This window comes from Cibotium barometz, chromosome 42 (assembly GCF_041138505.1).
Source record: "Cibotium barometz isolate CiBa-2024 chromosome 42, ASM4113850v1, whole genome shotgun sequence".
NCBI classification, from domain to species: domain Eukaryota; kingdom Viridiplantae; phylum Streptophyta; class Polypodiopsida; order Cyatheales; family Cibotiaceae; genus Cibotium; species Cibotium barometz.
In genome coordinates, this window is record NC_141087.1 from 6,503,107 (window position 1) to 6,647,285 (window position 144,179).

General features: G+C 42.7%; 1 protein-coding gene across 1 annotated transcript; it reads right to left on the reverse strand.

Moving 5' to 3' along the window:
• Nucleotides 1–9,626: 9,626 nt before the first annotated feature.
• Nucleotides 9,627–107,065, reverse strand: LOC147614118 (26S proteasome non-ATPase regulatory subunit 2 homolog A-like). Its single transcript, XM_086780650.1, has 25 exons — nucleotides 106,738–107,065; nucleotides 106,510–106,610; nucleotides 48,050–48,170; nucleotides 47,892–47,951; nucleotides 47,717–47,784; nucleotides 47,551–47,593; nucleotides 28,655–28,720; nucleotides 28,526–28,564; nucleotides 28,255–28,337; nucleotides 27,568–27,682; nucleotides 27,408–27,482; nucleotides 27,141–27,302; nucleotides 26,945–27,052; nucleotides 26,757–26,855; nucleotides 26,530–26,670; nucleotides 20,293–20,397; nucleotides 19,978–20,199; nucleotides 11,612–11,725; nucleotides 11,218–11,433; nucleotides 11,032–11,091; nucleotides 10,833–10,946; nucleotides 10,590–10,675; nucleotides 10,394–10,502; nucleotides 10,121–10,299; nucleotides 9,627–9,839 (listed from the first exon to the last, which is right to left on the reverse strand). Exons 1-25 carry the CDS (start codon nucleotides 106,843–106,845, stop codon nucleotides 9,764–9,766), a joined length of 2,670 nt encoding a protein of 889 aa, XP_086636776.1. The 5' UTR covers nucleotides 106,846–107,065; the 3' UTR covers nucleotides 9,627–9,763.
• Nucleotides 107,066–144,179: the final 37,114 nt, after the last annotated feature.

The following is a 144,179-nucleotide window of genomic DNA, read 5'->3' on the forward strand; positions in this document are numbered from 1 at the left end:
ACTCACGTACACTTTCCTTGACTTTGAGGACATTTAAGGAAGCTATATTGATAAGAGCTTCATATCCCAAATAGAAAATGTTTGCTAACAACAAAAAACGAGAAAACCATAAAGGATCAAGCAACCAAATTAAATCAAAATAAAGAAGCTTAATCTGTGTCATCAATCAAGCACCCATCTACAATAGAAGGAGAATTGGCAAAGTGTGGCTAGAGCTTGGGAGAACCTTTTCACCTAGGCTTCCAAGATGGATTTCAAGATTCAATCAACTTTAAGAAAGCATTAACAAATTCATAGTGGATGGAATTCACCATGGAGTCATACAAGATGAGCAAAGTGGATGGAAGTCACCATGGAGTCATATAGGACAAGTACATAGTGATATAGGACAAGAACGAGTAGATTCAAAGTGGATGGCAAACACCATGAAGTCATATAGGACAAGATATTAAAAAAAAATATGTAAGAGTAAAACATTATAATTGGTTGGTAGAAATATTATATATAAGTCATGTAAGAGTGAAACATTATATTATGATTGGTTGGTAGAAAAAAATCAGAAACATTATGATTGGTTGGTAGAAATATTATATATAAGTCAAAGGACCCTTACTGTAACCATGTTAGAAGAATGGAAACATTTAGGCATGACTATTAGGTTTAGGGAAGTTGCTATAAGTGGTGGAAAACATGCATGTATAATACCTCATGGAAAAAATCACTTCGGTTCCTCGAGGGGCAATTGGTTTACATCAAGTGTAATAGCAATCAATACCTCAAGAACGATTTGTTAATAACTTTGGGATAACTAACAAATCATTCATGAAGTATCTTTTCTTTTTTCCAAAGTCCTTCCTTAGTACTTGTTTGTTCCTTTTCCCAAAGTAAAAAATGGAAGGGTTTAAAGTGGAACCATGAAGCTTTGCCAAATTTATATTTCAGTATATGAACTATCTAAACCTTCAACTTAACTCCAAGACCCAAAAACTCGGCAAATTTTACAAACTAGATAGTAACTTTAATCTCCAACCAAGACTAAAGAAGAGAAATTCGAGATAGATGATGATTTTCAAGCTTGATTAAGGTATTAGGCTCGTTTTATATATCAATACAATAGGCGCAAGGACATACCTTTCACAACACATTAACATAGTCTTCCAAGGTTTAAAAGAGTAGAATCATGAAGCTTTTAAAAGAGTTTAAAGTTTTTGATCCATGAGCATAGGTTTTCAAAACTCTAGAGTGAAATTTACAAGACTAATAAAGATGGGAAATAAGCTCGCTCTCTCTCTCTCTCTCTCTCTCTCTCTCTATATATATATATATATATATATATATATATATATATATATATATATATATAGTTTATATAACGTGTACGAAACATACCTCTCTTTAATACATTGTGAGTCTTCTTAGTATGCACCCCAAAACTTTTTTTGTTGTATTTATTAATTTTTAACTAAGCATGTTTGCCACGTGTTATTAATTCTTCTTATATTTGTAGGTCTAACATGCGATCCTTTTGCATTTTCTTCGTGGGGTTTTTTTTTTTGATGGCGTGGATGTTATCCGGTCGTTACTTTTTTCATATTCGCAGATGTGGATACATCGCTGCTTCTTCACTGGCTTTTGTTGGTTGCATGGATTTTTTTTTTTCACCCTGTGGTTGTCAAAAATAAAGTGCGCTCTTCTAGTAACAATTTTCAATTCCTTTAAATAATTTTTTTTCCTACAAAAATAATTTTTTTTTTGTGTTATATATTCTTGCATGCATGTTATCTAATTTTTTCTTTCGTTTGTATTACAGCGTTTGTTTTTTCTTTCCATCATGCTTTGTAATATGGCGTCCATAATATATAACATACAGTCTTTGTTATATATAAAAGAAGCCATGATGATGTACTTTTTTTTGGGCAAATTTACGTCAGATCTCTTTTTCCTTCCTCCATGATGATTTGAAAAAAAAGGCGTCCATAGCCAAAAATGTACATTTTAGAATTGGCTTCTATAACATATATTTCGATCTTTATTTCTTGTTCGTAGCTTTTTTGTTACTATCTATTTTAAAGTAATTGATCACTTTAATTTATGTAGTTTAAAGTAATTACTTTTACTTAATCGCTCTATTTTTTTAATTGCTAAGTTAATTTATCGCAGCTTCTGTATTGCTACTATCTACTTGAAAATAATTAATAACTTTAATTAAAGTTATTAAAAGTGATTATTATTACTTAATCGGTGTGAATAATGTGGTTTCAATTTCAGTCTAGTGAATTTAAAGTATTTTTACAATATAATTGAAATGAAGTAATTTGTCGCTCTTGTCTGCAGGTTGGTTTTGCGTTGAGATAACTTAAATTACTGAATTAATTACTTTAATTTTGATAAATTACAATAACAAATTAGTGACGCCTATAACACACACACACACACACGTGTTCATTGCTTGCATTTTCTTTAATGATGGTATAAAACATTTGGAGTGTATTTAATTGTGTAGATTTTCTTCAAGTAGTATAAATGCAAAAAAAATAAATTTTATTAATCAATAAAATTTTTAATGATTAAAAAATGGATCAATTTAATTTTATTTCATTGTTTGATAATATACTTAAATTAATTAATTTTTTGCTAGTTTTGTACTTACAATACAAATTTGATTTAACTAATTAATAAATTTGGATATGATAAATAAATATTTAAATTTCATTAAAATTTATTATTTGATAATACACGTAAATTAATTAATGTATGTAATAGTTTGGTACTGATGTTGCAAAATTGTGTTGTAATTATAAAATAAATAATAAGATTTTACATCACAACTTTGGTGCATGTATCTTACATTGATTATATGGTAATTTTAATTTTTGTTGTAAGTGTACATTTACCTTTAAATATTACAATTCTTGATATTATGTCATTTTCGATGTTTTCTTGAAGGTTCAAGCAAAGTAGACACAAAAGGAAAAAAACCAATGCAAAGCGAGAAGAATGCAGAATCTAAACCTTCTATACACAAAATCCCTTCTTTTCCACCCGAGAAAAAAACCAGGCTCTTTGAAGTATCCGTTATATTTGCAATAGGCAATAGAGATACTCACTTATCTTATTGGGAGCCCTTGGAGGAATTTGTAAGGATGGAATGTTTAAAAGGTCTCTTTGCACTTCAAAAAGGAGGAACCTTAAATCACTTGCACTTTCAAATGGTAGCTAGTTTAATGGCACCATCCCTGATAAGCATAGGAAAAACCATAAAGAGATATTTAGGATGGGATTTGTTTAAGCCTCAGGCTGCATTGGTTATGTGTAGAGGTCTTAGACAGGTTAAGATGCATACCCTAGAAGGTATGGTGGGTTATTGCATAAACCACACTAAAAATTTTTCTCGCACAACATATTTGCTGAAGAAATTACTAGAGGTCGTCAAGTATACGCCTTATATGGCCAGGGAGACTTAAAGAATAAAGTTTCTTATCACCTGTGAATCTTTTTGAAAGAGCATACGTCTATGTGGATAATTATATAGCCAATAAACTAGGTGCATCTTTACAAACCACTCTCTTGAAAATGATTTGCACTGGAAAGTACTACCCCACAGCCTCTTGGATTATTCCAAAAACTGGCTCCGATATGAGCAAAAAAAGGCTAGCAACAATGTGGAAAGTAATGAAAGTCCCGCATCTAACTCAATGTATAGATATAGAAGAGATTTTCTTTGTCGGATACTGCTCCTACGAGGTACTTTGACCCCTTCAATGGAATAGGAAGTGGAGATTATAAGGAGGAAGATAATGATGATGCTAATGGACCCCAAGATAACAACATTGCACTGGGAAGTAGATCAAATCCAATCATCGTTGATGATGATCAACAACCCCAGTCACCACGTGATTACAGTACATCTTATTTATATGTCTGGGAGAGAGCATATAAATTCAAAAAAGCCATTGTGGATGGTGATGCATTTGTCCCACTCTCTCCTGAAATCTGTAAGTTTGTTGGTTTTATAGAAGAAGAAGAAGCGTGTTTTGTTTAGGATTAACATTTTCTTCTTTCTAGATGTAATTACACCGCCTTTTTTTGTAAGCTTTCATGTTAACATGTATTTCTTGTTCTCTGGAAATTTTAAAGTATGAAATTTTTAATTAAACATTTATGTTTTTTTAAAACTTGTATGTACTATTACCAAATCATTAAACCCAAAGTGGTTGTCACATAGCCTCTAAAACATAAGCAGCTAAAAGATCTCATGTCTAAGACACTACCAACCCAATGTGCATTTGTGTACCCATGTACCTATATATGCATTTGTGTACTCATGTACCTACACATGCATCTGTGTACCCATGTACTTATACATGTAACCCAATCTCGTAGAGAAATCTATAATTTATTGTGGAGTTTATGTACCTGAGTATCCTCCTAGCCACATCTAAATGAGGCTTCCTTGGTGTCTATATAAGCTGACTCAACAATCCAACAAATAGCTCAAGTCTAGCTTGGTGAGTCATGTAAATCACACTAGAGATCACCTATATTTGTAGATAAACTCGTGTTCTACTCGAGTGGCACTGAGATTGGCTTACACCTTATCATCCCATACTTGGACATTATGTCCAAAGGATATTCCCGCTCTAAAAGCTAAATCCCATCATGTGATCTAATTACCACTATACCCAAAATACCTAGAATATATCAAAGCTCATCCAATCTTTCATTTCAAACTTCTCCTTAAGACGCATATTCACCTCATGAATGTCATCGCACTGTTCTTGTGTGACGATCAAGTCATTAACATAGATGACTACTAGCACAATCCTCCTATAAATCTTTCTTACATAAAGTGAGAAATCAACATTGGATATTTAAAATCTAATAGTGACAAGATACTCTCTTATCTTATCTAACCATCCCTTAGGTGTTTGCTTTAAACCATACAAGGCTTTGCTTAACTTGCAAACAAAATCTGGGTGTATCTTGGTGGCTGCACCATGTAAACTCTCTTGTAAGTCACCATGTAAAAATGCATTCTTTACATCTATCTAATGTAAAGACTACACCTTGGCTGTAGCCATATAGCAATGACTGTAACCATGCTTAGTATCTTCTCATAGTTAATACCATATAGCTGTGTGTATCCCTTGGCAACCAATCTTGCGTTGTATGTGCTAACATAACCATCTGAATTATGCTTCACTTTTTGGACCCACAACATCTACTAATTTCTTTTTATTCCTTACGTAAAGGCAATCCAATGTCTCATTAGCCTCTAACGCAACCATCTCTTCATCCATGGCATCTTTTCAATACTTATATCCAAGTGCCTTCTCAAAGCATGTGGCCTCTATCTCTTGTATAGCTTTGACCACATATGCATAATGTTGGAATGTATATCATATCTCAACCTGTCTACTAGGTATCTACTAGGTATTTGACTTTAGTAGACCTACGTACACCTGGATCACTGCTAGGTATTCAACACTCCTTTGGCTCTTTGTACACTAGGTGTAACAATAGTCAGGATCCCAAACTCCTCATTAAGACTCTATTCTAGCCACTATTTGAGTGACCTGCTAAAGAGAACACAAGGCATTATAAAAGATTGATCCATCTTTTCATTTCCCTTATGTGATACATGTGAACTTGCTGAATTTTTAGCACCTATAATACCACCACATAACAATCAAGATGCCTAACATTCTAACCCAACCTACTTAACCAAGATCTCACAATAGATCTATTTGCTAAAGAACTCTCATGGTCCCTTAAATGCCTATCATTGTTACTTAGCATTTTTAAGACACCCATCTGATTCTTTGCTTCAGTCTCTATAGAATCCTTTGTTGGTATATATACTATTCATCTCATCAAACACATCCTCCTTGCTCACTCGCTTCTTATGATTAGTGGGTTTATGGCATTTATAATCTTTTTGCTCAAGAGAATAACCAATGAATATACATGTTTTACCTTGGAATCCAACCTACTTCTCACCTTATCTATCTTGTATATGTACATAAGTAATGCACCCAAATACTTTTAAGTGTACTAAATGTAGTTTTCTACCTTAGGATCCAACTTACTTCCTACCTTATCCTGTACATGTATATAAGTAATGCATCCAAACACTTTCAAGTGTACCAAATCTAGTTTTCTATCATTTATTCATGTGTCATGTCATAAATTACAATTGTTACTGTTGCAATCCAAAAATAGTGAGACGTCTTTTTCTCATTCTTCAATACATGGATAACTACAATATGCATATTTTTCCTTCTAGAAACCCATTTTATCGTGAGGTGTACCTGTATGTAAATTATCATTTTATTCCTTGCTTTCTCAAAGTCGCTAAATTTATTAAAAAATATTGTCAAATAGTCACCAAATTCATTGGAGAAATATTATCCCTCACCATCTAGCCTTAGGCATTATATGTGCCTTCTTTTTTCTCTACCAACTTTGACGCTCTGAGAGTGAGTAAACACTTTACTTTTCTCTTTAATGAAATACCCCCACGCTTCATAAAAGTGATCATCAATGAAAGATACATAATAATGACATTCTCTAGTTGATGTCACCTTTGTTGATCCTCCCCAAAAAATAGAATGCACCACATCCAAAGGTCTTTGACTTGCATGCTTGTCCAATTGACACACTTCACATACTTTGTATATTCCATCCACATTGAACTTTGACATACCTATAAAAATACTTTGGATCTATATATTCTTTAGCCTAGTGAATGATGACATGTCCAATACGCTATGACAAATATCAATGTCTACAATCATACCTGCACCATGTGTAAACATTAGAGCCTTCACTTGATGCGTGTTTACATCAAATATATAAACATTTTGCCAACTCTATTTTTCTTTGTAACACAAGCAACACTGGTTATCTTCCACATAACATCTATAAGAGCCAAACCTCACTTATAGATCCAACTCAATTATTTACCTAACAAAAACCATGCTCTTTATTAATTGCATATCAACAAGAAGATACTTCATTTTTTCATTCTACATAAACAAAGGAGCTTTCCCAACATTCAGAATAAGGAGTGTTATATCATTACATGCTTTTACATAACTTGTTTTTTCTCTCTTAATTCTTTGAACCAATCACTATGTTCGATCATGTGGTTAGAGACACTCGATTCAAGATACCATATATCTCTTGAATTCGATGTATCTACACATGCGAAACTAAGCATATACTGCATCACAAAAAGTTACCTCTATTTTCAATCTGCCTACTTTGATGATGTAACTTTCCACTTTTTACGTCATTCTTCTTTTTATAATAGTCCTTTGCTGAATGATTGCACTTTATGCTAATTCCACTCTAATTCATTTGCCATCCAATTAGACCTCTTTGGCTCCCCCTTCTTCTAAAGTGGCCTCTTCCACCTATTTGTAAATTGGAATCATGTTGCTGCTATCCGTGATTCCTATTTCTATATCGGCATCGACCTCTAGATAAAGATCTATCTCTATTTAAATCCATGTCTTTGCAAAATAGCATCCTCCTACACATTACTGGAGAGTGACTTATTCCCAACAACATTCATCTCCTCACTGATCAGAAAAGCTATAAGGTCTTGAAAGTGAAAAATTTTATGGAGTTCCGATAGATGTCTGAAACTTATCAGTCTATTTCAAGCCCATTCAAAGTGACCGACACCACGTCATCATCAAATGGTGTTGCAATACAGATAAGTTCACTACAAGCCCTTTAACCTTTAATGAGTAATTATTGATACATGGCTTATTCCTTTGCACACTACCTCTCAATTTAAGTGAATCTTCATAGCCTTGTTACGTGTCCTATATACAGCTTAAGCAATGTATCCCATGCATCTTTAGGTGTTGCTAGCATCCTATATATGACCAATCATAGAGAATCCGGCAAACTAATGGAAAGCTAATAAATAACCTTGTTTGGCCTTCTAGTCAGCTATAATAAACTCTCAATATCCATGAGGAAGTTTGTCATCCTAAACTTTCACACTTGGAAGTTGTTCTTGTCCAACTTTTTGCTCACAACCTGAGATAGACTATTAGACCTCTTGCAATAATTTTACTTGCACTATATGGTTTTTTGTAGGCCAAATAGAGCTTGTAGTAACTTTTGAACTCACTGCAATCCTGCAATCTCCATTAATCTGTCTGATAGATACATACACAACTAACATTAGTAATGTATACATGTTATGCAGCTACGTGAACTAATCACATCAACATACATCTACAGATCCCAAAATATCTATCGCTACTTCAAATCAACCACTGTGTGCACAACACTATAAACGAAACATGTACATAAATACTGCACAACTTTAAACCGTCATTGTTGCCACTTTTACAGAGTGTCTTCGATAACTTTGTAAGACTAAAACGGGGTCTGAAATGGCTCCGAATGGCCAAATTAATGATAGGGCTCCATTGAGATCAGTGTCTCCTCTTGTAGTGCTAGACCTCTTGCTTAGGAAACATGAGAGTAATCTCATGAAATGTGCAAGGTCTTGGTGGTATTCTTTCTTGCCGCCACGAGGGACTCTGTTCCTATCATTTTGGTGAGGAGATGTCGCCCCACTTCAAGATATTCCTTATTCAAGACCCTCACGGAGCACTCACCCCACTTAGGAGATCGTTGCCAGCATCATCACATGGCAGATTTGGAAAACAGGCTTTGAAGGGCACTCGTATATGACGCTCAGTGCGTACGCAGCATATGGAGTGATACAATTCACTCTCATGGCCACATGGGCCTGCACACAAGGTCCATCTGGAGCTGCCAAGCGAAACACGACCTTTTTATGAGAAAATGGGATCATAGTGTTTTTTTCTCTTCGACCCCAACATGATGCTCTTGGTAGCATAATGCCCAAGATCAGTTGAGATCTCCCTATGTTCTGGGATAAGGATTTGTTTCACTCATACTAAATAGAAGTCTCTTTCTTGCAAAATAAGATCATAACTTTCTGAATGCAAGACAAAGTGTAGAGCTTTCTATCAAAATTATTGAGAAACCCAGAGTTGCTTTGCCACCTTAACTCAGCATGCAATAACCCTAAACTTTCACAATATTGGACATGTCTCAAGTGTGGTGGCCCCCCCACCTAATGGGAGTCCTGTAGAATGAGACAGGTTTAAACTTTCACAATATTGGACATGTCTCAAGTGTGGTGGCCCCCCCACCTAATGGGAGTCCTGTAGAATGAGACAGGTTTGACACAAGCACTGTACAGTTTTATTCCAATGTCTGAGTTTCTGTCACAAGATATTGAAGCGAAAATCACATGGGACTACGAGATTCCTAGAAAATTAATGCGGAGTACTCATTTTTTGGCCTCTAGGGCCTCTGGAAACAGAAAGTGGTTTGCAGTGACATTTTACGCTTGATAGTTGATGCCTTGCACTACCACAAGAACATATCAGGTGCATGGGTGGGAGTACACTTGATAGCTGATGTCTTGCACTGCTACAAGAACATATCAAGAACAAGTGTGCTCTCACATACAAGACACAAGTGTTGCTCCCACATACAAGACACAAGTGTTGCCCCAGAACTTATGCATGGACTGAGGGACAGCTAAATGGAAAAAAAAAACATGCTATAAGAAATGTTGCATTCAAATTAAATGATTATAATCTACACATAACAGGCACTGAAGGTTATCCCTTCAAATGAATCCACTCCTCTACTGTCCATGATAGAACCTAGACCCTGCAAAATTGAGGTTCTGTTTTGTTCACTGATCTTGTTCATAATCAGGGTTCTCTTTCAATATGACAAATCCCTCAAGCACAGATGATAAGGGGATGTACCTGCAGTGAGAGCTAACAGAGATCAGCTTGTTATGACTAGTATGTATATACAGAAAAGCACTTGCTACCAAGTTTGAACTTCAGGGCTTTCATACAAACAGCCCGCAACCCTCTGTCAGAGAATATGACAATGGGAGGTGGAGCATTGTAATGGAAAAGCAAGCTCATCTGCAAAATGCAGGCTGTCTGTGTGAAGGTCCTTGTCCCATAGTGGCAGATGATGAAACCCTCTAGAAGGAGAGCAAAAGAAATACAGTTCAAAAAATGAGGATAATCCTTACTTCTCTGTTGCAAGCTCAGCTCTATCACCAGTGGCAAGAAGAACAGGGGTTGTATGTGTTTGAAAACCAGTAATAGTTTTGGGACGACCTGCCTGACCGACAACATCAACTGCTTGCCCTACTCGTACAGGCACCGACAAGGGTCTCAAGTTTTCATCCAAGGTCATGAGCATACGAGGCTGCACATTGTCATCCAAGACACTTGAATGTGTTCACCATTACAAACTCACTCATGAGAACAGCAGACAAGAAATAGGCTTACACCATACTTACCTGGATAGCCAATGTAAGAAAATAAAGAACATAGTGATACTTCCCAAGTATGATAGCTTTCATGTCCAAGCATCCATGCAAGACAGTTATCAATCCAGCAAGGGCCACACTACATAAACAACATAAGCACTTGCTCAGTGGCCATAATTCAAGTGTTCATAATTATTAAGATTATTTGCCAGGTTTAAGCACCAACTTTGAGAGTAAAAACCGGTCCGAATGATATGGGTTGAGGGTCAGCAATCCCTTTCCCATGTGCACAAGACCTTGGGCAATCCTGACCTGGAAACAATCACGAGTCTAAGCATGTACCCCCATCACAAGCCCATTTCCTTCTCCATCTAAACCATTGTGAACATCATGGAAACTTGGGCAAATTACCCTCTCCAGGGCAAAAACTTAAACAAAAGCAGGCTAGGATCTTTGTAATAAAACTCACACAGAAAAGCAGGCTGGGATCTTTGTAATAATAACTCGACAAGTTCCGAAGCATTCCAGCAATACGAGCATTATTGGTTCCTCCCCCAATCAGACCAAGGGCCACTATTGCTGTCTGTTGACACCATTCGTTAGAAGGGCCTTTAAATAGGGGCAAAAAAAAAGATCTGAAGGAGCTTGTAAGGCATAGTCTAACATACCATGGCAACCTCAACATCACTATCATGGCTAAGCCTGCTTAGCGTATCCATTACATTTATCTGGATTGAAGGAAAATGGAAATCTTGATCACACTAAGAAAATGCAAAAAAGACTGCTAGCTATGGTTGACTTGCAACACCAAAATAGCCTGCTAACAACTGCAGGGACAAAAGCTAAGGCCTTACCTTTGGATTGGATATTGAAAGTATGCCAAGTGCTAGTGGGACCGATCGCCTAATGTTCTGCTCACCGTATTGTAACAAATGCTCTAGTGAGCGTATAGCCATGTCCAGCCCAAGCTCTTCAGCCATAGCTACAAGAGCAATACCTATGACAGCAGGCGACTGATAACTCTCGCCTTTTTCCGAGTGTTCCCCACACAGAGCTAGAAACTTTTGTACCTGTTACCAAGAACATGAGGTGAGAGCATAAATATAGGATGTTGCACCAACATGGGAGCAAAAATAAGATCATTTGAACCACAACCATGCCCAACCCTTCTTTTGTAACAATTTTGAAGTGCATAGTCAATCATTGCAACAGTCAAGCAGAGGGCAGTAAAGAAAAAGGAAGACATACCAATAGAACATTTCCTGATCCAGCATATGCACACAGCTCCAAAGTAACTTGAAGGTATCTGGAAATTTTCTCATTTAGAGTTTTGGCCACTTCCATACTGGCAACAACTGCATCCTGTAAATACAAGGCTAAATCAATCCTCTGTCTCTCTCTCTCTCTCTCTCTCTCTCTCTCTCTCGGGGGATGCAGTTTGAGACTGGAAATGCTTGGACCTATACCTACCACCACTGAGATGTCATGCTGAGACACCGCCGAGGAAGTTGGAGCCAGTGAGATGCCTCTCAAACTACCATTACGGACTTATTCAGATCACACCCACTGACTATAGGGGTCATCACTCAGGTTCGACACAAGCAGCAGGATCAGGCAGGCCACTGCCCACATACACGGGCATACGTTCCTCTGGCCCCATGTTACCTGGCATGTTACCAAAGAGAGTACAATCCCTTCTGAGAGCCAAACGCCCTTGTTCCCAGAAATCCTGACTCTCCACATTCCTCTGGCCCCACATTACCTGGGATGTTACCAAAGAGAGAGAGTGCAATCCCTTCTGAAAGCCAAACGCCCTTGTTCCCAGCGATCCTGACCCTCCACCGATCAGTTGCAGATTCAGGACATCCTTCGATGCCATGAAGAGCACCCATCACAGCAGGGAGATATTCTCACTACCCTACGCTCTGTTATACAGATTGGATGAGTTTATTACACATATTGATACCTTGTATCATCCACTTGCTACTTGTATTGTACTCTCTCTCATTGACACGTGGACACATGTTTTTTAGCATAGGTAGTTAGTTTCTTTTTTCAGCAAGGCTGCATTTCCTATGCCAATGGAATTGTAGGATACACAATACATTCCCTACAATTTCGCACAAGAGGAAAATGTAATTGGGTTTGGGTTGAGAATGAAAAACAAAAAAACCTGATAGCTTTAACATTCCATGCAATTTCGCTCAAGAGGAAAATGTAATTGGGTTTGAGATGTTTGGGTTGAGAATGAAAAAGAAAAACATATAACATCGACCTTGTTTTAATTCTTTGACTCAATATTTTTCATAAATGTATTGAACTTTGTTTAGTGTCATAGGCCCATTGGGTCTTTAGTAGACGCTTAATATATCTTTCTTTCTTTCTTTCTCACACACACACACACACATTGTACATGCAAGACTCACGTAGTACATTGGTCCTCTTCTTTGGATAGCTAGTTTGTTTCCTTTCATGTAAGTCCTGAATGAGTGCTCTACTTGATGGAGATTAGCGCAAAAACACAAATTAAGCTACATATTAATTCAAATCTCCCTGTGAGTGAAAGCATGCAATAGACAAGATAGATGTAGACCCAATCATAAAAATCTATTACTAAAATGAATGTAGACCCAATCTATTGTCTATTACTAACATGAATGGATATTTACAGAACTTGATGATGCTCATGGTATGTCGGGTGTGGCCTTAGCTTGCTTACCCACCACTGTCTCGACCACATGCTTAAACTCAACATGAATCACCATTGTCTCCGAACACATGGCTAAACTCAACATGCATGACCCTCAACCCCTTGCCCTCTATCTATACAGTAGTTGAGTGGCCTTAAGGGCTGATTGGCTGCCAACCCTAACTTATTAATAATAATGTCCAAATATAATAAAGGTGTCCACACTTGGTTGCTCATTGGGCACTTGGACCAATGAAAGCCGCCAATGCAAAGCTCCTTGAGGACCTGGAAGAGTCTAAAAAAGCCATTGACATACGAAACAAGGACCTCTTGAAAGTCACTGATGCAGCTTCCCATTGGATGAAAGTTGCCGAGAAAGATTTGGATGCCACCTCCATGTGGATGGAGGTCATTAAAAAACAAAAACCAGCCCACACCTCCCAAAACGCCATCACAATGGCCACTCTAGAGAAAGAGAAGTGAAGGCACTCCCATACCCTGCATGTATGGATGATCGGGTTGCCACCCAAGAACTCCCCAAGGGAAGCTTTACGTTAACAGATAGGTATTAGTGGACTACCCTACATGGATACATGGAGGGCAAGGAAGGATCCCAGTAGAGAGAGGCCCTTGCTTCTCAAGTTTAAAAACATGGAGTCTTCTTGGTGAAGAGGAGCGCTCTCTGCTCGACCAAGACATACCTCAGTGACGACCTCATACCATTGCAGGTAGAGCATTGGAAACATGGGATGACTTGAGTCATGGAGGCACTCAAAGCAAGGAAATGGGTCGTCTACTGAGATTGAGGGAGCTATAGTACACCGGCAAAGACCTGAAGATATGGGTGATGGAAGATTACCATCATGTGTAGAGAGAGAGAGAGAGAGAGAGAGAGAGAGAGAGAGAGAGATGTGATAAACACAAAGAGAGAGACAGTGATTTGCACAACTCAATGACCACTTGATTGATGATTAAACCCTTACATCAAGTGCATGCTTTTATAGGCTTAAAAGCCTTGCCTTTGACACATCACAAGGGAGCAATGACACGTGGTTAAGCCTATGACATCACTAATTATCACATTCACATAAACAGCTATAAGAGGAGGTTCACGCACACTTACTCACATAAGTGTGTTCACACACACACACACACAAGGGATGTTCACACATAGACACAAAAAAGGGGTACACGTAAACAATGGATACACACACAGAGACTCCGAATTACCCTATAGCAACCTCGTCACACCTGGGCATGCAAGGCACGGGATTGCCTTCACTTTGGGAGGGGGAAGGAAGGGAGGGAGGGGGCGGGGGGGACTCCGAATTACCCTATAGCAACCTCGCCACACCTGGGCATGCAATGCACGGGATTGCCTTCACTTTGGGAAGGGGAAGGAAGGGAGAGGGAGGAGGGGGGAGGTTTGGTTTGCACCCATAGATCTCCTGAAGACAAACAGCAACAGGTACATAAGAGAGGGGGTGTAAGGAGTAGCATGAATGTTTCGGCCTCTCATGCCCACAGTACTCACAGTGGTTAGACAGGGTAGAGAAGCCCATTTCATGTGAATGCATTTAGCCAGGCCTGGCTTCAATATGTTACACATCGCAGTATGTTACTTCCACCTGAAACATTAGCTTATGCACAGGCTTTGATGCAGGATGGACAGTCCCTGTATGCCTCTATGTTTACAGATGTTGTGGAGTTCTCTCAACAAGGAAATATTCTCTTGTTAGGTGACTTCCATGCTGGTCAACCGGGATGCGGATCCAAATGTCTGATTTCTATGTAGACTCCATTATGCTATTAGAGATAATCCCAAGAGAGATGAACTTGCCATCAGACATCCCACGATGTTGGGCTATGTACGAGAGGCAATTTTAGACATGGGGACCATATATGAGCTAATCATATATAACGGGATATCTGACAGCCTAGCATGCTTTCCATATGGATGAGGGGTAAGTCGAAAGATGGAAGGAATACGTAAAATGGAACCTTAAGATAGAATAGGTACATGTTTTGGTTTAGTGGAGAGGAACTCTTACAAAAGGGCATTTAAGTAGGATCATGTTTGTGTCGTGGTAGAAGCATAGTTGCTCTTGTACACCATACGACACAATCTCCCTCTCTTTGTCTTCGCAAACCATCTTCCAGCAGTTGGGCCTTGGCCCTGAGCCCTTGGCGTAGGGTGGGTGCCTTGGACTCTTTGGCCTCCCTTTAAAAAGCTCTCCATCACAAGTTTCAAGCTCAAGCTCTCATAGCTCTAGCCTCTCAAGCTTAGGCTCTCATTGCTCTCAAGCTCTCCCCTCTTGGGCCTTGGCACTTGCAAGGCAACCTCCTTAGCGATGGCAACTTTGGCGAGGGCTCGGAGGTGCCCTCTTCTCCTACATATAATCTTAGCGAGAGCTCCGATAGTTGATGCCTTCTCCATCTAGGTCCTAGGATTTAGATTCTAGCCTACGTCCTCTTATCCACTTTTTTGTACTTGCACCTAGCGCGCATTGCACCGATCTTACAATCTAGCCGCCCTTAGTACTGTGCTTTGTACTTTTGTTTGTAACTTGTTTTTAATGGAATTTTGGCATTTAACAACCTCTGAGCTCTCTACCCTTTCAAATTGATAATCTATAAATTTACTAGTGTTTAAATTTAAAAAAACCCGTACTTTACCGTATCGTATCCCAAGATTTCATTAGGTACGATATATTCCTGTACAATATCGTACCATACCGTATCATATGACTGTATGCCAACAACTATGGGTAGAAGGTAAAGGTGAAACCCTAGTTTGGAGTATATATAAAGTATCGTATGGTTAGGGCATGACATGTTTTTGGATAGTGAAGCAAGTAGGGTTAGGCCATAATCGCATTACTGCACCACAGTGATACCCATATAGAAGGGTCCTAACTTTATGACAAGAAACATCATTATGTATTGTATTTAGAAAATCTACGATTTGCATTATAATATCATATATAGATAATACAATAATTATGTGCATATATACAAATGTTTTATAATATAATATAGCTCTCTTATATAAACAAATCAATATGTATATAGCAACAATATAAGTATATATATTATGTTTTTAAGATTTTAAATCAAGTAATAACTATCTAAAATTCAAAAAGTATACAATATCTTAATATAACATTAATAATGATGTGGGGTTTAATGTTTTTAATGATATTGATATATAATGTTATATGTATATATTATAAAAATACAAACACACCCCTTCCCTATATAATATATATATATATATATATATACATATATATATATATATATATATATATATATACACACACACATATATATATATATATATATATACACATATATATATATATATATATATACACACACACACATATATATATATATATATATACACATATATATATATATATATATACACACACACATATATATATATATATATAGATAATTTGTGTAACATAGTTTTAACCATAATTTAGATAGCTTTACCAATCCTCTAGTTATTTTATGTATAACCATATTTAGATAGGCGTGTGGATTATCCAGATATGCACATATACGAATACCCATCCATAGTACCCCTTTGTCGAGCTAGTGAAGGCAAACCATCCGCATAATCTGGTGGAGAGGGACTCCGAGAAGGAGACCATCGACAACACGAATGGCGTCTCTCTTGCAACACTTGCAGGCTTAGAATGATGATTGTTGGACCAGAAGCGAAGCTTGTCCCGTTCATCCTAATTTTCATCCAAAGAAGTGAAAAACCACGCCATTTCGTACTCGGAATCATCCACTGGTCCTTGATCCAAAGCATGAGCCACAATAGACGCCAAATCTTAACAAGAGGCGCTCGAGGTGTACGGTCCACCCTATCCAGACGAAGGGACACCTCCACCAAAAGACATGCATGTTTCTCCATGCAAGCCGCCTGCTCATCAAGGACAGCTTCATGCTGAGAAGCGAATCAGAGAGTTGTGAAGTCCAGGATAGGTAGCCAAGAACTAGTGAGATGAGAAACTAAATAGGAACTTTTCCGAAACCCAACCTTGTGCACTCTTGGAAATTAGGGGCTCTACCCTATCCAAGCACTCAACGCACACGGGTTGCAGAAAAGAAAAATTTGCAAGTTCCCTAACTGTCGAGCTTTTGTGCCTATGTGCTAGAGTTTTGAGATGGAAAGAGAAGAGAGCGGCGGAATTCAAACGCAGCCCACACAAAAGCCATTAACGACTCAATTGTATTATGTACAAGAAAATGTGTTACAACTGAATTTCAAGTACAAAAGACTAAAAAATGTAGACTAAGATTCTCAGTCCAACGCTCTGCAGTAATTTCTACTTGGCTAGCCTGCATTTAGAATCGCTTTGTAAGGCTCCAACGCTTGAGAGTTTGCAGATGAGCGGAATTCAAACACAGCACACACAATAGCCCTAAACTACTGAATTGTATTATGTACAAGAAAATTGTTACAAACTGAATTTCAAGTACAAAAGACAACAGAAAATGTAGACCACGATTCTCAGCCCAATGCTCTGCTGTAGTTTCTCCTTGGCCAGCCTGCGCTTAGAATTGCTCTATAAGGCTCCAACACTTGAGAGTTTGCAGATGGCTTGTCGAAATCTCAACGCATCCTTTATATGGGGGGAGGGCAGGTTGGTCAGGATTTCACTCATGCGTAGGCCTACAACTCACACAATTAATAATATATTTTTACAAAGGTTTTACACCTTCAACCTTGTTTTAATATTTTCAATAAAAACAATGTTCGGCTTTCACTAGTCGTGCTGCCATGCATTTGCTCCCCACGCTGCCCATGCTTTGTGCTGCTGCTCATCACCATCCACTGCCACCAACTTCACTTACTGCCACGTCAAAAGTGGGGACATGATGAGTCCCACTTGTTTCACTGGCCTTACTACTACTCGTGGTACATATAGGACCCATGTACTGTTTTCCTAGGCTTTGTACGTTTCCATGTTTATGCTTATGATCTTCCATCTACACATGGAACATAACTAATATAGACCCATTGACTCTTTAGTAGAAATTACTAACATCCTTCTTTATTTCTCCACACCCGCATGGATGTAAAACTACCTCTCATGGTTGAGGCAGCTAGCTTGAATAAAAAAGGCTTAGGGATAAGCCCAAGGCATCAAAAAGTCAAATGCCCAAGGGGGTGGAGACTAAGGTTGAGAACGGCCACATGATAACCATTGGGCAAGGGGAGATTTAGCCTAGTCATGCGTGCAGAAGCCCCAATTGAGGAATTACTAAAAGCATTAGGGGTTTAAGGAAGAAGATAAGTACATGCTAGATTGGGTTGAGGTGGGAGGTGAAGAAAAGAAGACAGCCCTTTGTTCTCTCTTTGTAAACTTGTTTAGAAACAAGTAAATTTGATATTAGAGTTTGACAACTTCGCATACCTTGATTGCAACGAAGATTCTTGTTACATAAGTGGGGGCTAAACAACCCCCCTTCTCCCTTCTCCCCATTCTACATGTCATCTATCGATGCAATTCCCTAAGGAGTCTGGAGGGCTTAACTGATGTTTGAGGTGGTTAATGTGAAGAGGAAAGACCTAGGGGGACGTCCATTGTGTATAAGTTGTAAAGCCCAAAGCGGGATTTGACCTCATAGCATTACTTGGCCACGTGGCAAGCATTCGGCAAGGGATAATTTAGTCACGCATGTAATTAAAGGTCCTTGATGAGAGGAAGTACAAACAAGGGGCTAGAGGATAAGGGAATTGTGCTTGCTAAGTCATGGTTGGGAGGTGAAGACAGAAGAGAAGCCCTCTGTAAATCAAATGGTTCTGTGGTGTTAAATTGAAGTAGCTAAGCCTTAATTGTGTGATTAGGGCTTGGACTGCATTCTTGTGAGAAAGAGCAATGTTGGGCACTCCTACTCCCCCTTGAAGAAGCCCAGCCCCTGGACAATCCATAGTGTGCCTTCCTGGGCTGGTCTTGGGCTGCCCACAAGCTGTAAACAGCCCTGTCCAAACAGCCCTTTAAATGACATTCAAACCTGCACACAACCTGTATACTTAAAACCCTGGCTACATCTGATGTCCAATTTGCTTATATTGTCCCCACACTGCAAATTCTCATAGGCCTTTGCCTCCGGACACTGAAAACTCCCATCACAAGTAGCTAAGCCTTAATTGTGTGATCAGGACTTGGACTGCATTCTTGTGAGAAAGAGCAATTTTGGGCACTCCTACTCCCCCTTGAAGAAGCCCAGCCCCTGGACAATCCATAGTGTGCCTTCCTGGGCTGGTCTTGGGTTGGCCAAAAGCTGTAAACAGCCCTGTCCAAACAGCCCTTTAAATGACATTCAAACCTGCACACAACCTGTATACTTAAAAACCCTGGCTACATCTGATGTCCAATTTGCTTATATTGTCCCCACACTGCAAATTCTTATAGGCCTTTGCCTCCGGACACTGAAATCTCCCATCACAAGTGCACCTACTTCTCCCATTGTTTGACATGCCCATTTATCAATTAGGGTTCACAATAGTCATTGCCGTAATTCTTAGGTACAATAGTGAATCTAGTAGGTGGTAATTGCAATTTAAATAACAAATACCTCGAAACCAATAAGCTCCTTTCTGCATTTCTCATCTATTGTGCAAAACCTCTTCCTACATGTTCTCCAACCAATCTGTAACTCTGGGAGACTCAGAATGAAAAATCCCACTCATGGCTTCAGCATAGCTCTTCATTTAAGCTTTTTGATTCCACCCTTCAGAAGATGCACAAGCCCAAGCATGCTAGAAATGTGACCACCAGTAAAGCCATGGTCATTTAGCTCTTTTCTTATACATGGGTACTAAGACTCCACACAAGTAGCCTTATAATCACACTACATTAAACTGAATTCACCTCACTGTTGCAAAGTGGCTTACTTGTTTTCCAAGGTAAAGCAAGCCTAAGCCAAGGCACAAGAATCGTGCAAGAGGCTCTCCAAGCTCTGCTTCACTTCGTTCCATAAGAGCAATTATGATAGCCTGTGCGATGCCCTCATGGCAAGAGCCAACATAAATGATCCCAAGAGATAAGGCAGCAAAAGCAATAACATCTAGACCATTCTTTGAATCTGTTATCATCGGACTGAGAAGAGTATAAACCTGCACAGAAAGAATCAATCAATACTGCTCCCACAAATCCATTTCATAGAAGCACAGAAAACCCTTCTGTGATTTCAAAGCCAGACTACAAACCCCTTCTTTATCAGCACCAGCATAAGCCAAACCTAGGCCTATTACAGCACCAATGCGCACCGCAGGATCATCCTTCCCAACAAAATCATACATCACAGCATAGGCCTGCCCAAGAAGTATCAGAAGAAACGTTACATCCAATACCAAAGATAGAAAACATCTCTCCTCCCTCCCTCCCTCATCTTAGCCAACACTCAAGGCATAATGAAAGCGGAAAAACCCTCCAAACCTCATGAAAATTGTAAAAATTGGATCCCCTCGTCATGATGCATTTCATCTTTCTTTGTAATGACATGTAACTTATTTTTCAATACGACATTTTCAAGCAGAACTGCATAAGAAAACTGTCTAGATATGTGACGAGAAAATGTAAAAACTAGTGTCAAATGCATTCCAAGGATTAAGTAGAGCTTAATTTTTCTAATATTCTCAAAAATCCCCACACACATATCAACAATTGGGATCTGCTGGATGGCAAGTTGGGATGCAAGTCGTTGACAATTCGGCATATGTTAGGACCCCTAAAACCGGCCGTTTTGACAACTCTGCCATATATCAATGAAAATGCTATTAAAAAGTAGTGTCAACCTAAAAGGAGTAAAGTTGACAGGCTAGTCCAAAAGACTGCCTAATCCTCCAAAATAAATAAAAATTCTTGTGAAGTAAGTCACTGTCCAAGTGCACTCAATTCCCCACCAAAAGACTCTCTTACAATGAATGGTTCAACAGAAATAGGGAGTCGACAACAGGTACAGATGTCGGGAGGGTGCCCACCACAACAGGTACGGGGTGCTCACTGCAGATACGGGGTGCCCACAAGCAATTACAGGGCACATTCTGCAACAAACGCAAGATCTTCGCAACAAATATCTCCAGTTGAATTGCAATCACCCAATGTACCTATTTGTGCTCATCTTTACCAACTCAAGGAAGGTGGACTGGATCCCCTGAGCCTGCCAGTGGGGGGACACGGTGGGAGTGCTGTCGATCTGCTCCATAAGGATCCGCCATTCCAGCTGGGCTGAGCACTTGAAAAAGGTGATGGGGGGGTTGTCTGGAGAGGCGGTAGGGACGTGCCAAATCCACTCACCGGGATCCCACTGGACATGTACAAGGGGGCTGTTCTCCTTAAGCCATAAAGCCAGGATATGACGCCCATGATCTCAAGAAGGGGAGGGTCGATGTGCCACATCCGTCCCTGGCAGCCCACGATGCAGACCCACTGGAGAGGAGTGGGGTAGTACCGTCGAAGAACTGATGTGAGTGGATGATGCTGTCATGGAGACCTGCCTCCATGGTGATCAATGGGAGGCCTCCCACCAAGCCGAGTATGGGACCCATCCTGGTGAAGGCGGCCGTCCGGGCGCCGTCCAGGGGGTTGGCAGGAGGAAGAAGGTAGGCGGCAAGGGAGGGGGGGTGCAGGGGTCCATGTCATAGCACGTACTGGAGGTGCCGTGCAAACCCTGCAGGTTCTGTTGCTGGGTCTCCTCCGGAGGACGACAGAAGCACCTCCAGATCCCAAAAGTCAAAGCAAAGTCTACCCCAAGAGTAATGGGATCGGACCCTGTTTAGATGGCCAGTCCGCGGGGAAAAGGCGGCTCCAGGGCTGGCGATATCAGTCCTCCTAAATGGGCAGGGAAGACTGGATCAAAGCTAGGTGGAGGGCACACCAGTGCGGAGGAACATGATGGCAAATTGGTCAGCGAAGGATGTACTGAGCTCTCTCAATGGAGCCGCAGAGAAGACCCATCACACATCTGGAGTCCAAGGGCCACCTTGGGACATGAGCCAAGATGCAATGTGGCTCAGGAGAAAATCCTTCCACAGCTTTCCCCCAGGCTCGGACTATCATCTTGTACAGAAGGGCTCTGCTCTGGACTTCAAGATCTAAGAGGTCAAGGCCGCCCTGCTCACACGACTAAACAAGTACTTGGCCCTGTCGGGCCTGCCATCTCCTCCTAACCAAAGAAACTTCCAGATCAGCCTTTGCACCTGGCTAATGCTAGAGCAATGAAAGGCCCAGCACGAGGTGATGTACCACATGGTGGCAAGGAGAACCTAGTTGGCTACAACAACAGCCCGACCAACGAAACGGGTTGTGTGCCAGAATAGAAGTTTCCTCAAATATATATATACCTAGATGAATCCAAGAACATGCCCAAATTCACCTTTTAGGAATGTGCATGTTATATACTCATGTGGTAGTCAACCCACAAGACTATATAACTATCAACTCCATTATGCATAGTATGGACTAGATACTATGACATTCCCACTGACGTCATCAGTGCCCAATAGTGGGTGTAGAACTCTGTATCAAGATATGCTCTCACACACGCACTCCACACACATACACATAAGAGCATATATTCACACAAAGCCCTTCGTACTAAGTTTCTATCAAACCTCCGGAGATGCAGGGCAGACTCAGAAAGGAGGACGGCAATCTGCTGCTCCGGCCTAAATGTCAAGTCCTACCGGACACCCAAGGTAGTGTACTGGGGTGCCCAAAGGGATCCACTGAAAACTATCAACTAGCCTCCAAGCCTTTTGGGATGCTCTGTTGAACCAGAAACCACACGACCTACGACAAAGCAGAAATCCTGGACCGGTACTGCGTGTTGACGAAGGTTACCCTCCAATCCCTCAAAGTATGCCGCAGTATCATCAACGAACTCAAAATCAAGGAGCTCCTCTAGAGTATGAATGGGGAGCTGAAGAGTCTTGTATCCTGTGCCTAGAGGTAAAAATGCATGGCCTCTACTACAAAAAGGAAGAGAAAAGGCCCTAGCGGACAGCCTTGCCGCACCAAATGCAAGATGGTGAAGCAGTCCCCTCACCCGCCCTGAATGAAAACCTGACTGCTGTGAGTTACTGGAGTACAAGACAGAAACCCCCTTGACGAATCTAAGTTGGAGAGAAGCCTAGGCGGGACACGGTGCCCTCCAAAAAAACATGATCATAAGCCCTCTCAAAGTCCAGGAGGAGCGTGGCTAGGTCCTCGCCCCACATCCTGGTTGTCACCATGGCCTCCCAAAAGGTGTAGCTCCTATTCCAGATAAATCTTGCCTGAGTCAAGTGGATCAAGTCGGAGAGGTGTGGCTGAAGGCGGAGGCTGAGCGCCTTTGCGAGGATCTTATCAGCCATCCCTAAGAGGGTAATGGACCTCCATTGGCGAATATCAAGGCAGTCGCCTCCCTCCTTCAAGATAAGACAGATGAGACCCTCCACCATGCACTCCAAAAGGGATCCCAGCTACATAACCTCATTGAAAGCTGCCTTAAGGCCAGCCTCCATGAGGTCCCAATGCTACATAAAGAAAGAGACTAGGATTCTGTTCTCTTTAGGGCAAGGGAGTGCATCCACAGCCCATATGAGGTCGTCTGTGGAGAAAGGGGAATCCAGTGAAGTCCGAAGGGTGTCTGAAACGTGAGGCTGGATGTGGAGCTTTGCCCTTTGGCAGACCTCCTCCTGCACGGGATAGTTAGGTTCAACAGAAAGCAAGGTGTGGTAGACCTCTGAGGTGACGTCCCGAATCTCCACGCTAGAGAGTTTTGGGGGGGCGGGCGGGGGGGGGGTGTCTCTTGCAATCGATCCATCTGATCGCTGCTGCAAGCAACGGATGCCCTATCACCGGAAGTGAGGACCTCTGGAGGCGAAGAAATTCCTAGAGACCCTGTTCCATGCCTGTTACACGTATCAAGTGCTAATCCGGCAAGGTTAGGGGAGCCTTGGGATTAGGAGAAAGCATGCTAATACGAGAGGCTAAGGTTATTATAAATAAATCCATGTGTACTTGCTATTTATAACAGGATGATTATTTATAGCAACAATGGACACTATGTAAGTGAAACATGGGTTATTAACCTAAGTGAAACATGGATTATTAACCTCACTATTAGTCAGAGTTCGACCAAGACTCCGGCCGGTAGAGCATAGATCAACCTGCCGAAGGCCTGTATGGGGTGAATGATCTGCGGGAGTTAATGTCACACCATTTGGTCCATCTCCATTTCTGGAGCCACTTCTATGGGACTGTCACTCCATAGAGCGGCCAGATTTGTGCCATGTTCACATGCAGCCAGGCCAGTGTCCCATGTGAAAGGGCTAGTCTTTTGGTGTCACATGGACTGGAGCCAGATTAGTGCCACCCGTGTGTGATCAGTACTGCGTCACATGGACGGGAACCAGTTTCGTGTCATCCATGTTTGACCTGCTTCGTGCTGTATGGATGGAAGCATGTTGGTGCCACCCGTGTATGGCCAAGATGGCGTCTTATCTATGGGACTGTGACTCCATAGGAAGACCAGGACATATATTTATATTCCTGTCGCGCCAGTTTTGTGCCTGACAGAAACTTTTTGTACAAGTTTCATGAAATGGAGATTTCGTCCCCCATTACATATGCACATGCATTTATGACTGCATGCATAAACTTGTTTTTGCATGACTTCATTACATGTGTTTGCATGTTGGCCGTGCGAGCACACTGGACGGGGACGTCCCCAGTGTACCGTGGAGTGCTGTTTACTGACTCGTTGGTGTGGTGTGTGAACAAGTGATATGTATTACCACTTTTCTCTTTTTAAAATGTAAAATTTATAAGTTATGGCCAACTTTAATATTTATAAACCAATGTGTTCACACACATTTAAATTAGCGACTGGACATTATCTTTGTACGATGCCCATGAGCATTTTAAATAACCCTTAATATTGTGTAACCCTTAAAACCTTTGGATAACTTTTGTATGAGATAACTTAGAAATTTTCCCATGTGGGAGGAGGCTGGCTGCGTTCTCTCCATCGCCTGCTTCTCCATGGGCTGATTTTTGCATTTTTTCTCCATCGCCTGGCCCTGAATTGACTGCTGCTGAATTCACACATGTGAATCTGACTGTACCTGCTATACCCCTTCACACGTATGCTGAATCTGTTGGACTGTACCTGCTACTGAATTCACACGTGTGCTGAATCTGACTGTACCTGCTGTACCCTGTACTTGCTGAATAGTACCTGCTGTACTTGCTGAATGTAGTCAGTTCTTGATATGAGTGTATAAACACAACTAGTTAGCAAGCAATCGGAACACTAAGCTCCAAAAGATTTACCCATGTAAGTAGCACATGCATTGGATCCCATAATAAATCCCTACCAAAAAAAAACACACAATTTTTTTCTAAAGCTTGAAAAACACAACCAAAGTGGATCTAAGACTGAAAACTATAGTGAGTAATTATAAGAAAAGCAAAACAAGTTAAGGGTTCACTATAGACCTGCCTTTGATTACATAAATAGAGAGCTAAGGGGAAATTATTTAAGTATGTAATTGCATTAAAAGATTACCTATGATAAGTCTCATTAATTTACATCATATTTAAATCAATCTCTAATATCTTGCTTAGGATATTAATATATTTTTTGAGAGGTAAATTATAACAATCATAAATAAAATATACGAATCCAAATTCTTTAAATTGTTTATCACATATGTTACAGCAATGAAGCTATTAATATTTGAATATATTTATATATTTTACACATTAGCAATTAGGCTGTGTAAAGCTACATTTACTTTCTTCCAAACATTGCTTGAGTTTGCACCTTACAATATTGAGTTCACAATCTATCTTTATCTTGATAATTTATTGTTTCAATACATCATGTTAGTGTTAAACAATATGTGTTAATTATTAAGATAAACATTGTTATAAATTTATTATAATAGAAGACTAATTTTAAAACATATGAATCTAAAAATTATATATTATTTACATACATATAGTTAATCTATGGTATATTGATATGCTTTTGTAAAGCTGTACCAGCATGTAATTTTGTTTTGGAGGGGGGGCTGTGGCGAGGGAGAGGAGGACGAGGACAAAAAGGAGAAGAAACTTCTTTCTGAATTATATTTTGAAATTTCTCCTTTTTTGAGATCTCATGATCCTTCATTTGGATTAGAGGCAGTCTTAACAAATGAGATCTCATGAACCATCTTTGGCTCCATCAAACACCACAGCCTCTTCACTTGCTTTTGAATTAGAGGCACTCTTACCAATAAAGTTTGTGGTGCCTGCATGGGATTAAGAGGCAACTCACCACCTCGTATCCTGGCAAAGGATGCTTCTACATCATCCTAGGGTCTTAGTAAAGCAGACACTGATGAACCAAAGCATATGCACTGCCTTTTACAAAAGCAGTCCTGAATTTCCCAGGAAAATCTGTCTTGACTTACAGGATCACATTCGCTGCGGATACCGCAATTTAAGATCCCAACACCCAACAGAGCACCGGCAACCACATGATTATCATTGCTGTAGAGATATTTGTCAATTTGAGGAAGCCCGTCATCAACATTCCACAAGGTAATCAGCCCCTGTATATATCAAGGCATAATCAGTTGCCTACTGCTGACTGAAAAGAGACACGCACCATTGATACAATGGAAACATCAATATTTACCAGACTTCCTGCTGCACTGGCTTTTCCATGCTCTTTGTTCTTGAAAAGCCAGCTTCCCGTGTTGCTTCCTTCCACAGGAGGAGGTGTCATCAACTTGTCCTGCCACATAGAAGAAGCTGAAAAATATCAACCCTTCAAACACTCAGCAAAAGGAATAGCTGAACACCAAGTACTTAAATAAAGAAGACCTGTCCGAATCCTGCATTTACAAACGCATTAACAAAGGTGGCAGCCAAGTTCTGTCGTGCTGAATCAACACTTGCCCCAGCACTTGCACGTCCATCAATGAGATGAGCCTGCAGTTAGAGATGACTTAGTACACCATAGATTTTAAACAGCCCCATCATTTAGTAGCAGAAAACAAAAGCCAAAACAGTAGCATACCTTGTAAATGTCTTCTGGAGTCTTGGGATCCATCACGTCAAGGTCCCGAGCAAGTGTGAGATAACCCTCACTCAGCTTGCTATTATTGACAATATCTTGTAACAGCTCCTTCTTGTCCTCATTGCCCACAATCATATGATCCTCAATCTCAAAAGTAACACCCTATACAAGGAAATAGCTTCAAATCAAGCCCATAGAGAAAGGGAGAAATTGCATGTTTAAATGTTTTTTTTTTTAATGTACACACTATACATGGAAACTCTGTACCTGTCTGGCTAAGATGTAGCAGAGTTGCTGTAACATCAAAGCATCCTTGCAAGATGCCAAGGTTTGCTCCACAAGCTACAAACATAACAGGCTCCTTTATTAGCATTGAAGGAACTCAAGCAGCTGCCTTGTATCCACACTCCTCTACTTTGATGCTCACCAGCAATTTATCCATCCGCAGAGCAACTCTCAAAGCATCAGGGTATTTTTCAAATTTCATATAAATTTGATATGCGATATCTAGCACTGGTATATCATCCAGCTCTGGGACATAGCTGCAAAAATGAAGGTAAAAATAAATAAAAAGTGACTCTAACCTTTCCATTTCCACCTGCAGTACCCAAAGAAACTTCAAAGAGAAGCAAAAGCATATTCAAAAATCGGGCAATTATTGAGTGATAGAGCTGGCAGGAGAAGTGCATTGGGGCAGGCGCCACCGGCCAGGTAAGGGTTTTGGGGGGGGGGGGGGGGGGTGGGGAAGGGGGGAAGGGGAATGGGATGCGATCAGATCAAGTGATAGTGGCAACTTATGTAATCATGCCCAACTCCTTTCAAACAACAAGCATTTCAACACACTTGGGGCATCTCAGTGTAGGTGCACATTCATAGAGCAAGCAAGGTGGTGGACAGCATATAATGACCACATGGCATTGCCAAAGATAACAAAGTAATCCAGATTTAGGAGCTCTTTTGGCACCTTGCCTTAGTAATGAGTAACTGAGCTACGCATTGAATTCTCTCCATATGCTTTAGGTGGGTGAGTTTGTGACACAAGAAGCAGCATGGTTTTTTGTTAAAGCACAGCAATGCTTGGTTTTTGCATTAGTAAAATAGATAGTCTTATCACCTTGCAAAGCTTGTCAAATATGCACAAGTTCGTTTGTAGTTTGCCTTCTCTATGTGCTCACTCAACAAGTCCAAGCTTTCAACCTACAAAAGCATACACCATGGCTGAGATTTTATTTCAAACAACAGCATTCAGGCCTTCTCTATGTGCTCAATCAGCAAGTCCAAGCCTTCAACCTACAAAGGCATACACCATGGCTGAGATTTTATCTCAAACAACAACATTCAGGCCTGTGATGCTAGTAACAACTCCAAATAGGCTTTGTACACACCTCCATAAGAAGGTCCACCGCTTCTGGTTCAGCATTATGCTGTCAATGCACAAATATTTGAGAAGTGAGTGCTTTAAACATTTTTGGCAGAAAAGTGATTAATGATGCGTACAATATATTAAGACATACCTTCACATGAAAAGGTACAATTTGCTTGACAAGTTCCATAAGATCATTCACAGGCTTATCTTCCATCTACAAAACACAGCAACATCAAGTAAAGGAACTCAATGAGCTCTGCTTCCCTCATTTACACACACGAAGCATCCTTTGATCCTTTCACAACTTCTCAGCCCATGCTTTCAATCTTTGACCTTGCCCATTGGTGGCATACGGGCTCTTCAACCAAATTTACTACATACTTTACGGCTGGCCTCAACAAATGCCTGGAGACGCACTATTTCATGTACCGGGCATAGCAGAACTCTAAGGCTACACATGCCCACCTCTTGGCTTTCTGTATCACCTGCTTTGACTATGCAGAAGTGTTTTTTACTAATCCATGAAAAGCATTGAGACATTCAGACAGCAAGTTCATAGAGCAGAAGAGAATCTGAAAAGCAAGTTTTGCTCACATAGCGACCCAGTACGGGATCTCAATGGCTAGCTAGTAGCGCCCCAAATACACGAGTGACAAATACCTCCCTGATTCTATTGGATTGTGGAAGGAGTCAAGATTTGTGAAAACCTCTGTTGAAAAGCTCTAGACTGCTCTATGGCAATATATCCAAGGGTAAACTGAAGGCTGAGGATCATATATGTTGGAAGTGGTCAATAAATTTTTCCCTATATGCAAGTGTTGCAGCTATTTTTACTGGTTAGCTGGTTGGCCTGCTGTCAGCCGGACCATGGCCACCAAATAGCAGTCCTTTAGGGGTACTCCCCTGCTGAAAAGCCTTGTCACATGTTTGCACATGCTTGGCTACTCAGTTTTCCACATCGCGACACTGCCTTCCCAGTACTCTCGATTGCCTCAGGGTTTTGCATTTCCCCTTGCCATTCCTTGCTGAATCTTGGTCGCGTAGTTTGGGGACTATGTTACTTGTGTCACATGCCTCCCACACTTGGATGCCACCTGGCCATATATGTACAACAGCTGCAAGTCATAGAGTGGTAACTGACCTGTTGTGAGCCCTTGTCCACGACAACTCAGCCAAAGATCCACTGTAGAGGGTCATGGTCAGGTGAGCATGCCCCCCGCACATGAGGTCAATGCATGTCACACACGTGTGTAATCCTATGGAATGATGTCGAGGTGTACCAGGCATTTTTAAGATTTCCAGGCATTTTTTAGACTTCCAACTGGATGCACAGGCACCGGTCTAGGTCAGGAGACCCGCTCTATAGGAGTCTTATCTCATGGACAGCCATGGAAGGCTTGTCCAAGAGACACCAAGGCCAAAGCAAGCCTTAGGCCCAACCATAGCACATGGGACAGCCCTATGAGGCTCCAAGAAGCCATGTCGGCCAACCTAGATCCAGTCGGCCAACAGCAAGGTTGCCAAAGCTCATGTAACCAGCCTCCTACTTTGTTCTTCAAATTGATCATTGTCTTGCTCAAAACTATTTCACATGTGAGTTGGTAAATATTAGATAGCTCATGGAGCATGAATTGTGATTTGTATATCTTTTGAGTAGCTAATTAAGACGTGTGACATCTAGAATAGCACATGTGGCATCTAGAATGAGACGAGTGTCCCTACATTTGTCATTTCACCTTACACTTGTCAATTGGAGCTTCTAGAGCATTCAAGCCTCAATCCTATAAATTGGAGCACTCCCTCTTCATTTTGGACAACGCACTTCTTCACGCACTTTGTGCCCGTGGTTTGATTCAATAAATTCTTGCAAAGGGAGAGGGTCTTGTTCCCCTCTTATTGGCATATATGCTATGAGTAGTGCCACATGTGAACATGGGCTAACCAAGGGCACTTTTCTCCCTTTGGGTTTTTCTCTTTGGATATCTGGTGTGAAAGGACACCATCATTTATTATTGTATTTTGATATTATGGAGTCAACTACTTAGCTCCACAGATTCTATGCAATCCACTTTTGTGTGAGCATCAATCATCGACTTCTGTGCGTTCTTGCTGCTGCTGATTCTCTGTCTCTGGGAACCCTAACCCTAACGATGGTATCAGAACAAGGTTGCCTCCCCTTTTGCACGCGTAGTTTCTCTTCATGCAGTTCTGTCCATCGACACTCTATGCAGTTTCGTCACAGTAGGCGTTTCCGACCATCGAGCCTGCTCTCTGCATCGCCGCCCAACCTAGTGCTCAACCTCCCTACCGCCTATTTCAGCCTCCATTTCAGAAGGCGCTAGTGCCAAAGGCTCCACCACCGCCCAATCAACCGGCGGCACTCTCACCGCAGTGGGCGGCGCCTGGCCAAGCTCCGCCACATTTGTGGCTTATGTTGCACTAGCCGAAAATTTGAAGATTTTCGAGTCCCTTAAGTCTGTTGGGTTCGTCATCACCACTGTCGTCTGCAGATCATCGTCTCAGTCGCCAGTGCCACTTCCGACCAGTCTCGACGCCATTTGTCGCCTCTCCGTTGCCGCTACAACTCATTCCGCCAACTTCTCTACACTACGGCGAGCGGCAACTGCCCGCAGTCGGCGTACCTCCAGCCCGCCTTCACCAAAGAGCCGTCGTACCTATCCGTTTGCACCTGTCTGACTGCAGTCCGCCATCATCACTTCTCCAACATGTGAAGGTATTATAGGTTCTACTGATTTGGGTATTACCAGTGGACTGTTGGTTCCAAAATTTGAAAGTGCAAGTCATGCAGAATTTGGGGGTTTTGTGAAATACCTGCTTCATTGCAAAAATCAGGCGCATTTCCAATTTCTTCGTTTTACTGGCTTGTAAAAGATGATATAGAGTTTTAAGGTCGTCGCTTTCTACCTCGAAAGGAATGACGTCTTTGTCTGCTAGTACTGTTGTTGAAACATCTGCTGCTGGTACGGAACTCATGTGGGAGTGGCGATCCGTGTGGAGCTGCTGGATCTGTGAAGCCAAGGATGCAATGGACTCCTGGAGTTGCTGTTAGAACTGCTGCTGAAGTTGCTGCAATTCTGGAGGAGCCGGAATGTCAACAGGTTCAACCATGAGAGAAGATGCTGATGTAGAGGCTGTAGGGTGATGAGGCTCTGGGGGTTTTTGCTGTTGATGAAGCCGCTGGGCTCTAGTAAGAACCATTGGCTGGAGGGTGCGGCATCTGGAAATCCCGTGAGGAGAGGCTACGTGCTGGTGAAGCGGCTATGGACCATCCAGTATAATGAGGGCAATCCTCTGGGACTCGGCTTGCCCGTGAGTCTGCTACTAGAGAAGAAGGTACAAGGGTAGGGACAGCTGCTGGTGTCAAAGGTGTATAATCTGGTGTAGAAGGGCGAACCGTAAACAAATATGGATAAACGTTCTCAGAATAGGTGCAATATTCATGAAAAATAATGCTGCACTCGAGAAGGATAGCGCCCAGATAAGGATAACGCCTGAGCATAAAACAGTAATGATCCATATCCTGTACAGAAGTACGAACACGGATCACCCACACATCGAACTCTCGGAGGTGAGAAGTCAATGTGGCTATCCGAACACGGGAATGAGTGGGCTGTAAAGAGGACAGCACACTCACTGGAACAGGGGCAGAGACCGGTGGGGAAACACGGGTAGGAGAGGGCTGTAGGATATGGTTGTTAGGGTTAGGGTTTTGGAAGGCACATCAACAGGAGGCGTGAGAGAGAGAGAGAGAGAGGAACACGCTTGCTCATATATTGATCATGATAAAAAGGAGTACAATAGCCACATAAAAGATGTGACCTAAAGTGTGTTCACATGGTCCGGCCATAAATAGTGCCAGGTGGACCAAACCACTTATAAACCTTTATAAGTGAAACTAAGCTAAATTGGGGGAAAAAACCTCCACTAACTGAAGTAAAAAGTGCCCCAGTAACCTACTGATGATCACTAGCACTCCCCTGGGTGCATACACAGCATAAAACCCAACAAACCCCCCCTGGAGTGATATGTGATCACTGTACATCATCCACCAAAAGGAAACAAATTCAAAGCAATGCGGAATGCTTCGAATTTCGGACGTGGTAGTGCCTTGGTGAAGATGTCTGCCAAATTCTGATCTGTAGGGCAGTAAATCAGACTGATATCACCTGCCTGGAGTCTCTCCCGAACAAAGTGATAGTGAATCTCAATGTGTTTCGTGCGAGCATGAAACACAGGATTCCTGGCCACGGCAATGGCACTCTGACTATGAGTATAGATAGGTGTAGGCTCCTCCATTGAAATATCCATATCAGTCATAAGACGATGCAGCCATACACACTCAACGGTAGTAGTGTAGGCTGCTCTGTACTCTGCCTCACAAGACGAAGTGGCCACTGTGGTCTGTTTCTTGCTTAGCCAAGAAATACATGAAGAGCCAAGAAAGAAACAATTGCCACTAGTGGAATGTCTGGTATCAAAATCACCAACCCAATCTGAATCGCTGTAAGCAGATAGCTGCATGTCACCCCCCTCAGGATAAAGCAATCCAAGAGACAAGGTACCCTGCAAATACCAAAATACACGCTTCACAGCTTGCCAATGTGACAATCGCGGGCTGTGCATGAATCTGCTCAACTGAGATACGGCATACTGAATATCTGGCCGTGTAGTACACAAGTAAATAAGGCACCCAACAGCCTGAGCATATATAGTGGCATCAAATAAAATACTGTCATCTTGTAGTGACAGTTTCATCCCAGGCTCCATAGGAGTGCTGATAGGCTTGCAATCCTGAAATTTGAACTTCTCCAGAAGTTTAGCAACATACCGAGATTGCAACAACCCAATGCCTGTGTTATCCTGCACAAATTGTATGTCCAAATAGTAGTGTACGAGCCCCAAATCAGACATGGCAAATGTCTGTTGCAGTATCTCTTTAAAAGCTGCAATTTTGTCATCATTTGATCCCATGAGCAAAAGATCATCTACATAAAGACTGATGACCAGCAGATCTTTCTCTTCTTTCTTTACATACAAAGTGGCTTCTGATGGACTGTTCACAAAGCCTTGAGTGAGCAGGAAAGCATCTATCTTTGCATACCAAGCTCGTGGAGCTTGTTTCAAACCATACAAGGCCTTTTTCAGCCTGCATACTTTTCCTTCATGACCATGTTCTACAAAACCTATGGGCTGATGTACATAAACTTCCTCCTTGAGGTCCCCATGTAGGAAAGCAGTCTTGATGTCCAACTGATGAACAACCCAACCACGATGTGCAGCCAATGCAATGACACTCGTAAGTGTCGACATACGGGATGTAGGAGCAAATGTCTCCTCATAATCAGTACCCTCCTTCTGGGCATAGCCCTTTGCAACTAGACGGGCTTTGTACCTGTCAATGGATCCATCTGCATGTCTTTTCAACTTATAGACCCACTTAGTACCAATGGCTTTCTCGCCTTTGGGCAGATCAACCAAATCCCATGTTTGATTCTTTTTAATAGAATCAAGTTCATCCTGCATGGCTTTGTTCCGATGCACATTGTCTCGTGCATCCACAAATGAAACAGGCTCATCATCATCCTGTAAACTAGCTGCCATAACCATATTTAAATCCATGATGTGTGCATGCTCATTGGTCCGTGTCTCCCTACGAGTACGGCCAGCAAGAGGAGCATCTAGATGGCTGTCCTGTAATGTCCTCAAATACCACCTAGGTATATGTCTGACCTATGGAGCCTGTTGCCCCATATTTGGCTCAACTTCTGGCTCAATCTCCTGCTGAATTTCTGCACCACCTTCATGATGAGCTGGTTGCCCTACACCCTCATGGGTTGGATCACCAACTGTGGAATGAAACTCCATAGGTAGTAGGCCTTCAAACACATCATTTTCAGCCTGATTTGCATCATAACTAGCCATGGATAATTCTGATTTTTCATCAAAAATCACATCCCGACTAGTGAATATCTTCTTGGACAGTGGGTCATATAACCGGTAGCCCTTGCTCTCACAGCTGTACCCAACAAAAATACATTTTGTGGCTTTATCATCCAACTTCCTCCTCACCTCTTTGGGTATGTGTGCATATGCAAGACACCCAAAAGTACGAAAATGTGATACCGAAGGCTTGCGGCCATGCCAAGCCTCAAAAGGAGTAATGGAAACCAATGCCTTTGTGGGACATCGATTCAAAATATGACAAGCACACATAACAGCTTCCACCCAAAAGACATATGGTAGCTTCTTTGCCTTTAACATACATCTGGCCATCTCCATGAGTGACCGATTCTTCCTTTCTGCAACCCCATTTTGTTGTGGAGTATGAGTAGAATACTGATGCTTGATACCTCTACTCTCAAGAAAGGAATTCAACATGTGTGACACATATTCCCCCCCTCGGTCAGAACGGAGGGTCTTAACCTTGCATCCTGACTCTGTTTCAGGAAGTGCTACAAAGGCCAAAAATGCATCATATACCTGTGATTTCCGTGTCAACGGATAGACCCAGCATATACAAGAGAAGTCATTAATAAATGTAGCAAAATAGAAGCAACCTCCTAATGACTTCGTCTGCATGGGACCACAAAGATCACTGTGTATAAGCTGCAACTTTGCAGTTGCTCATAGAGCCTGATCACGTGGAAAGAAAAACTGATGCATTTTTCCCAAAATACATCGTTCACATATGTGATCTGGAGGCTTCTCCATAAGAGGTAGGTCTGTCAACATGTTATGTCGTTGCATAAGCATAAGACTACCAAAATTTACATGCCCCATGCGAGCATGCCATAACTCTGCATCAACCATAGCTAGAGTAAGAGTGAATGCATGATAAGCAAACTGATCCACTGGCTGAAATGCATCCAACTGATAGAGTCCATGACATAATGTACCAGTAAGCATCAAGGTCATTAGCTTTGTCTCTGACCATGCATTTGTCATCATCAAAGTTGACTTGCATACCACACTGTAATGAGCTGAATCTCCCCAATGCCACGAACTACATATGAAGCATTATTGGCACACTGAACGGTCTTGCCAACAGGGGCAGGGCATACATTACAAAACAAATCCCTGCAAGATGTGATATGCTTTGAAGCACCACTATCAAAATACCAAGTACATGCATGCTCAGTCACACTGAGTGCCTGTGAAGACCAAGAGGCATCATAACTGCATGTGTAGAAACAGTATTCCCTGTCTTCAACAAAGGAAGCAGTCTCCGGAGGAGCTTTAGAGGTATCTTTTATAGACAACCCAGACTCCTCCTCCTCCTCTTTGGCCTACACTCTGTGATGTAGTGACCTGGCTTCTTACAGTAATGGCATTTGCCTTTCTGCTTGGATAGTCCATCACCTTTCTTGGTATCCTGAGATGAACCACCATCACCTGAATTCTGATTTGAACTCTTTGGCTGAAACTTGCCTTTCCCTTTTTGACCCGTCACAAATGCTTGTTCAGCACTTGTGTTCATGTTCATGTTCTTCCTGATTTGCTCTTCCTGTAACAAGAGAGCAACAAGTTCCTGATACTTTAGGGGCTCAATAGCATTCCTCATGCTGAGGTTCAAAGAGGTATGAAAAGCCAAGTAGGATCTTGGCAAAGAGTTTAAGATGGTGGATACAAGCTGTGTCTCAGGAATAATCTCATCCACATTGATGAGTTGCTCTCTCAAATCCTGCAGCTTGTTCAAGTGGCTTGACATATCATCTCCTTCATGCATCTTCTGGTTTTCCAGCTCTCTTTTCAAAAATGAGATCCGTGCCTCATTACAAGTACCATACATTTGCTCCAAAGTCACCCATGCTATTATGCTAGTGCACAATGTTGTACATGTGTATCAAAAAACCCAAAAAACAACAACCATGAAAGCAACTGTACTCCACTCAATACAGCTGACCCAAATATGCTTGCACTCTCAATCCTCTAAATGTGCAAAGCAATGCACCACTGACTGAGTAGAGCAACAAAAGTGGCTTACACAGTGCCAAAATGCCCAAAATTTCTGCACCCAAAGCTTTGCAAAAGCCTGTAGAAGTTTCTTTGCAAGAAAACCTCTGTGTATCTGCCAGAAAAGCTTTCACAGAAAAACGTCCAAATTTCAAAACATGTAAAGCTTTATATTTTATCCAAGTGATTTTGCAGGTACTGGTCGGCTGTAGGCTGTACGGAACAGCAGCAGGTACTGGTCTGCTGTCTGCTATACGGAACACTGGTCGGAGTAGCTGTACGGAACAGCTTGCAGGTACTCATCTGCTGTCTGCTGTACGGAGCAGACTGGTCGGCCAGTGTACTGAACAGCCGACGCCTGTGTGGACTGACAGCAAGCCTATACGGAATAGCTGTACGGAAACAGCCGGCGCCTCCTTTACGGAATGGCTGATGGCGAGGGACTGTACGGGCAGCTGATGGCGAGGGCCTGTACGGACAGGGCAGGGCGAAGCTGCTCTGATACCAAAATGTAGGATATGGTTGTTAGGGTTAGGGTTTTGGAAGGCACATCAACAGGAGGCGTGAGAGAGAGAGAGAGAGAGAGAGGAACACGCTTGCTCATATATTGATCATGATAAAAAGGAGTACAATAGCCACATAAAAGATGTGACCTAAAGTGTGTTCACATGGTCCGGCCATAAATAGTGCCAAGTGGACCAAACCACTTATAAACCTTTATAAGTGAAACTAAGCTAAACTGGGGGAAAAAACCTCCACTAACTGAAGTAAAACACCCAAAGACTCTCATATGAGTCACCACTGTAATCCTGCCATTCCATGCCTCATAGGCAGTAATAGATTTCAAGGCTTTAATGGGGCAACGGTTAAGCACATAATTGGCACATAGAACCGCCTCAAGCCAAAACTTACTGGGCAGATCCTTGCTCTTGAGCATGCAACGTGCCATCTCCATAAGTGTACGATTACGTCTCTCTGCAACTCCATTTTGCTGAGGAGTACAAGGGGTAGTACATTGAAGGGAAATACCATGTAATTGCATGTAGATCCTTGCTCTTGAGCATGCAACGTGCCATCTCCATAAGTGTATGATTACGTCTCTCTGCAACTCCATTTTGTTGAGAAGTACAGGGGGTAGTACACTGATGGGAAATACCATGTAACTCCATGTAAGCTGTGAACTCATTTGACAAATATTCCCCCCCTCGATCTGTACGCAATGTGACAAGCTTGTGTCCACAAGCATTTTCAGCAATGGGACGGAAGTCTTTGAAAGCTACAAAGACACCTGACTTCATTTTTAATTCATACATCCAACAAAACCGAGTGTAGTCATCAATGAACGCGATGAAGTACAAGTGTCCTCCAAAAGATGGAGCCCACATGGGGCCACAAAGATCACTATGAATGAGCTGTAATGGACGAACAGCCCTCATAGCACCATCTTTAGGAAAGGAATTCCTGTGCATCTTTCCAAGGATGCATCCCTCACATACATGCTTGAAGGGAACCTGCGTAGGAGGAAGTTCATGCACCATACCCTGCTTCTACAAGCGTACAAGAGATGGGAAATTCAAGTGACCAAACCGAGCATGCCATAACTCAATGTCACTCAACACACGGGAGGTGGATGCAAGCATAGCATCATGAGAATAAGTACTCCTGTCATACATATCAAGCTTATACAAGCCACTGCATAATGTCCCAGAAAGCATAAGAGAAGCTGAATCTCTGCTGTCATACAGTGAGCAACAATGGTTAGAAAATTGAACCTTAAACCCAGATAATGCAAGGGCTGAAACAGAAATGAGATTCTTCTTAATGCTTGTTGGTACATATAAAGTGTCACAAAGAGTAAAACTATCCCCATTACATGCTATTAGCTCCACATTGCCAATGCCTTTGATGGAGAAAGAGGCATCATTGGCACACATAACTATGTCACCTCGAGGTGAATCCTGCAAATTGGCCGAGTTTTGAGCTGACCAGATCAGTCCGTCAGGGGTGTCCTCTCGCCCCTTTCCTTTTTCTCTTCTTTGCGGAGGCTATGAGTATGTATTTGACGGCAGAAGAGGTTGGTTTGAGAGGACTGCAGCTCCCAGTCCGGGGGGAGGACCTGCTTGATGCTGAGTTTGCAGACGACACGGGCTTATTTTTGCATGGCCATGAGAGCAATCTTATTCGGGCTGAGCAGTCGCTCCAGGTTTTTAGTGCAGCTTCGGGAGCATTGATCAATTGGCGCAAGACAGTGGCCTTTTGGATCAGTAGTGCTCCCACTCCGGCATGGAGCCCGGACCCCGGTTTTAGATGGATTCCTCCAGGCACAGCAGTGAAGTATTTGGGATGCCAGATTGGCCTAGATTTGTCACCTGAGCAGCAGATTGCCCTGCTTCTTCTGAGCATTCGGAAGAAGCTATTGTATTGGAGTACAGCTCGACTATCCTTGGCTGGGAGGGTGGTGGTGGCAAATCAGGTGCTGTTAGCGACCATGTGGTACATTACGTCTTGCTGGATTTTCTCGAGCTCTTGCATCAGCCAGGTACAGAGGCTGATCAGGAACTTTCTGTAGTCTGGGCGGGACGGTCAGCCAGCTCGGGCAAAGGTTGCATGGGCAGTTATTACACTTCCGCTGGCTCAGGGCGGTTTGGGCATTATAGATCCAGTCGATCAGAGTAGAGCCTTATTGGGGAAGCTTATTGTTCGGGGGTTGCTTCCAGGCGCTGAGCCTTGGAAAGAGCTCCTCTTGCAGCGGCTGCAGGCTCGGGCGCCCCCAGCAGGGGGTACTTGGGCACCAGAGATTCGCTGGATCTTCATAGAGATGAGGAGAACAGGCCTCAGTAGAGGATGGGAGGACAGATTTGCTTTGAGTATCCTGAGAGCTTGGGAGCTGCTGAGACCGGGGCTCTCTCAGCGACCTCCTTGTGTTGAGGAGCGGGCCAAACAGCCGCTCATCTGGAGCCCAGCGGTTCGCACGGAGTAGGGTCATATGCTGGGTTCTCGGCCTCGTCTAGCCTGGGGACCTTTAGCGGCAGGCCCAGCTCGTAGTTTTGGAGACTGGCAGGCTTTCTGCAGTCTACCAGAGGAGATCCAGGTGGAGAGGCTGAGTCACTTCAGAGGGGGGTTGATTATGAGGGATGATATTCAGGAGGCACTCACAGAGGAGTGGTTCACGCCTCTTGAGCCAGTGGCCCCACGGTGGATAGGAGCCTTTACACAGTTGGAGATCCTGATTGCTGTCAGAGCTAGCACTGAGGATGGCAGATGCCTCTACTATGAGATTCAAGATGAGGGCAGACTCCAGAGAGTGGAGGTGGAGTCGCCTTTGGTTGCAGAGTGCACCTTTCAGAGGATTCGGGTAGTGGCCGCCGCTTCTCGGAAGTGGCATATTGACCCCGACCCTGCTGATGTGCTCCCGGATTGGCGCATATGGGCATATGCAGCGCGCCCCTTGGCCCGGCTGCAGTGGGACCCCGGGGAGTACGAGTGGCATGATCCTTATGCATCCCTTGAGGCCACAGAGATCACCTTTCTCCAGTATACTGTTCGGCTGGGGCGGCATATTTTGACGGCGAGGAGGACGGTTTCTCCAGCGGCAGCGGGGCATTGGCGACTACAGGGACTCTCACAGGAGTTCCTGGAGGATTTCTGGGCTCGGCTCTGGGCTAGTCGACAGGCCCGCAGGATCTCGACTTTTCAGTGGCTGGTCGCCCACACAGGGGCTCAGCAGTTGGCACTTGGCTTGTTTACAGCGGTCTTTCGGCGGCCTGCGTCCGATGCGGCCACCCTATGGAGATACAGAGACATTGCCTTTGGGATTGCCCTCAGGCACAGCTATATTCTGGCCCCCCTCTCTCCAGAGGGTATGTTTACGTGGGGTGCCGCTGCTTGGTCGACTTCGTCAGGGCCTGCTATGGGCTATGAGATGGAGCAGGGCAGTCAGGCCATAAGATTTATTAGGGGCTGGTTCCGGCACCGGATTTCTCGTCCGCCAGCTGGACACAGGAGAGGGATTTACGATGGGAGCTCCTCAGCAGCCTCACCATCTGGTTCACCTGGAGGGCCCGGTGCTTTACGGCCTTTGAGGGGAGATTGGAGCCACCAGCAGAGACTGTACGGGGGATTTGGCAGGAGTTGATCCACACCCTGCGAGGACAGTACGACCGCATCCGGGGAGACTCGGATGAGGCGATCTTACGGCGCCAGGCCTTTCACACCACTTGGCGCTGTGGCCCTTTCTACACCTTACACACGGGATCCCCCCGTTGGCACTACAGGCCACCTGTTTGGCTCTCCCCCCCCCTATTGTATGATTTAGCCGCTCAGTTCTTTGTACTGATGCTTGTATTTTGCAGCACCTAGGGAGAGTCTCCCGGGCTGCCATGTTGTATTCGCTGCTCTATCTCTCTTAGGAGCAGGAGAGATCTTTTGTAGCCCTACGGGCGTTTTTATATAACTAATGAAAGGATCTTTTCTCGAAAAAAAAAATCCTGCAAATTGGCAAATAGATCTTTGCAAGAAGTGATGTGCTTAGAAGCACCACTGTCAAAGTACCAATCTCCAGCTGAGAGAGACACACAAGAAGCAGGCAAACTACATGTAACCACTAATGCATAACCCTCATGAGCAAAGTTAGCCTCTTCTTTAGTGTCCACAGTAGCTGCCAAACCTTCCTGCTTCTTTTTCTTTTCACTCTCAATGCGCTTCCTACATTCCTCAATAAGATGGCCAAGTTTTCTGCAATAGTTGCATCTCTTCTTTTTCTTGGTGTCACCCTCTTTAGACGAAGTAGAATCTGAATGGGCATGTGGTTTGCCCTTAGGCTTACCACTAGATGTAGCCCCAGATTTACCTTTGTTTCGATCAAAGGGACCAAATGCTTGATCAGCAGAAAGTATAGTGATCCTATTAGAACGAGACTGCTCCTCCTGTAATAAGAGAGTCACCAACTCATCAAAGGTATATAAGTTTGGATTACCCTTCATCAGTAGACGAAGAGTAGTAGCAAAACCTTGATAGGATTCTGGCAAACCCTGAAGCACTGTAGATACAAGTGAACCATCTTGAATGACCTCATCAATGTTGATGAGCTGCTCTCGCAAATCCTTGATGCGGGTAAGGAACTTGTCCATTGAATCACCCTCATCCATATGCTCAGACTCAATCTTCTTGCGAAGATAGGCAACACGAGCCTCATTGCGAACCTGATACAAAGAAGTAAGTACATCCCATGCAGCCTTAGCAGAAGTGGGTGGCAAAGGTGCAGAAGATGTAGCACCACCTGAAGATACATCATCACCTGCATCAATGGTTCCTGAAGTACTTGCTGCTCGTGCAGGAGCAATAGGCCTGACATCAGCCCGTGATATATAAACCCACAAATTCTTTGCAAGAAGTACATGTTTGATCATGTATGCCCACATAGGATAGTTGGTGCCATCCAACTTATCCTCAACGGAGAGCATTCCAAATAAATCACTAGTGTTCCCAGACATGGCTGTCACAAGTGTGTACAATCAAGCAGTAATGCTTTAATACCCAAAAATTTGGGGGAAATGCCCCAATGTCAACTGAATCTGCCTGTAACACCCAAAATGCCTGCAAATGTCTATAAAAGACTTGCAAATGGTGTAAATTTTTGCAAAATCCCCAAATTTCTAGTGCAATTACGCACCGAATTGGGCAAAATCAGTGCCAATGTATGCCAATGTTGCAATTTTGAGCTCAATGGTGAAAAGCCCCTAAATTAATGCAATGTATTTGCTAGTTTTTAGCAATTTTTGAGTATTTGAAAAAAAATTGCAAAAATACCAATGTTGTGGAGCAGCTTCAATCAGGTAGGTACAGTAGTGCACACGATTGTACTGCAGGTATAGTCGCTTCAGTCGATTGGGCGCACAGGTCAGCAGGCGACTGTGTAGGTGCTCCACAGCAGCTGCCAGCTGCGTAGGACATTAGGTACAATAGTACAGTTGGCGACGGTTGGGCAGGTACAATAGTACACATGTAAGGCGGCTGGGCAAGTACAGTCGGCGCAATGCACAGTGTACGGGGCAGCAGCAGTCGGCGGCGCAGTACGGCGGTGACCTTTACAGGCAGTGGCTCAGGCGAGCTCTAGGCAAGGAGCAGAAGGCAGTGGGGGAAACCCTAATTGGAACCCTAACTGATAGGCTCTAATACCAATGTTGGGTATGGGGGGAGAAGCCTGCACATAGACACACACACACACACACAGCTGCAAGAGAGAGAAAACGAGTGAAGCTCAAGAGTGCTGGAAAAGATGTACTCAATAATAATAATGAAAGTATTATGTGAGTACATGAAGTAGCCTAGGGCAAAGTGCCCAACACATAAGTGTGTTCGCACTGGGAAAAAACCTATGCCCAGTCACAGGAAAAAGTGCCCGTGAGTAAGCTGTGTTCACACCTAAACTAGCCGGGAGTGGTCATGACCAACAATCTGTTCTGGTTGCAATATCTCTTTCTGTTCATCCACTTCTGGTGGTTCCTCCATAAGAGGCTCCTCTAGAGGTGGTCTTGCTTAGGGTTTTAAAAGGCTAACATGGAAGGTATTATGAATCCTCCAATGATCTGGAAGTTGCAACCATCACTAATCTTTAAAACTTGACCCTATGATAGATCAAGCATTCCCTAATATACTCCTCAAGATCTCTCCTCATACGTGGCCAAAAGAAATACATCTCCAAGGCGTGAGTTGGCTAAAATACCACGATGAGCCATGTAAGGATGATCATGACATTCCTCCATCACTTTAGACTTGAAATCCTTTGTCACACATAACCTGTCCTGCATTAACACAGAAATCCATCCTTGATGGCATTAGAAGGCACTATTTCACCATGCTGCAATTTGTCCCACATGAGCTGAAAATCTTCATCAAAAGCATACATATCCCTCATAATAGTGAAATTTGTATGATAGATTATGGAGACGACATGTATATGGGGTCTTCTTGACAAAGCATCAGTCGCCTTATTTTCTTTTCGAGGTGTGTGCATAATCTGAAAATGAAATTGTGTCAAAAAGTTGGCCCATCTAAGATGCTTTTCAGAGATCTTAGGCTGAGATAGAAAAGACTTGGAGGCTTTGATGGGCTGTTTTGATGATAAGCTCACCACCCAAGAGGTAATGCTTCCAAATCTTCAAAGCATGGATGACGCCCATTAATTCCTTTTCATAGGTGGGAGCATTGTTTTCTGAATTTTGTAATCTTATACTTTCATAAGTAACTGCATGCCCTTCTTGGTTTAAGATTGCACCAATGCACTCTCTTGAAGCATTACATTCTACAATAAACAACTTTGTCAAATCTGGAACAATCGATACCAGTGCTTTACTGGCATAAAACTTCAAAGCCTCAAAAGCTTCTTTCTCCATCTTGGCCCACCTAAACCCCACTGCTTTCTTTATCATTATGCAATGGTCCGGCAACCACTGCAAACCACTTGATGAACCTTCTGTAGTAAGAGCATAGTCCCAAAAAGCTTCTAACTTCTTGCACAGTACACTGGTCAACTCTGGCCATTCCATAATAGCTTTGACTTTGTTTGGATCTTTGGACATTATATGGCCCAAATAGTAAATTTTTGAAGGGAAGAACTCACTCTTCTTACCATTTGCATAAAGCTTGTGCTTTCTCAATTCTTGGAAAATAATATCCAAATGCTTTTATGCTCTTTCTCATCATTAGAATGTACTAAGATATCTTCAAAGAAAGTACCTGTGAATATTCGATAGACTCTGAAGATTCTATCCATCATCTTGTTAAATGTGGCAAGGGCATTGGTGAGACAAAAGGGTAACACAAGAAATTCGTATAGCCCAAAGGTAGTCCTGAACGCTATTTTGTGTACATCCTCTAGAGCAATCCTTATTTGATGATAGCCACTCTTAAAGTCTATCCTGAACACTTTGGATCCATCCTACTTGTCTAGGATATCATTAATCCTAGGTATGGGGAATCTGTCCTTTATAGTAATCTTGTTGAGGGCTCTATAATCCATGCTCATGCGCCAAGACCCATCCTTCTTGTGGCCTAACAATACTGGAGAGAAAAAGGGTGAAGAACTGGCCTAATTAAACCCTTTTCCAATAACTCATTTACTTGCTTCATAATCTCCTCCTATTGGGTTGGGCTTACGCGGTAAGGTGGCCAGTTTGGAGGCAAACTCCCAAGAATGAGGTCGATCTGATGATGTTCTGGCCTCTGTGGTGGTACTTCATCTGGTAAAGAATCAACAAAACAATCTTCATACCTCTTTAAGAAATCAATCCTCTCCATATCCAAACTAGAGAGGACTCTTTAGGCTCAGAGTCTTTATTTTTATAGTCTTTTACAAAAAGCAAGTATGAGAAAACAAACGATTTCATTGCTTTGAAAACTTGTACGTGGGATATCATGGGAATAGAGTGTTAGCAGTCATCTCCTGTCTGCACACTACACATTAGGGCCTCTGTTGTGGGTGTGCCCACCCATTTAGGTGTTCCTCCACCCATTTAGGTGTTCCTCCATTTTCCCCACTTTCCGTATTTTTTTCCCTGCCCACCCATTTAGGTGTTCCTCCATTTTCCCCACTTTCCGTATTTTTTTCCCTGTTTTTTCATGGTCGTGGGGCTGTTATTTGCTGGCTACCTGGAGCTGTATTGGCTGACCTGAGCCTTGTACCTGGCCGACTGTCCCCCTCCTTGCGGACTGCTTGTATGCAGTCGTGAGCTTGTCCAGCAGCCAATCGGCTGCCTTTTTGCCGGCTGACCAGCATGGGGGGGTGGTATAAATACCACTCTTACTCCCACTTCATGTAGTTGTACCGGATCTATTGTTGCAACTAATATGCAAGGTGGCTGTCCAACGGTGATGGACCCCTTCTACCCAATCTCCAAGTCCCGAACAGCCCAAGAGATCTCCAATCAACACCCAAAAACCAGCATCCGGCAAGCTGGACTTGGATTCATTGGATTTGGATATTTGGTACTAGCCTGGTGAGACATACTTGTGGGTCATCCTCATGGTTTGCTCGACATCAGAGATCTTGTACCTCAACATCGACTTCGACTTGAATATCCTTCATCAGCATATCTGTTTGTTTTGTATTCATTGATTGTATTGATCCTGGCCAGCGTGCCTGTGGATTGTTCCTAAATAAATTCCTAAAAGGGGACGGAGCCTATTTCCTGCTCAATGTGGTGTACTGTGCAAGATCACTATTCACTTCTCTCTCTCCCCTCTCTCTCTATATCTTTATCTCTTGGACACTTGGTTGAGTCTGTAACTGCATGGCCCGCTGGGCTTACACTTTCAAGGTCCTCAAGGTTGCTTTAGCAGAGGCCCCTTATTTAGCACTTGCCTCATAGGATGATCCATTCCCAGTAATCACCAATGCTAGTAACATCGCCATTGGAGCTGTTTTCAGAATGGTCATCCAATTGCTTACATGTCTCGTAAGTTGATTCCCGCAAATAGGATTTACTCGATCTAACTCCTTGCCATGATCCAAGCCTTGAAGCATTGAAAACGTTTCTATATGGGCGCGATTTTGAGGTCCGTACTAATCATTGGGCTTTGCGCTGGCTTCAAACGATGCCAAGTAGGCCGACAACACTACCAGATCTTCTAGGCAAGGCCAACACAATGGCCGATGCATTAAGCCGGAAACGAATCGTTTCCTACATCCAATCCACATGGATGGAGCTCGCTGGTACAGGACTAAACGAGATGAGGCACTAGTAGGAGGATTCCAATGAGATTGGTACTCAGTCGAAACATGCATTGGACGCCACAAGACCATGCCATTTCTTGATACCGGATGGTTGGCATTTTCTACAAAAGTCGACACTGTGTCTTGAAGCAGTTTAAGGCAACTATTCTCCATGACACCCATGACACCATCACTAGTGGACATAGGGGCGTGAAATCAACATTGGAGAAAATTGAGAGGCAATTCTACTAGCCCAAAATGAGGAGGGATGTGTTCACATATGTGCACCATTGTTCAATTTGACAAAAGATGAAAGCATTGCATAGAAAGAAAACGGGTTTGTTACAACCATTACCAATTCCTAATGGCCCTTAATAGGATATCTGTATGAATTTTGTGATAAATTTGCCTCCCAATCCATGTAAGCATAACGCGCAATGTTTGACAGTGGTTGATCGTTTTAGCAAGTTTGTTATGCTTATTCCTTACAGGGCTAATGTGGCGGCCGAAGATGTCGCGAAATCGTTTATCCTGCTTTGGTACCCAATTGGTGGCATACCTAGGACCATTGTATCGGATCCCAATGCCAAGTTTACGAGTCATTTTTGGAGGGCGTTGTTTGATAATTTTGATACTAAGTTAAATTTTTCCAGTGCATTCCACCTACAGACGGACAGCTAGACAAGATTCACAATCAATTTACATTCAACGTGCTCAAGTGAAGCCTCATTAGACACCTAAAAAGTTGTGGGGCAGATGCATGTGACAAATAGCAAAAAGTGCAGCTTCTGTGCTAGCATAGTTTTACTACACACAAAAACTCACTCAAGAAGCTCAAGTTGCTTGACAAAGAATCATCCTTACCCAGGCCAAGCGATACCTCTGCATATAGTCTCCAAAGTGTTGGACATTGATGCGAGCTAAAACCCAGCCTCGAGACATGTTATTAATCAATTTTAAAGCCCCCATTAAGAGAGAGAGGGAAGGGGGGGGGGAGGCGGTTTGTGGTGGTGTTAGTAAAAGTAAGCAAAAGAGAACCCAAATCCCACATACAATGATGGTACAGGGCATCATTCTGCCAATTCATATCAAAAGATGAGCAGATGAATTTCCTGCCAATCAGCCCCCTGAGCTAGTCAATAAGTAACAATGCTACCGGCTAAAATAATATGCACCAGTTTGGGCAGCCCAGCCGAACCCTTCTCCTCACCTCACTCAATGCACTTGCAATCCTTACATGCACACTCCTCTTACTCATCTTTCGCAAATTCTTGGCCCACAAATCTCCTGCTAGGAGCATGAAAACAAATGTACCATATAGATTCCCATGTGAGAAGCTCCTGCAAAGTAGGATATACCTGACGATTTTGAAACTCAAGTCCTATTTCTCCAGCAAGATTCCTGCACAATATGCACGGATTAGGACTATCCTGCCAGAAATCTCAAGCTTTTATGTTGTCATGCCATATTTGTATCGAATCAAATGGTCTGCACAAATGGGAATAAGCACTCTCAAAGCATTACCTTACATACTCATGTCCCCAAGAACCAATGTCTCCCACAGATCCCCATAACCTGAACTTTAAACTTTCCTACAAAAACTCAGCAGAGTGCACATTAAAAAAAGTAAGGTAAGGATAGTTTACCCAAAACCACTATATAAATCCCATATGATGAGCAGAAAACGATATATAATTACCCTTTCCCCTTCCTCTGACATGGTCAATGCTAGGACTGAGATGATGTCAGCCAAGTATTTCTGAAACAAACCAATCAAGAGTGCAACTTTAAATGTCCTTAAGCCGGGCCAGAATTACAACCAAACAGAAGAGCATGGGCAGGACACATAACCAGTACCTTCAGGTCAATATCTGCCATAGTCTCATAAAACTTCTTTAAAGTTCCATAGTGCGGTCTTAAGAATTTGAGGGGTTTGGGCACAGAGGTCATTGAGCTGGTTGCAGTTCGAATTTCTTGCCTGTAGCCAGTCAAACAGAAAGTCAAAAGTTCGTATAGGGCTACTCTGAAGAATGCAACTTTATTAACTGGGCAAAACCACCCAAACCAGGTTTGTATTCTAACAAATCAAAAGTCAGAAAAAAATCCATTCATTTCATTACAATACAATGTGTGGACATGAAATGAAATCATTTCAAAGGGCATGCAGACTTTAAGGAGCTCTAGGATAATTTTGATTTGGGAGTTTCAAATGATTCAAGACTCATGGAGTGCCTCTCCTCATATGTAGTTTCCCTCTGAGAACACCCCACCATGGAGGAAGAAATTACATCCAAAACCCAAAGCGGGTCAAGGGAACTAACCTAGAGTTAGGTTAACCTGAGCACTCGAATAAGACATTTAAAGAGGAGGGCTAGTGGTTAAAAGAGGCATTAGGCTAATTATAGCTCCTGGTTTATAGGACTATATCAGGGGGTAGATGGATCATTCCAGCCCTAGACTCATGGGCCGGCCAAGACTACTCCCTGCAACAACACCTAGTGGTATGGGACCCCATGGCTTACTGCACATGTGAGCTATGTCTCTAGATGCTCCTAGACCACCAGCTCGGGTGAGATTGAGGGGCTCTATGATTGGGCAGTCAGCTAGATAGCAACTTAGCAAGTTTTAGCTCCTGGTTTATAAGAGGGCTAAATAAGTCGGTGCAGTTCAGAAGGATGGATGGGTCATTCCAGCCCTGGACTTCTGGCCTATCAAGGACTATTGCGTGCATACTGCATGCCAAGGCATAATGCACGTGTGAGCTATGTCTCTAGATGCTTCTAGACCTCCAGATCGGGGGTGAGCCTAAGGGGCTCTATGGTTGAGCGATAAGCTAGATGCCAAGTTCCTTGTGCTCCTCAATTAGAAGGCTAACCATATGTGGTCTTGCAAGATATGGTCCTAACATTGGTATCAAAGGCAAACCTCCTAGTAGAGAGCTTTCAAGGATTGAATTGATGTTATGTGATGTAAGGTCTCCATAGACCACACCCAAGGATTATCTGACCTAGAATCGAAACCCTATCGCGATTTCAGAGACGCGACATCATACGCATACGCATGACCGCAATAGATGGTCGACCAGTTTTAGCTGTAAACCAGACATCATACGCATCGTATGACCGCAATACATGGTCAACCAGTTTTAGCTGTAAACCAGAATTTTATTGCGAACCATTACGTCTTCCCTGTTTCATCCTTGCATATTCCCTCTGCTGAATCTTACCTCTCAACTCCACGGTGGAAAATCCTTCAACTACAGCTGCACCTATGGCGATAGAAACTTCGGGAGTATAGTCTGTGGCTCAACCTGGAGCTCATGGACTTGTGAACGAAGAGGTACGCTTGGCACTCAACCACATATGACAGCTGCATTTCAAGTACCATCTCAGTTTCTTGGTTTATGTGATGCCTTGTCTACTTTCAATGCTCTTCAACAACCATACAATCAGTCTGTGGGTTATCAGTAACTGCCTCTGCCTTCTCTTGCACCTTCACCTACTCCTCAACCTCCTGCCTGGCTAGCAACTCAGCACCCAACCGTAGGTTCAGTGCTTCGAACCACCCCTGAGCCTAAGGTATGATTGTTGCGAGCCTCCTTGATACCGATGGCCCCAACTGTAAAGCCTCCCAAGCTGCCTAACCTGCAATTAAGCCATAAAACCAACAGAGGAGACAAGAAAGAAAATAGGTCCCCCAACAACCCATAAGGGTAACTCAAAGCCCGCGAGATCAGCAGATCCATGACTGCAAAGGATTGTGGCTAGCGGCTCATCTCACCCAGCCATAGGCTCCATTCACAAGCCACCCGCCATGTAGCCTGCAGAAAAGGGGTTTCGCAAAACACTTTGACCATAAATGCAATTAAACACTTAAATTGACCACAGCCTTTAGCATAAGCCACTTAATTCCACAAAATTGTAACAGAGAATGTCCACATCTAACACCACTTGGCCGGAATGCCCCCCACCCCCCCCCCCCCCACACCCCGGCGCGGGAGTATCATATTACCCAAGGAGAAAAATTTCATGTACAAGCTTTGAGGGGCCTCACTCTCCCCACAAGAGATGTCGGATTATCCCTATACAACCATCATTCGATCAAAGGCACGGGCTCATCAAAATAAGCCCCAAAATACCATGAATGTGTGTAAACCACCTCTTCCCGTGAGGGTACTAATTTTCCCCATCACCACGGGTCTTCAAGGTGCCACCTGTGATAGAAAAACTCACCAATAGAGCTGGTATAGCAGGCACAATGAGGTAGTACATTGTTTGGTACAGCAAGTACAATGGCTAGAAATCATAAAACAATGATTAAATACCCTTGCCTTCACAATTTATTCGCGCTAGAAACCTTTAACACAGTCCCCAACAGCCGGTATACTTCATGGGCAGCCTGTAGCGGGTAAACTTCACAAAGTAAAGCATTTAATAGAAGCATGGAAAAGAAAAAGCAAATAATTTTGCAAATTAAAGTGTGGATTCATACACAAAAAATGGCAGTAAACAAGAACCTCATTGTTCATTATTCATTAGTTATAACATAGCTCTATAAGAGGTTTCTGTAAGTCCTGCACCTGCGAATAAAACGTATTTATGAAAGCAAGAGGAGATCCAAGGGGTTGAGGAACGGGTGATGCAGAGGAGGAGGTTGCACATAGCCCATGTACTGAGTATATGGGGCATGAAATTGAGAAAAAGCATTAGAAAATTTCAGATCCATACCTGTCTGCAATGTGGGTACAGGCTGTCCCACATACTGAGGAAACACGTGCTATTCCAGGCTGTTATATAGTATCACCACTATGTACAAACAACGGCAGCCCCAGATAGAGTCTCTGTAGGGTTAACTGGCGAGGTTTCGAGCATCTGTGTAGACATAGCCATGGAGTCTACATGCTCAGCCAAGTAAAAGGTACTTGTGTTGGAGAGTTCCAAAGAGCTGTAATAGTGGTGTAGAAGGTGGAAACAAGTATGGGCAAGTAGGTAAAAGATGCACTACAGAGAAATGACCAAAAACATGCTTCAAGGGGTGCCCAAATGCTTTCAACTGGTCGACTTCAGTATGGACAGCATGTACACGAGGCAGCCACTTCAAAAAAGCATGCTCAAGTCAAAATTAGCATCTCTTAAACATACAAAATCCAAAAATAGCATCTTAAATACATGCTATAGTTGGCCCAAGTTGCCTCAAAAAGCACCACAAACCTTCATCCACACATCTATCAGCCCTCCCTGTTGTGTGCCAGTTCAGGTCTGAACAGCCCCACCTCATGGGTCACCCTCCACACATGGGTACCGTCCATATGTCCGGGTGCCCACACCCAAGAAGGGCAACCTATTCAGTCCACTTCTGCAGCGCCCAACAGCAGCCAGCTCTCTCACTTTCTGTTGAGTCCATTTCATGCCGCACGGATGCTATTCCTCTCTTGCTACTATATACCCCTTACTTCTCTTCTCTATGGCAACCATAAGGGCTCTGTACAGCAGCTGATAATCAGCCCCAAGACCCACGCATGTCTCACAAAAACACGCATGAGCATGGCGACTATCCCTTTCTGCTAAAAACCCTAACAGTACATCTCACAAGAGAGTAAGATAGGAAAAAGACATACGTGCAAAAGCATGAAGTATACCTTCCTGCGAAAGCACCGCCTGCATAAAACTCAAAAAGCACAAGAAAAGCACCTCGCTTTCCTCTCTGCTTTTTCTCATGGATATGGAGGAGACAAACCTCTCCCACACATCCAAACCATGCTGACCTTCACCCTCAAGCCTGGTTACTCCCCGCCTTCCATCCAAGCGTCCCATACCACCCAGACCTTGGAAAGCAAAAAAGCAACCGAAAAACTTGAGCTCCGGAAGATCCAATCCGTGGATTTTCTCCACTCCTCCATAGCTTGTTTCAAGCTCAACCACACAGGTCTGGCTCTGATACCAATATAAAGCCTCGTAGGCTGCATACCCTATGATTAAGCCATAAAAACAACAAAGGAGACAAATAAGAAAATAGGTCCCCAAACAACCCAATAAGGGTCGTCAAATCAACAAATCCATGACCAAAGCATTGTGGCTAGCCCAACCCAGCCATAGGCTCCATTCAAGAGCCACCCACCGAGCTTGAGGTCCGAACTGCTGTGAGTTAGCCAAGCCCTGACAGCTATTGGGAATCAAGGTCTTACCTGTGCATGTGAACAGCCCTTAAAGGGGGGGGGGGTGTGTGTGTGTGTGTGTGTGTGAACCACCTCTTCCAAGGGGTCACCAAATAATACCTAGATATTTGTGTGAGTTTGACATTAGTATAGTGATGTCACAGAAGAACCTTTGTAAACCTATAAAGGTACATGTAACTTTGATTGAAAATCAATCAAGCAACTATCACATCAACAGTCGTGTTTTTCTCTCTCCCTTTACTGAGTGTTCGCCTTTCTCTCTCTTTACCCCTCTACTGTGCGATGCCATAGCCATAGCCTTCATTGCTTATGTAAATCTCCTCTAGCTCCCTATAGAGATCAGCATATATGGCCTCCTCATCTGGATCTCGCTCCTTGTGGGCACTCTTAAGAGTGTCCACTGTCAACTTGAACTCGTCAACATTCTCATGAAAGTAAAGTTCAAACATTTACAAATTATTAGACTCTAGTCATGGCACATGCATTTATAAATCATTATTAATGAGTTGAACTTTGAACTCTCGAGATCTCTACATGTTTGGAGATCTCCATGTCATGCATCTTCTCCACCATGCGCATGTTAGCACGGCAATATACAAGCTGCTCTAACTGCATGGTGCTGAGACGGTTTCATATCTTTGTGTGTACGAGTGAGTAGGAACTCCAGTTCCTCTCACATGCCCCCGAAGAGGAATCCTATGAAAAATAAGAGAGTTAGAAATTAGAATGTAAGAACTAGTTAGTAGTTACGACTCTAGAGACTAGAGTATACACCATATATTCAATAGTCACCTGTGACAAGACTCGCTAGTTAGTAGTTATGACACTAGAGACTAGAGTATACACCATATATTCAATAGTCACCTGTGACAAGACTCTCAAAGCCACTTTTTGTACGTGAGCCATTTGATAACCAAATGCCTCCCACCAAAAAAGTGGCCAGACCATTGACTCCCTACTCGAGCAAAGTGGGTTCATAAAAGCGGCTCCTCTCTAATCATTATACCGAATGAGCTCTTGGAGGAAGTCTTTACTCGTGGACGGGAAGTATCCTTGGCAAGTAGGCATCCCGATTGGAAAGTAGCTCCTCATCGCAAAGAGCTTTGGTACTTTGTAAGCAGGATGCAACAAGGCCGCAAGACCATGGATAGGTCTATGAATCCATCGCCACCTCCTCTCCACAAGCACCACGATCGAATCGCGTCGCGGAGTGAGTGGTGGCTCGGTGGGATCCCTAGAATGCAAAAATTTCACTTTAAGGTTAAGTCTTTAGACTTTAAGGAACAAGAAAGAGATGTGAAAACGAGATTTGAAAACATGGGACATGGGTTTAACGGTTTACCTAATCTCCTCCATAGGAGATTAGGTAAACGGTTAAGTCTTTAAGAAACAAGAAAGAGATGTGAAAACGAGATTTGAAAACATGGGACATGGGTTTAACCGTTTACCTAATCTCCTCCATAGGAGTGTCGGGGTCCTCCTCATCAAGCACGGTGGTCGCACGAATCTCCGCTAGAGCCTCTCGCATGAAGTGGGTGAGTAGCCCCAATGTGGAGCCCTCCATGTCGGCCATGCGCGAAACCCTATACAAGGGAGTCACCGCAATGACAATGGCACGCACCTCACGCCAAAAGGACTCTCTCATGCATAGCCGTTGAACGGCTTGGGCCTCGTCCGCACTAGCCACCAACTCCTCCCTTAGCCATGCGACGAAATCCGGGGAGACCACGGTCATCTGGAGCTTTGGTTGCACGTCGTATAGCCGCTCCAAGAGAAGCCACATGTAGGCAAACCGCGTGGAAGAGAGCTTCTTAAGCTTGAAGTCGCTTTGCTTGCGAAACATAGCGAGCACCTTTACCTTCTTTGTGAAGAAATTCACAATGGATAGGCCTTGTGCAACCACCCTCTTCATGAGTAGGTCTAGACAATGGGAGGCACAAGGAGTCCATACAATGGATGGGAACTCCGCCTCTACCAAACGCCCCATTTTATGCATTGTCCGTGATGACTTGAATGACATTTTCATGTCCGACCTACAAGTAACACAATGGCAATTTGACAAATGCAATGACATTCTTAGAAGTTAGAAGCTTGAACATAGTACATAGTACATACCTCTATGATGGTTGCCGGAGGTGATAATAGATAAAGTCCCCCGATGTTTTTTGCCCCGCCTTTCCGGTATCCACGGCGCGTAAGAAGTATGTGCCGAGAGCGCATGAAACAAGGATGTTCATGATACCTCTCTTCTTCCGATCACTCCATCCATCGGAGAGGATAGAGCAACCATACTTCGCCCATCCTTTCCACACGGGTGTGAGTTTGTCGTTGATCCTTCCCGCACGGGTGTGAGTTTGTCGTTGATCCTTTGCCTCTCATCATCAAGCGCGGTGGTGCGCATCTCATGGTAGGTGATACCATGCCATTCACCATGGGATGGCCCCACCTCCGCAATGGCCTTCACCATTTTGTGCCATCGTGGAACCTTGAGCACATTGAAGGAGAGATTGTAATCTATCACCGTGCGTGCAATCTCCTCATTCGCGGCTTTCATCTTCGCTTTCACATAGGTGAGGTTGTTAATGTTTGCACCGATGGTGGTTTGCCTCAAAACCGGAGAGCTCTCCTCCCTTGGCCTCTTTGATTGGAAGTTGGAACCGCCTGAGACAGAGCCCGAGCCGGATGGGATGGCCGAAGGAGTCACGCATGCAGAGGTGCCGGACATGGAAGCTCCCCCACGTCCACCTTTGCCTTGGTTGTTGCGGATGAGCGAGTACTTCTTCACTAAACCATCCGCAATTTCTTGGGGAATCTCCTTGCACGGTGCCACTTCCCCACCAAGCTTGGACACATGTGCAAGGAGCCTTGTGACGTTACTTGTGTAACCCTCCCCACAAAAGTTACACGTCCATTTCCATGACCCCGAATTACCGGTAGGTTTCTCACCGGTGGTGGTGTATAAGGCAAAAGCCTCATGCTTTTCCTTTCCTCCGGACCTCATTGCCAAAGTGGCAAAGTCTAAAGAGAGCGAGCAAGCTTGAGAGAAAGAAAGAAAGACAGAAAGATATATTAACGTCTACGAGAGGCCTAAAGTCGGCCTATGAGACAAAAAATAATAATACAACTGTGTTCTTCCGGTCATCGGAAGAAAATAAACAAAAGAAAAAGTGTGCATGTGTCTGGATACAACTGTGAATCATCATGGATCGGTGGAGCCCATATACAAACAATATAAGGGGGGTGGGGATGTGGATGGAGTGCTAAGGCAAGATGCATCTCTATATGCTGAAGGGGTAGTACAAGCATGCTATGCAGATCTATGTCTAACTCCATCCAGTGCCATAAGAGGGATATAAGATATCATACATCGCCGATGCTGAGGCTGTGAATGGCATGAACATGTACCCTGAGTCTGAATGAAAGAGAGGGAAAGAGAGCTTGAGAGAGAGAGATAGCCTAGAGGGAGAGGCTAGAGCCTCAGCTCTAGGTAGTAGGCCGAGAGAGAGAGAGAGAGAGAGAGAGAGAGAGAGAGAGAGAGCTTGGGAGATAGATAGAGCCTTGAGAGAGAGAGAGAGCTTGAGAGAGCTTGAGAGCTTGGGAGATAGATAGAGCCTTGAGAGAGAGAGAGAGAGCTTGGGAGATAGATAGAGCCTTGAGAGAGAGAGAGAGAGAGAGAGCTTGAGAGCTCTTATACAAGGGCCAAGCCTCAAGGCTCTAGAGACTAGCATGGAGGTGAAAGCCTAGGCCCTAAAGGGATCCAGGGCCAAGGCCATGTGGCCCATCATGATGAAAAAACGGCTACAACAAACGGGAGACGCGGAAAAACAGACGAAAAAAACGATCAAAAACGGGCCCCAAAAAAAAAGGATAAAAAACGGGCAGTTTTTTTCAAGACCGTTTCGGTGCTCGTACGGTACAAAACGGTATGGCGGTATGACGGTACGGCCGTTTCGCTGGACCGAAACGTCCAACGGCGTCAAAACCGTTTCCGAACAATTTCGCACTACTCGTTTCGCATCGTCCCGTACTTTTCGTGCCTATGCTGCGGTACACGTCCCGCAGACAACTATGCCGTATCTCAACATGGGGACAACCCCTGTGACTGGCATCATTTTAGGAACAAAAGGTGATGCATTAAGCATAGATACATGTGCCCTGTAAGCATGAGGCACGGCTGGCCCCTCAACACACATTGGAGCATTTTCACCCATTGCTTCTCCCTCACGAGCACACTCGAAGGCATGAGTGACATGAGAGATACATGGAATACCTGCACCAATAGAAAATTGCAGCCCATGTTGCATGTGTTGTGCATGCACATTTTCAGCCGGCAATGGCATTTAACATACATTTTGACCACTGCCATAAACATTGTATCCTTCACGGGCTACATAAGGTACTCCTGCATGGGGTGAAGTTGCCGATGGTTCCTTTTCAATACCATGAGGATTCATCCTCTTAGACATAAGGTCTTGTTTGGGCACCTGTGGAGATACCAAGGCATGTGGGATGGTTACTTTTCTGCATAGGCATTCTCGGTATGAGCCAAGTATGCATGTGTTGCATCATCCCTCGATTGCATATGCAACTCTTCAGCAATTATTAATTGCATGATCCATTATAATATTCAGCTTTCTTGGTCTTCAAAGTTCAAACAATCATGTACCAATGGATCCTCGCAGTGGTACAGCTTCAATTCTTTTTGTTGTGCATAAAGAAGAGCCTACATACGAGTAAGTTCAACCCTTAAGGCTATGGACTCTTCTTCCTGCATTTTCTCTTTGCCATGGGACGACTGTGCCACATGTTCCTGTTCCCTAATGTGCACCACATGAGTTTACTCATCCTCTAAAGCATTGGAAGCATGCATTTCATTGTCCCCACCTCTTGTGTTGGCATCTTCAACATTCACTGTATGGTTGTCCATAGTGTTCTAAGTGTAGAGATAGCTAGTGTTCATGGTGATCGTCTTTCACAATAGAAGTGAAAGAGAACCATATGCTCTCATACCAATGTAACTTGGTAGAACACAATGCTAATCAATACACTTAAATACACCAAGATTTAATGGACAACATGCTCAATACAAGACGTAATTTGCTAAATTGACAAGAGATGCATAATGAGCCGGAATGGCCGGCCTGCCCCTCTCTCAAATAAAGTATATTGATTTTTAGAGAATCAAGTACATAGTGTCATGGGCATTTCTGACCAGATTTCCATACCAATGCATATGAATACAGTATTGCAAACAAGGTGGTGTCGGTGTAGACTTGCAACTCACACTACCCTCACAAGTGCCCATGTTCCCTACCATCTGCTCTCTATTGTTCCACCAACACAACTCACACTACCCTCACAAGTGTCCATGTTCCCTACCATCTGCTCTCTATTGTTCCACCAACACATGGTAGCAACAATCTGGAAGAGAGCACGTAGGATAAGAGAACACTACACAGGGTATGTGACCATGGAGTGCAGTTCCTCCCTCCTGCTACTTGCTTCCATATTTAAGCATCAAAGCTTACCAATTGCAAGTGGAATCGATGACATCGGAAATCTTCGCGATGGAAGCATTTGGAGTGTTGAAATTTTCAATTTGTCGCGATCCTTCACAACAAAAGTCTTCAAGAGGATGAAGAGAACCCTGGGAAAGCTTCCCCTATGATTCAACTTGAGAAAGAAAGGCTAAAATTAGGATTTTCAACAAAAAGACCAAAAATTACAGCAAAAATAAGAGATGTTTTTTCTGAATTTCAGTCATTAGGAGTGTGTGGGAGAGTGAACATGTCACATGCGGAAGATTCGGAGAAGAATCGGTAACTTCAATACTCAGATATCATCACTCTTTTTGCGACGGAAATTAACGCACAAACTGAAAGGAGATGTCTTGAAAATAGAGAGACGGAGAGAGATGGAGAGGATACAATATTGGGTCCCAAATACCCTCTGTACAGCCCCCACCACGGATGGTGTATTTGCTTTATTAGAATGATGTAAATCTGAAAGAAAATACAGAAATCTTGGACCTTTCTTGGCTGGGAATTCCCTGCCCTTGACCTGAAATCCTTCACCCCTTTGCTTAGCACCCTCTTGGCTTGTCTAGCTTCTTATGCTTGAGCTCTTGGTGAGAAAATGAGATGATTGAATGGGATTGTGGACTCGACCTTTTATACTACCCCTACTACAGCAGTCGGCCAGTACAACACCAGGCGACCAACAATAAATATTCCCACGACTGCATTTCCAGCATTAAATGCTGAAAATATTCACATAAAATGCTGCGTTTTTTTCCTAACATGCTGGGCATGTTGTTGGGTTTTATGCTGTGTATGCACCCAGAGGAGTGCTAGTGATCATCAGTAGGTTACTGGGGCACTTTTTACTTCAGTTAGTGGAGGTTTTTTCCCCCAGTTTAGTTCAGTTTCACTTATATGCAGTTTATAAGTGTTTTGGTCCACCCGGCACATTTATGGCCGGACATGTGAACACTTATCCTTAAGGGTCACTATCATGTGGCTATTGTACTTGATTTTTGATCATTGAAGTATATTGGAAGTCGTGTACTCCTCTCTCTGGTTTTCCACGCTTGCTTGAACCTGTGTAAACCCTAACCCTAATCCTCATTGTCTTCAATTGGTATCAGAGCATTGAAGCTCTACACAGCCCTGCCCGTACACTGCCAAGCCTTTGCTGTATCTGCCCGTACAGCATACGTACATTCAGCCTGCGCTGCCTGCATCGCCTTCAGTAGCTGTACCAGCCCGTACAGTCAAGCGCAGCCACCTACATCACCTGTACGCCGTCAGGTAACCTCTGCGCCTGCTGCCCGTAAAACTAGTCGCCTTCAGTCGGGTACTGCAAGTCGTCGCCTACAACTACTGTAGAGCGCCGCCTTCAGCCCGTGTACTTGTGCGCCACCTGCAAGACGCCGCTTGCAGCCCCAGTCAGCGCTATTCAGCGTACGTGTACTCCTCTCTCTGGTTTTCCACGCTTGCTTGAACCTGTGTAAACCCTAACCCTAACCCTCATTGTCTTCATGATGCGCCTGCTTCTGATTGGCTGGACAAGGCTTTTGCAAACATCATTAGGACTGGGCTGCCCCATACTTGCCCTACAGCCATATAAAGGCTGCATTCTCCTGAAATCTGCCTTTAGCTTGCCCCTATAGGGCTGTCCTACAGCCCCTCCATGGCTGGTGGGTTGAGCCAAGGCCTTCCTGGCCCTCATGGGGGTGGTTCCACACCATCCCCATGCCCACACAAAGACCCAGGGTGGCCCTATGGGCTGGCTTCTTGTTCTAAACGTAAACCCTAACTAACTACTCAGTGATTTGGCATCCGATACCATACCAGATACACAGAATCACTGACATCATTCTAGAGGGAGACTCACAGCACGGACTGGCACTGATTCATGTGCAAGACAGTGCACACCTGACCTTGGACTCATGTGCAGGACAGTGCACACTTGACCTTGGACTCATGTGCAGGACAATGCACACCTGACCTCGGACGACTGAGATGGATCCCTCGCTGACTCATCCCGGACTGGGCTCACATGGGACTAGTTCACCATCCCAGGTCCTGCACCTTCTGTACAGATATGTCTACGTGGCATCCAAGTGCGGGATGCACATGACATCCCCTTCTGCTTAACTTGACGAAAGCTGCATAGCCTCCAAATAATCCGTCAATAACGCCGGATAGTCTTCGAAAAACTCTTTGTCAAGCCATACCGCTTTGTGGATCCCTCGGTCCTGAAACTTCGTGAGGAAATGTCTTAGTCTTTGGCCTGAGCCATGCTTGAAACGGTGCAGAAGGATCTCTTCTGGAACCATAACTTCTGCTTCATCAACAATATCTGGTTCCACTTCGTCTTTGACTTCTGAAGGGATAGGACCTACATATGGCTTTAACCAACTGACGTGAAACACATCGTGCATAATCCAACTCGGAGATAGCTTTAACTGCATAGACACCTCATTAATCTTTTTCCTGATGAAAAAAGGTCCAAAGCTCCTGAAAGACAACTTTGGACATCGCTTGCCCACCTGTTTCAATCTTTGCTTCATAATCCGAAGATAAACCCAATCCCCTTCCGAAAACTTCATATCCCTTCGGGCTTTATTGGCCTGTTGAGTGTAGGCCTCTTGCGCTTTAGCCAATCTGTCTTTTACTCACTCTAAAATCTCCTGGTAAGACTCCGTCACTCTGTTTGCTTCAGGTACTCAAGACGAGGTCCTGGTCAACAATGACTGGAAAGGTCTTCCAAATATTGCCTCATATGGAGTCCTGCCAATAGCTGAAGAAAAAGAATCATTCAAAACAGCTTGAACTAAAGACAAATATGATTTCCACTTACCTTGCTGATCGTGGACATAACACTTCAGCACATCAAAGGCCAACTGGTTGTATATCTCTGTCTGGCCGTCCGTCTGTGGGTGGAATGCACTGGAAAAATTCAACTTAGTACCAAAGTTATCAAACAATGCCCTCCAAAAATGACTGGTAAACTTGGCATCTCGGTCTGACACTATGGTCCTAGGAATCCCGCCAATCGGGTACCAATGCCGAATGAACAACTGGGCAACATCCTCGGCGGTCACATTGGCCCTGCAAGGAATAAGCATAACAAATTTGCTAAATCTATCAACAATAGTTAAGCACTGCGTATTACGCTTACTCGGACTGGGAGGCAGATTCGTAACAAAGTCCATGGAAATGTCTTGGAAAGGACCCTCCGGAATTGGCAAGGACTGTAACAACCCTATCTCTTTCCACGAGGAGCTTTCACCTTTTGACAAATGTCACAGCGTTGTACATATGTAAACACATCACGCCTCATCTTTGGCCAATAGTATTGCCGTTCCAATTTCTCTAGAGTCGAATTCATGCCCCTATGACCACCTGTAATGGCGTCATGGGCATCATGGAGAAGAGCGACCTTGAACAACTTCATGACACATAGTCAGCCTTTGTAGAAAAGCCAACCATTGTGTATCAGAAAGTGGCATGGTCCTGCGGCATCCAATCCATGTTCCCACTTTGTACCGAATTCCTCAAAATCCGCATACGTGTGCTTCATGTCATCTAGTGCTGTACCAACAAGATCAAGTCTGGTGGTCTGAATTGTAGACACTTGTCCCTTCTTGCTCAAAGCATCGGCCATTGGATTGGCCTTTCCTGGAAGGTACTCAATCATACCACCGAATTGCTGGAATATTTGACTCCAGCGGTGTTGTCGATCACTGCACTGTGCACTTGGCATTCTCTGAATCCAACGTAATGCCTGATGATTAGTGCGAACCTCGAAGTCACGGCCATATAGAAAATGTTTCCAATGTTTCAAGGCCTGTATAACTGCTAGGAGTTAACGATCATAGAGTGAATAGTTTTTCTCAGCGGGTAGTAACTTACGAGACATGTAAGCTACTGGATGACCATTCTGTTGCAATACACCTCCAATTGAAATGTTACTCGCATCGATGATCACCTGAAATGGGTCGTCCCACGAGGCAAGTGCTAAACAAGGCACTTCTGACAAAGCCACCTTGAGGTTCTAGAATGCCTCCAACGCTCGTGGAGTCATTCGAATCTTTTGCCTTCTTGTCTTCACTCCCTTTAGCAGATCGATGAGATCTGTGGAGAGGCAGAAAACTTGTCAATGTGGGTGGAGTATGCCTGGCATATACCCACAAAGGATCTAATGTCATAGGCCATGAGGTACTTCCCAGTTGACAATCTCGACCACTTTAGCCGAATCAAGTCGAATGCCTTCAGCACTAATTATATATCCCAAGTAATAATGCACCTGGAACAAATAAAATTCCGACTTCTTTTCATTGACGTAGAGCTCGTTGCTTTCCAGCAACTTAAGGACTTTCTCCACATCAATGTCATGCTGCTCAACCATAGCTGAAAATACGAGTGTCGTCCAAAAATATGAACACACACTTTCCAATCAAATCCCGGAAAACACGCATCATCATGCGGTTAAATGTAGCTGGGGCATTCGTTAAGCCAAATGGCATGACCACAAATTCATAGTGGGCCCGTTCTATACGGAAGGCTGTCTTGGGGATGTCCCCCTCCACAATCCGCACCTGGTGGTATCCACTCTTTAAATCCAGTTTCGAGAACACCTTTGCTCCATTCAGCCTCTCGAGAATATAGTCAATTCGAGGCATCGAAAATCTGCTCTTGATAGTCAGCTTGTTGGGTGCACGATAATCGACACACAAACAGGAAGACCCATCTTTCTTCTTGACAAATAAGATCAGTGCTGCAAATGGCGACACGCTCCGGCGGATGAAGCCATATTGCAACAATTCTTGGAGTTGGCGGTCCAACTCCGATTCCATTGCCTTGGAAAGGCGATACGGAAACTTGCTCGAGGATTCCGAACCTGGGAGGAGGTCAATCTTGTGGTCCTCCGGTCTGGACGGGGGGAGCTAGGGAGGAAGGCTGTCCCGAAGAAAAATCTTCTAGAACTTTTCATGGAGAACCGAGTACTTCTCGGAAGCACTGGCCACCGTCTGGGCTGTCTGGATGTAAATCATCGCACACTGTGCGCCTTTCCTCTCACTACTCACTTAGCCTGCAAGTGGCTTATAAGCGGAAAGTTCGGAATTCTTGGCTCTCACTTAATGGTCACTGGGGCGTTTGACACATTCCGATTGATCTGGAACGTGTGCTTGTCCCACTTGACATCAGAAAGAAACTTGTGAAACCACTGAATACCCAAAATTATGTCTGCTCCTACAAGAGGGGCAACCATAAAATCATGTACAAACTCTATGCCCTGAATAACTAACTTAGCACCTAGAGCTTCATACTTGACGCTCGTTGTCATGCTTGTGCTAAAACCCTCAACCTATTTGTCCACCGAAGTCGGCTCGAAACGGGCACGCCTAGCGGCCTGTTCCGTGACCACATCCTCCGTGCTACCGTTGTCAAACAAGACGACGACTCTCTGGCCACCTATGTAACCAAAGGACTTGAGCAATTCGTTGCGCTCATACTCCTGGTCATGGGCGCCCTTCTGCTTATCTTTGAGCTCCCGGCTAATAATTGCTCCAACTGAAGCATCGGGGTTTAAAGAACCAGGGGTAGCCGCTGGGGTCTGTGTGGGAGCTAAGCTCACCACGGAAGCTGTGGAGGCGCCGGCGGCGAGCTTTGGAGACTTCTTCGGCCAATCTCAAGAAGTATGTCCTTTTGTATGACAAAAGAAACACCTACCCTCCTCCTTGTACTGAAAAAGCTCTTCGGCACTCAACTTGCCACCTGTCTTCCCTGCCTCCGCTTTCTGGTCTGGAGTAAGCTTAGACACATTGTTCGAGTTCTTGGAGCCAGAGGCTCCCGCGCTCTGTCCTGGGGAAGACCCTGTCTGGTTCTGGCCTTTACCCCCCGAGGCGGTAGCCTTGGGAGAAGCCGGCTGGGAAGTCTTGGGCTTGCCACCATTATGTTTCATTTCTGCACTCTGCGCAAGCGAGAGTGCGTCTTCAAAGGTGGCTGGCCTAAACATACGCACCTCCCATTGGATTTGCGTGTCAAGGCCATACAAAAACTGCCCTTTCTTGTCTGTATCAGATAAGCCTAATTGCAGACATAAAGTCGAAATTCTATTGGCAAACTGAAGGATTGGTTGCGCATTCTGACGCGCTTCCCTGCACTCGTCTTCCAGTCGCTCAAGGTAGTGGGGCGGTAGAAACCGCTGCTTAAGGTCACGGACAAACTCGTCCCACACATAAGCTGCCATACCTACTCTAGTGTGGGCATGAGCCCACTGAGTCCACCAAGGAATGGCCTCACCTTCCAAGTACCAACTAGCTAAGATCACTCTGTCAGTATCTGTTTTCCTAACTGCGGCAAAGTAAGCTTCAAATTGATGTAACCATGAATAGAGAGTTGTGGGATCGAGTTTACCATTATACTTACTAAAGTTCATTTTCTCAGGAAAATGATTCGAGGGCGCCGCCAGTGTCAATCTGGCGTTTAATGCTCTGAGGTAACGCTCGTGTTCCACGCGTCGCATGGCTTCATCTTCTCGTGGTCAGATCTCCAATGCACGCATCTGCAACTCAAGCAAAGAGCTTGGCTGCGGTTGTGACCCCCCGAGAGGGTCCCTGTGACGAGGATCCGGAATCTGAGATACGGAAGGAGAGGGCAGAGGAGATGGAAAACGCGACGCTGGAGAACGGGTACGCTCTTCCAGAGCCAAGATCTGCGCCTTCTGCTCATCCAACTTGGCTGTCTGTTGTGAAATTGCTCGCATCATTTGCTGGAACATGTTTGTAACACTCAAGTCTAGTGCCCTAGCTAGGCTGCCTGGTGCACTCTGGTCCCATGGTTCTTGGTCTCTCTCGTCATCGAAGCTCGCCATAGCAGGAAAATGCACTTCCTTTCCGGAACGCAATCTGACCATCCACTATCTGTGTGGGAGACGTCCGGAGGCTTCCGGAGGCTGAAAACCAACCATCCTTCGAGGGACAGGAGTCACTCCGAAAGGGGTAGTCCACCGGCGTCTAAAAACCAACCCCATGAGCGAGAAAAAATTCTGGTTTCTTTGCTGAATCTTTGTACTTGAAGTAGGCTCTGATACCACTATAACATGCGAAAGCTTCAGAGAAGAATCGGTAACTTCAATACTCAGAAATCAGCACTCTTTTCGCGACGGAAATTAACGCACAAACTGAAAGGAGATGTGCTGAAAATAGAGAGAGGGAGAGAGAGAGATGGAGAGGACACAGTATTGGGTCCCAAATACTCTCTATACAGCCCCCACCACGGATGGTGTATTTGCTTTATTAGAATGATGTAAATCTGAAAGAAAATACAAAAATCTTGGACCTTTCTTAGCTGGGAATTCCCTGCCCTTGACCTGAAATCCTTCACCCCTTTGCTTAGCACCCTCTTGGCTTGTCTAGCCTCTTATGCTTGAGCTCTTGGTGAGAAAATGAGATGATTGAATGGGATTGTGGACTCAACCTTTTATATTACCCCTACTACAGCAATCGGCCAGTACAACACCAAGCGGCCAACAATAAATATTCCCACGACAGCATTTCCAGCATGAAATGCTGAAAATATTCACATAAAATGCTGCGTTTTTTTCCTAACAAGCCGGGCATGATGCGCCTGCTTCTGATTGGCTAGACAAGGCTTTTGCAAACATCATTAGGGCTGGGCTGCCCCATACTTGCCCTACAGCCATATAAAGGCTGCATTCTCCTAAAATCTGCCTTTAGCTTGCCCCTAGGGCTGTCCTACAGCCCCTCCATGGCTGGTGGGTTCAGCCATGGCCTTCCTGGCCCTCATGGGGGTGGTTCCACATCATCCCCATGCCCACACAAACACCCGGGGTAGCCCTATGGGCTGGCCCCTTGTTCTAAACGCAAACCCTAACTAACTACTCAGTGATCTGGCATCCGGTACCATACCAGATACACAGAATCACTAACATCATTCTAGAGGGAGACTCACCGCGCGGACTGGCACTGATTCATGTGCAGGACAGTGCACACCTGACCTTGGACTCATGTGCAGGACAATGCACACCTGACCTCAGACGACTGAGATGGATCCTTGGCTGACTCATCCCGGACTGGGCTCACATGGGACCAGTTCACCATCCCAGGTCCTGCACCTTCTGTACAGATATGTCTACGTGGCATCCAAGTGCGGGATGCACGTGACAGAACACCACCTAGAAACACACTCTTGGAAGCTTGGAAAACACACTAGCAAGCTTGGATATGAAGTTGGGAAGGAGAAAGTGCACAAAATACAGCCAAAGAGGCCTCGTGAAGGGGACGCCTACTTATAGAGAGAGAGGAAAGTGAGATGGTGAGGTGACAACTCTAGGTGTCAAGTAGAGAGGACAAGTGCCTTGTGGTGGAAGCTAAAACGGACACATGGCTGGTTACTCTCTTTGTACAAAGGGAATAAGGTCTGGGTGGTGGGCATTGGGTTTTGTCCACCTCGAGACATCAGTGTGCGCGAACACAGGGCTGGTCATAACTTATAAGTGAGTTTTGGTCGCCCAAAACTTAATGAAGTGTGTGCACACTCACTTATAAATTAGTGCTAATTCCTAAGGCTAGGTTTTTGACCAATACTTACCACCTGTCACATGCCTCATAACCATGTCAGCAGACAGTTTCACACGCACAATTCACAAACGGGTGTCCCCTTACCCGGAACTACACATTGGTCAGGCAAGCATGAAAACAGCATGCAATTTCAATTGCAAGCAAGCACATAAAGATGCTATGCAATGCAACATTGGTATGGACAATCCCCGTTCATGAGACTATACCAAAATAGACGTGCTCCAAGCAAGTACATGAGGTACCATACCCAATGGAACACCAATCCTTCAAGCATTTCCGCGCATGTACACACAGGCACAAGTCCCAACAGACAGCCAAGTCCAGAGTATCACATGAGTGGCATCAATCCCCAGCATATGCAACTCCCATGGACGCCAATCCAACGTACATACATAATGAGAAAGCATGGGTGACCAAATGGTGACAACGGAAGCGTACTTACTTTTGGTGTGTCGCTTTGGAAGCTTTGCGCCTCGCTTTCTTCTTGATGCGATATCTCTCCCGACATGGTAACAGTTAGATGGTGGTAACGGTTAGAAATTGTGCATCTCTTATGTATTTGGGATGTGCCCATGTGTTGGGTATTTACGCTTTTTATCCCTTCATCCTTTTTAGTAAGTTGTAAGAGGCTGTCGGCTAGCTCTTCCTACAGTCGGCCAGCCTCCTTGCATCATTATAAAAGGGGCCTCACATATTCACTTCATGTAACCAATCTGTCAAATCCCCATAGGATCTCCTCGTAGAACGCTCCTGGTACAACTCGAAACCTACAAACAAACCAAACAAACATGATGGGGGTGAAGACCTGACTCACCTCCCAACCTTGACAGCCGTGGACAAGCCCACATGTCTTGGTTGTCCCCACTGAGCCACGAGCTGAGCTAACTAGATGGACGTACCGCCTAATCTCTACCTCGTGACATCCCATACCGCCACGAAGCTACCCTCGCGGGCCTCGAGACTACTGCCGACCTTGGTTGCATAAAGCAGGTGCACATCTGCACTAGATCTAGGCTCCTGACCATAGAGCTCTCACAAAGACACGTGAGACTCTATATGACTAATGACTAACCTTGGCCACCCTTTTATAGGCTCTTGGCCGGTCATTGGGCGTCCACACTTGGGCGCCCATCCGTCCATACTTGGGTGCCCGCCCGTTAGTCTATCCCTAACTCAGCTTGAAAATTAGCCTACCTAGCTCCAAGCTTCCCCAAACCTCGAAGCTAGTCTTGTGTGCGTGTAGCGCACGGTAGATACACACTGTGCACATGACATACTCCCCTTCCTCTAAGAGCTCACTCCTGAGCTCACTAAAAAGCCAGGGTAATCTCTCTGAAGAGTAGTCAATGTCTCCCATGTAGCGTCCTCCTCAACATGATCCTTCCACTTGATCTTGTATTCCGTGATAAGCGTATTACGCAATCTTCTTTCACGAAATCCAAGAATCTTTTCAAGTTCGTGTGGAACAAATGTCATGTCCTCGATATCTATGATTTCTTGAGGAGTAACTAACTGGTCTGTTCTACCCAGTACTTCCTTAAGTCTATTGACATGAAATACAGGATGAACTTTCACATGAGAAGGCAAATCCAATTCATATGCGACTGAACCAATCCGTCGTATAATACGAAATGGTCCACAATATCTAGGAGATAATTTCAAAGATCGACCTGTCCGTAAAGTCTCGGAATCTTTCGGAACTCGCAAATACACCATCGTTCCTTTAGAGAACTCTCTGGGTGAACGATGTCTATTAGAATAAAATCTGTCTCGATCTTGAGCACTTCTAATAGATTCCTTCGCAACTTGTAACATTTCTTGCATATCTTGTAAAAAATTACATGCTACATCATGCTAAAGTCCTGAGAATCCTACTGTAACTAGGTTGAAAACCATACATAAGCATAAAAGGACTAAAACTTGTACTCGTATGCTTAGTACTGTTATATGCAAATTCTAACATAGGAAGATAATCCTCCCATGACCTCTGCCTTTTGGATACATATGCTCGAGGCATATCCTCCAAAATTTGATTCACTATTTCAGTCTGGCCATCACATTGAGGATGATATGAGGAACTCAAATTCAAAGTTGTTTCTAACTTTTCAAAAACAAGTTTCCAAAAATCACTTGTAAGTCCCTATCACTCATTATGTCTTACGGTAACCAGTACAGTCTAAACAATTGCTCGATAAACTGCCTTGCTAATTGGCTAGCTGTAATGGTCTTCCGGGTCGGTAAAAATCTAGCCATTTTTGTCAAGCAATCTACCACAGCCCAAATAGAATCGTGGCCTTGATGTGTTCTTAGCAATCCGGTAATAAAATCCATGGAAATACTTTCCCATTTATTACCTGGGATTTGCAAAGGATGCAACAACCCAGCTTGTCTAAAGTGTTCAGCTTTATTTGCTTGACAAACTTGACACTTAAGAACATAATCTTCTACATACCCTTTCATCTTTGGCCAATAAAAAGTGTGTTTCACTAACGATAATGTCCTGTGTACCCCAGGGTGTCCAGCAGAAGGAGCGTCGTGACACTCCTTAAGAATCTTGGACCTAATGTCCGGGACTGTGGTACACAAATTTTGTCATTACGGAATAGTAAACCATTCCGAATCATCCACTGTGCTCCTGCAACCTCAATGGTAGACTGCTCAGTCATTGAGTCTTGGTCAATCAATGAGATCTCGTCCTAGATCTTCTGCCAAAATGGACCAAAATAACTATCAGTCCTGCAAAGCCCTCTCAATGACTGAAATAAGTCAATAGAAATCTCGGTGAACGACAAAGTATTCACCTCTCTGATTTAACTAAGCGCATCTGTGACACTATTCATGAACCCTTTTCTATAACGAATCTCAAAATCAAAATCTTGCATTAATTCAACCCATCGAGCTTTCCTTCCTCTCAAATCATCCGCATCACACACATACTTGATTGACTGATGATCAATCAATATCAGTACGTAAATCTATCTTCGTGAAATATTTCGCTCCGGCTAACCGGTCAATCAGGTCATCTGATCTAGGGAGAGGATAACAGTTCTTAATTGTCAGCTTGTTCAATCTCTTGTAATCTATACACATTCTCCAGGTGTTGTCCTTCTTTCTCCTAAGCAACACAGGTGCACCCCAAGCAGTTTACTTGGACAGATCTGACCCATCCTTAAATAATCTTCGAGTTGTTTAGCCAACTCATCTTCCTCAGCTTGGCTCATTCTATAAGGTGGAATACTAACAAGGTGAGCACCAGGGATCAGGTCAATACGATGATCTACTGCTCTTTCAGGTGGTAAGCCCGATGGCAATTCCTTAGGAAATACTTCTTGAAACGAATCAAGTATCTTTTATAATTCTTTGCTTTCAAATACACTTAATTCATTGACATCCATAGAAGGTATGAGAAATGAAGAAAGTGGAATCAATACACAATGAAAAGCAGTATACATAGAAGAATCCATTATATTACCAAAATTAACTGTATTTACAAGAGATCCCTGAGAGGGATGTATACAATCACCTAAGATACTATACTGGGTGTTCTTATGTTCAAAAGAAAAAATATGACTAGACCAATCTATCTGGACTTGAAGAGTCTTAAACCACTCAATCCCTAATAACAAGTCTACATGTTCTAGGTGCATAATATAGCATTCCAGAGTATATTTGTAGTCCTGAATCCGGATCGGTAGCGTCTCCACCTTTCGATCCCATACTTGCCGACCCGCAGGAAGGCGTACCTCATAGGTATGATCGTTGGGTATTGTGTCAAGACCCAATTTCTACACAAGTTTGTAATTAACAAAATTGTGTGAGCTGCCAGGGTCTAGCAGAATGTGGATTCTATGGCCATTCACTTCTCCATAAACTCTAAGAAGATCATGCAAGCCAAAAACTTTAGAGTTGAACAGACAATCAGAACATGTACTAGGGCGAGAAAGTACAGTAATTGACGTACCTGTCAAAGACAATTGGTTAGCTGCCTTTGGCTTGTGTCCTGCGTTAGTCTTTGCATCCTTTTGCTTCGGGCACTCGTTACGCATATGTCCTTTTTCTTCGCAGATGAAGCAACGTCCCTCCTTGAGCTTCAAAGCCTTAAGGAGACGTTTTTTCTTCGCTAGGGTCGAAGTCGAATTCTTTGAAAGTTGGTTCGAAGACTTTCCTTCTGTCGTGCGGAGAACTTTCTTTTGTGCTTGTTTCCCTGCTCGGTAACGGGTTTAGACTTGGAAGAGACCATTATATTATCATAGATATGAGCAGAATGAATGGCTTCGTCCAAAGTTTTGCATTCGTTGTTTTTAACCTGTAAACGGTATGAGTCGGGTAAACCGGCTACGAAGAAACCCAAAAGAGTTGTGGAATCCATCTTCGTAGCTTTCCTCTGCAAGTCCCTAAATTTCTGGGGATAGACCTCATAAGTGAGGTTCTGCGAGGTCATGGTCAAAGTAGTAAACCGGACAACAACATCATAGTCATCCTCTTTCTTGAGGAATTCTTTCTTGAAGACGTCTTCGAGCTGTGTCCAAGTCGTCGGTTTAGGGTTGAGTTCTTTCCACCAAAGCAAAGCTTTGCCTGAGAAGAAACCTGCTTCTGCTAATTGGATCTTTTTTCCATCGTCATATGGATGAAACTGAAAATGGACTTGCCACTTATGTAGCCAAGAGTCCACTATCTCCTTAGTACGCTGCTTTTGCTCGCCCCCTAACTGTTCCGGAGTAATATTGGGGCCTAAAGCAGATGCCAAGGTATCCATACCCGAAAGAGTAGATAGGGTAGTGGTCAACAAAGAGATGGAGTTCTGTAAAGCCAACATCTGCGCGGCGATTTGTGCTTGACGTTCCGAGGAAGAAGCATCGAGAACAACTTTAAACTCTTGGAAATCTGACTTTGAAACATAATCGTCGAAAAGATCGGCATCGGTGGCTTCCGTCGCCGGCAAGTCTTCACGTTCGAGAAAGGGCTCCAACTCGGATTCTTGGGTCGACATCTTGAAGAGGGCAAGGTGAGAGAAAAGGTTGATCTTGCACAAATAAGAGTGCAAGACAACTTGAGAGCTTGAGAGCTTGAGAGATGTGTGGCAAGAAGCCCGCTTAAGGAGAATATATAGGCTTTCCCAAAAGCTAACTTAGCTTTTGCTTTTGTGTTTTTTTTAAAAAAAATATTATATATATATATATATATATATATATATATATATATTCTGTTTCCTTTTTCTTTTTCTTTTTTTTAAACACTTATAAAGCAAAGTATGGGTTTTTTAAACCCTTTCTAAGGTTCAGCAAAAAACGAAAGCAAAATAAACAAGGCGTGGGTTTTTTCTTTTTTTATACATAAAAACGTAAGCTTTAGAAAAAAAACTTACACGCATATGCTTTTCGCTTTTTTTTCTGTCACCCGCTTGTAATTAGCGGCCGCTGCCTGCGTGGACCCCCTGTGCACGTGCCTGCGTGTACTCGCCTGCCCACGCAGAAACTTGGCTGCTTGCACATATGCTCGGGGTTCGACGCCTGCTTGCGCACAAGCGCCTGCTTGCGCCTACACACATACCCGGCGGCCTGTGCGTGGAGATGACCGACTGCGCCTGGCTGCGCATACAGCCCGTGTGCAAGACCCTCCTGCCCACCTGCGCCCGCCTGTGTACCAGCCCGCTTACATGCACTATCCTGTCCGCCTGCATGTACTGCCACTTGCGACTGGTGTGGTTACCTTGCGGCTGGCGTCTTCACACATGTAGGCTGCGTAGCCTTCAGGTGATACACAGACATGAACAGTCTTCGCTTCTCTCTCTCTCTCTCTCTCTCTCTCTCTCTCTCTCTCTCTCTCACACACAAAAACACAGCCGACATGCTGTTACTTCTTCTCTCTCTCAAACTGTTCAAATAGTTGCAAACCATACAGCCCTTCTTCTTGCTAAGCAAACCAACCCTTAACAAGACCAAAACCTTCATCACGAGTTCCTACGATGCAAAGAAACATGATGAATTTGAAAAAACATCAGTATACTCAGAAAAACAGCAAGCTTCTCGAACTCATACCTTTTCTTCGACCTCTTTTACTCTATCTACCGACTTGCTCGTTCACGAGGCTTGCTCTGATATACCACTGTCAAATCCCCATAGGATCTCCTCGTAGAACGCTCTTGGTACAAGACTCAAAACCTACAAACAAACCAAACAAACATGACGGGGGTGCAGGCCTGACTCACCTCCCAACCTTGACAACCGTGGTCAAGCCCACAAGTCTTGGCTGTCCCCACCGAGCCACGAGCTGAGCTAACTAGATGGACGTACCGACCAATCTCTACCTCGTGACATCCCATACCGCCACGAAGCCACCCTCGCGGGCCTCGAGACTCCTGCCGGCCTTGGCTGCATAAAGCAAGTGCACGTCTGCACTAGATCCAGGCTCCTGACCATAGAGCTCTCACAAAGACACGCGAGACTCTATATGACTAATGACTAACCTTGGCCACCCTTTTATAGGCTCTTGGCCGGTCATCGGGTGTCCACACTTGGGTGCCCGCCCGTTATTCTATCCCTAACTCAGCTCGCCAATCAGCCTGCCTAGCTCCAAGCTTTCCCAAACCTCAAAGCTAGTCTTGTGTGCGTGTAGCACACGGTAGATACACACTGTGCACATGACACAATCCAAGCACAAGGGCAACACTCTTCTTATTGCCATTGTAAAGCTTCATGCTATTATAAAAGGTGATCTTGTCCACAAGCTCTCTATCTCCTTTGCTCCTTCTCTCTTGTTTTGTATACGCTTCCACTTGTGCATACTCCAACATGGTATCAATCGCTTAGGTACCCAGCTGCATTCTACATTGCGACTATGTCTTCTTCATCTGATGGCTGCGTTTCTGGCTCTTGACAGCGACTGTGTCTTCTTCATCTGCTGGCTGCGCTTCTGGCTCGTGAAGGCGACTGAATCTTCTCCTTCCATCTGCTGCGTTTTCTGGAGATCCAAACAGTGGGTGCGTTTTTTCTCCATATACTGCGTTTTCTGCTCCCGGTGCTCTTCCTCATCAATGTTTCACTCCCTGGGCTGCCCTGCTGCTGCTTCGTGCCAAGCATCATCGGCAAGCTTCTTGGTGCTGTTTTTCAGCGTTTGATCGCGATGACACAGCTATTTTCTCTATTTCTACAGCGTGGACTGCAATGGAAGGTGTTCTCTTCGCATGTGGTGCAACCTGACAAGCTGCCCCGACATCTCTACTTCTTCCCCGGCTTCCCCTACCTCCAGTTGGGTGTTTCTCGTGACTTTTGTTGGACTGTTTTGCTGCTTTCCAGCCTCTTTCTCTCTCAGATTTGAGAGGGGGCTGATTGGTCCCGGTGCCTCGCTTCGTTGGAAAGTGCTCGAGAGGAGTCTTGGAGTGCTGAGATGTGTGTACTTTGTTGCTGTGGATATGGCTCCCCCCTGTATGAACAAGGATGACAAGCTGGATGAAACCAACTATGCCCATTGGAAGCTGAATACGCGTATCTGGTTCATCCATAAGGGTTTATGGGAGATTGTTCAAAGCAATGAGGAGAAGCCCGAGCATCCTCAAAACTCGAGGTGGACCCAAGATCAAGAGGATGAATTCCTTGCGGAATTACAAGACTAAGAGAATCATGATTCGAAGGCACATTCAGTGCTTGTGTGGACCATTACAAAGGAGGTCTCACGGACCGTGCAAAATCTTACCAGTGCTCATCAAGTATGGTCCAAGTTGGAGAATCTCTTTGCTCGAGATTCATCAACGCGGGTTGTTACTTTGCAAGGGCAACTCTACAGTCCGTTATTTCCTACTAGCAGTTCTATGTAGTCGTTCCTCATGAAGGCCAAGGTTATCCATGACTAGTTACTGGCAATAGGTGCTCCTTTCTCCTCTACTCAATTGGCTGCGCTTATCCTCACCAAGCTTCCCCCAAAGTATGATGCGGTTTCTCGAGCTTTGAGGTGCAAGGTCACAACCACTCAACCGGATTTTGATGACCTTAGCTCCCTTCTCTTCGAAGAAGAGCCCATCCTCATTTCTCAAGGTAAGATCAAGGTGTCTCTTAACAGTTCTGATCAGGCACTTACTTCAATTCAAAAAAAAGATCGAAGTTGTTGCTTCTCTTGTGAGAAGAGAGGACATCTGTCCAAGGATTGTTTGTCCAAGAAGAAGGACAAGACCAAGGGCAAGTCTTCATCTCAGAAGAAGAACAAAGACACGACACAGGGCACCGACTCAGATACTTCCAGTAACACATCTAGGGCTCCCACAACGCTTCCGGCTCGGGAGGACCAAGATGGTGTACTTCTCCCCGTGTCATAGTCACAGGGGACGGAGGGGACGGAGGCTTGGAACGCCGGGACGACGCAGGGACGGGGACGGCAGGGGACGGAAGGACGTCCCCCTGGAGGCATCCCTCACAAGGGGACGGACGGACGTCCCCCTGGAGGCGTCCCTCACAAGGGACGGTGAAGGGGACGGCAGTAGGAACGGGGACGACTGTGGGGGACGGCCCTGTGGGGGGACGGCAGGGAGCCATTCTGTGGTTTCTTTTGCCCGTTTCTAGCCGTTTGCGGGGCCGTTTCTAGCCGTTTGGCTTGGCCGTTTGGGGAGGCCTTGAGTCTTTGAGGCTTGGGCCTTGGGCCTTGGGCCTTGGCCCTTGCTTCTCTCTTGCCTTGAGATTTGGCCTTTAGGCTTGAGCCTTGGGGCCTTGGGCCTTGGCCCTTGGGCCTTGGCCCTTGGCCCTTGGGCCTTGGCCCTTGGGCCTTGGCCCTTGGGCCTTGGGCCTTGGCCCTTGGGCCTTGGCCCTTGGGCCTTGGCCCTTGGGCCTTGGGCCTTGGGCCTTGCCTCTCTCTCTCTCACTTGCCCTTGCCTCTCTCTTGCCTATCTAATATCTATATAAGAACAAGGCTACAAGGCTACAAGCATGGAGTTTAGGCTTTAGCGTAAACGGCCCTTCGAGCCGGCCCCGGACTCCCTGCATAGAGGGGCTCACGCCCCCCTCCGCACCTTCCCCCAAGTAGGCTGGTGTGAAACTGCGCGCCGCAACGGACCCAAAATTTACAGCCCATATGCAGTAGGTGTATAATAACTCACCACATATGCATGTAGCCTGGTTGGCAGTGTACCAACCTTCTCCAGAATCGTCTCATGCTATCTGGCCACAATCGGCCACCATCCTGTGTTAATATGACTCAAAAGCTTACCATTTTATGTAAATTTGTGCTCATTTTGATGTACTTCCAAAGTAGAATAAGTGTAGAGTAGAAAAACTTTAAAAAAAAGTATTTTTTGAGTGCCGTTCCCTCCCCCGTCCCCGTTCCCTACTTATGGCCGTCCCCCGTCCCCGTCCCCGTCCCCCGTTCCTTGTGACTATGCCCCGTGTGCTTCCAACCAAAGGAGACTTGTGGGCACGAGAGGAGGCTAGTAGCAACGCCATTAGCTGGTGCATGGGAACCATGAGTGGGAGTTCCAAGCATTAAAAATCTAGCAAGACATGGTCATCTTTGGTGTAGCAAAGATTATGGATAGGATCTGTTCCGAGTTCATTGTTCGAGGCTTTTTAGGACGTGATGTGTTCAAAATCTACTGTTGGGGATTATGGGCACTGTGTGTCCAGCAGCTCATCATCTTATTCTTGAAGTTCACTGCACACTTGTGTGGAAATTCGGAGCCAAGCAAAGTTCCTTGCTATTCGTGGTGGCATTTTGTTTCGAGGAAACAGGTTGGTGGGTGCTCTCTCCAAGGTGATTCCGGTATTTGCAGTACTGAGGGTCCATGGTTGCATCTTCATCAAGCTTATCTTCTTCAGACTCTTGCACACACTAAGTTGCAAAGGGGGTGTTAGAAATTGTGCATCTGTGTATTTGGGACATGGTTGTTTCCGTACGGTGTACGACGGCATATCGTACGGAATACCATACAGTACGATGCCATACGGATTCGTATGGATTTTTTCAAAAAAAAATATTTTTCGAAATTGTTTTTTTTCAAAAAAAAAATTGCCAAAAAAAAATGGTAGGTAATGGTCTTTCTTTTGCTTATCTATGGCTATTTGAGCTTCCTCTGTACTATGATGCTTCCCTCCTTTCTAAATTACTCCATATTTAAACTTGGAAATACCTGAGTTTATAAGTATTTTTTTAAAACACCGTAGTTTATCGTACGATAAGAAGATTTGGGGTCTGCCCATGTGTTGGGTATTTATGCTATTTAAGCTTTTTATCCCTTTATCCTTTTTCATAAGTCGTGAGAAGCTATCAACAACCAGCTCTTCTTGTAGTCAGTGAGCCTCCTTGTGAAACCGGCCTCTGATAGAAACCAAAGTGCGGTAGACTAGCAGTCACCCGTCCACTTGTAGTCTAGATATGAAAACAGAAAAGATTGGGGCTAGAGTGCCCAAATCTGAAAACAAAGTGACACCTGTTGGCCCCAAAGCTTGGCGCCCCTTGCGGTATTTCTTTATTCAATTCCAAAAGTATGAAAGGCTGAGTACAACAAAAATCAGCCAAGAGATTACACCTGTATGTCCAATCTGACGGCCCACAATACCTCTTAGCACAGAGGATCCACGCATACAGATCTGTGTCTCAAAGCAACACATTGTGCCTCCCTCTGATCAGCCAAGACCACTAAGCAGGGCAGCCATGAGCATACATCTGGCATAACTCAAGCACATGATTCAACATCTCAACTCATACATACATGTCCTGTTCAACCTCTGTCTCCACCCTTGTCAATCTGCCATACCCCTCCTCTCACAAGGGGCCAAATAGCTCAAATCTGCAACAGACATAAAGCAGTAGAAAGAGAGATAGATGAACAGATGCGGAGCTTACCAAATTCAGCCCGTGAATCTGCACTGGAGGAAGTAACGGTACCAATCTGTACTTGCAGGCACTTGTTTCCACAACCCTGCTTCACACTTGTGTATGTACTTGTCTGTACCCTCCTCCTTGTATCCACCTCTGTGCTGTACTTGACTGTACAGATCTGAAAAACAACACTGTACCGGTCTGTACTTGATTGTACCTATCCGTACAAGACTGTACGGGCTGTACCTGCAGTAACCAGTAGTAGCCCGCCTGCTGTCTGGATGCTAGTCGCCTGCGCCGCCTGCTCTCAGCTGTACCCATCTGAACACAGTCCAGCGCTGCCTGCTCCAAAACTGTCCATACACTGTACGGCAGTCATACAGTGCTGTACGGCCTGTACCTGAACCAGCAGCCACCTGTGACAGTCGCCTAGTACAGCAGATATACTCGCAGCCAACTGTGCGCATGTAGTTCCAGAAGAGCGTACTTGCAGTAGCTTGCCCATACAGGGCTGTACGGTTGGTTTGCACAAAGAAAAACAGCAACCAGAAAACCTGCAGCCGACTTGCTCTTCTCCTCTTCTTTTCCACGCTTCCCCACAAGGGCACATATACTCCACGATTCTTTTTCCCAAAAAGAAGAGAGAGAGAGAGGAGAGAGAAGCACACACTCCAAAAGTGGAGTGGCCCCCTCCCCATAATAATCCTAGGGCCCCCCCACTTTAATTATTATTAAAGTTCCCTAAGGGCCACTAAGGCCTAGGGGCAACTTTAATAAAACATTAAAATTCTAATGTTCTAGTTCCCCCCTTCACACCTAGGGATGTCCACACATCATTAATTTGTCCGGGCACCCCCCATGTGAATCATTCCATATTCTGACTCAGCAACCACCATGCCCACACTTGTGCTGTTCCATTTGCACAAGGCCATGACATACCCCCCCCCTCTTGAAAAATGGCAAGCGTCCTCGATTGCATTCTGGTGATACAGCAAAATATTCAAAGTGAAATATACAATATGGCAAGATAAGCGTCCCAATCTCTCTAAGCCATGCACATGTATCAACAGCATTCACTGCAAAACAATGGCGTAGTAATAGTCCAAGTTGTATACCACTGTGAACCATACATATCCACAAAATCCCATGTGACTAGTACACATATATCATAGAAGTCCCATGAACAGATGTACTGTCAGCCTCAGTACCTTCGGGAGAGATAAAAACTGCACCAAGCGACCTCTAGATGTCATCTGAGCCTGTCTGTATCAAGGGAGTGGAGGTGCTACCCCCCTCTTGAGCATCAGGTAATGCTCCAGACCCATGCTCTGCTGAACCTGAATGAGCCACAACAAGAGTCGGCTCTAACTCAAAGGCATCGAGATAAAGCTGCAAAACCTGAGGTGAATCTGTTAAGTCACCTTCCTCCATCCACTTCGCATCCATCGGTAAATAGTTCTTGAACTTCACAAGATAGCGACGGGAAACTTTACCTCGTACCTTCCTTTCCTTATGTGCCAGTATCTGCTCTGGAATCAGAACCTCATCAAGTTCCTCAACTTCCCGCTGAGCCTCATCTGATACATCCTGAGGCACATCCCCACGGAAAGGTCTAAGGAGAGTCACGTGAAATGTGTGGGAGAAGGAAGAATTAGGGTTAGGTTAATTCATGTGTGGGAGACATACACAGAGAAAACAAGGGAGAGAGAGAGAGAGAGAGTTGTGGGGATAAGTCAACTCATGAGGCATGAGTGTGTGACTCCCCTATCACACATGTATATTGCACTAGTACACATAGTGCACTTAGTACATTAAAAGTACTAAGTGTACTATGTACTATAACTTATGGGCTTGTACACACTAAAAGGGTGGGCATAGTGCCTTTACCCCAACAACCTCCCACTTAAAGGCAAAGTGCCCTTAAATGAAGGAAAAGAAAAATCAGCATGTACATGATAATATACAAGACCATATCAAGGCTGAAACTGGCCTCATCCAATGCCCATCAAGTGTCTGCAATGGGCAAACCGCTCCGGAGGCAAACTCTTTGTCAACAGATCAGTCGGGTTGTCATCCATATGAATCTTAACAAGCTGAATTTGCTTGTTCTCTATCACCTCTCTGATGAAGTGATACTTCACATCCACATGCTTCGTCTTTGCATGAAAGACAGGATTCTTTGCCAACTGGATGGCACTCTGACTGTCACAATGCAACAATGGAATATCCCCTGTATAACCCAAATCAACCACTAACCGAGATAGCCATAATGCCTCCTTGCAAGCCTCTGTGGCTGCAATATACTCGGCCTCTGTAGTAGATAAGGCAGTGCACTTCTGCATCCTGGATATCCATGACACAGCACCTCCTGTGAATGTAAACACATAACCGGTAGTAGACTTCCGGTTATCTGGATGACCGGCATAATCCGAATCCGTGTAACCATGCACTAATGCATCCTGTTTGCCAAAGCAAATGCACAAATCCTGTGTGCCCTTCAGGTATCTCATGACACCTTTCACTGCTTCCCAATGCTTCTTGCCAGGGTTGGCCATGTATCTAGAAACCACTCCCACTGCAAATGCAATGTCCGGCCTAGTAGCAACCATGGCATACATGAGACTGCCACATGCTGAAGCATACGGAATCTTGGCCATATCAGCCCTGCATCTATCTGACTGTGGGCTGTCCATAGCACTGAGTTTCACATATGGAGGCAAAGGAGTACTAGTCTTCTTCCCCCCGTCCATATTGAACCTCTGCAAGACTTTGCCAATGTATTCCTTTTGAGACAAATACAACACATGCTGATTTCTGTCCCGAAGTATCCGCATACCCAAGATGTGATTTGCATCACCCAAATCCTTCATATCAAAGGTTTGATGCAGCCTCTGCTTCAAGGCATCCATCTCCTTACGAGATTTTCCGGCAATCAACATATCATCAACATACAAGATGAGGATCAATAGACTGCCATCCAAAGCTTTCTTGGTGTACAAGCAGTGATCTATGTCACTTCTCCTGAATTTCTGAGATTTCATGAATGTATCAAATTTATGATACCATTCCCTTGGTGCCTGTTTGAGCCCATAAAGACTCTTTTTCAGCTTGCATACAAGCTTCTCCTTTCCACTCACTGCATAACCCTCTGGCTGCTGCATATATATCTCCTCATGGAGATCACCGTGAAGAAAAGCAGTCTTCACATCCATCTGAATCAAGTCCAGATCATCATGTGCAACCAAAGCTAACACAGCTCTAAGTGTGGTCATTTTGACCACTGGAGAGAAGATCTCATCAAAGTCCACACCATATTCCTGCTTGAAGCCCTTAGCCACTAACCTGGCTTTGTATCTTGGCTTTGCATCTGGTGCAACTTTGAGCCTGTATACCCATTTGCATGGCAAAACCTTCTTGCCTGCAGGCAAATGCACCAACTTCCATGTTCCATTTTTATGCAGAGAATCCATCTCTGACTTCATGGCACGCTCCCATAGAGCTTTGTCTGCCCTCTGTAAAGCCTCCTTATAACATGAGGGCTCCCCACAGTCAGTAAGCATCAAGTAGTCAACCGCTGGAACAAACCTGTCAGGGGCTCTGGAGGGTCTTGTGGACCTCCATACCCAATGACCATCATTTGCAGGTTGCTGTCCAGCCTGCATATCACCCATTGGTGGCTCCTGTTCCATGCCATAAGGCTGAAAAATCATGCCCGGTATCTCCTCTAACTGTGGTATATCCATAGGGATATCTTCTGCCATCTCTGGCTGTCCATTTGGACCATTTTCAGCACCATTTAAGAGCTGGTTTTCCTGCTGTAATGGCTGATTTACAGCCCTTGGTTGTTGTCCATGATGTCCATCATCATCAAAGATGACTCTGCCAGGCTCCTGTTGCCTTGCAGGCTCCTTATACATGCATGTTTCATCAAAAATGACATCATTGCTGCGTATAATCTTTCTATTCACGGGATCCCAAAGTCTATACCCCATTTCACCTCTGTCACCATATCCTAGGAATATGCATTTGTGAGACTTAGGATCAAGTTTGGTGCGCATTTCCCTGCGTATGTGCACGTACGCAACGCAACCAAACACTCTCAAGTGCTTGTATGACGGAGGCTTCCCTGTCCATACTTCTTCTGGCACTTTCCCACCAAGCCTCGTGTTAGGTGACCTGTTTATAAGGTGAACGGCTGTCATAACAGCTTCAGCCCAAAAACCATGAGGTAATGCAGCATGTGACAACATAGAACGGACCTTCTCCTGTATGGTCCTGTTCATCCTCTTTGCTGTCCCGTTTTGTGGAGGATCATAAGGAGTAGAGAGCTCCCTCTTGATGCCTTTAGCATCACAAAAGTCCTGAAACTGTTTGGACATGTACTCTCCACCATTGTCGGAACGCAAAGCCTTCAGTGTTTTGCCAGTTTGATTCTCAACAAGAGCAACAAACTTCTGAAACACTGAGAATGTATCACTCTTCAAACGAAGAGGATAAACCCACACCTTGCGTGTGGCATCATCTATAAAAGACACACAGTATTTTGCCCCTCCCAAAGAAAGCTGAGGCATCTCACATACATCTGTATGCACAAGCTCTAACTGAGCATCTTTCTGTCCAAGAGCTTTCTTGTGGGGGCACTGTAGTTGCCTACCATATATACAATGCTCACAAAATTGAAAACTTGAAAACTTTAGAGAAGGCAAGTAACCCAAACGAGACAATTGCTCCATTCCTTTGACACTCATGTGTCCCAACCGGCTATGCCACATAGAGATTTCCGGCAGCTCGGTTGCATTTACATTAGCATGGTGACAAACACCTGCATGCATGAAATAAAGAGTGTCCACCTTAGAGCCTCTGGCAACAACCAGTGAGCCCTTACTAATTTTCCACTTTCCACTACCAAATGTGGTAACATAATCAGCATCATCAAGCTGTCCAGTAGAAAGCAGATTCTTCTTGATCTCAGGCACATGCCTGACATCATGGAGCATAAGCTGTGAGCCATCTGAAAACACAAGCCTCACATCACCTCTGCCAAGAATCTTGCATGCATGGTTATCACCCAAATAAACCACTCCTTCATTGCCAGCAGTATACCTGACAAACAAGTCTCTGCAACCTGTGACATGAAAGGAGGCACCTGAATCAATGATCCATGAGTGCATACCATGACCACCTGTAAGAAGTGAATGGGCATCAAGTGAAGACGTAAATAGGACCTCATCCTCACTGCCACCTGCATGTGACACATTGATTTCTTCAATCTTGACTCCACTTTTGCCCTTTGGCTTTACATCTTTGGCTTCATCCTTGTCTTTGTCTTTGCCTTTTCCCTTTTCCTTTTGATCATTTTTCCATTTGTAGCATTGCTTTTTAATGTGTCCCTTCTTGCCACAATAATGGCATTCCAAATCCTTTTTGGAGCGAGACTTGCTCCTTCCCCTTTCTTGGCTTTTCCCCCTTTGCTGGGATCTCCCACGTGCATTCATTGCATTGGACTTTCCAACAGAGTTGTTTTTCCTGTTCATCTCTTCTTGAAGAAGAGCACCCTCAACATCTGCATATGACAGCATAGCATGCGAATTGCTAGTGGCTGTCCTGAATGTGTCCCAACTCTCTGGCAAAGTGCATAACAGAAAAGTGGCTTTGAACTCATCGTCCATTGCCAACTTTTGATTAATGACCTGGCTGACAATACCATTAAACTCATTTAGATGGGCTGTCATAGACGCCCCTTCCTTCATCTGAAGACCTATGAGTTTCTTCAACCAATACACTTTACTTGAGGCACTTTGTTGGGCATACAAGTCCTGCAATCTCTGCCACATTCCCCAAGCTATCTTCTCTTCACGAATGCTGAAAAGTAATGAGTCTGACACAGACAACATGATAGTAGATCTTGCCAGCTCATCCATATCTTCCCACTCTTCAGCAGTAAGAGAAGCGGGCATTACACCCCTTTCTTTGATAGGCTTGTGCTACTTTTTCTGGAGCAACACATTGTAGCACTGGGTTTGCCAAATATCATAATTATGCGAGCCTTCAAGCTTCTTGATATGAAGCAATGAAGAGCTCTCACCTGTGGTTGCCATAGCAAAATGCAACCTGTCAATGCCTGACTCCCTGCAAAATGTGCAAACACTGCACCAAAAGCACACAAAGTGCTCACAGTTGTTCTCCCAAGCTTTATCTCCCACTGCGGAAGCACAGATGCAACTTTTCTCCCACTTTATGTGATGAAATCACCAAAATCTGGTTGCTGCAGATTTTGGACAGCACCTTAAATGTGCTCTGTTGCCCTTCCAAAGTACTGTACAGCAGTACCAAGTGCTCACCAATGATGTACCAAACCTGTACCGGCAAGTACAGCAACTGAAATTGAACCTTTTGGTCACTCAAAACAGTGTACAGCCATGCCAAAACTTGCACAAAGCTGTGCCAAATCTGTACCAGCAGGTACAGTAGCAATAAATGCTCTCCTGGCTGTCCAAATGAGTGAAAATCGGACTTTTACAATCCCATACACTGCATACAACAGTCCCGAACAGAAATTGGGCAAAAGCCCCTTGACTACAAGCTGATTTTTGAGGATTCAAGGCATAAATGTCTTGCCTGCTGCTTTGCCAAGCTCAACAAGCATACGAACTTGAAAAGCCCCTTGATTTAAGATCAATTTCTGATCATACATGGTACATTGACGCACATGAAGGCATCCAAAGTGTTCACGATGCTTCCCCCTGGCCACATATACATCCAATACATGAAACCCCCTTGATTTACAGGCACATTGAGTGCTTGACAGGCACATTGAGTGCTTGACAGGCATCAACACATTGCCCAAAGCATCAATTGCGAGTGCCTGCATGCAAATCAACCAAATCGACACAAAAGCCCCTTGATTTGCACTGCAATTTGCTGCAATTTTGCCCAAATGTGCGATTTCTCACATCATACAGCATGTATGAGTGCTTAATTGCACAATTACATCAAAAGCCCCAAATTTCGACATCCAATTTCCTGCAAATTGATCCTGATTGTGACCAATTTCCTGCAAATTGATCCTGATTGTGACCAATGTCACCCAATTTTGCCAATTTCGCTCAAAATTGAGCAATTCGGCACCTGTACCTGCTCAATTGATAATTGTACCTGCTCAATTGCAAGTCCCCAAAAAAAAATTGAAGCAAAATACCTTGTAATTTTCTGATTTTTCTCTGATTTGCAGGCGGGTTGATGAATTTGGTGCTGATGCTTATGCAGTTGCTCTCATCATCTCCATTGGGGTGCACAGCTCCAATCGGGCAGTTGTGTGGGTTACAGGAAGATGCGCATGCCTACAGGCGAGAGCTTATCTCTCAAGCACAAGTTGAGGCAGAGATGGAGGCGTTGTGTGAGCTTTTGCCGATGACGTATGGAAGCGTGAGCAGAAGCCGTGACAGAGATGGCGGAATAATAGCCTGCACTGCAGCGCCTGCAGAGCGACAACAAATGCAGCGTAGCTTGTAACAGTGTTACCCTCGTAACTACCCTGCTTTACTTCACTTCGCGTGTACCCTGTAGCCCACGTAAGGCGAGTTACGCTATCGAGTCGGCGTAAGGCGAGTTACGCTATTGAGTCGGCGACGATGGAAACAAAGACTCTCCCGCACGTCGCCCACGTTTACGCTGGCAAATCCGCTCGTCGTCGCCCACGTTTGCCTCCCGGCAGGGCGACGCTAGTGCTGAGAGAACTGCCGCTGGTCGATGACGTCGTTGATGCCCAAGGCCCCAAAGGAGAGAGAGATCGTCTGCGCATACGCTGACAACTCCCGGTTCTATTGGCTGGCGCCTTCTCGCTTTCTCTTCCAGTGGCTGGTTTCCTCAGCCTGTCACCTGCTGGTGTTTGTTGTGGGCATGGCTTACAGGTCAGCAGGTTTGATCACCCCTGGCCTTCTTCTTGGCTCTGATACCAGTTGTGTGGGAGAAGGAAGAATTAGGGTTAGGTTAATTCATGTGTGGGAGACATACACAGAGAAAACAAGGGAGAGAGAGAGAGAGAGAGAGAGTTGTGGGGATAAGTCAACTCATGAGGCATGAGTGTGTGACTCCCCTATCACACATGTATATTGCACTAGTACACATAGTGCACTTAGTACATTACAAGTACTAAGTGTACTATGTACTATAACTTATGGGCTTGTACACACTAAAAGGGTGGGCATAGTGCCTTTACCCCAACAGTGAAAAGCATTGTGAATCCTCCAGTGATCTGGTAGCTTCAAGCGATAGGCTACCTCACCAATCTTTTCCAATACCTGAAAAGGCCCATAATAACACATGCTCAACTTAGGGAATAAGCGCTCTTTACCCTTCATCTTTTTGAGTCTAGCCTTTTCAAAGCGCAAAAGAACCCAATCACCCAATGCAAACTGTAAATCACGTCTGTGACGGTCTGCGGCTTTCTTTTGCTTCTGCTGAGTTTTCTGGAGTGCCAACTTCACCCTCCGATAAGCTTCATCCAAACTTTCCACATACTGATCAGCCTCAAAGATCTTATCCTTTGTATGCAAAATGGGTGGTACCTTCTTCCCTCCTACAACAATCTCAAAAGGCGCCTTGCCTGTCGAGGTATGTACAGTGTTGTTATATGCAAACTCCACCAAAGGAAGATACTTTTCCCATTGTTGCTTGTGCTCTGACACATAACACTTGAGAAGATCCAACACTGTAGAGTTAGCCTCTTACACTGTAGAGTTAGCCTCTTCTGACTAACCATCTATCTGTGGATGAAATGACAATGAAAACTTGAGAGTTGTACCCATGTTGTCAAACAACCCTCTCCAGAACAAACTCGTCATCCGTGGATCACGGTCACCAATGATAGACGTAGGCAAGCCATGATACTTGAAGATGTTCGCCATGAACAACTTCACCATATGATCCACTTTGATCGTCTTACGCACGGGAATGAAATGAGCCTGCTTACTGAACCTGCATATGATAGTCCAGATGCCATCATTTCCCGTTTGTGTCCGTGGAAGGTCAAATATAAAATCCATGGCAATGCTCTCCCAAGGTCTATCTGGAATAGGTAAAGGCTGTAATAACCCTGGTGTCTTCTGACGGTCAAACTTTACCTTCTGACATACGATGCATTGCCTCACCAAGGCATCAACATCTCTTCTCAAGGTTGGCCAATAAAAGAAAGTCTCCACTGCTTTGACCGTGGCGTCCATACCTCTATGACCGACATACGGTGGAGCATGACTTTCAATCATAACCTTGAGTCGCAATGGCCTGGTAACACACACTCTGCCATGCATCAATAAAAACCCATCTCTGAGAGTATAGTGCTCATGCCGCTGACCCTCAGACATCTGATCATACAACCTTTCAAAGTCCTCATCATGGGCATACTGCTCTTTCATTTCATCAAGCTCATGATGATAAGCAAGTGAAACTGCAGAGACCTGTGGCTTGCGTGACAAAGCATCTGCCACTACATTCTTTTTGCCTTCCACATGCACAATCTGGAAGTGAAACATTGACAAAAAGTTTGCCCAACGCATATCTCTGAAAGCTTAGTTTGCGTGAGGAAATAACGCAAGGTTTGATGATCTGTCTGTACAGTAAAATCAGCCCCAAGCAAGTAGTGTTTCCATGTAGAAAGAGCGTGAATTACAGCCAACATCTCTTTCTCATAAACCTGTAAATGCTTCTCAGCATCTTGCAATATTCTACTCTCATAGGCTATCACATGTCCCTCTTGCATAAGAACTGCACCAATGCTACTTCCACATGCATCACACTGGACAACAAAAGCCTTTCGGAGGTCCGGTAGCACCAATACTGGATCCGAAGTAAGCTTTTCATTGAGCTTTTTAAATGCTGTAATTTCCCGATCAGCCCATCTAAACGGAGTTGCCTTCTTTGTCAAGGCATGAAGAGGTGAAGCAATTTCAGCAAAGTACCGTATGTATCGCCTGTAATAGGAACACAATCCTAGAAAGCTGCGTACATCCTGCACGGTCCTCAAATCTGGCCAATTAAGAATTGCTTCCACCTTTGCTGGATCCATACGGACTCCATGCGCAGACACAATATGCCCCAAGAAATGTATCTCCTGCAAAAGAACTCACTCTTCTTGCCATTAACAACCAACCTATGGTTTCTGAGTTCTGCAAACACAATGGCCAAATGCCTTCTATGCTCTTCCTCAGTTCGTGAATGCACAATCATATCATCAAAGAATGTGCCCACAAACTCTCTATGAGGCCTGAAAATCTTGTCCATCATTCTGTTAAATGTGGCAGGCGCATTTGTCAAACCAAAGGGCATAACCAAGAACTCATACAACCCAAACGTGGTTCGGAATGCTGTCTTATGCACATCCTCGGGTCTAATGCGTATCTGATAATACCCGCTTTTCAAGTCAATACGACTAAAAACTGTGGAGCCCTGTAAGGGCTCAAAATGTCATCGATCCTCGGTACGGGGAATCGATTCTTGATGGTATTCTTGTTCAGCGCCTTGTAATCAATACACACGCGCCAAGAACCATCCTTTTTCTGCACTAAGAGCATAGGTGAGCAAAAGGGTGATGAGCTAGGCTGTATCAACCCTTTATTCAGAAGCTCCTGCACCTGACTCATAATCTCTTCCTGTTGGGCTACACTAACACGGTACGGCGGTCTATTCGGTGGAGTACTACCAGGAATCGGATCAATGGCATGATCTTCTGGCCTCTCAGGAGGAAGTTCTCCTGGCAATGACTCGGAAAAACAATCTTGAAACCCACATAAGAAATCAATCTTGTCCTTATCTAACATAGACAAATTAGACTTAGACTCATCATCCTGTGCATCCTTTACATAAATCAAGTACGCGGAAAGATGCTTTCTCATTACTGATGAAATCGCCGAAGCGGATACAATAGGAACAGATTCCCCTTTGAGTTTTACATCCAATACATGTTCTTTCCCTCTATGAGTCAGAGTGATTTTCCTATTGTAAGTATCGACCACCGCATGTACCCTGTGGCACCATGGCATCCCCAACAAAACATCACAGCCATCAAGTGGCATGATGAAGAACTCTTAGCTGTCCACATAACCCTGCAAATGAAGCCGAAGCTTCCCAATGATAGGAGTAACGGATTCTGCATACCCTGGACAAGCCATATTAGCCTCATGTAACGGCCCCATCTCCTCTGCGCGAATCCCCAATCGGCCAGCCCAATCTGGTGAAATGAAGTTGGCTCTAGCACCTGTGTCAAAGAAGATCAAGGCATTCTGATCTCTCACTTTGCTCCATGCCCTGCACAACTCTGTAGCTTCACCACCTGGCTGTTCCCCCACAAGATCAGGAACTAAGCCTGCAGAAGGTTTTGGTTTCTTTGGCTTGGGCTCTCCTTTATTGTCAGAGTCCTTTTGGGACTTCCTCTTGGGACAATTGAATGACATATGTCCCTCTTCTGTACAGTAAAAACATTTCCGAGCATCTCTCAAAGCCTATCTTTCCTCAGAAGTCCTCTTGGGCATTGGCAACTTCTTATACTTCGTCTCTGAAGACCCTTTAGCATCTCGAGAAGCATGCCCAAATTTTTCAGCTTTTTTGCTCATGTTCTTACTGCCTTTAAACCCAGATGATCCACCAGTGAGTAACGCATTAGCTGTCATAGCATTTTCAATCATCTGTGACATGTTCATTACTCTCGTCTTGATACAATAATCTCGCACCTCTTTGGGCAGCCCACAACAATACTTCTCTACCTGCTCAGACAATGGCACTGCACGATAAGGAGTCACTGGGAGTAAAGCTTCCCAAAACTTCGTGTTATAATCCTCCAAATTCTCACACTTTGAAGCATCCAATTTGTGCCCTGTAGTCATAACATCCACCTCAAATGTAGATGTGAGCCATACGGAAGAGAAAACTTGTTTAAATTGGACCCATGTAGTGGGTGCTATGCCCTGCAAAAGAAGAGTAGACCACCACTGCAAAGCATTGCCCTTGAGAAAAGTGGCAGCTTTTCTCACCTTAGAGGACTCTGTGTAATTCCCACCAGAAAAAGCAGCATCAAACTGCTATAAAAAGGTAAGTGCTTTCAATTTATCTTTGGCCCCACTGAATGTATCAAACTTCACTGCAGCTCCCCCTTCCTTGTAATCCTTCGCCTTTCCCATAGGCGTTAGATTATCATAAGGAAGTGGTTTCGCAAGATTGCTGCCCCCAACATTCATGCCCATCATTGGGTCAACATTTCCCATTCCCACACCAGGCATACCATACATCCCAGCCATGTTTCCAAACATTCCATTATGCATACCTGGCTGCATACCACCAAACATATTGCCTTGCATTCCAGGTTGCATGCCTCCAAACATATTTCCTTGCATACCGGACTGCATACCACCATACATATTCCCCTGCATACCAGGCTGAAAATTAGTGCCAAAAGGCCCATGCATACCCATGCCTCCCTGAGGATAACCCCCAGTCACAGATTGGAACACCGAGCCACCACCAAAATAACCTGGATGCATATTCTGCTGAGGAATAGGTGGCTGTCCATAGAAGGAACTTTGAGGGTTTGCACCATAAGCATGCTGCATGTTCGGAAACTCGCCAAAAGATGGTTCCTCTGGGATGGCACCACTATGACCCTGTGGAAGATTCTTAGAACGAACCTTCTTCTTCTTTTTCTCGGGCTCTATGCGGGATCTCATAAATTCAGCAAATCTCTCACTTTGAGTGAGCTGCATAAATACATCCATAACACTAGCCAAACGATCTTTGAACCGAGCATCATCATCCTCTTTACCAAGCACATCTTCTGGCTGTGTTACATCCTCATAAGGCTCAACATCTGCAGCCTGTTCTCCTGCAAAAATATCCTCAGATACATCTTTCTCAGGAGAAGTCTCTTGCTCTTCCTCTTCATGATAGAAGTACTCATCCTCTGTATCAGACATGTTTGCTGAATTTTCCGCGATGGCTTTCTTCGAAGCAACCACGAGCTCACCCCCTTCAGAAAGTTGATGATTGGTCCCGGCAACGGAACCTTGAAATCGGCCTCTGATAGAAACCAGAGTGCGGTAGACTAGCAGTCACCCGTCCACTTGTAGTCTAGATATGAAAACAGAAAAGATTGGGGCTAGAGTGCCCAAATCTGAAAACAAAGCGACACCTGTTGGCCCCAAAGCTTGGCGCCCCTTGCAGTATTTCTTTATTCAATTCCAAAAGTATGAAAGGCTGAGTACAACAAAAATCAGCCAAGAGATTACACCTGTATGTCCAATCTGACGGCCCACAATACCTCTTAGCACAAAGGATCCACGCACACAGATCTGTGTCTCAAAGCAACACACTGTGTCTCCCTCTGATCAGCCAAGACCACTAAGCAGGGCAGCCATGAGCATACATCTGGCATAACTCAAGCACATGATTCAACATCTCAGCTCATACATACATGTCCTGTTCAACCTCTGTCTCCACCCTTGTCAATCTGCCATACCCCTCCTCTCACAAGGGGCCAGATAGCTCAAATCTGCAACAGACATAAAGCAGTAGAAAGAGAGATAGATGAACAGATGCGGAGCTTACCAAATTCAGCCCGTGAATCTGCACTGGAGGAAGTAACGGTACCAATCTGTACTTGCAAGCACTTGTTTCCACAACCTTGCTTCACACTTGTGTATGTACTTGTCTGTACCCTCCTCCTTGTATCCACCTCTGTGCTGTACTTGACTGTACAGATCTGAAAAACAGCACTGTACCAGTCTGTACTTGATTGTACCTATCCGTACAAGACTGTACGAGCTGTACCTGCAATAACCAGTAGTAGCCTGCCTGCTGTCTGGATGCTAGTTGCCTGCGCCGCCTGCAACAGATGAGGCGCCTGCTCTCAGCTGTACCCGTCTGAACACAGTCCAGCGCTGCCTGCTCCAAAACTGTCCGTACACTGTACGGCAGTCGTACAGTGCTGTACGGCCTGTACCTGAACCAGCAGCCACCTGTGACAGTCGCCTGCTGCCGCCTGGTACAGCAGATATACTCGCAGCCAACTGTGCGCATGTAGTTCCAAAAGAGCGTACTCGCAGCAGCCTACCCGTACAGGGCTGTACGGCTCATTTGCACAGAGAAAAACAGCAACCAGAAAACCTGCAGCCGACTTGCTCTTCTCCTCTTGCTTTTCCACGCTTCCCCACAAGGGCACATATGCTCCACGATTCTTTTTCCCAAAAAGAAGAGAGAGAGAGAGGAGAGAGAAGCACACACTCCAAAAGTGGAGTGGCCCCCTCCCCATAATAATCCTAGGGCCCCCCCACTTTAATTATTATTAAAGTTCCCTAGGGGCCACTAAGGCCTAGGGGCAACTTAAATAAAACATTAAAATTATAATGTTCTAATTGCCCCTTCACACCTAGGGATGTCCACACATCATTAACTCTGTCCGGGCACCCCCCATGTGAATCATTCCATATTCTGACTCAGCAACCACCATGCCCACACTTGTGCTGTTCCATTTGCACAGGGCCATGACACCTTGCATCATTATAAAAGGGGCCTCAGATGTTCACTTCATGTAACCAATCCAAGCACAAGTGCAACACTCTTCTTGCTGGCTATTGCCATTGTAAAGCTTATGCTATTATAAAAGGTGATCTTGTCCACAAGCTCTCTATCTCATTTGCTCCTTCTCTCTCTTGTTTTGTATTCGCTTCCGCCTTTGCATGAAGAGAAGTAGATGACACAATATTGGGTCCCAATTACCCACTAAAGAGCCCCCCCTGCAAGCAAGAGTATTTGCTTATATTAATTCTTTGGAGAACTCTGTACAATGCTTGAGAACAAGCGATATGACTGGCCAACGCAAGGATGAGGAAGACCGTATGTCGGCTGAGTATCCACCAATCCAAGGCACTGCAAAAGACTCTTCGGGCCACTTATGCAAGTCCAGATAGCTGTAGGACTGCACATATGCTCGGTGAGAATGGAAGAGGAGCTTCAATAATTAGCCTGGAGAGAAGAGGATGCTGTATGTTGATTCATGAACCAAGAACTGCTTGCTGTTTGCTGAATTCATAGTGACATGGGACGGGGGGGATGGACCCTAGGGACGGGGAGCGCATGGGACGGGAGCGGGACATCCGCGGGACGGCAAAACGGGGACGCAAACCTGACGGCGAAGTGGGGACGTCGGGAACGCGTTCCGGAAATGTCCCGGGAACGCCGTTCCCTGTCCGTACGGGGACGGTCAAACAGACCGTTGGCGGTATTTTTGACCGTTGGCGGGGCGCCAACGGCTATCTGTCTTGACCGTTTGGCGGAAACCTGACGGCGAAGTGGGAACAGAAACCTGACGGCGAAGTGGGGACGTCGGGAACGCGTTCCGGAAATGTCCCGGGAACGCCGTTCCCTGTCCGTACGGGGACGGTCAAACAGACCGTTGGCGGTATTTTTGACCGTTGGCGGGGCGCCAACGGCTATCTGTCTTGACCGTTTGGCCCTTGCGCCACTCCTCCAAAGCTTCTCTCGAGTCTCTCTCTCCCACATGGCTCCCCTCTTCTTCTATATAAGAGACCTCTACCTCCATGCTCTCCTCAAGCCCTCTCCTCTCCAAGCTCTCCCTCTCCAAGCTCACCCTCTTCAAGCTCTCCTTCTCCAACATCCAAGCTCTCCCTCTCCAAGCTCACCCTCTCCAAGCTCTCCTTCTCCAACATCTCCATCCCGATTCTCCGTCTTGACTCTTTCTCAAGCTCTACCATCCATCTCAAGCTCTACTCTTATCACTATGGCATCCTCTTCTCAAACCCCTTCCTCTCCTCAACCCAAGTCCGCCGCCGCCTCCACCACTTCAACACCCGCTCCATCACGACGAAGGAGGCCCGCCGTACATCGATGGAGTTGGTGGGATGAGGTAGAGTGCTCGCAATACGGTCAAGGGGGTGGTTCAAGACCATGGGTATGTAAGCTTTGCGGCTACAAGCGAACCGGCGGTGCCCACAAAGTGCGTGCTCACTTCTTGCATGAGCCCGGCAACGAAGTGCAATTTTGCAAGGAGGTTTCGGCCGAGAAGAAGAAGGAGCTCCTTGAAAAGCTTGTGGTTTATGAGGCGGCCGAGTTGGCAAAACGCAATCCTCAAGTGGCCGTCGGCCCCACATCCTTTGTGAGGACATCAACGCCGCATGTACCTCGTTCATCAAGAGAGGCATCCGCTTCTCGGGGACGCCAAAGTACTCTTGATGAGAATTGGAACCCTCAATTGAAAGAGGAGGTGGACATGGCGGTGGCACGATTCTTCTTTCATGACCACATAGCATTTCGGGCGGCACGGTAAGTCTTTGGCACTATGCATATGTATTATTATTTAATATTTATACTATTATGTATTATGCGTTTATACTTTAGGCCGTAGGGTTGCTCATGTACTATTCAAATATCATGCTCTAAAGACTAAAAGACTAAATGATGGTAAAAATCTGAATTTTGTTTGTGTTTTGCATATGGTGTTTTGGATAGATCTCCATACTTTCGAGCCATGTGCAAATTGATAGCGGAGTATGGACCCTCTTATGTTCCCCCCTCTTCGGAGACCATCCGCACCTCTCTCCTTGAGAAGGAGAAGGCAAGCGTGGAGGTGGCGGCCAACCACACGAAAGAGCAATGGGCTGAAAATGGTGTTACCCTCGTCGTTGATGGGTGGAGTGACACTAGAAAGCGCTCCATCCATGGAGTTGTTGCCTACTCACGAGGGGAGACATACTTTGTCGACTCCCATGATGCTTCCGGGACGGGAAAGAGTGCCGAGATACTTGCTGCGGAGTGGGCAACAACACTAGAGATGGTGGGGGCAGAGAATGTCATTGCCATATGTGCGGATGGAGAACCGGCAAATAGGGCGGCGAGGACAATTCTCCAAGCAACTTATCCTCGCATCACCGTGTGCTTTTGCATGGCCCATTGCCTCAACAACCTTATCAAAGACATAGGGGCCTTGGATCGGGTTGCACCTATCATTGAGGGTGCCAACAAAATAGTGACCTTTGTCCTCAACCATCAAAGGGTGCAGCACGAGTTTTCCAAGAAGTCAAGCCTCTCTCTTATTAAGTATTCCAAGACGAGGTTTGCATTCAACTTTCTCATGCTAGGCCGCTTGTGTACATGTAGCGGGGCATTGAGGGGACTCTTCCTCAATGATGAGTTTGCACGCACTTCAGAGGCTTCCACGACGGTCGGCAAATTTTGCACGGAAAGGGCGGACGATGCGGCATGGTGGGAGGAGGCCAAGGCGCTTGTGGAGATGGTGCAACCGATTATTGATCTCCTTAGGGTAGTGGATTCCACTCAACCATGCATTGGCAAAGTGTACGAGGCAATGGATCGCATGATAGAGAAGCTAAAAGCAATGTTCAAAGTCAAGCATAAACAGGTCAAATCCCTATGTTTGAAAAGGTGGCAAGCCTACCACTCTCCCCTCCATGCTGCTGCCTACATTGTTGATCCTGAGTTTCAAGGCAAAGGGCAACACAAGGACAAAGAGGTGAGCAAAGGCCTTCGACAAACCTTGGATCGCCTTTACACTAGTGAGGAGGATCGCCGCACAATCAAGGACCAATTGCAGATTTATAGAGAGAAGCGGGGGGCTTTTGGTTTGGCAGATGCACAGGCGGACCGCTTCAAGATAGGGTCTGCACTTTGGTGGGAGGATTATGGTGCGGAAACTCCAAAGTTGCAAGAATTTGCTGTGCGCGTACTCTCGTAGGCTTGCAGTAGCAGTTGCCTAGAGCAACTCTGGTCAGTTTATAGCCACATTGCCTCTAAGAAGAGGAACCGCCTTGGTGTACAGCGTGCAAATGATTTGGTATTTGTCAATGCCAACTTGTGAATGCTTTGCAAGGGCTTGACAAAGAAGGCAAATCCTTTCACCGAATGGGAGCAAGCACAGCAGGACCCACATCTCTCTGATCAGCAGAGGGCCGAGATTTTAGAGGAGCTTGAGGTTGTGCCCGAGGCATTATCCCCCCCACCTCCCCCTCCCCCTCCACTTGAGGACCAGCCTATGGAGGACTTCGCTGAGGAGGTCACGATTGATCTTCACCCTTTTCAGCCTCTTGCCTAGTCTCTTGAGTCTAGAGTCTCGAGTCTCGACTCTTGCCCCACTTTTTTGCTAGCAATCTTGTATCTTGGCACTTAGTCGTTTTGCCTTGAGTGTACACCCTCCTTGGGCCTTTCATTATGCCATTTGGCATTTTTGTTTAGATTGTACACTCACTTTTGTTTATCACACCATCGGCGCCCCATTATAGTTTTTTGCTAATAGGACTATGCATTTCTCCTCTTTTTGGTGTAATTTTGTGCTTAATGTCTTGGTTTCTAAGTGTAAATCAAGTGTGTTAAAAAAAATTGCAAAAAAACAATCGTTTTCAGATTGCCGTTTTTTTCACCGTCCCCGGGACGGCCTTTTGTCCCGTCCCCGTCCCAGTTCCCGTTCCCGTTCCCCGTCCCATGTTTCTATGGCTGAATTGTAGGATGAATTAGGATGAAATTCAGCGCTTGTTTATATATTCCCTAGTGTAGCTGGTCGGCCAGTAGAAGCCCTGTCGGCCAGCACTATTAGGACAAAAATAGGTGAAATATCCCAAAAATGTTGATTAAGCCAACATTAATTGCTGCACTTCTTTTAGATGCTGCTCAGCCTATTGTTTGCCTACCCACAGGCTGTTGTCAGCCCCCTAGGCTGGCCAACTGGAGCACTTCCACTCCTCCATGCTGTCGGCCAGCCCCTTATGGCCCCTAGGGATGCTGGCTGAACCTTACAGCCAGATTAGGCTGTTGTTTGGACTGCCCATGGTCCAACGCAGTGCTGAAACATCTTGTGCATTCCTATCCTTGACTTGCCTAGATGCTTCTGATGCAAAACCTACTGCTAAGGCTAACTCCCACATGCACTAATCCGATGAGTTCTCCAAGTGGGTTAAGAGGAGCTCTATGGTTCGGAGACTAACCTACGTAGCTCGTGCCTGACTATCCCTGGACTGAGAGCTCACAATGGGGTCACAGCATACGACAAATATTCCTAGAAAAAGGTTATTACTTCTGTACAAATGTTGCACTAATAATCATGCCAGTTTGTCACTGTGTACCCCACTGCAAGGTGCACATGACATGTAAGGTCTCCACAAACAATGCCCAAGGATTATCTGACCTAGAACCAAAACCCTAACGAGATTTCATAGACTCGACATCGTGACCGCGATAGATTGTGGCTAATGTCTCACTACCCAACCATAGGTTCACTACGGTTCATAGACTCGACATCATGACCGCGATAGATTGTGGCTAATGTCTCACTACCCAACCGTAGGTTCACTACTTCTAACCACCCCCGAGCTTGAGGTCTCATTGCCACGAGCCTACTTTGTACCCGATGGTCCCAACCTAGCATCCCATACCACTAGGCCGAACCACGCACCATGCAACTCCATGGCCATGAGGTCTTACACGCCCTTGGTAGCGGCCCTTCTTTATTTAATAGCTTTTAGCCATTATTCACCCTAGGCCATTAATTCCAATCTAGACCTCATCTTGCTAGCGTCCTTAGCCCATGTGTGAATGTCATGTGTACAGTGTGTATCTACCGTATGCTCCACGCGCACAAGACTAGCTTCGAGGTTTGGGGAAGCTTGGAGCTAGGCAGGCTGATTGACTAGCTGAGTTAGGGATAGACTAACAGGCGGGCACCCAAGTATGGACCGGCGGGCGCCCAAGTGTGGATGCCCGATGACCGGCCAAGAGCCTATAAAAGGGTGGCCAAGAGATTGGTCGGTACGTCCAACTAGTTAGCTCAGCTCGTGGCTCGGTGGGGACAACCAAGACTTGTGGGCTTGCCCACGGGTGTCAAGGTTGGGAGGTGAGTCAGGCCTACACCCCCTTCATGTTTATTTGGTTTGTTTGCAGGTTTCGAGTCTTGTACCAGGAGCGTTCTACGAGGAGATCCTATGGGGATTTGACAGTGGTATCAGAGCAAACCTCGAGAACGAGCAAGTCGGTAGGTAGAGAAAAGAGGTCGAAGAAAAGGTATGAGTTCGTGAAGATTGCTGTTTTTCTGTGTATACTGCTGTTTTTTTTCCAAATTCAGTATGTTGCTTTTGCATCGTAAGAACCCATGATGGGGTTGTGGTCTTGTATGGGTTGTTTGCTTTGCAAAGAAGAAGGGCTGGATGTGTTTTGTAACTGTATGAACAGTTAAGAGAGAGAAAACGGAAAAGCCAGTCGGCTGTTTTTGAGAAAGAGAGAGAGAGAGAGAGAGAGAGAGAGAGAGAGTAGTGCCGGTTGTTTGCTCTTATGGCTGTATCGCCTGTGTGGGTGTGGCGCACAAGTGGCTGCGCATACATAGCTGTGTGATGCCTGAAGGTTTCGCAGCCCGCCTGAATGAGAACGCCAGCCACATGAACCTGCGTCAAAGTATGCAGGCGCGCTGGTACGCACGGCCAAGTAGGTACCTTTACCTATTCGCACGTGGGCTGGTATGTGTAGGCAGGCGCAGGCAGCCAAGTCTATGCGCAGGTGGCCAACTACACGTGCAGGCGACAGCGGATTGCAGGCGGGTACACGTGTGCAGGCGCAGGCGGCCAGGTACGTGTGCAGGCGGCGCACGTAGGCAGGCGAACAGGTGGCGCAGAAAATAGCGGAAAGCAAAGTCAAGTGGTTTTTTTTAGCTTTTGTTTTTTTTTTTTAATCACCTTTGCTTTCAGTTTTTTAACATGTGCTTATGGGTTTTAATAAACCCACACCTTAGAGAGGGTTTTTTTTTTTTTAACATGCTTTGCTTTATAAGTGTTTTTTTTTAAGAAAACAGAATATTTATTTATTTATTTATTTATTTTTTACCTCCAAAAAAAACGCAAAAGCAAAAGCTAAGTAAGCTTTTGGGGAAGCTTATATATTCCCCTTAAGTGGGCTTCTTGCCACTCATCTCTCAAGCTCTCTAGCACTCTCCTTGTGAAAGATAAATCTTTTCTCTCATCTTTCCCTCTTCAAGATGTCGACCCAAGAATCCGAGTTGGAGTCCATTCCCGAACGTGAAGACCTGCCGGCTACGGAAGCCACCGATGGCAATCTTTTTGACGATTTTGTTTCAAAATCGGATTTCCAAGAGTTTAAAGTTGCTCTCAAAGCTTCTTCCTTGGAACGTCAAGCACAAATCTAGACATAGCTACAAGCTTTACATAACTCCATCTCTTTGTTAACCACTACCCTATCTACTCTTTCGGGTATGGATACTTTGGCATCTACTTTAGGCCCCAATATTACTCTGGAACAGTTTGGAGGCGAGCAAAAGCAGCGTACCAAAGAGATAATGGACACTCGGCTACATAAGTGGCAAGTCCATTTTCAGTTTCATCCATATGACGATGGCAAAAAGATCCAGTTAGCAGCAAGTTTCCTCTCAGGCAAAGCTTTGCTTTGGTGGAAAGAACTCAACCCTAAACCAGCGACTTGGGCGCAGTTCGAAGAAGTCTTCAAGAAAGAATTCCTCAAGAAAGAGGATGACTATGATATTGTTGCCCGGTTTGCTACTTTGACCATGACCTCGCAGAAACCTCACTTATGAGGTCTATCTCTAGAAATTTAGAGACTTGCAGATGAAAGCTACGAAGATGGATCCTACTACTCTTTTGGGGTTCTTCGTAGCCGGTTTACCCAACTCATACCGTTTACAGGTTAAAAACAACAAATGCAAAACTTTGGACGAGGCCATTCATTCCGCTCGTATCTATGATGATACAATGGTCTCTTTAAAATCAAAACCCGTGACCGAGCAGGGGAACAAGCACAAAAGAAAGTTCTCCGCACTGATAGCTAGCACGACAGAAGAAAAGTCTTCGGACCAACCTTCGAAGAATTCTACTTCGACCCCAGTAAAGAAAAAACGTCTCCTTAAGGCTTTGAAGCTCAAGAATGAGGGACGTTGCTTCACCTGCGAAGAAAAAGGACATGCGTAACGAGTGCCCGAAGCAAAAGGGTGCAAAGACCAACACAAGACCCAAGCCAAAGGCAGCTAACCAGTTGTCTTTGACACGTACGTCAGTTACTGTACTTTCTTGCCCTAGTTCATGTTCTGATTGTCTGTTCAACTCTAAAGTTTTTGGCTTGCATGATCTTCTCCGAGTTTATGGAGAAGTGAATGGCCATATAATCCACATTCTTCTAGACCCTGGCAGCTCACACAACTTTGTTAATTACAAACTTGTGTAGAAATTAGGTCTAGACACAACGCCTAACGATCATACCTATGAGATAGGCCTACCTGCGGGTCGACAAGTATGGAATCGAAAGGTGGAGAAACTACCGATCCGGATTGGACTACGAAGATACTTTGGAATGCTATATTATGCATCTAGAGCATGTAGACTTGTTAGTAGGGATTGAGTGGTTCAAGACTCTTCAAGTCTAGATAGATTGGTCTAGTCATACTTTTTCTTTTGAACAAAGGAACACCCAGTATAGTATCTTAGGTGATCGTATACATCCCTCTCAGGGACCTCTTGTACATACAGTTGATTTTAAAAATATAATGGATTCTTCTTTGTATACTACTTTTCACTGTGTCTTGATTCCACTTTCTTCATTTCTCATACCTTCAATGGATGTTAATGAATTAAGTGTATTTGAAAGCAAAGAATTAAAGAAGATACTTGATTTGTTTCAAGATGTATTTCCTAAGGAACTGCCATCAGGCTTACCACCTGAAAGTGCAATAGATCATCGTATTGACCTGGTCCCTGGTACTCACCCTGTTATGTAATATGCAGCGGAAGTCTGTGTATTGGAGGATCCTGTCACACAAATGCTCACACCGTCTTCTGTATCCTGAGTTTCATGAGTTTAGCAATCCACTTTAATACTTCAAACTTTAAAGAGATATAAGAGAGAGATATGAGAATTGTACACCAGATTGGGTCCCAAATTACCCACTGAAGGGTCCCCTATCCTGTTACCGAGATAGTATTTGCTTTATTACTTTAGAGAGAATGACTGTGGACTGTAGATAAGCCAAACGCAAGATCTCGGAGGATCGGAAGCTTGGCTGAACTGTACACGGTTGTAGAAACACCTCAATGAACTGATCTTGAGCCGATGCACTCTTCCCAAGGGCATGAGGAAGGGCTGCACACCTGAAGCTGAGAAAGGACTGCGGTGGACTGCTCTAAGCTATGTTAATATGCTGAAAATGCTTATGAATGATATGTTACCTTCACCAAATGACTGTAGCATGTATGGGTGATGCACAGAAGGCGGAGGCACTGCTGTAGGGTTGAATACGCAAGGTAAACTGCCGTAGAACTGCAAACGCAGGACTCAACTGACCTGAATACCTGCTGGTGGTGATCTATGCTCAAACGCAGAGGCTACCTACTTAACTGGGGCCTGAAAGAGTGCTGTATGCAGGCGCCTGTAGGCTGAAAGGACAGAGCTGCTGCGTTAGGGTACAGATGGCTGTAGGGGCTGTGGAACTGCTGGCTGCTGAATGGGACTGCAGGATGGCTGCGTTAAGCTGCAGGGAAGGCTGAAAGTACAAATGCAAGCTCCAAAAGGACTGGGACCAATCTAGGCTGAAGGCGGGAATGCTCCTAATGCTGAGGATGAAGGCGCCTAGCTTTTTGAAGACTGAATCGAGAACTAAGCACAATGCTTACCTATTTATACTAGTTGGGAGTTGGTCAAGTTGGCTGGTCATAAATTTAATAAACTTTATGTTTATAAATGGCATTAAATGCTAATAAAGTACTATAAAATATTGGAAAAATACCATATAAATCCTAGTAAATTTCCTGAGGCTTCTGTGATGTTCTAAATGTCTACTTAGCATAACACATTCCCTACGAAAACTGATGCCTACCAACACCTGCTACAGATTTGCTGTTTTTGCTAATATGCCATGGGAGGAAAACTAAATCTACATGTTCTGGTAGAAGCTTTGTGGGTTTAGGTCACATTTTTTCTCTTGTCAAGGTCAAATGGTAATGTGAACTTTCCATCAATGTGTAGTTTTAAGGACTTTTATTCTTGGTAACTAGTTTAGTAAATCTGAGTTCTACATCATAACAATACTAGATTAATGGACTGCCTAGTGGCTCTATGAGAGGCAATGTTCTCTCAGCCATACAGATTGAAAATTACGTGGTTTCTCTCACAGAAGAAGTTTAATACTGAAATTGCTGCTTGGCCCCTTGCATCTGATAAGTCATCAGCTGCGACAGTTTTTGAGCAAATTCATGCATTTGCAGCTACTGGTTCTTCTGAGGATTCATGGCTGCAAGCTCTAGAATCAACTTGAAAATTGGGCCACAAACCAACAGTCACTTAACTGAAGGTATTGAATCCATGCAAGGTATGCTAGGTAACAAGAAGAAAAATGATTAGAAAGACGGGTGAGAGCAGGATAGGTGGAGATGAACGTGAACGATGGCTGGAAACTCAAGCAATCAGGCAAAAGCAGTTGCATGTCCTGGGATTTGCAAGGTAATCATGTCGCCTGGTTTCTTTTTGGCTGGCTGCACACATGCACACACTTGGTCAAAAGTGGTACCACTTGGTCAGGGTGTGAGCATGCATGCATGCACACACCCCTGACCTCCCTAAATTGGAATCAAAAGTGGTACCAAAACAGTAACTTGTCTGTAATTTGCTCACGGGTTACCCAGGTTTGCATTGCTTTTTCGAGCCAAAATTAGCTTCATATCGTGCGCCCAAACCTATACAGCCACGTGCACTGTGTTGTATGACCATCTTGGCGTACCACCTTCTGTACCAAACCATACGACCTGTAGCTGCTGTACGGCCAACAGCCTGTGTACAGCCTGCTGGCACCTAGTTGTACATTGTGCAGACTGTAGGCTTTGGTCGTACGCTTGCACGATGATTGTACCACTTGCCAAACACAACAACAAAAGAAATGCTTTTCAATAACAGAACAATTGACCAGCCCTTTTTCTCACCACGACCTGCATGTACTAAAAGGTACAAATTCAGTTCCTATGGAAGTTCCCGATGGAGGTCGTGTGACAGAGATGGAAAAGTAGACGACAAATTAAGCACTTCACATGTTACATTCCGATAGGCCTAGGGTTAGGGCTAGGGATGTGTGCTAATCCAAGATTAGGGTTAGGGTTAACCCAAGAGCCAGGGTGTAGGCACCTGGAGGGTTCACTGTCAAATCCCCATAGGATCTCCTCATAGAACGCTCCTGGTACAAGACTCAAAACCTGCAAACAAACCAAACAAACATGAAGGGGGTGCGGACTTGACTCACCTCCCAACCTTGACAGCCGTGGGCAAGCCCACAAGTCTTGGCTGTCCCCTCCGAGCCACGAGCTAAGCTAACTAGATGGACGTACCGACCAATCTCTACCTCGTGACATCCCATACTGCCACGAAGCTACCCTCGCGGGCCTCGAGACTGCTGCCGGCCTCAACTGCATAAAGCAGGTGCATGTCTGCACTAGATCCAAGCTCTTGACCATAGAGCTCTCACAAAGACACGCGAGACTCTCTGAACTAATGACTAACCTTGGCCACCCTTTTATAGGCTCTTGGCCGGTCATCATGCGTCCACACTTAGACGCCTGCCCGTCCATTCTTGGGTGCCTGCCTGTTAGTCTATCCCTAACTCAGCTCGCCAATCAGCCTGCCTAGCTCCAAGCTTCCCTAAACCTCGAAGCTAGTCTTGTGTGCGTGTAGCACACGGTAGATACACACTGTGCACATGACACCACAAATTTTTTTAAATATTCACGAAAAAGATCGTTCATCATTTGCTGGAAAGTGACTGGAGCATTGGTTAACCCAAAAGGTAATACGAGAAACTCGTAATGGCCATACCTAGTCCGAAAGGCGGTTGTTTCCACATGCCTTTCATGAATACGTATCTCGTGATAACCAGTATGTAAATCTATCTTCGTGAAATATTTCGCTCCGGCTAACCGGTCAATCAAGTCATCTGATCTAGGGAGAGGATAACGGTTCTTAATTGTCAGCTTGTTCAATCTCTTGTAATCTATACACATTCTCCAAGTGTTGTCCTTCTTTCTCCTAAGCAACACAGGTGCACCCCAAGGTGATTTACTTGGGCGGATCTGACCCATCCTCAAATAATCTTCGAGTTGTTTGGCCAACTCTGTCAAGAATGGCCTTGCGGAAGCAACACACACGCACACGTAGAGAGAGAGAGATGGAGCCGAACAGTGCTTGACTTGATTATTAGCAATGAAGATTGAATTTACAATGGGGGCAGATGCTCTTTATATATCCACGTGTAGAAGATGGCCAACCACCACCACACTTTGAGATACATTAATTTAACACCCTCTCTGTAGCTCATAGTGGGCATAGATGAACAAGCCAAGTTGATGTAGATGCAACCATGGACACCTCAGTACCGGCCGGATACCGAATACACCTCGAAAAATGCACCAAACAACCTGTCTCCTCAAGGAATGCCATCTTGAGCTTCAGCTGCCACATAGAATAATGAATTGCAGACAACTCCACATCCATGATCCTCCATTCGTTGAACTGAGAACACACACGTCCAAAAGATCTCCTGAACATTGAACTATCGACACATGACGCCCAAAATTCTCTGACAATGAACTAGGAACTCATCCCGTCCATAATGTTACCACAATGAACTGCAAACAAAAGCACGTCCATAGTGTTGTCAAGCCGTTCTTCTCGCCAGATGCATGTGCTTTGAACTCCGTCACACGGTTCCAATACACCTGATGGGAGCTTTGATTAGCCCCCTTTCCCGCTCACGTGCCTCTCTCTGGCTGAAACATGTGAGGGGAGTATCTCCATAGTTACGTTGAAGCTGACACCTCCCAATCCCCCTCTGCTTCAATAGCCCGAAGGAGATAAAGAGTCTCACTACTCCTGGATAATGGGAACCTTGGTCCAAATGGCTTGCCACGAGATTTTAGCATGGAAATCATTCGCAACCTCGATGTCAACCAATTGATTATCAGGAAAACTATCCTCTGTAAACTTGAAACTGCCAAAGAGTGATGGTCATGGTCCTCGGATCTGAGTCTCGGAACCAACTCCACAACACGGAAACTTTGTTGTACACATGTCCACTGGTACAGATATCCTTGTCTCTTCATAGCCAATGCTAAAGTGGTATGCCAACTATTGTCGCCCAATGCATCTTGACGATTGCCATGTGAATGCACCAAGATCCACTTGTCCATATCAATGTCTTGAGTCCCAAACCCTTGATCCATACTTGGCGGTCCCATTAAACTTCCCAACTTGGGCAAATCTACCAGGCAACAAGTGTTGAAGTCGGTGGTTTTATGATGGGTGCAACAATAATGTAGGGCAGTCTCACAAGCCCTGAATAAGAGCACTTTGTGGACCAAAAACCCTTGCGGAAGCTTTGTGTGTGGGAACATGGGGCCTTGAAAAAATAGAACTACACGTTAAAAAAAAAACGCTTTCTTTGCTTCAATGCCGACGTGGTGCCTCACTTTCTCCACGTGCTGCCGCAAACGCAGGTCTAGCCTGCCTGCTCGCTTTGTGCGTTTCCTCGAGCCTTGGGCTATGTACTTTGCTACCTTGAACTGGCTTTATACAGTCGTGCTACTGCCAGCCTTGTGCAAGATGAAGACCAAATGCACCCCTGTGTCACGTTGAACTGGGGGGCTGGCCTTGCTTATTGTGCACAGACTTCTTTCAACCGGTGCCAGCCTGTCTTGCTTGGGACCTACAACGCTACTAGCACTGCTGCTTCGCTGTTGAGTTTCTTGCTCCACCCAAGCCACCAGCCGCTTCCTTTTCTCTGCCGCTTGCTTGCCAATGCTGCCCGCAAGAAACGCAGTTGATTCAAACGTCTGCAAGAAACGCGTGCCCGCAAGAAACTCTCTATTCAATGGCTGCCAATGCCTCGCTGACTTTGCTCTCAGCCTCCTTCACACAGCACCTGCTCTTCTTCTCTTCGTCTTCTCCACCTCTCTATGCGCTTGTCCAAGGACCCTAGAGCCTGAACTCTGATACCATGTCAAGAATGGCCTTGCGGAAGCAACACACACGCACACGTAGAGAGAGAGAGATGGAGCCGAACAGTGCTTGACTTGATTATTAGCAATGGGCAGATCCTCTTTATATATCCACGTGTAGAAGATGGCCGACCACCACCACACTTTGAGATACATCTTCCTCAGCTTGGCTCATCCTGTAAGGTGGAATACTAACATGTCACATACACTCTGCACTCAATGCATGGTGACAAGATGGCTCATCATCAGCAGTGCAACATTTGTACATTATTAGAACCCAGTAGGATGATATTTGTCATATATCGTGACCCCATTGTATATCCTCAGTCTAGGATAAGTCAGGCATGAGCTACGTAAGTCATTCCTCAGTCTTAACGGGTCAGTTAGTTAGTCAAGTCCCTTAACTCACTTGGAGAGAATCATTCATGCATGTAGAGTCAGTAGAAGCCTTATGGTTTGCATCAGAAAGCACTCTGCATTTTGCACAACATGCATTCACAGATTGTAGTCTGAAGGTAGTGATGGCTATGTGATAAACCTAAAACTAGGCAGTTTTTAATCGCAATTTGCATAGTCCTGCAGCCACACAGGGGTAATGATGGACATATTCCACCCCCACCACCACTTGTTGTAGGTAGCCACAGCTATGTCATTAACCTAAACCAGTCACAATTTGCATATTCCTGCAGCCACACGGGTAATGATGGAGATATTCCACCTCCACCACCACTTGTTGCTAAAGCCCTTCCTTAAAGACTGATGCCTATGATGCCAAAACCCTTCTGTGAGAAAACTAATACAGTCTACAGCACATTGTGATCAGAGTGAGACCAATAAGCAAAGGCATTATCAGAAATGGCACATGTGTATAATCGAAACAATAATTCACAGATAGGAGAGCCATGTTCACAAACATGCATTTGAAATGTCACAAACACTAAGATTTCATATTCGGGGTAATACCCGTAAGGAATCATTATCTAATTCAAGATAAGGAAGCACTATCATGTGTGTAATTTTACATATTCAGACATTGGAAATGGGGCAGAAAGGATAGCCATGTTCACAATCATACATTTGAAAGGATGGCCATGTTTAAAATCGTGCATGTAATATGTTGGTCATGTTAAACTGACACATAAAAGAAGGCCGAATACCATAAAAGAAACAGGCATACCTCATGCTCTCAAGGGCCAGCTTCTGAACGCCTGGATCCGAGTCCTGCACGCGCTCTACGTAAAGCTCCAATTGTTGCTTCAAAGCAAGATCGTCTTCAGACTGCAAAAAGCCTTCACTGTGAGAGAAAGCAGTGGTTCTAGGGTATGGAAAACTTCTCAAAAACAATAAAATCAAAGGGAAGGTTTCTTTTTTTAGGGGAGGGGTTTCGTGGGATAAAAAACCGCACCAAATCCTCATCTTTCTTCTCTTCTTTCTTGAGCTTTTTGCTTTCCTTGCTGGAAGGGGGCTGGGGTCCCTTCTCGACTGTGCCATTCTGGTAGGGATCGGGAGCCATGGCGGAAACTGGGACGATGAGAACACCTCTACTTCTGCTGCTGCTGCTGCTGCTGCTGCTTCTTCTTGTCGGACGTGAAGGAAACGCTGAACGAGAGCTCGCAAAGCAACCTTTCACTACACTTCTGTGAGCCTCTTTATTACTCAGTCATACATTTATTTACAAAATTGTTTAAGAGGGTTTTGTCCACTAAACATAACATGAGTGACTAAGTGTTAACAAAGCAAACATAATAGAGTAAGTGTTAACAATGCAGTTAGCTCTAATGCAGGTAGCTCTAGAAAGAGTGTGTGTGTTTCCCCTTCTCAAAAAAAAAATGAAGCTAGCTCTAGAAACAACTCGAGATCCATTTGGAAGCTCCAGCATGACAACATAGCGTATGAGAAGAATGTAGCAGCTTGAAATTCTAGCAATTTTCAATGAAAACAATACAGTTGTTAGGAGCTAGCAACATGAAAAATAACATTTCGAACCTTGTTTTTCCATGTTGCATGCATGTGTCTGTGTGTGTTTTTTTTGTAGCAGCTTGAAATTCTAGCAATTTTCAATGAAAACAATACAATTGTTAGGAGCTAGCAACGTGAAAAATAACATTTCGAACCTTGTTTTTCCATGTTGCATGCATGTGTCTGTGTGTGTGTGTGTGTGTTTTTTTTTTTTTTACATACACAAGGGGTGGCATAGGTCTCCTCTTAAATAAATAATTATAAAAGAACGTGTCTTTCCCTCGTTTGGAAAAGAGCACTTTCAATATAGAAAGTGAAGCCGAAGAGAATTTTGCAAAGCTCTATACCAATGCATAAAGTACTTATACTTTAAAATGCTTGGAATGATCTTGTTGCTTGTTTATGGTGGCTAATTTTTCATAAAGCGGAAAATTTGATTAGAAAAACATACAAAATTTATTTTAAACATACAAAAACAAAATGAAGAACTACAACATCATGTAACAATTATTCATCGGATTTTTTCCCTGCGAAAGCCATCACGATGTTGGGGTCTATGTGCGTATGAAGCTCATTGGCCCAATTTTAGGTTTTATAGAAGGTGCCAAAGCCTCGGAGTAAGGCTACCACCCCAAAAACTTTAAAAGTACAAGCCAGTTACTTGGTTCCATATCCTAGGCAACCTTGTCACGTATCTCCTAAGGTGCTCTTCAACGCACTCACTCATCTAAGTGCTATGTTTTGGGCAAAACAATGGGTATGTTGAGCACTGTGGGGGTCACAAAACAATGGGTATGTTGAGCATTGTGGGGGTCACAAAACAATGGGTATGTTGGAGGAGCACATGGTGCATGGAGCATGTTTAATGATCTAATGGATTTGGACTATGAGCTAAAAAAAATTGGGCCAATGAGTGGGCCATTGCTTGATTAGATGGCTTGTGAGAGCCTACTTTAGTGGCCTATCAATGGCTTACTTTTACAGACATGATTAGCAACTAGTTACAACTTGATTAACCCATATCTTAACAACCAGTTGGTTGTTTGTCCTCCTCCCCTATAGATATGCTAGCCACCACTATGTCTCATATATCTCTCTTTTTTTTCCACCTAGCTCTTCATATCATATATGCCTCTTGAGCTCTCCCAACATCTACATGCTCCACAACACACACCCATCTCCATCACGTTCCATATTGTCAAGGTAACCTTCACACAACAACCACCATCCTCCTCCCATGACTATCTTTATTGCAACACAACCATGCATTAGCTACAAAGTTCTAAGATTAATTAACTTTACAATTTATCAATGAAAAATAGCGTCGAGCTTTTAATAGATATACGATCGTAGTTATTGCTTTTTTGCTAGCTTTTTCAACTAATTACATGATGACAAGTTGATCAATGTAGTGCCTTGCTTTTTTGTAACTTCCCTAAACTACCTAAGTAATAATAGTGTAAAAGGCAAAGAAAAGGTACTCCATTATACTCCATAGATATACAATCGTAGTTATTGCTTTTTTGCTAGCTTTTTCAACTAATTACATGATGACAAGTGGATCAATGTAGTGCCTTGCTTTTTGGCTAGCTTTTTCAACTAATTACATGATGACAAGTGGATCAATGTAGTGCATTGCTTTTTTGTAACTTCCCTAAACTACCTAAGTAATAATAGTGTAAAAGGCAGAGAAAAGGTACTCCATTATGCCCATCCTACACTGTTAGCTAGCTAATCCTTCTATGGTAGATTAGGGATGGCTGCTAAGATACCAATGCACCATATTTTATGATAGATTAGGGATGGCTGCTGAGATACCATTGCAACGTATTGGCAATTAGTATCATGGGTGATGCGTGCCATGTTGAATATATTGAGATGGGCAAGTGTTATTAGTGTATACATATTTGGGGCCATGCTAGTGTAATTGGTATTACATGTGATTCCATGTTACATACTTAGCTAGTGTTATTGTTGGTGTTTATGTTTGTGCACGTTTATGTTGACATGTTGGGATTGATTTTGAGGAATCTAATTGATTGTTTAAACTAACATTGTTGACATTTATAAGTATAGATGATAAGTGCTACGATATATCTCACTAGGATATCATATGGATGGAGGCATGTACATCCACGTATATTATCATTTGTGGTATCAAATGGAGCTTCATTATTTACTTGGTAGTGTGCCAACCTTTTATTATTTTATTCACCACACATTTTGTATTATTGGGGTATGATTCATATACACACATGTGAGTGCAATTATTTATGGTTGTAACCTTAATTGCATGAGCATAAATTTTTTTTGTAACCTCGAGCCCAATTTTGCAAAGGTATGCAATTCATGACTCCTTGGACTATTTTTGTTATGACATTCATAAATGCTTGCATGAGGAAGATGGAGCTACTCATATTGGGGGGAGACATTCATAAATGCTTGCATGAGGAAGATGGAGCTACTCATATTGGGGGAGATTGCACCCAATACTTACCTTGTGTTCATTCTCTTATGCTTTCCCTGATTTTCATATGCTTTGCTAAGTTTTTATTTATTTTCAAGAGGTTGTTCAATTATCACTTCATAGATAAGTATGTGGTAGAGATTTCTCCTTGGACCAAGATCATGTTATTTTGGTCAATTTCAAGGGGAAATTATAAAGCTTGGCATCATAAGGGAAAAGGGCAAGAAGCTTCACAAGGAAAACCCTTGGGCAAAGTATAAGGAAAGGGAAGATGTAAAAAGCTTAACTTAAGGCTTTAACAAGCTTAATACATGAACAAAAAACATTTTTCCATTCAAGTTAACAGCACTTTCAACGAAATGGATAACATGATTCTGTTCATAGGAATTGATTGCATAGGGTTTTTCATCATGGCAAGGGCTACTCATACATGCAAAGACATGAAGGTTTAGTAAGCATAACAAGGAGTCCATCTAATATCCTTCATTATATATGAGTAGTCACAGAGAGAGAGAGAGAGAGAGAGAGAGAGAGAGAGAGAGAGAGAGAGAGAGAGAGAGAGAGAGAGAGAGAGAGAGAGTTCATCATATCCTTATGCTTTTGATAAAACACGTGGATTGTCAGATCCAGCCAATTGTGTGCACTTTGCCTTGGGTAGCATTGCTTTACGTATTTCAAGCCATTTTGGATTTCAAGTGAATGTAATGAACATATATGTTTTACCCTTCTTCCTTACAATGATGAACATATATATTTTACCCTTCTTCCTTACAACAATGATCAACATATCTGTTTTACCCTTCTTCCTTACAACAATGGCAAACATATATGTTTTACCCTTATTCCTTACAACAATGGCAAATGTATATGTTTTACCCTTCTTCCTTACAACAATGGCAAACAATGATCCTAATATAATTGATACATATATTGTGGCCCTCCTATATAAAAAAAAGATGACGACAACTCTCTATGCCATGTAGTATTTGCTAGAACAATCCTTGCACCCTCAACTACATTAATCATGTCCAACAATCCATAATACACTTTTGCATGTATAGTTGTTTGGTTATTGCATATTCGCACTAGCCTTGATTCCTTCATTGATTCCTCTATGCTACTATATGCATCAACAATATATTGTTATAGTAGTCTCCCCCGCATAAAAGGCAAGCATAAGTATCACGCCGCCTGACTTGCAATCGAAATGCATAATATTAACTTTCACACATTATTTACATTGAATAACATATAGTGATAGACGAGCATGAGTGTCACCATATGGGATAGATACATACATGTCAACCATCCTCCTCTTGTGGAAGTAGATAGGAGTGGCATGTATTATCGATGCAAATTAGATATTCTTCTCACAAACCCATCGCGCTTAAAAAATTAGATACCTTGATAGCCAACATTGAAGTCATCCCTTTGCCCTACCATGATATCAGCAACCTCACTAGCCATATAAGTACTATCTAAAGGTAGAGTAGCTCTTGTTATCTTCAAGTTTGTAAGCAAATTGCTTCTCCTAGAGCTTGCAATACATGGGCATATGGATTGCATGCATGCATTATCCCAAAATACTAAGATTCAACCTACACATGCTGTTTAAACCATTTTGTATGTTCATGCTGTCATACACATAATTATGCAAAACATAGGCCCTCTTCTCGTGCCCCATTAGGCAATAAAGTTCCAACACGATGATATGCGCTTCCACGAACTCTAAAGTTATATATACGTCCATTGTGAGAAAACATTTCATCAATAAGAGCACCTAATGATATAAAATTTACGACACTATTGTAACCTCGCACATTTTCCCAAAATAATTTTCTTATGGAATCATTACTATGCAGTGGATTTTTTAGAATCTCCGGTGGTTCCTCTAATGGCTACGCCAAACTTGCAACAATGCTTTCCCACAACCTGATGCATTATCTCCTATTCCACAATTGAGCATGGCAAAAACTACAAAAATGATTAAAAGATCCGTGAGTGAGCAGCAGGAGTACTTAACACCAATGCATACATAGTTGTGGGTACCCTATATCCTCTCTTAGAGGAAATCGATGATGAAGAATAAAGAGAAACCCCGCTCTACTTGTCACCTTAGCATTGATGTAAACAATGTGTTCTCTTTCCATGGTTGCATCAAACTGAACCCTTTAACTTGTAGTAGGTGTGTCTAAAATATTCCTTTCTCTAAAAGTATATCATTGCACATTGCATTCATGGTCATTAAATTCTTGTGTTTGATATGCTACTCTCTATAATGACCAATTCATGTGCTGATAAAATCTACCCCTTGCTTCTATATTTTGAATTATGACATACTTTGCATATCAAATCCAACAATCTTCTCCGGTCCAATACATGAAAAATGTGAAACATCACCCAATTCTAAGAGTCTATCTTTGCTTTGCCCAACCATTTTCTATTTACAAACATGACTAGTTCCCAAAGACTTTAAGCTCATTAAATGTGTGTGTGTGTGTGTGTACACAAAACACATGTATACATGTAAATGTATATATCTATCTAAATACGTGTACTTAAAGAAGTTAATTAAAGATAAAAAAGATAATATACCGATATGCATGTGAATGTATATATCTTTAAAAAGTGTACTTAAAGAAGTTAATTAAAGCCTAAAAAGATAACTTATTTTTTAATACATAATGATCATCGATGCTTTTCAAATGTGCGATTTATCTTGGTTACTAAAGTTGCAAGCATGTTTATTAAACCTTTTTAAAGGCTTGTTATTTTGTGAATTACCATGGAAACATGACCATCTAAGTTGTCATGTTTCTCCTTCATAACATCAATAGTCTTTTTACAAGACCTAATCCTCTTGAAAAACCTTGACATGAATCTAACATACGGAGGTACAGCTCTTGCATAATCTCCTTAATTTGATATTACTAGTTACAATGGAAGCAATAGATTCTCTGGTAGAACTACTTTCATTTATGATCATTACTTTTGTGGTGATCCAAGCCACCAATCATGCTCTTCACATTAGACATGCGAGAGTTAGTTTCATTGATGAAATTTAGTAGTTTTTCTAAAGTTTTATAAACATTCTTCTTCACATGGCATGGCATCTCCCTTGCTAACCTTTTTAGTTTCCTTCTATATTGGCCATATGCACACTAAATTCGTTTGTAAACAAAACGACTTGCTCCTATCTCGAATCACCTAACCTTGTTGAGGTTTCGAACACTGTGCATAGAAAAAGCTTTATCCTCAACTTGCAAAGAACATTTTACAATACTTTCAATTTATCTTGGTTACTAAAGTTGCAAGCATGTTTATTAAACCTTTTTAAAGGCTTGTTATTTTGTGAATTACCATGGAAACATGACCATCTAAGTTGTCATGTTTCTCCTTCATAACATCAATAGTCTTTTTACAAGACCTAATCCTCTTGAAAAACCTTGACATGAATCTAACATACGGAGGTACAGCTCTTGCATAATCTCCTTAATTTGATATTACTAGTTACAATGGAAGCAATAGATTCTCTGGTAGAACTACTTTCATTTATGATCATTACTTTTGTGGTGATCCAAGCCACCAATCATGCTCTTCACATTAGACATGCGAGAGTTAGTTTCATTGATGAAATTTAGTAGTTTTTCTAAAGTTTTATAAACATTCTTCTTCACATGGCATGGCATCTCCCTTGCTAACCTTTTTAGTTTCCTTCTATATTGGCCATATGCACACTAAATTCGTTTGTAAACAAAACGACTTGCTCCTATCTCGAATCACCTAACCTTGTTGAGGTTTCGAACACTGTGCATAGAAAAAGCTTTATCCTCAACTTGCAAAGAACATTTTACAATACTTTCTTTGTTGTCCATATTGTTAAAAATATAAGAACAATTATAAACTATATTTTTTTAATGAATGTTCAAAATTTCACTTAATCCTTAGTAATATTTATTTCATGTGCACATGAAAGGTTGTACATAAAAAATAGAATAAATAAATTATATAAACTTTATATAATAATATATGAAATAACACTACCAGCATGAAAAACATTAATCTATCAGTGTTTTTAAATCTTTTATCAATCCTTATTAATTTTTATACTATCACTATTAATATTTATCTATACTATTAAAAGTAATATTCACATGTACTAACTATCAATCTATAAATTAGAAAAAAACATTTACTAGTCTAAATTAATTTATCTATTTATACACTAAATATAATAATATTTATAAAAAAGTAATATATATATTTAACAATATGTATTAGTGATTATGGTTTATACACTAAATATCAATCTACAAATGCTTATTAATTTTCTCTGCGTGTGTGTGTGTGTGTGTGTGTGTGTGTGTGTGTGTGTGTGTGTGTGTGCATATATTCATAAGGTAGTATATTATGTATTCGTGATTATGATTTATACACTAAATTTAGCTATACTAAATATTAATGTACAAATCCTTATTAAATTTTGTGTATGTGTGTGTGTGTGTGTGTGTGTGTGTGTGTGCACGCGCGTTTATGTTCAGAAGGTAGTATATTATGTGTGTGCACACATTCATAAGGTAATCTATTATGTGTGCATGTGCATGTGTGTGCACATTCATAAGGTAAAATGTTGTGTACGACCAACATGTTTGTGCTATATTGGTCTTACATGCATTTGCACGCATATATAAAATCATATCCATAAACATCCACCTAATTGTAAGCATATTGCGCGAGAACACAGGAGCAAGCATGCCCAAACAAACATGAACACACTCTCTCAAGCGCCACGTGTATACCTCCCATAAAATGCTATATATGCTAAAAGGTTCCAATATACACCTTCCCTATGCTATTCTTTTTGTCCTTCTAAATGAACTCTCTTAAAGACTTTAATACTTGCTAATGAGGATCGAAAATTAAAATGTTTCATAAAAAAAGAAAATATTCTAATACGCACAGAAAACTTAAAACAACATACGTAAAAATTCAAAGAAATTAGACAACTCTTATACATATATGTTATATATCTACATTGAAGTAGTAGCACTACTATTATACACTTTGCCAACTCCTTAACACCAAGTCTAAGCTTGCAATGCGTGAATAATAACCAACCACACATTCAATCTTGTGTGTGTGTGTGTGTGTGTGTGTGTGTGTGCCACTTTGTTTGTTAACATGGTTTTGCTTGGCCGACCTATTGTAAGGTGCTTCGCCATCTTACCCACACAAACAGGTACTTAACTTTGGTAAGATAGTCTGGAACATAAAAAGAAACCTTAACTTTTGTAAGATAGTCTCGAGCATATAAAGCAACCTTATATGCACTTAATGTTAATATAGGGAAAGTCTACAGACTCCATGTACATAGTTGCTTAAGACTAGTAAGAGGTCGACCCATTTTTAATTGGTCAGCCTAGTGTAAAACTAGTAATTTATATATAAGTCATTTTTTATAATAAGCAATATAAAAGTATTCCCTTGTAATAGTTTGCTTGTGAGCTCTCCTTCTTCCCTCTTCTTGTTTGCTTCTATGCTTTTGAATATTGCTTGCTTGATGGAAGCATGCTAGATATATTTAATTATGGGTTTTCTTCTTGCATTATCTTCTTCTTCTTCTTTCGCCTTTTGTGAGAGAGAGAACCATCGTGAATGACCTTTTCTTCTTGCCTTCATACAAGTATTGAGACCTCTCCCTTTATTCCTTTGGCAAGGAGCATTCCGGTGTAACAATAAGGTGAGGATGCGACAGACAATCTAGCACAACATAACGGGAAGTTTCATTTTTGGCTCGAAGACAAGACCCAATGGCACATGCTTCAACAAGGCTAAGGTAAGCTCTTGACATGAATATATTTTGGGCACTACTGCTAGGGACTGACCTAAGGCTCAGCTCTATTTTTTCATTCATTCCAAGTTATTGCGATTACCCAATATTGCTCGATGTTGATTAGGAGGTCACACTTAAAAAATTATGTGTTTTTTAAACCATTGGATGTGTTTTTTATCTGTTTAATTTTATTTGAAGTTTATTTTGCTTAGGGCATTCTATTTTCAACTATGGGTAGGGCAAAACCGTGGCTCTTTGATGATTTGCATAAAACCCAAGAAGCTTAAACTTCATTGCTTTGAGCCAAGGATTATCTTAGCAATTGTGATTAGGAGTGGACTCCACTCTAAAAACATGAGCATTGAGCTCCATTAGGTTGAATAGGGTGAAATTATTAAATTTTGTTTATACATTTCATAATTTATTTATGCATTAGTGGAGTTGGTAGATTAAAAGCATGCTAAATAAAAAAAACATTAAAAAACACTTAATTAGTTTCATCACAACCATTAATTAAGATTAAGACCATTAATCACTCCCCATCAAGCCCAAAAAATATCAAAAGCCACCAAAAACCAAGCCAAATTAGCTCTTGAGGAGGAGATGTGAGCTCATAGGCCTGTGCAAAAAGACATGAGCCTAGACTCGTAAGCTTGCAGACACGAGCCATGAGTTTGGACATGTGAACTGTGAGCCTAGGCACGTGGACCTGCAGAGATGAGAGCCTAGAGATGTGAGTCTAGAGATGAATATACCTAATATAATATGGACCAATTATTATTACCGCCGTAAAGACTCATATGGCACACCTACCCATGTCCTTAGAAGATTTTCTTATCATACAAATTCTTGTCCTTTTCAATTATTAGAAATTTACACTTATTACCTAACCAAACCTGTCATTTCTTGTTCTTTGCAATTATTGGAAATTTACACTTATTACCCAACCAAACCTATCATAGGCCCAATTCCTAGATTTCCATGCCCCAGGTTTTTAAAAAAAAGGTGTGAGTCTATAGAGTGAGTGTAGAGGTGTGAGCTTACAAACATGAACCTAGACACATGAGCCTACATACGTGTGCTTGGAGATGCGAGTCTAGAGGTTTGAAACTGGATACATGAGCCTAGAGATGTAAACCTACATACGTGAACCTGCAAACATGAGCCCTTAGTAGATGTGAACCTAGATATGTGGACCCGGTTACGTGAACCTACATACGTGAACCTGTAGACACATGAGCTTACAGATGTGAACCTAGAGACATGAGTCTAGAGGCGTGAACCTAGAGACGTGAGTTTAATATCAAAAATAAAATAAAATAAATAAAATTAACTTCATTATTGAAAAAAAAAACATGCCTAAAACCATTCCCAAATCTAAAGAGATATGAGGGGCCTTTAATGTGAACTTGATCTGGAATAATTATTAGGAATAATAATATAATCAATTGCACAGCATCAAGCCAGACTTTCTCAAACCCACCAAGCCTTTGATCCTAACAAATGAGACCGCTACTCAGCAAAGTGCTCCCTTGTTATTAAGAAGGCTAGACTCCTTTGGATCTACCATAAACGAGAGTGTCGAGAGGAAATAAGTCAACTAAACATAGACATGAGTGGAGGAAAGTTGAACACCTAGAAACATGAGCCACGCTAGGCCTGTAAACTCCAAATTCACCAACTGGCTCTATAAACATCACCTTAGATTTTATAAAGAAGGCATTCAACCACCCTATCTTTGGGTGCAGCTCCAGCAAAGGAGTGGGAGTAGGACTAGGAATGTTAAGGTTTGCTCCCATAAGAAGCAGTCAAACAATGTCTGATGCCATAATGTTTTAAACATTTAGTGTCAATCTTAAGTTGGGTTTATCCCAACAAGCAAACCATGATCGATAAGCCACCCAACAACTGTAGTTTACGACAAATAAGACATGTCTCTTTTGCTATACTACTAGGGATAAATGTTCCATAATATACATAATAAAAAGTGCACACAATGTAGGCAAGAGTCCTACTCCACAGGCAGCCCATTATAGAAGTGCTTTTACCCCATAACCTAGTTCAGTTTCTTGTTGTTTGGACGAGGAACATGGAACTAGAACCTAGTTCTAGTCCTTGTCCGTTTGGATAAGGAACACGGAATTGGAATCTAGTTTCATTTTTTCTCCGTTTAGACAAGGAACAGGGACCTCCAGAAAGAGTAAAGAGCCAATGCCCGGGACTACCTCACCAAAGGGATCCACAATGAATTTCACGGAATGTGTCCTCAATTGCCACAAACCATGTTGTCAATCGCAAAGAAAGCATGCAACCTCAAGTTCAGGCTGGAAAAGTACAAGTGCCATTGGAAATTGTGCAGCCTAACCCCATAGGGTAAGAGATCATGTACCTTGAAAGAGAGGGTTTTGTGTAACCACCTTCTCACATCCCCCCACCATGTGAATACATAGAGAAGACATGCCAATGATGATGTTCAAAATGAGAAGGGGGTGGCAACCAACATAGCAATTAGAGGCTTAAAGTTGGGGGCAAGACCAAGCTAATCAACATCTTAAGGGTGATGACCAAATTTGATGGAAGTGGAGATCCCATTCAGTACCTAGAGAAGTTTCATAATGACCAATTTTGATAGAAGTGAAGATCCCATTCAGTACCTAAAGAAGTTTGATAATGACTAACTTTAATGGAAGTGGGGATCCCATTCAATATCTAGAAAAGTTCAATTAAATTTGTGAGGCTATGGGATGGGTTGACGATCCCACCAAGATCCACTCATTCAGACTTTGCCTTGAAGGCAACATAGGCTTTTGGTTCAGGTTACTAAACCCACTTAAAAAGGGAAGCTATACAAGGTCTTGAGACACATATTTATAGTGGGATTCTCACCCAATGGAGCAAGATGGCTGATTCTGAGGTTCTTGTGCCGGCTATTCTCTGGTTGGTATTTTGTTATGGCTATTTTTTGGGGTGGTCGGTTTTTCTATATCTGATTAGGTTCGTCGTTGCCTTTGCTTGTTATTTAGCTTTAAGAGATGGTCAGTACAGTGGGTGGGAGAAATATATGTTGTGGAGAAGGCATGTCATTGATGAAGAAATGTTTTTTGGTGGTGCTTCGATTGTTGATTTCATATCAAGATATGTTTGTGAGTTTGAAGTAGGAGTTAGTGATATAAGTCCTTTTCCCGTTTTAAAAGGAGTACCATGTCTTGTTTAGGTTCATCTGACGGTGGTAGGATGCCTAGTTTTGTTGAGAAAGATCTCGAGTTAGAGTGTTAGATTGATGATTTTCCTTACAATCCTTGTTTAAGTAAAGATCTATGGGCTAGTGAGGAAGAGTTGTTTAGATTGTGGTGTGTTGGTGGAAAAGTTAGACTTGTGTGAGTTGAATGGGATGCTTTCTAGGTTTTTCTAGTTGTGGCAAAGTTGGATGGCTCCCTGTATCCATCGGATACTTTGATGGCAATGTTTCACTACTTTGGGAGAATGATTAAGAGGAAACAAGAGATGAGAGTTGCATCTAGTGGTATTGTGGAGGTGGAATTTGATATTTGTCAGAACACTATCTTCAAGGGTGCACAAAAATGTTTTTCTTGCTACTATGCAAAGATCTGTGAAGGTGGATTCTTCAAAAAATAGGAAGAAATTGTCCATGTGATTGGTGCCACATGGGAAGATAAAATTTTAAATGACATTGATTACAATATGTTTCAATAAGAACAAACCCATCACTCTTCTCCATCCCACCTTGCTAAGCGCCACCTTGGCCCTCCTTCTTGCAACACATCATAGAGGGAAAGAAGTGAGAGATCATGTATGACTCCAAACACACTTGAAGTTTATCAACAATCTCTTTAGAAGCTCTCATTGTCACAATGGGCGATTTTCCCTAGCGACAAAGCAAGAGCACCTTGAAAGCACAAGCCTACATAGAAAGAGCACTAGTTTGCAACAAAGAAAAATTGAGATCTTTGAGACCACAAAGATATAGCAACAAGATTCACACACTCCCAACGCAATCCTATCAATGAACCCCCATCGGATCCAATGTCTCAGCAACCAAGCTATGTGCATCAATAAGTGAAAATGACACGTAATCTAAGAGAAGCATAGGTAATAGAGATAAGAACGCACAAGATAACAAGCAGTATACCTAGATGCAACTTCCAGCCTCATCCTTGAAGAGGATGAGGGATGAGCTCAGCCTGTAACACTGAAGAGGGGGAGCAAAAAACCAAAGTCCATTATTATGGCTGGCCCAAACCCTCGTCGAAACACATCCAACAAGAAGATTACCTGGTGAACCGCAACTTTCTTAGGGTTCTTTCCGATGATCGAGCTCGTAACCCTTGAGGTCTCCAAGCTCCACCACTCCTTGAGTAGCAATTCCGGCATAGCCTCCCACATGTGTTGTCACCTCGCTGCGCTGCACTACATGCAGTTGTCCTTCCTCTCACCTCACTTCACTCACACACACTCACTAGCATGCATTAGAGAGAGATTAGCAAGAGGATTAGTAAGAGCCACACTCAATTGCACAATAGAAGAGTTCTTTGTATTACGAGAGATTTTCACTTATATACATGGCCACCATAAGTATCCGCACTCAAACTGTGGGTTGGCCGGGCACTTTAGGCTTATAAGAGCCTAATGCTATTACAATGACTACTCTCATAATATATCCATGAAGTACATCACTTGGGAATTCATCCTAACTTTCTACCACATGTTCTTGAAGTGGGAATCACCATAAGTATTCCGTCGGACCATTATGGGTACTCATCCAAGTTGTAGATTTGGACACTGTTGCTTCATATCTTGAATGTATGACCTTTTGGTGTATCTACCTTGACTCCTTGATGTAAGATAATGGCATTTGCTCTTGTTAACCCTAGAAATGGGTTAACATTCCCCCTTCATGATGTTGATCACGTCCTCTCGTGATCGCATTGAAGACCTTTTTGTGGGGAGAATTGACAAGCCTTGTTGATGGCTTTTAATGTTGAGTGACGTTCAATGGTCCTTGTTCCTCCGCAAGGAATAAGAAAGGCTATTTATTAAATGAGAAGGTTAGTGATTAGCGGCAGGTATTCCTAATTGGGGTGTGGATTTTTATTTAGTGATTGCATTTTTATATTTTTGTGAGCATTTTTTTGTAGGTATATGTTTTGCTCACTTTGTTTTTGGTAATCATAAGCAAAGTTACATGTAATTTGTGTTAGTTGGGAAACTAAGAGAGGTTAATAATGGGGGGAGAAGAGAAGAAAGGATCCAGAGGAACATAAACATAATCATTAGAATGAGATTAGAATATACGATCGATGCCATATCGTTCACATATGGTTTGCAAAGTGTCAATGATTGTGGGCATGGAAGTATTCCAAACTGTGTAGTCTGCCACTTTGTGTGATCCATGACAATAAAAACACTGAAGTGTTTGCTTAATTTCTTCATGAGCGTAGTTTCTACCCTTTAGACTGTTTCTGTTTGAGGTAAGGACGACTGAATCACTACGGGTGAATTAGGACATTAAGACAGGCTTAGGGTACGCACATTGGAGTTTAGGATGGTAGTGGTGGCAATGAAGACAAGACATTAGGTCCACCACTTTGAGAGGCATCAAGGATGTTTTGTCTCGAGGGAGCTCATTCTCTCTTGGATATTTAGGTTCAAAGCTTTTAAGCAAGGCTGTGTAGAATTCAAGAAATGAAAACTCCGAGGTATGTTTGCAGAATTGGAAGACAGGCTTAGGGTACGCACATTGGAGATTAGGGTGGTAGTGGTGGCAATGAAGACAAGACATTAGGTCCACCACTTTGAGAGGCATCAAGGATGTTTTGTCTCGAGGGAGCTCATTCTCTCTTGGATATTTAGGTTCAAAGCTTTTAAGCAAGGCTGTGTAGAATTCAAGGAATGAAAACTCCGAGATCAATTTTTCTTTAGCCTTTACTTCACTAGGTTTAGATGAGGAACACCTCATATCGTGATCATCCTCCATTATGTCATCTAAATGTATTGCTTCTTTACAACATTGATCGAATGTTTTCGAATTCGATATAATGATCAAGTTGTGTAAGCTGTTCTTCTCTATGCGCATCATGAAAAATCTCTTTAATTGAGCATTGTCCATGGCTCACATCGTGAGACCAAGATTTTTATCTGAAGGATAAAATCTCTAATGGTTTCGTTTTGTTTTTGCTCAATTAAATAGAGTTCTCTTGCTACACTACACTGATAACCTTGTGTTGAAAATCCGTGGATAAAGGATGTTTTCAAGGTTCTGAAACTCGCCTTAATCGTCGCAGGCATTAATGTGATGATTCATCGACTCGCCTTTTCCACTAAGCAAAGGTTCAACACATGTATCTTGGTGGGGCAGCTTGGATTTCCAAAGGCTTTACATCTCTATTCAAACATTTACATGAATTGAACAGGATCAGTCGTTTCATTGTACTTGCCCATGATTTTGGAAATCTCTACGGTCGTATTTTTGGATGAGTCATTGAGATTGTGTGTGGGTGCTCTTGTGTGGTTAGGATCTCACTTAGTCCTTGGGGAACCCCCCTTCCTAGATTAGTCAATATGTCCAAGGTTTGGGCATTTAGGGGTTGCAAAGTGTTGGTACACCTACTAGCACTTCTAAAGATTTAGGACTTGTGGTAGTGCTAGGCAAGGGACCAAATCCCAGAGGGATTGAAGTGACAGGGGATGTAAAACCCAATGACATGCTTGTTGTTGGCATGGCAAATGTATTGAGAGGTACATTTTGGGTATGGATTCAATGGCTCAAAGATTTCAGCCATTGGGTTTAGTTTGGGTGTGAACCCGCATAATCCCTCTATCGTTGCTATATCTTAATGTTGCCAATTGCTCCTTAATGAGCAAGCGCACACGTGGGGTTTTTTTTTACTTTTTAAATTTTCTTATAGCCCGTTACAATCTCAGGAGGCTTGGCGTACCTTTCTCTGGGTCCAACGAGGGCCTGTTTACCTTAATTTGCTTAGGCGTTAAGCGCATGTGAATGACCTCTTAGGGGTATTTTTCCAAAAAAGTGCGTGCCATTGGTGTCTTAGATGGAAGACAAGGTCTCAAAAATGCATGTGAACGCCCTCTTAGGATGAATTTTTATAGAAAAAGTGCATGCTAGTAGCATCCCATATGGAAGAGGAGGTCTCTAAACCTATTTTCCATCTGTCTCAAGATGAAATTTTTTTCCTGAAAGACTTCCTTTTTTGTAGCTCATTTTTTAATGTGTTCCAAAATTGAATTTGAAAAAATGCAGTATGAGAGAGTTGTTGTATTTTTAAAGTACCTCAACTTTATCTCTCTGAGTTTTTCGTTATTTTGTCGTTTAGACACTCAAAAAATAGCCTGGATATGGTACGCGATCTTTTTCGGCTATTTCAGGCAATTTTTAGTGCATTAAGCCCCTTTTTTGGCCTCGATTTTCAAGTGAATTTTGAGGCTGCTGGTTGAAGGCCAAAACAATGGATTTTTCCCTCGAACGCTTAGATCAATTTTGAAGAACTCGATTAGGGCTTTCCGATGAGCACTAGAATGTGTTCATCGGCCTCATGACTTAGGAGATTTGGGTCTTCAAACATGGTTGTTTTTTATACTCTTTTTTTTTTGGATTTTATGGACCTATCTCACGCCGTGAAATGGAGGGTATTTCACACCATGGAGCTTCTTCTTCTGCTTCTTCTTCTTCTTCTCCACCCACGGACCTTTTCATGCCGTGAAATGCAGGGTATCTCATGTCGTGAAATGCAGGATATTTCATGCCATGAAGCTCTTTTTTTTTTGGCTTCACGGACCTATTTCACATCGTGAAATGCAGGGTATCTCATGTTGTGAAATGGAGGGTATTTCATGCGGTGAAGCTCTTTTCTTTTCTTTTTTTGCACGGACTTGTTTCATGCCATGAAATGCAGGGTATCTCACACTATGAAATGGAGGGTATTTTACGTTGTGAAGATTTTTTTTTGAGTCTAGATTGAAATTCGAGTTTTCTTGTGTGGAGGGAATATTTTTTGAATTTTAAATTGGGAGATGGCATTTTCCCAAAAAGGTAAGTGAGAATAAAAAAGTCAACACTTTTATGACACCCTCTTATACCCTTCATAAATGACTCCCAAAATGGACAAGTTGACAACTCATTGGCTTCTTTACATTAAATGCTCATTAGCCACTAATGAGTTGTGTAAAAATGTGAATAGGAATTAATCAAAGATGAACTCTTTCACTAATCTTTCCCTCCTTTTGAACTAATTAAGGGTTCTAATTAACCATTAATCAACACTAATTAATTTATACCATTGAGTACATCATTGGATAGGGCATGAAATTGCTAAGCTATATGCATCAACTAATGTGTAAATTAATCCATAATTAGATATTAATTAATCTCTTAATTTAATCTCTTCTCTTTATGTAAAATTAGCCAAAAGAGAACAAAATTCATCCAAATAATGAAGAAATTGATGTAATTAGGTATTCTAATGCATCTAGATGCTCTCAAAACACTCAAGAACACTAATTTTGACCTCTATCAAAATGGTCTCCAAACAACATATTTACAAATTTTTTAACTCTTGGAATGGATTAACTGCTCCTAAACGAGAAAAATATTCCATTAGTGAAGATTAGTTAATTCCAAGAGTTTTTTTAATGTTTTTGAGAATTTGTTTACGAGATTAAGCTACTCTAATTGATTGCTAACACACTTATGCAAACAAATCTAACAAAAATACAAAAATTAAGCAAAAATTAACGATTTTCACTCTATGTTAAACTAAAAAAGAGAGCTAAAAATCACAAAAAATGGATTATATTGCATTTTTTTGATGCAATGTAAGCAAATAAAACCTAATACCCTCTATGTGCAAGCCCTAGAAACATTAAAAACCAAATTAACAACAACAACAACAATGATTTAAGCTAAAAATTAAGCAAAAAATGTCTTTACAAAACAAAAAAAAGAGAGCTATTCCTTACCAAATCACACACAAATCACCATCAAAACCACATCTTTCATAGTAAACCACTACTCAAATAAACCACTACTCAAGACAAAGGGTAATGGGTAATGTGTAGATTAGAGAAGTATAACGGAAAAGGTAAGGGATGGCTCCCCGGTAGAACAACACCAAAAATGTTATGGCTTGCCTAAACCCTCATTCGAAACACATCCAACAAGAAGATTACTTGGCAAACTGCAACTGTCGTGGGGATCTTTCTGATGGCCGAGCTTGTAACCCTTAAAGTTTCCAAGCTCCACCACTCCTTGAGTAGCAATTCTAGCATAGCCTCCCATGTGCATTGCATTAGAGAGAGATTGGCAAGAGGATTAGCAAGAGCTACACTCAATTGCACAATGGGAGAGTTCTTTGTATTGTGAGAGATTTTCACTTATATACATGGCCATAAGTGTTCACACTCACTTAAATTGTGGTCAGCTGTACACTTTAGGCTCATAAGAGGCCTAATGCTATTACAATGACTACTCTCATAATATATCTATGAAGTACATCACTTGGGACTTCATTCTAACTTGCTCTACCACACACTCTTGAAGTAAGAATTGCTAGAAGTATTCCGTCGGACCATTATGGGCGCTCATCCAAGCTATAGATTTGGACACCGTTGCTTCATATCTTGAATGTATGACCTTTTGGTGTGTCTAACTTGACTCCTTGATGCAAGATAATGGCAGTAGCTCTTGTTAACCCTAGAAATGGTTTAACATCCATCCCATCATCATCCATGATAGCAATGATAATCCCAAAGAGAAGGTGATGTGATCGTTAGTTAGGACATTCCATGAGGGCATTGCACCCTGCGAAGCACTGGGGCCACCCGTGGGAAGATCAATGATGCATAGGTTGCACTCTTAGAGATCTGTTGCCATTCCTATTCTTGCCAGCATGTTCCAAGCTCTGAAAGAAGTTCTTCATCTTATTGAAAACCTCTCCATACTTGTCATCAAGAATCTCTCTACCCAAAATAACATAATCATGGCACCAAACCTTTACCATACTTGCCATCAAGAATCTCTCTACCCAAAATAACATAATCATGGTACCAAACCTTTATCATATCCCTCAGTGGACTTGTTATAGAGAACTTGTCAAAGGATCTTAGTGGCAAATACACCCTCTCAATGGTGTCACTCTTTGTAACACCCCAATGACTGAGATGGCTCAGGGACATTAAATTTTATTCTTAGGGAAGTGGTAAAAGAATGATATTAAGCATTTTATCAACACCATGAAAACAAACATGACTTTAATCTTAACCATCCCCAAAAATTCAGCCATAATCTTAATATTTAACAAACAAACTTGGGTTTTGGAATTGGGAATTATTTGGATGCTCGCCTCTCTTCAATGTGTCCTTATCCCTTATTTCAACTTTAATCCTCTGCTGCTCTACAATCTTTCTTTGTTCTTTCTCTATTTTTTGTCTTTACTCTTCATCTAAATTTCCTATGGATCCTGAAACTCCCCCTTCATATGCCTCTCAAAGAAGGTCCTCTCCTCCTCTATATGCATGTCCCTTGAGCCATATCTATCCACCAAGGATAGTGCTTCCTCTCCCAATTGTTTGGAAAGCACAATGTTGCCTCTTGCAGTGTCTTATTCTCATAGATAGTTGTAATGTACATGCAATAAGCGGGTGGTGAGAGCATTGTCCAAGCCTTACATATCACTGTGGCATTGCATCCAACTTCTTAAAAGCCACTAAATGTTGCAAAAAACTTGATACATAAACCACAAAAATAACAGACCATACATTACCAACATTGATTAAAAATAATCTCTTACCACCCTACAAGCATCTAGAAAAAAGAGGCACAATACCTGTATACCAAGCAACTTTTAATATCAACTTGCTTTGAAGGCAAATCACCAACAAACATCATGGATGCAAATGGTGGCTGATACAAATCTCCATGGTGCCTTGCCTTAATGTCATCCAAGTAACCTTTTAGGGTGGTGGGTTTCTCTGGCAAGAAGGGCACATTTGAGCCACTAGTCCCCAAAACCTACTGAAGGAGTCTTGTGGCCTCACTTAAGATATGTTCCATGTACACCCCATTCTATAAGTGGTGGGTGATCTGTAGATGGCATACTAAATGAGCTTTTGATGTTGTTATAAAAACTAAGCAACCTCAATATTTGTAGCTAGAAACTCTTTGAACAATTTAGAATGGACACCTGGCAGAGCTTGGCCTCACTATGGGTCCTCAAATGGAAGCTCCTAAAGTGTTTTGAGACACTTAGGACCATGCACAACATGATTCACAATTGATAGCATGAAAAAGCATGTGAAATAAAGCAACGAGAGAAAGAAATACAAAGAAATTGTATCTATGTAAAAGAATAGGAGATTCCACCCGTGCCATTCTCTGCTTGAATGTTGCATTAACTATCTTCTTGATTTGTATAATCTTGGAGTCTCACTCTTCCTTAGACATGGTTGATCCTACATTGTGTCTCAAACTCCGCATTCCATTTACCCTAGCCATAAGCTCTTTCTCACTCTTAGATTTTCATCCAATGCATAAAAGTATAAACAAAGAAGAGAAAAGACACTGACAACGAAGACCATCTTGCCCGAGATGGATTAGGTCAAAGGATAACAAACTGTAATCTCTCTTTGATGGGCTTCATTTATAATCCTTTTCTCCTCCTCTGTAAAATTCTCTATAGCATCGTATGCAGCACAAGTATTGACATAGAACAAGTAATATTTGAGGTTAGTGACCATAATGGCCTCCTCATTCATCTTACAAATAGACAATTCAAATATATGCACATATTAGACACATCATAGATTATAGCAGAAAAAAACCATTTTAATATTCAAACGAATTACATATTGAATCTTTATAGTGCAGCCACAAGTTGCATCTCACAACAGAATCCCATTGAGATGAACTGAGAAAGGACCCTTATGTGTTATGTCTTCTCAAGCTCAAATGACTCCTACACTTCTACCATGATGTCGTTTCATGATTGCCCTCCTTGGTTGTTGATGTAAAAAATTTTGTTAAACAAGAAAGCCCACAACCCATTGCCTTGTATCTCTTGTTCAAATTCATCCTTTACTGCTCTCTAATGCCTATCCCAACTAGCCTTAATATCATATGTCACCTTAGTAGAGTTCCCATCTGGTTTTGAAATAGACAAGATAAATGATCCTTTCATTGCATTGTATCCCTCCTTCTCCAAGGCTCGCTTCAAAAGAGACAAATCATGTCTTATCTGCCTCACAACAAGGTTAACAAGGCATCGACAAAGAGGAATCAAAGGGACCATTACTCCATGGTTGACTACCAAAGAGTTAAGAGTTTCGGATCCCTTTATTCCTTCGACTCACTTTGGCATCACCTCCTCCACCTCCAGGGTTGACTACCAAAGAGTTAAGAGTTTTGGATCCCTTTATTCCTTCTACTGACTTTGGCATCACCTCCTCCATCTCCACCTCTCCCTTTGTCTGCATCCCACCATTATTTTCTTGTTGTTCATCCACTTTCTCTTGAGTTGAGTTGTTTGTTTGCAACCTTGTTATTACATTGATGAGATTTTGCAGGCTTTCCTACTCACTGTGTGTGCTAGAATGCGAAATGTGTTAAATCAAATGTCGAATGAGTAGATAGGCCAAATGGGTCATTAACCATAATGTATGTGGGTCAGAATCAACACAAGGCAGCATTAAAAGAAGAAGGCACCTACGGAACAAGTGGGCTAGTTGTTCTAGTTTCTTTTGGCTTAGGCGGTCTAATTGGGCCACCACGGTATGCCTTGCAAGTAACCTTTCTCATGGTTAAAAGTTTGATAGGATTTCCCCATTGTGCTTGTTTGGATTCACCCATTGTTGAAAGTTTGTTTTGGGAGTCCCCATTGTGCATGTTAACGAGCTTTCTCAAGCCTTTCGTCTTTCGTTAGTTGTGTGTTCTCCCAAATTGTTTACATGTGCCTTTCCTCATTAGTCTATAGCCTAATCCTATCAAATCCTTTCCAATTAGGTCATAGATCCTTTCTCCCTTAGTATTTTGAGCTTTCCCCAATCGGTGTAAGTCCTAGGCCTTGTATCACTTGAGACTTACTTGTGACCTTTTCTACATGGTTAAATACTCCGTCAAAGGGCCTTTCTTACATGGTTAAGTATTCCATCAAAGGTCCTTTTCCCCTTTAATTTGGCTTTCCCCCTTTCGTCTCATGATGTCGTGGCTTGCATTGTCAGATAGCCTCTTGCTATTTATTTTGGGTTCTCACCTAGCCATTCGTGGCATTTCCTTGTCAGCCACCTACATATAGCTCAAAATAAGCATGATCTCATTGTCTTACTTGTGTGTTTATATCCCCAAAAGGGGCAAAAATTATGGCTAATTATTTGGCTTCTCCATCGTGTGCCTTTCCTTGTCAACCACCTACATACAACCTAAAGTAAGCATGACCATTGTATTATTTGGCTTCTCCATCATGTGCCTTTCCTTGTTGTCAACCACCTACATACAACCTAAAGTAAGCATGACCATTGTATTATTTGTGCATTGACATAAATGGGGGCCACGATAACTTTGTTAACTTGATCAAATTCATGCGACTTTATCTAGATTATGTGGCCTAAGGGGCATGATAGATGAACCAAAGAAATCCAATAAAATGTAAAGTGTTACAAGTTGGTTGATTTTTGGGAATTTTCCACCTACTCTACTTAGGCTACACTATAAGAATCACCAAGGAAGTTGCTTCTTCAAGGGAGAGGAAAGCCATTCTTAGACTTGTAAAGTGTTACAAGTTGGTTGATTTTTGGGAATTTTCCACCTACTCTACTTAGGCTACACTATAAGAATCACCAAGGAAGTTGCTTCAAGGGAGAGGAAAGCCATTCTTAGACTTGTAGGTTTGGTGTCTTACAAGTTGGTTGATTTTTGGGCATTTGCCACCTACCCTACTTAGGCTACACTATAAGAATCACTACAGGAAGTTGCTTCAAGGGAGAGGAAAGCCATTCTTAGACTTGAAGGTTTGGTGTCTCACCTAAAATTTGTTGAAGTTAAACCTAGAAGCCAAGTGAGCTATTCCACAACCTTCCCTACAATGTTGTGGGCCATTATGTAAAGAACTCAAAACATGTACTAAAAAGCATGCCCCTCTAAATATGGCCTATTACACCAATATAGCGAGATTTTTCTTTTATGGGCATCATCAATAAGTTATAACTTCATGGCTAGAGGGTCAAGGAAAAAGAGAGACTAAGGTTAAGTGAAAACATATGATCTACAATTTCTAAATCAAGGATATGTAAGTTATAACTTCACGACGACTAGAGGGTAAAGAAACAAGAGAGAGTAAGGTTAGGTGAAAATGCAAGGTCTACAATTTACAAAACAAGGACATGTAGGTATTTACATATTGACAAACTAGAGAATTAATCCACTTAGTAATATGAACATATGGGGATGTTAAAATTAAGGTTCTTGCATGACTCCAAGCTCCTTTCAGAGTGATTGCAAGTGAGAGCATGCTTTGGAATGAGGTTCTCAAGGCAAAACTAGATCAAAATATGTCACATCACTTCAAGCTTTCTCCAAATGTGAGGCCATTGCTTCTGTTAAGTTAAATTAGCCCAAACTCTTTCTTGCTTGAGAGCAACAATTCCAATTTTGAAATACTTTTATATAGATTCCCCCCCCTCTTGTGGAGATTTCATAATAATTGTGTCTTCCTTTCCAAATTTGTGAATTTTGGGAGGAAAGGAGAAAAAATGTATAGTTAAAGGTTATCGATGTTGTAGGTTTTTATTTTGTGGGTTTTGGGGTAGGAGTTGGGGGAGGGGGATGTATTTATTAACAAATTACAAATAACCATTTGCACTTACCACTTTGTAACGTTTTTTAATGAATAATAACTTATACTGAATGGCTCCTTTTCATCCAAGCATTGTAGTTCCTATTCAACACATTGGATAGGAAAAGTTACACTGATTGACAAAAACTGAAATAAGAAACCACATGGAGAAATGTTTGTATTAACTAAAAGAATCATAATGTTATGTATTTGTAAGTTTTACTTGGAATAAATAGTATGTATGGTGCATAATATCTAAGAAGGAAACTTTTTTTTTTCCATGTACATTGCTATGTTGTAATCTTTAAAGACTTTTAGATCAATTTCCTTGGTTCTCTACTAGAGTTACAAAGAAACACATGGTAGGCATGTCCCTTTTGGAACACAAAACCTAAACAAGCACCAGTGTGTGTATATATGTGTGTGTGTGTGTGTGTGTATATGTGTGTGTGTGTGTGTGTGTATATATATGTGTGTGTGTGTGTGTGTGTGTATATGTGTGTGTGTGTGTGTGTGTGTGTGTGTGTATATGTGTGTGTGTATATGTGTGTGTGTGTGTGTGTGTGTGTGTGTATGTGTGTGTGTGTGTGTGTGTGTGTGTGTGTGTGTGTATGTGTGTGTGTGTGTGTGTGTGTGTGTACATACATATTTTAAAAACACACACACACATAAACACACATTTATAAAAACACACACACTTCCCCTTCCCTTGTTTAACCTTTTTTCTATACTATATTAACTCATGCTTAACCTTGCTCTCCATTTTTAAATTTTATGTATTCACTAATGCTTGTGGACTTTTGCAACACGACTTGGGTCTTTGTATATAACCATATTGTGGGACCATGTAATACACCTCTGCTCTTCACCAATTGAGACAAAACCCAACATGGATCCTGCTAGGTGACTTTTTCATTTATAGTCACTAATATGTGCATTTTCTTTTAGCTTCTCATCTAATTTTAACATGATACCTTTGAAAGTGGCATAGTAATGAGAGCAAGCACTTACACAACTCCATTTGTAATACATTTTTTTCTTTTCTTTTTGCATTAATATATACCTTCAAATTATCTTACAATTTTACTTCAAGTGATTCTAGAATGTATATGTAAAGAACTTAATCCCTATGAAAAAAATTATATTCATATAAGCACTCATTAAATCACTTTTAGTTCATTAATTAAACCTATTGGAAATAAACCTTCTTCTCACATTTATGTTTTTTCACCTAGCGCATGTAGTGGGAGCTTACCATTTGATAGACTATTCATCACCCTCTCATCATAGGCAACCACTACAAAATAACCACCACCTTGCACATTTCTTTTTTAAAAACAATGTAGTAAACCAATAACCAAGGATGCCAGGTTTTCAACATCATCATAATGATTAACATGGAATTTCTTTTTTCCTTGAATGTTTCTTACTCATCATTATTGATATTACATGCCATATATGCTCTTGTTTGTGGCACATATAATAAGGCTTTATATGCGAACATATTTGCTTGCATCATTGTGTCTCTTAAATTCTAATAATGATAATTTATCTAGCTTGCTTTAGGTATTGGTTCATGTTCAAAGGTATGAGACTTTGTGTTTTAGAGCACTTGGTGCAAATAGTTGAAGCCATAAAATACTTATTGGTCTCATATGTCTATATAAAGTATACACTTATTGGTCTCATATAAATTAGACATCATAATCTCATTGATTAGATCATTAAATAGGTTAAGGTTAGCTGCTCAGGTTGCAGTAAAAATTTAAGGAATTAAGAGTAATTAAGGGCAAGGTACCGATATTAGTAGAAATTAGTGAAAATGACCTCACTATGTCTAGGAACCTTTATATACAGAAGGTTAAGCATGTTCTTGCATAGAGAAGAGATATAATCAAATCTTTATAATTAAGTATATTAGTTATGATTAAAATTAGATTTTATTATAATTAATTCTAATTACTACACCACGGTTAGCTGCCAAAACTAACTAGTATGTGAGAGGTTGTTGTCTACAAATGTATGTTTGTAGATGATTTTTTACAACCCACGTGTTCCTAGACTAGTGCTAGATAAAAACCTTTTTTTGTACGAGTAAATAACCTCCTCCTCCAAATTTCAACCAAGATTTTAGAAACCAATCAGTTTCTAAAGACTACAAAGTTTTTCAAATAGTTTTCACAAGACAAATCAAGTTCTCAATCGATCTGTGACCATTGAAAGAAGAACTTACAAAAAAATTCATGACATTGCACAATAACTTGTTCCATACACATTATTCTCATGCTACTACAGTTAACATTAATCTTTACACTTCACTACCTATCACACCCTCTCCAGCAATTTTCATGTTCTGCTTGACCATACATAGATCATCAATGATGACCAGACCATGACTATTGGGGGTGGCTCCAACTAGTTTTTTTAGCTTTATAAACATTAGTCTATGCAGTGCAATGACCAGACCACAACCTATAGTAGCCAAGCATGGGATGCTCGAGTAATATTGGAGGGTTGTCCAACCAAATTTTTCAGTTGCAAAAGCATTAGTCTCTACACTTCAATACTTATCACAAACTCTTCAACAATTTGCATGTGCTACTTGACAGTACCGTGGGTCATCTAGAGAGAGAGAGAGAGAGAGAGAGAGAGAGAGAGAGAGAGAGAGAGAGAGAGAGAGAGAGAGAGAGAGAGAGAGAGAGAGAGAGAGAGAGAGAGAGAGAGAGAGAGAGAGAGAGAGAGAGAGAACCTACTTCAGATCAAGCCTTCTTTTGTGACCTCTATCTCAATCCTCCATTGTGCCTTCACTCTGCTATCGTGGCTACAATAAGCATACACATAAGTAAGCCAAGAATCAAGCTATGCCAGGATTTGAAAATTAAAACATGCACAAACATAAAACCAAGTGTGAGCTAGCACACTTCGATCACCAACCTTTTGCTCATTGATGCGCTACACATAGCTACTTGCAACACTTACTTGCAACCTATAGTCAACCAAGCATGGACTATGCATGAGTACTACTTGACCTAGTCAAGGGATGCCCAATTTTACTGCCCAACCAAATCCTTGGCTACTTGATGGCTATCCAACTAGATTTTCATTTGCATAAGCTTTACACCACACATGAGAGAGAGAGAGAGAGAGAGAGAGAGAGAGAGAGAGAGAGAGAGAGAGAGAGAGAGAGAGAGAGAGAGAGTACCATTTGCTTTAAAAACTTATAACAAATGAAAAAATCATAGATCATCCATTGTTTTTGTGTATCCTACAATAAGAGAAAATAATAAGAGCCTTTTCAAAAGCCAAAAACATATGAAATAATATGTATATAACTACTCAATAAAATGATTACTTTACCTACACTCTCTCCATGAATATTTCGGTTGGTTTTTGCACCTTTTTGCCATGAAGCTATTAGCTAAAAAATGATTACTTTACCTTGCACTCTCTCCATAAATATGTCGGCTGGTTTTTACACCTTTTTTCCATGATGCTATTGCCTCAAAGTCGTTTAAACTTGGCCCCTCAATCGATATTCTCATCAGTACATCCACATCCTTTTTGTACATAAACAATTTCTCAATTTGTTCTTTATGAGATTTTGGGTACTAAATCCCCTTTTGCAAGTCGCAGTGCCACAACACTGCAGTAAGAAAATCCTTGCTATACCTAATAGCATGGGATATTTCTCTCTCATTGTGTCATTTCTTCCGATTGCACTCCAAGTGTCCTTCAAACTTTATCCCTTCCACTCATGCGGAGCTTGTAGTTTGAAATATTGATATTCTTTCTTTGCTTGATGTTTTTAAATCATTGTTGCAAACTATTCACGACTTTTGAGAACCTTATCCTCTCCATACCATGATGTTAATGTCTCAATCTTAATGTTTCCAAAATCTCTAGTTCTAGCGTTGATGAAAAGCTACAAGATGCTAAAGCCTTATAGCTACCCTTAAAGTTACTCAATAAACTTCCATTATCCAAAAATCTTTCCCTTAGATTTTAAATAATAGAACTTACAAAATGCCTTTAAAAATGTATGCATCATATTTAAATCAACACCATCAATGTCTCTACAAATTACAAAGCTTCTAATGATGCTTGTAGAGCATGCAATTGACTTGCAAGTGGCCCAAAGCTTGGGATTATTGCATCATGTGTTGATGCATTGATATCAACCACATGACCCTCAATGAAGTATATCTTCATTGCCACCTCAATGAATCCTGTTAATAGATGAAATATCTACAAAAGATATTTTCCTTTTTTAAGTTCATGCAACATGTTGGTCCTTTTTACACTCTTTGAGAGCAAAGAAGCAATATAATTTGTGACTTCATCTATATGATGTGCAATGGTTAATTTCTTACTACATAATGTGTAATGATGCTCGATTGCTTTACCTCATGATTGATTGCTTTACCATTAAAACATAAAGGCTTGTCCTATGTGTAACACAATGAATATTTGTCATAAAAGGATTATCATTTCTTAGAAGTGTTGATAATCCTTGTTGACAACATGTCATAGTAGAAGCTTTATTTGAGCCAAAACAAACCATCAAGTCCAATTCTAGATAAAAACCATTTTGTCATGTCATAGCATGATGCAGGCATTCTACTCTCAATTTCTAAAAGGCCCATAAAAATGGTGACATGCTCAAAATCCTCTAAGTAAGAAACATAAATAATTAGATATTGGGAGACTCCAATGTCAGTACCTTCATCCTTTAAAATATTAAAAAAGGAAAATTTCTTTATCTTACTAATATGAAATTTCATTTAGAGATTCACGAATATACTGAACAAACATAGAATTATAAGAATACACAAACATAGAACTATAAGAATGCACTTTCATTAGTGATTCATATATATACTTAACAAACATAGAACTATATGAGTACACAATAGTAGAAGCTAGATCAACATAATACAAAGCCTTAAATTGCAACCAACAAGAAGTGAAGAATAAAAAATATTATTGCTTGCAAAAACTTGAGTACAAACTGATGGCATTCACCCACCTATGTACTCTGGGTAAGGAGCTTTGATGGGGCGATGTAGAGAGACTCTAGACAGAGGATATCTTGCTTACAAGAATGTTTAAACATAATGAAATTGATTATGAACTAAGGTTGTCAAGCTAGTCTATATATGGTTGGCATGGACATAAGTGGGCCAAGTCCGGCCAGCCCACAACTTGGTCTAAAATGACCAACCGACCATATCATCCAACTGGGAAGTGGTAGCTCCCATGACTATCTGAGACCATCTAGACCCTCAAATGAGCCATGCAACCTGAGAATAGTGTCCTTGATTTTCTATCTAACACTCACTAATACGATCACATATCCCACATAAGCATGCATCCTACTTAGCAGAGTGCCAAAGTCTACATAAGCTATCTCCTAACCATTCAGTGTTTAAACTAGGAATTGCCTGGGTGATCACATATCCCACATAAGCATGCATCCTACTTAGCAGAGTGCCAAAGTCTACATAAGCTATCTCCTAACCATTCAGTGTTTAAACTAGGAATTGCCTGGGTGCTTACCACAATGGCTACTCCTCACATAAAGGGGGCCTTACAAAATAGAGCACATCTATCACCCCCATAGAAAACAACATGAGGGTGGAGCATTGAGCAAATAAGCAAATGATTTTTTCAGCACCCCCCTCAATGTCCATGAACTACCTCTTCGGTCCAATGTAGTGAGTCAATGAAGATGGTGCCTCAGCAAATCTCTCCCTAGGGCCTTTGTGAAAATGTATGCATAATTCTCTATCATTGGGCAGTAGACCACCTCCACCTCTCCATCCATAATTAGCTCATGCACATAATTATATTGTATCTCAATCTGCTTCATGTGAGCATGACTCAGTGGGTTCTTGGCGATATCGCATAACAATATTGTCGCTCCCTTTTGAGCAACACCCATGTCTCCTAAGATCCTCCTCAACTACACTACTTCACATGAAGCAAAGCATGCTGCTCTATAGAAGAAAGTATCACTGTAGGCTGCTTCTTTAATGAATTATCCACCGATTTGTAAGCGATGCCATACCCAATGGTACCTTTAATGTATTTCAACATTCGTAACCCACCAACCTTCTAATGGTTCTCTTAGGGCTGATTTGAGAGCTTGCTAAGGACACCAACTGCTGCAAAGCTGATGTCAGGCCATGTATTTAATAGGAAGATCAAACTTCCCACCAACTTCTTATACTCCTTTTTATATCCACAAGTGGAGAAGCATCTTCAATAGAAAGCTTTGTATCAACCTCCATGGGTGTAACCACTAACTTGCACTCAGCCATGCCAAATGCCTTTAAAATTTCTACTACATACTTTTGCTCAGAAATGAAGATTCCATTTGACTCTTGCCAAGCCTCTATCCTCAAATAGAAATTCATAAGCCCAAGGTTTGTCATAAACTCTAAACTTAACAATTCATGTGTCTGTTGTTGAATCTATTCTTCATGGTTTTCCATCATAATAATGAAGTCATCCACATAGGATAATGATTCTGTACCAGCCCTACTTAGAGAAAATATATAAATTTATATCTAATGGGGGCATTTAGGAAGACTAATACTTACAAAGAAAGTTTCTATTCATAGCCATTGCTCTAGTACCATGCTCAAGGTGCTTGTTTCAACTTGTACAATGCCTTACAGAGTCTACACACTTTGTTTTCTGAACCAAGTATCTCGTCATTAATCAAGCATGTTCGTTCCGTCCGGGCATCCTAGTAAGACATGGAACACCAATAGGCCTTTATCAGAGGCTATGGGACGACGAAGGCCACATATTCCTACTTGACTCGGCTGCACACGGTCCGCGTGGTAGCTTAGTAGCACCAATTTGTAGCTCAAACATATGTGGCTATGCCACATAGACCTCCTCCTTGAGATGGCCATTCAAAAATATTGACTTTACATCCATTTGAAATACTGGCCACTTCCTATGAGTAATCAAGGTAAGAATGGTTAATCTAGCTGTATGGGAAAATGTCTCTTGTTGAAAGTCAAACCCTTCGATCTGTACAAAACCCTTCGACCATGTGCCTTGCCTTGTACTTATCCGATGTACTATTAGACCTATACTTGGCCTTCCATACTTGATAAAGGTAAGATCTTCTTTGGCCACATGATGAAAGTAGCTCTGCAAATAGATTTTATATAGCAATGTCAATTTGTCTTTATTCTTTGCCAAAGTATTAGTAATTACCACCTTTTGTTTTTCATAAAAGTATGAAGCCTCCTTGCTGTGGCTTTATTCTTTGCATGATCTACAAGTACACTATGTTGGGCACTAATTGAGCCATATTTCCCAAATTTTCTTTTGCACTTTTTATCTTGCTTACAAAAAGTGCTTACAAAAAGTGTAAAATATTTTGGCTACATCGGCGTCAAAGTTAGCCCAATCAAAACCGTAGTCCAAGATTCATTCTCCATTTTGCTTGTGCTGCTTGACGACGACGAGTAGCATCTTCATCAATCACTAGTGACATTATCTTGCTCCTTAAGGGTCTCATTAATTTTAAACCATTTCTTTGGAGACTTGGTTGTGTCCTTTCTTGTGAATCCACACATCCCAAATAAAGTTGATTGAACAAAAGATATCTTTCCTATTGATCCTAAAAAAGGGGAAAATATCTCTATCTTTTAGGTATGCTATTGGAGAGCATACCCTTCTCCTAGAAATATCACTTATCATGCACTACGGAGATAAAAAAGATAATATCTCAATATTTTAAGTATTCTATTGGAGAGCATACTCTTCTCTTAGAAAAATCACTTGTCATGCACTATAGAGATTAAGCCTAATTGATAGTAGTAGGCATAAGTTTTACTTTGTTACAAACCCAAAATTATCACAATATGTGAATTTTGATGTTAAAAATAATGTGCATATTCTAATCCACCTACCCTTTGAATGTGATACAATAATAATGTGAATTTTGATGTTAAAAACAATGTTCATATTCTAGTCCATCTACCCTTGAATGTGATGTCATAATAATGTGAGCATTGGATTCACATGCAGCATGATATGTTTTAGGCATAATGTGAGCATTGGATTCACATGCAGCATGATATGTTTTAGGCATAATGCATGATATCCCAGTCGTAGACATGAAGACAATGGTGTTGGACTGATTGTATGACTCTCATGCACCTGTAAATCGAAGCATAGGAACGAGGTCTTGTGCATTTAAAAAAATACATATATATATTAATTGAAAATTTGATTTGATATTGGTCTTGTGCATTTAAAAAAATACATATATATTAATTAAAAATTTCATTTGATATTGATATTTTGATAGAAAAGGGGGTAAAAACATTTAGGCAAAAAACTTTGTTTTTATTTCTTTTTCATGCTCATCTAGAGCTGTCGGAGGAATGTGGAGGAGGAGGACCAAAAAATGTCAGCAGTGCTGCACATGCTTTAACAATCATTCACACTCTTGAAGGAGTAGGCTGGCTAGGCTAGCTGGCTGTTGGGAACTCGAGACTCCTGAGTTTGAATGGAAGATGATCAGAGATATAGAGGAATACATCATTATCTTTCAAATGGGTAATACAAAAGTGATATAGAGGGCTAGATCACTGTCTTTCATTCATTGTGGGAAGGTCGATATCTACCATTGTCTCAACAAGCGTGCCACCGTCATCATGTAGCCCTTCGTGGTATCAAACCCTGGGTCCCCATTGTGGAACCTGACCGTTCTACCAGCTCAACTACACACCCATCAGCATAGATCATTGTCTTTCAATGGGTAGTACTCAATACAAAAGTAAAAAAGGAAGTGGTAGTTGGGAGAAAGATCAGAGGAGTTTTCTACAGTAGAAGAGGAAGAAGCTTCAAGAGATTAGTGGTGTAGAATGACTCATGAGACAAGGCTTTTAATACTTTATAGTGTTAGGCCTCGACTCTTAAGCATCTAAATTTCTAATCGTTATCTTGAATCTTGATTCTTAAGTTTAAATGTTCAGGATTCAAGGTCCCATGCCAACTGTGGACAATGTGGAGTTACTAATAATAGAGTGTTAAAACATTCTAGACTCTAGAGTCAATAATAAATATGTATTAACATAGAGTCAGTAGTAAATATGTATTAACATTTAGTATTTACAGTGTTAACTTTTAGGCTCTATAATCAATAATAAATATGTATTTTAATTTTATAATTATATAATCAATAATAAATATGTATTTTAATTTTATAATTATATAATCATATAATAATATATTTTTACATATACAATGAAACTTCCAAAGTCTACTCAACCTTATTTTAAAGTCATTTCAATTTGGAATCTTTATAATCAAGATACATACTAGTTTTTAAACCTATTCTCTACATCCAACCTTATTTTAAAGTCATTTCAATTTGGAATAATCAAGATACATACTAGTTCTTAAACCTTTAGAAAAACCTAGCTTACCCAACCAAATTGGTTTTTCTCTATGCTAGCCTTTGAGAAATACACTAAAGAATGCTTTTTTTCTAGCACTATCCTAAAGCACTATGGTTTGGCCAAAGAGGAGTAGAATTAACTTGTTGTTATTACAACATGCCTAGTCATAGATGTGCAAAGAGGAGTAGGATTAACTTGCTATTATTGCAATATGCCTAGTCATAGATGTACAAAGAGGAGTAGGATCAACATGCTTTGTCATCACAAATGGGTAGACTCCCATGTTATTGATGTCTAGATCAGACATTAGTAGGAGTTGTAAGATGTAAGAAAGCCAAGAAATGTATTCCCAAGAGGACCTAATCTAACTATGAACATGGTTATAGTGGATGCTACATGGGGAGAGTGTAGGAAAAGCCCCTAGTAGTGTTAGCAGTGAGACAAGGTTGCAAGGATCAACATGCTTTGTCACAAATGGGTAGCCTCCCATGTTACTGATGTCTAGATCAGATATTAGCAAGAGTTACAAGATGTAAGAAAGCCAAGAAATGTAGTCCCAAGAGGACCTAATATAAGTTTGAACATGGTTAAAGTGGATGCTACATGGAGAGAGTGTAGGAAAAGCCCCCAGAGACAAGGTGACAAGGATCTAGAAAAGAGATGGCAGAGAAAAGAGATGATACTGTTGGAACATGAAGCCAAAGTGAGTGTTTCTAGTGTGTTTTATTGAGTTCTGGAGTAGTACTAGACTACTTTATATCCTAGTGTGCCACGTGTCACTATGGGACTTATCCCATATACATGTCACCTAGAGTGTGTGTGTCTACTCTATAAAGGCAATGTACTTTCTAGTCTTGGAAGATCAATCAACAATCAAGCTCTCTTGGCCTACATGTGAGTACTCTTGGTTATCATTGCTTTGCACTTGTATTGTCATTTCATTTCCATTTCATTCCGTTCCTATGCCTTCATGTGGTATCAGAGCCACTGCTTCTTTGCTCCTAGAGATTGAGGAGAGGGAGGCCAAAAAGAGAAGCCATGCCCTCTCTCTCTTTCTCTAAGTGCAACAGAGTATGCTCTCCTCCATCTTGAAGACATGCTGCCCAACATCTTGAAGACAAGGCCATCTCCAGCTGCTGCCCCGATTTCTGCTCCACAAATTGCTCCTGCTGCCCGTCAATCTGCTCGTGCTGAAGCCCACGATTCTGCTCCAGCTGCTGCCTGCTCAGATTCTGCATGACCTGCTCCTACTGCCCGTGCTGAAGCTCTTTTCCTGTGCATACATGCTGCCCCGCATATCTCTGTTCAGCATCCTTCAACAGGCCACCATTCTGCCCCTTCTTCAGGCTGCCCTATTGCTGCCTATCGACATGCAGCTGGTCGCCTCAATGTTCAGAAACTGCCGCTGCCCTCCTACATCTGCATCACGATCTACTGAAAGAAGAGAAATTGCTGCCCACAATCTACCAATGCTCGTCATTTTCCTGCGCAACTCTGCATCTTGCTGACGGCCCCATCTCCTGCTGCTCCTATTCGTTTCAGTTCTGTGCACACCAATTTCCATTCTGCTGCTCCAGCATCAGCTCCTCCTCACCATATCAATTTTCCTTGCTCCTGATATACCTGCGTGCACCCTGCAGCGTGGAGAAGCTCTTCAGCGCATACAACTGCTGCACATTATTCTACTTCAGATCTGTCTGCCATGGAGTCTTTGAGATCGAGTACCTTTATTGAGAAGTTCACTGGTAAGAACTTTCTGACATGGCAAACAAAGTTGCGTCTTATTCTTATGAAAGACGGGGTGTGGAATGTTGTTTGTGGCAAGGATAAAAAGCCACAATCGGATGAGAAGAAAATTCTACACTGGGAGAATTTAAACGACAAAGCCCTTTCTCTCATTGGTTTGGGTTTGGGTGATGAAGTTATTCATCATCTTGACTTTGATTCCACTGCTCAAGAATTATGGGAGAAGTTTGAAGGTCTCTTTGGCAATAAGGTAATCAATTCTAAGGTCTTCCTCCGTCAAGAATTCTTCAAACTCCAGATGAAGCATGAGGACTCTCTTCTCGCTCATCTGAATCATATGGAGTCTCTCATCACTCAACTTGCTGCGTTGAAGGCCCCAGTTGGGGATGAAGACCAAGTCGCGGTGCTCCTCACGAGCATTGAAGAAATTCCTAAGTATCGGGAGATTATACCAGCATTAAGAGTGGCAAGCATGAGCTACCATGACATGGTTGCTATGCTTCTTGATCATGAAAGAAGGCATATTGATACTCCTGACGCCAATGCACTATTTTCTAAAGGGAGGTTTCCTAAAGGGAAAGGTAACTTCAAACCTTTCAAGTGCACTTACTGTGGAAAGCTTGGTCACACCGAAGATCGTTGCTTCCAGAAGCTGGCCAAACAACAATCTAAAGACCATGCCAACTTGGTTGGGACTATATCCAACGAAGACGAAGACGATGCAGACACCTCTACTCCAATTCATGCTCTCACTGCTCACATCCAAGATCTCTCTCTTGATGAAGAGGTCTATGCACCGGATGATCTTGACTTTGTTTTTTGAGTGTGTCGAAGGTACTCTGCCTTGGGAGTCCCCCTAAAATGAATGCAAATAAATCATGTGTGTTGAGTCAATAAAGGTTCTCAGCCTTGGATAGTCCTCCTAAAATGATGTTATTCTCTTTTACTTTATTTGTGTGTGGCTTCCTACCACTTCATGTTATGAAGCCAGGGGGGGATGTACTATGGGGGTCCTATTATTGGCATTGATGGATTTCGTTATCAGGCCTGGCCGAGTTCTAGGATGTTGGTGCACTCCCTAGACCGTTTTGTTGGGTCAGGTAGCCATGCTTCTCTTTTGAGCCTCTGAGCTATTTGGGATGTACAGATTAGTAGATTCATCATGCCATGTCATGTTCTTGGCTCCATTCTAGTAATCTCTCACCTTGCCTTCATGGGGGGGTGTTGGAACATGAAGCCAAAGTGAGTGTTTCTAGTGTGTTTTATTGAGTTCTGGAGTAGTACTAGACTACTTTATATCCTAGTGTGCCACGTGTCACTATGGGACTTATCCCATATACATGTCACCTAGAGTGTGTGTGTCTACTCTATAAAGGCAATGTACTTTCTAGTCTTGGAAGATCAATCAACAATCAAGCTCTCTTGGCCTACATGTGAGTACTCTTGGTTATCATTGCTTTGCACTTGTATTGTCATTTCATTTCCATTTCATTCCGTTCCTGTGCCTTCAGATACAAAAACACATCCAAAGCTAGAACAATGGGTGGGGTAGAAGAAAGTCCACATCATAAGATAGTGAAAAATGGCAAGAAGAGCTGCAAAGGACAAGATCATTATTGCATTCAAATAACTAAACAAAGAGGGAAAAAAGAATAATGTCAGAATGCAGGAGTAAATCTAGGTGATGAGAGTAAACCTTGTAGCATGGTGAGGCCAGACTAGGCTAAGATCTAAAAAAGGAACTGTAAGAATTGCTAAACTCATATAAGGGTGAGCTCATAGAAGTAAATCTAGGTGACGATAGAGACCCCCACATGGTGAGAGTAAGTGTCAGACTAGGCTGAGATCTAAAAAAGGAACTCTAAGAATTGCTATGGAGCTACACAGATATGAAAGAAATCAACACAAGCTTCTACCAGCACAAGATTAATCTAAAGGAGGACATAATACCCATCAAACAATGCAAATATAAGATGAACCTAAACTATGCATGGCAAGTAAAGGAGGAAATAGATAAGCTGGATGAACCTAGATAGGACAGATATAAGATGAACCTAAACTATGCATAGCAAGTCAAGGAGGAAATAGATCAGTTGGATTGCTAAAGGTTGGATTCATATACCCTGTGGGACAAAGCAGAATGGTTATCACCAATAAAGAAAATAGATAAGTTTTGCTAAAGTTTAGATTCATATACCGTGTGGACAAAGCAGAATGGCTATCACCAATAGTCATTGTCACAAAGTAGAATGGCTATCACCAATAGTCATTGTCCCAAAGAAGAATGAAAAGCCGATAGTCTACATAGACTATAGGAAATTCAATGTAGCAACAATTGTCAATCCATTCCCTGTCCTCCCTGTCACGTCCAAAATGAGTATATCTCATAGCTTGTCACGTTGCATTCAGTAAGGTATAATCAGGTTTGGATGGCCATAGAGGATATAGAAAAAGCATCCTTCTTAGTAACATTTGTGCTAAAAAATACAACGACAACTTTCCAGCGTGTGGTTCAGGAGATCTTCTGTGAATACCTGACCACTTTCATGAGAT

What these genes read in the sequence shown, in the direction of transcription:
- LOC147614118 (XM_086780650.1), bottom strand. Translation starts at nt 106,845, where the DNA reads ATGGCTCCCGATCCCTACCAGAATGGCACAGTCGAGAAGGGACCCCAG. An exon ending in TGGCAGATATTGACCTGAAG is followed by an intron (nt 47,952 to 48,049) that starts GTACTGGTTATG and finishes GGTTTGTTTCAG; the next exon opens with AAATACTTGGCTGACATCAT. An exon ending in TGCTTTACCTTGGAAAACAA is followed by an intron (nt 11,726 to 19,977) that starts GTAAGCCACTTT and finishes TTGTATTTACAG; the next exon opens with GATGCAGTTGTTGCCAGTAT.